Source organism: Ranitomeya variabilis, chromosome 5 (assembly GCF_051348905.1).
Source record: "Ranitomeya variabilis isolate aRanVar5 chromosome 5, aRanVar5.hap1, whole genome shotgun sequence".
Classification (NCBI taxonomy): domain Eukaryota; kingdom Metazoa; phylum Chordata; class Amphibia; order Anura; family Dendrobatidae; genus Ranitomeya; species Ranitomeya variabilis.
The window spans coordinates 648,594,521-648,738,699 of record NC_135236.1 but is presented as its reverse complement, the minus strand read 5'-3'; the positions used below and the strand labels follow the sequence as shown (position 1 = coordinate 648,738,699).

Sequence of the window (144,179 nt, the reverse complement as noted above, 5' to 3'; positions counted from 1 at the left end):
GCACTCCCGGTGCGGAGGTAATGAACCAAGCTTAGGTTCTTCAAAAACGTCACGATATTCAGTCAAGAATTCAGGAATCTCAGAGGGAATAGATGATGAAATGGAAACCACAGGTACGTCCCCATGCGTCCCCTTACATCCCCAGCTTAACACAGACATAGCTTTCCAGTCAAGGACTGGGTTATGAGATTGCAGCCATGGCAATCCAAGCACCAACACATCATGTAGGTTATACAGCACAAGAAAGCGAATAATCTCCTGGTGATCCGGATTAATCCGCATAGTTACTTGTGTCCAGTATTGTGGTTTATTGCTAGCCAATGGGGTGGAGTCAATCCCCTTCAGGGGTATAGGAGTTTCAAGAGGCTCCAAATCATACCCACAGCGTTTGGCAAAGGACCAATCCATAAGACTCAAAGCGGCGCCAGAGTCGACATAGGCATCCGCGGAAATAGATGATAAGGAACAAATCAGGGTCACAGATAGAATAAACTTAGACTGTAAAGTGCCAATTGAAACAGACTTATCAAGCTTCTTAGTACGCTTAGAGCATGCTGATATAACTTGAGTTGAATCACCGCAATAGAAGCACAACCCATTTTTTCGTCTAAAATTCTGCCGTTCACTTCTAGACAGAATTCTATCACATTGCATATTCTCTGGCGTCTTCTCAGTAGACACCGCCAAATGGTGCACAGGTTTGCGCTCCCGCAGACGCCTATCGATCTGGATAGCCATTGTCATGGACTCATTCAGACCCGCAGGCACAGGGAACCCCACCATAACATCCTTAATGGCATCAGAGAGACCCTCTCTGAAATTCGCCGCCAGGGCGCACTCATTCCACTGAGTAAGCACAGCCCATTTACGGAATTTCTGGCAGTATATTTCAGCTTCGTCTTGCCCCTGAGATAGGGACATCAAGGCCTTTTCCGCCTGAAGTTCTAACTGAGGTTCCTCATAAAGCAACCCCAAGGCCAGAAAAAACGCATCCACATTGAGCAACGCAGGATCCCCTGGAGCCAATGCAAAAGCCCAATCCTGAGGGTCGCCCCGGAGCAAGGAAATCACAATCCTGACCTGCTGAGCAGGATCTCCAGCAGAGCGAGATTTCAGGGACAAAAACAACTTGCAATTATTTTTGAAATTTTGAAAGCAAGATCTATTCCCCGAGAAAAATTCAGGCAAAGGAATTCTAGGTTCAGATATAGGAACATGAACAACAAAATCTTGTAAATTTTGAACTTTCGTGGTGAGATTATTCAAACCTGCAGCTAAACTCTGAATATCCATTTTAAACAGGTGAACACAGAGCCATTCCAGGATTAGAAGGAGAGAGAGAGAGAAAGGCTGCAATATAGGCAGACTTGCAAGAGATTCAATTACAAGCACACTCAGAACTGAAAAAAAAAAAAAATCTTCAGCAGACTTCTCTTTTCTCTCCTTTCTCTGTCAATTAATTTAACCCTTTTAGGCCGGTCAAACTGTTATGGTTCTCAATGGCAAGAGAACATAGCCCAGCAAACATAAGAACTAGCTCTTGGAAGGATGGAAACTAAACTGACCATGAACTAAACCTGCCGCACAACTAACAGTAGCCGGGTAGCGTAGCCTGCATTTTATCCCTAGACGCCCAGCGCCGGCCGGAGGACTAACTAATCCTGGCAGAGGAAAATATAGTCCTGGCTCACCTCTAGAGAAATTTCCCCGAAAGGCAGACAGAGGCCCCCACAAATATTGGCGGTGATTTTAGATGAAATGACAAACGTAGTATGAAAATAGGTTTAGCAAAATTGAGGTCCGCTTACTAGATAGCAGGAAGACAGAAAGGGCACTTTCATGGTCAGCTGAAAACCCTATCAAAACATCATCCTGAAATTACTTTAAGACTCTAGTATTAACTCATAACATCAGAGTGGCAATTTCAGATCACAAGAGCTTTCCAGACACAGAAACGAAACTACAGCTGTGAACTGGAACAAAATGCAAAAACAAACAAGGACTAAAGTCCAACTTAGCTGGGAGTTGTCTAGCAGCAGGAACATGCACAGAAAGGCTTCTGATTACAATGTTGACCGGCATGGAAGTGACAGAGGAGCAAGGCTAAATAGCGACTCCCACATCCTGATGGGAACAGGTGAACAGAGAGGATGATGCACACCAGTTCAATTCCACCAGTGGCCACCGGGGGAGCCCAAAATCCAATTTCACAACAGCGACCAATCACAAGCCGTGACGTCATCTAAGGTCTTTCAAGCGCTCATTCTTATGAACGGAGGCTGGCGGTTACAACCAGGGCGCGTCAGAGGGTGAGTATATCAATATTTTTTATTTTTATTCTTTATTTTACACATTAATATGGATCCCAGGGCCTGAAGGGGAGTTTCCTCTCCTTCAGACCCTGGGAACCATCAGGATACCTTCCGATACTTGGTGTCCCATTGACTTGTATTGGTATCGGGTATCGGTATCGGCGATATCCGATACTTTTCGGGTATCGGCCGATACTATCCGATACCGATACTTTCAAGTATCGGACGGTATCGCTCAACACTAGTTATTAGTGATGAGCGAGTGTACTCGTTGCTCGGGTTTTCCTGAGCACGCTCGGGTGATCTCCGAGTATTTGTTAGTGTTCGGAGATTAAGTTTTTATCGCCTCGGCTGAATGATTTACAGCTATTAGCCAGGCTGAGTACATGTGGGGGTTGCCTGGTTGCTAGGGAATCCTCACATGTAATCAAGCTGTCTAGTAGCTGTAAATCATTCAGCTGCTGGGATGAAAACTTAAAGAAGTTGTCCACTACAATAATTTTTTTTTTTCATAAATCTTGCTATTATGTGCCACTGAAAACATCCACTGTGTTTATTTTAGCAATATTACCTTTTATCATGCTGTAGCAGCACATCTTCAGTGCTGGATCCAGCTTTCATGGGGTTAATCGACAAGATCCTTTCTCCTGAGTTATTGTGCTCTAATACTACAAGTTCCATGATGCATTGCACTGGCCACTAAGCTCGAACCTACCACACCCACTCCAAAACACACCCCAACCCCTCCCTCCTCTCCCTCCTCTATCTTCAAAAAGATTTGTGATGTCATTTCTGTCCAACCTCCTCTTTTACATTTGTCCAACCCACACTCCATTACACACAGATAGATAGATAGATAGATAGATAGATAGATAGATAGATAGATAGATAGATAGATAATAGATATGTCCATAACCATGTTTCTAAACCCCTTCACCCCTGGAGCTTTTTTCGTTTATTGCTCCCCTTCTTTCCAGAGCCATAATTTTTCCATCTATATAGCCATGTGAGGGCTTGTCTTTTGCGGGACAAGTTCTACTTTTGAACGACACCATTGGTTTTACCATGTCGTGTAACAGAAAATGTGAAAAAATTCAAAGTGCGATGAAATTGCAAAAAAAGTGCAAATCCCACACTTGTTTTTTGCTTGTCTTTTTTGCTAGGTTCACTAAATGCTAAGGCTATGTGCACACCTTGCGGATTTGATTCCAGATCCGCAGGGTTTTTTGCTGCACAGAATTGCATCAAATCCGCAGTGTAGTGCACAACAACCAATGTAAGTCTATGGGAGCCGCAGACTTGTTGTGCACATGCTGCGGAAAAAGCCACACCGAAATGCAGTTTTTTTTTCTGCATCATGTCACTTCTTTTGTGCCGAACTGCAGCGTTTCTGCACCCTTAGACTTTCATTGAGTCGGGCACATCCGCAGCAAGACCGCAGATGTAAAAAAGATCTGCAGTTTTGCTGCGGATGTGGGTCCGAGAAACGCTGCAGAAAAACTGCACCAAAAACTGCATCAAAACCGCACCAAAAACTGCATCAAAACCGCACCAAAAACTGCATCAAAACCGCACCAAAAAATGCATAAAAACTGCATGAAAACTGCACCAAAAACAGCATCAAAACTGCACCAAAAAGGCATCAAAATGGCATAAAAAAACGCATCAAAACTGCACCAAAAACTGCATCAAAACCGCAGCAAAAACTGCATCAAAAACTGCATTAAAACTGCAACAAGAACTGCATCAAAAACGCATCAAAACCGCACCAAAAACTGCATCAAAACCGCACCAAAACTGCACCAAAAACTGCATCAAAACTGCACCAAGAACTGCATCATAACTGCATGAAAACCGCACCAAAAACTGCATCAAAACAGCATAAAAAACTGCACCAAAAACTGCATCAAAACCGCACCAAAAACTGCATCAAAAACGCATCAAAACCACACCAAGAACTGCATCAAAAACTGCATCAAAACAGCACCAAAAACTGCATCAAAACTGCATGAAAACCGCACCAAAAACGCATTAAAACTGCATCAAAAACGCATCAAAACTGCACCAAAAACTGCATCACAACTGCATGAAAACCGCACCAAAAACTGCATCAAAACTGCATCAAAACGCATCAAAACAGCATCAAAAACTGCACCAAAAACTGCATCAAAACCGCACCAAAAACTGCATCAAAAACGCATCAAAACCGCACCAAGAACTGCATCAAAAACTGCATCAAAACCGCACCAAAAACTGCACCAAAAACTGCATCAAAACTGCATGAAAACCGCACCAAAAATGCATTAAAACTGCACCAAAAACTGCATCAAAACTTCACCAAAAACTGCATAAAAAAGCTGAATCAAAACCATGCAAAAAAATGCACCAAATACTGCAGCAAAAACTGAATCAAAACCCGCGCAAAAAAAACACAACAAAAACCGCACCAAGAACTGCATCAAAACCAAGCAAAAAACTCGCATCAAAACCGCGCAAAAACCGTGAAAAAAATGCATCAAACGCAGCTGTGTTTTCTGCAAGGAGATGCAGATTTTCTGCAGAAAATTCTGCACCCAAATCTGCAACGTGTGCACACAACATAAAACTGACCTACCATTATTATTCTCCAGGTGATTACGAGTTCATAGACACCAAACATGTCTAGGTTATTATTTTATCTACGTGGTGAAAAAAAATTCCAAACTTTGCTAAAAAAAAAAAAAAAGTGCCATTTTCCAATACCCGTAGCGTCTCCATTTTTCGTGATCTGGGGTCAGGTGAGAGCTAATTTTTTGTGCGCCGAGCTGACGTTTTTAATGATACCACTTTTGTGCAGATACGTTCTTTTGATCGCCCATTATTGCATTTTAATGCAATGTTGCGGCGACCAAAAAAACATAATTTTGGCTTTTGATTTTTTTCTCTCGCTACGCCGTTTAGCGATCATGTAAATTTTTTTTGTTGTATTGAAAACAGCTGACATGTTGCGGCTTTGAAGTGGGCTCACCGCCAAAGCCCACCTCAAAGCGGGGGATACTGCCAGCTGACGTACTATTCTGTCAGCTGGTAGAAAGGGGTTAATGAACAATATGTTTCAGTGAAAAAAAAATGGCGTGGTTCCCGCGCAATTTTCTGTGCCAGAGGGGGAAAGCCGACAGCCGGGGGCCAATATTTGTAGCCTGGGAAGGGGGTAATACCCATGGCAGCTGTCTGCGTAGCCTTTACTAGCTATTAAAATAGGGGGACCCCCCCAAAAAATGACGTGGGGTCCCCCTATATTTTATAGCCAGAAAGGCTACCCAGACTGCAGGCTGATATTCATAGCCTAGAGAGGGGCCAAGGATATTGCCCCCCCGGCTACAAATAGCAGCCAGCAGCCGCCCCAGAAATGGCGCATCTGTGAGATGCGCCAATTCCGGCACTTAGCCCCTCTCTTCCCACTCCCGAGTAGCGGTGGGATATGGGGTAATAAGGGGTTAATGTCATCTTGCTATTGTAAGGTGACATTAAGCCGGGTTAATAATGGAGAGGCGTCAATATGACGCCTATCCATTATTAATCCTATAGTAGTGAAAGAGTTAAAAAAAATAAAAGACACATCCATAAAAAAGTATTTTAATATTCTTCATTTAAACATACTTACCATACTTCAGCGCCTGCAAAAAACGTAAAATAATAAACCGCATACTACCTGTCTGCCGTAGTCCAATTAATAACGAAGGTCCCACGACGATCTCCCCTATAGAACAGTGACATCGGGTGATGTCACTGCTCTATAGGACCTCCAGTGACACACTGACAGGAGATAATGTCTCCTGCAGTGTATCACTGTGAGGTTACTATAGTTCACTGGTCTCACTTTATGGCATTTGCTGCGTGGGAACTTTCTCACACAGCAATGCCAAAAGTGAGACTAGGGACTATTTTCTCACAGGGACATAGGAATACATTGTGGGGAGTATTCCTGGAGCCCCTGGAGAGCGGTCGCATCAGCTGATGCTGCTACTCTCCACGGGAGATCATCATGGGACACTCGTTTTAATTGGATTTCTGCGGATCAGGGAGTATAGTGTTTGTTTATTATTTTAATATTTTTTACAGATGACACTGGCTTCGGGGAACAAAGTGACAAGTGATGGTGAGTATGTACTCTGTTATATGTACTGTATGTCTATTTGTATGTTGTATGTATGTACTGTAGGTGGCATGTTGCATGTCGCATGCTGCAGGTCACATGTTTTCACAGGTCGCATGTTGTCACATGGCGCATGTTGCATGTTGCATGTCACATGCTGCATGTCACATGTCGTCGCATGTTGCATGCTGCATGGTGCATGTCGCATGTTGTCACATGTCACATGGTGCATGTCGTCACATGGTGCATGTTGTCGCATGTTGCATGCTGCATATCGCATGTCGCATGTTGTCACATGTCACATGCTGCATGTCGCATGCTGTCACATGTTGCATGCTGCATGTCATCGCATGGTGCATGTCGTCGCATGTCGCATGTTGTCACATGTTGCATGCTGCATGTTGTCACATGTTGTCACATGTCGCATGCTGCATGTCATCGCATGTCGTATGCTGCATGTCGCATGGTGCATGTCGTCGCATGTAGCATGCTGCATGTCACATGCTGCATGTCGTCGCATGTCGCATGCTGCATGTCATCGCATGTCGCATGGTGCATGTCGCATGTTGTCACATGTTGCATTGTGCATGTTGTCACATGTCGCATGTTGTCACATGTCACATGCTGCATGTCACATGTCGTCGCATGATGTCACATGTCACATGTCATCGCATGTCACATGTCGTCACATGCCGCATGATGTCACATGGTGTATGTTGTATGTACTGTATATGTGTGTATGTGTTTTTTTTTTACATTCAACACATTAGCCGGATGATGGGACTACTACTGGCCCATCATTGGCTAATGTGTCACTCACTGTCACTGTAGCAGGCATAGCCCGATGGGACTTGTAGTCCCATCGGACGATGCCTGCACACAGAGACACACACACACACCAATGACTACCCCCTCCACCGCAGCAGACCCCAGCACGGCCAGTAGACCCGCCGCACAAACCCGCAGACCCCAGCACCACCCGCACATCCAGGCGCCGGCACGCAGACCCCCGGCGCCGGCACGTAGAGCCCCGGCGCCCGCACATCTCTGCCTAGTCCCGCCCGCCCCCAGCACAGCCCTGCAGCCCACAGCGCTGCCCACAGCCCAGTCACTCTTGATGAGTGACCGCTGTCTGTGGAGGCTGGGTCACGCCTGCTGCTGACGTCACGTCAATTTCCAGAGTCTGGAAATTGACGTGACATCGGCAAAAATTAGCGGCGGCTGCAGCCTGGGGGTCACGTAACCCGGACTCACAGGATAGCGCTGCTCACAGGTGAAAACGGCAATGGAAGGTATTTACACAATTCATTAGGGGCCCCGGGGGGATACATTGGGGGGTTAACTGAAAGTAGTGGACAACCAAATACCTCCCAACTTTTGAAGATGGGAAAGAGGGACAAAGTTTGTGGCGCGCAATGCGCGCCGTGGCAAATTTTGGGCCACGCCTCTAACCACACCCATTCATAATTAGTCACACCCATATCCACGTCCCAACCACACTCATTTAGCACTGCTGATCACACTGTTTCATATACAAAAATTATAAACAAAAAAATATGGCCACACAGTGCTCCATACTGTATAATGGCCGCACATTATGCCCCATACTGTATAATGGCCACACATGATGCTCCATACTGTATGATGACCGCACATGATGCTCCATACTGTATAATGACCGCACATGATGCTCCATACTGTATAAGGACCCTACATGATGCCCCATACTGTATAATGGCCACACATGATGCTCCATACTGAATAATGACCGCACATGATACTCCATACTGTATAATGACCGCACATGATGCTCCATACTGTATAAGGACCCCACATGATGCTCAATACTGTATAATGACCACACATGATGCTCCATACTGTATAATGACTGCACATGATGCTCCATACTGTATAATGACCGCACATGATGCTCCATACTGTATAATGACCGCACATGATGCTCCATACTGTATAATGACTGCACATGATGCTCCATACTGTATATTGGCTGCACATGATGCTCCATATTGTATAATGGCCCCACATGATGCACCATACTGTATAATGACCCCACATGATGCTCCATACTGTAATGACCGCACATGATGCTCCATACTGTATAATGACCGCACATGATGCTCCATACTGTATAATGACCGCACATAATGCTCCATACTGTATAATGACCCCACATGATGCCCCATACTGTATAATTACCGCACATGATGCTCCATACTGTATAATGACCCCACATGATGCCCCATACTGTATAATGACCGCACATGATGCTCCATACTGTATAATAGCCACACATGATGCTCCATACTGTATAATGGCCCCACATGATGCCCCATACTGTATAATGACCGCACATGATGCTCCATACTGTATAATGACCGCACATGATGCTCCATACTGTATATTGGCCACACATGATACTTCGTACCATATAATGGCCACACATAGCTACTCCTACACACGCGGCTGCTCTCCGTACACTTTGCACACATGGCTCCGCTCCGTACACACGCGCTCCGCTCCATACACCTCATGCACACACGGCTCTGCTCCATACACCTCGCACACACGGCTCCGCTCCATACACCTCACACACACACGGCTCCGCTCCATACACCTCGCACACACACGGCTCCGCTCCATACACCTCGCACACACACGGCTCCGCTCCATACACCTCGCACACACACGTCTCCGCTCCATGCACCTCGCACACACACGGCTCCGCTCCATACACCTCGCACACACATAGCTCCTCTCCGTACACACGCACTCCGCTCCATACACCTCATACACACACGGCTCCGCTCCATACACCTCATACACACACGGCTCTGCTCCATACACCTCGCACACACACGGCTCCGCTCCATACACCTCGCGCACACACGGCTCCGCTCCATACACCTCGCGCACACACGGCTCCGCTCCATACACCCCGCGCACACACGGCTCTGCTCCATACACCCCGCGCACACACGGCTCCGCTCCATACACCCCGCGCACACACGGCTCCGCTCCATACACCCTGCGCACACACGGCTCCGCTCCATACACCTCGTGCACACATGGCTCCGCTCCATACACCTCGTGCACACAGGGCTCCGCTCCATACACCTCGCGCACACACGGCTCCGCTCCATACACCTCGCACACACGGCTCCGCTCCATACACCTCGCGCACACACGGCTCCGCTCCATACACCTCGCGCACACACGGCTCCGCTCCATACACCCCGCGCACACACGGCTCTGCTCCATACACCCCGCGCACACACGGCTCCGCTCCATACACCCCGCGCACACACGGCTCCGCTCCATACACCTCGTGCACACACGGCTCCGCTCCATACACCTCACGCACACACGGCTCCACTCCATACACCTCGCGCACACACGGCTCCGCTCCATAGACCTCGCGCACACATGGCTCCGCTCCATACACCTTGCGCACACACGGCTCCGCTCCATACACCTCGCGCACACACGGCTCCGCTCCATACACCTCGCGCACACATGGCTCCGCTCCATACACCTCGCAGACACACGGCTCCGCTCCATACACCTCGCACACACACGGCTCCGCTCTGTACACACGTGCTCTGCTCCATACACCTCATACACACACGGCTCCGCTCCATACACCTTGCACACACACGGCTCCGCTCCATACACCTCGCACACACACGGCTCCGCTCCATACACCTCGCAGACACACGGCTCCGCTCCATACACCTCACACACACGGCTCCGCTCCATACACCTCGCACACATGGCTCTGCTCCATACACCTCGCACACACACAGCTCCGCTCCATACACCTCGCACACACACGACTCCACTCCGTACGCACGCGCTCCGCTCCATACACCTCATACACACACGGCTCCACTCCATACACCTCATACACACATGGCTCCGCTCCGTACACATGCGCTCCGCTCCATACACCTCATACACACATAGCTCTGCTACATCCACACTGTACATACCTCCTGACGACCCCACACAAGGCAGCTTACTTACCTCATCCAGCAACCAGCACAGCCGAGTCCTGCAATCCACGGAGGTCCCGATCATGTGACCCCTGACTCCTCCCCTCCTGTGACCTCATCACAGGTCCTGTGTGCAGAAAGCAGGCAGCCATACGGAAGGGTAAGGGCCCGGGGCATGGCTTAACACAAGGGGGCGTGTCGGTCCTGCTGTCTGCGGGATCAGAGCGTCCTGTACTGGACAGCAGGGCAAAGGCTAAAAACCGGGACAGTCCCGCACAATGAGGGACGGTTGGGAGCTATCCAACCCCTTTAATCTCCGAACACTAACAGATACTCGGAGGTCACCCGAGCAACGAGTACCCTTGCGATTACAGCTGCAAGTCTCTTGGGGTATGTCTCTATCAGTTTTGTACATCGAGAGACTGAAATTCTTGCCCATTCTTCCTTGGCAAACAGCTCGAGCTCAGTGAGGTTTGATGGAGATCGTTTGTGAACAGCAGTTTTCAGCTCTTTCCACAGATTCTCGATTGGATTGAGGTCTGGACTCTGACTTGGCCATTCTAACACCCGGATACATTTATTTGTGAACCATTCCATTGTAGATTTTGCTTTATGTTTGGGATCATTGTCTTGTTGGCAGACAAATCTCCGTCCCAGTCTCAGGTCTTTTGCAGACTCCAACAGGTTTTCTTCAAGAATGGTCCTCCTGTATTTGGCTCCATCCATCTTCCCATCAATTTTAACCATCTTCCCTGTCCCTGCTAAAGAAAAGCAGGCCCAAACCATGATCCTACCACCACCATGTATCTGCTCAATGATAGATTGGGTGACACGCATGCCGCACGACATCATGTTCAGCAATAGATCTACATTATATTCATCTGTGCATGTGCGACTATGTAACTTCTGGTTGGCGGAATGCACAGTGACACGCACGCCGATCTACAGCGTTCGTTCCACATGCTCCTTCTGATTTTTTTTTTTCTTTGTTCCTTGATCGCCGACCACAGGTGTTGGCAATCCTGGTAACAACAGTGAGTGCACTCACCTATTTGATCTGTGGGTCATTTTAGCATTTTCCCCTGACGAAGCTACAGCTAGTAGCGATACGCATAGGGATGGTTCACATGGATTTACCCTGACCACAAGGCAACACATGGAGCTGCACGCTCCATTCCCAAGTGCCAGCGCCAGAGGAGGGATTTCACCTGCCAGACTCGGCCGTATCACGCGTATGTGTGATCCCGGCCTTAGATATATATATATGTGTGTATTTATATGCATGCTTGGTTCACCTTTGGGATCATTGAGGTGGTCATACTCCTATTAAGATCCAGTTTATAACCAGATAATAAGGTTTAATATATTATTTATGCTGACCTATAGGTATACAGGCTATTAGGTCTCATTGTAGCCCTTGCTTATATATTATGTATACATATTAGGCATTTTGCTCTATTCTATTTTCAATATTGGGAGTACTGTTTACATATATGCTTCATACAGGTGTCATTTAGGCACCTGGCCCAGTATTAATGCCAGTATTTTAGTACTGTATATATTCATGTCTCATTAAGTATGTGTCACCATGATTATTAGTAGCCATATTTGTACTTGTTTTTAATGTTTTTTTTATATGGTTGTGCACTCAGTGTTGTTCAAATAAAGCTATTTTCACAGTGAAAAACAGGTGTGTGCACCTTTTATATGTGCCTTCTTTTATTTGCTTCATAAACCCCCCCCAACTATCACCCCATTTGCCACCACTACAGGGCAAGTGGGAAGAGTGAGGTTAAGTGCCAGAATTGGCGCATCTTAGAGATGCGCCTTTTCTGGGGCAGCTGAATGCTGATGTTTTTTAGCCTGGGGGGCCAGTATCCATAGTCCCTTCCTGGGCTATTAATATCAGCTTGCAGCCGTCTGCATAGCCTTTGCTGGTTAGTAATTATAGGGGGACCCTACATTATATTTTTTTAGGTTCCCCCGTTTTAATAGCCAGTAAAGAATAATTATACAACTGTGAGCTGATAGTAATAGCCTGGGAAGCTCCATAGGTATAACCTCCTTCCCAGGCTATAAATATCTGCACCCATATGTTATTTCCCTCTGCTGGTTAAGAAAATTATGGGGGAGCCCATAGAATTTTTTACAGAAAAATAATAGCTGCACACACACTGTACTAATTGTATATTTCACTGACAACTATATATCTATCTATTCTATATGTATTTACTGTATGTAATCCATCTCTTCTATTCTGTCGGCTCCTGCAGTGATTTTACTGTACACAGCAGATGAATTGATGGCTTTTCTTCTATCTATGTAATATATATATATATATATATATATATATATGTGTGTGTGTGTCACCGATGTCACAACATAATATGCAACGTTCTGAGACGTTGTGCCTGTTCCAAAATAAATTGTAAGTGTCAAATATGTGCACGGAATAGCCACTCTAATACATTAAGAATCAAAGAAGATCTCTTTACTGTATTACCCCATAACATCATCTTATATAGGTTATTAGTATTCATGCATTGTAACAATATAATTGGCTTATCTTATCTCTAAATATGTGCTGGCATTAGCATACATACTTCTAATTGGCTATGTTAACGCTGTTAACACCCAGTTTGTGTTCTCGGGGTCGTACTAGACTTTAACTTTCTTTTCTCTCACTTTCCTATGTTTTTTATAAGTCCGTTACACAAAGATGTTTTCCAGAGACCCCTTATTTGATCATGGACTCCATCTTGGAAGGAAAGAAACACATGTAGAAAGAAACTATAATGAAGTCAGGATAGATAAATATACCTTAACTCCTGCTCTTACAATTCCCTTCTCTTGTGGCAGTGGGAGGCTGTTCCAGCCGAAGTGCCAGTCTACAGACTCCCCCAGATACATTCTCCTCCCCTAATAGAAGCCAGTTTTCCTACACCACTTTACCGGATTCTCCGGGTCGGTCTGCCTATCACACCACCGCATGGACACACACATACACACGCAAGCCACAACAAGCAAAGAAACTATACGGGTGCCACATTCATGTGCTGGTCAGAGTTGGCATCCAACAGTTGGTCATAGTACATATAATTTATCTAGTTCACATTTTTATTTGCCGCAATGTTGAGGAATAGCGATTGTAAACCCGCTGCTACTCGATCTCTGGCTTTGAACTCATCTGGTACTCCTCTTGGGACTCCAATAGCGTCAATGTACATATAAGGGCCGAAAAGGGTAGGAATACTAGTGTCTCTGTTTTTCTGTTGAATATTCATGGAGCTTGGCTGTATTTGGAGTCACAATCTGGAGTGCTATCAGGAATTTAACAATAACATATGTACCCTCTCATCCCACTGGCAGTCCTGGATAAGTCACCATTTTCACACATTCCCCACAACCACAGCTACTGTCTGATGTAGGATGGCATGGCCTCGTACCAAGTTAGTGGTGCTGGTAGGACTACAGTACGAGAAACCTACAGTAGATGCTTAAGGTTAATGGTACCTGTTAAACTCTGGAAACACGTGTCATTTTTGGGATGCGTGCTAACTCCATTGGCCTTTTCGGTTATAAAGGTTTATGAGGAAGGGTACCATAAACGAGTATTTGGAAGTAATAGGTTGTGAGGTCTCAGTCTCATTTAGTATAGGTCAGTCCCTGATATCTTTAAGATAAAAGTGTTCTTATTGGTCAGTGTCCTTCAGGATTTTTATGCCCTTCACATATAATCCTGCGTCCGTAACAGAGGGTTCTCTATTGTCAAGTTTCAGAGAAAACGGTTGTCAAGTACAAGTAAGACAGGACCACACTGTACAGTGTTTGATCACGTATTCTGGTTGTAACAGTCATTCTAGTAAGGAGGCTTCTACCCTTACTGTCTGTCTTTTCTCGGGTTTCAGGAGGGTTGTAAGCCCAGTCTTCCCCAGTTCTCCATCACACCACACTCCAGGACTCACAATCAGACCCATAATCCGTATTGGTGGTGGTGACTCATATATATCTTTGGGTGAGTCTTAAGGTGTCCTCACGCTACCACTCCACCATAGGGCAGGAGACCATATTACACAGGTCAAATTTATAACTGACTATGTGGCGCCCCAGGCTCCTGGTCATCACAGTAGCATTGCTTTCCTCCCGGGGAGAGTGATGTTACGCTTGAAGGCAAGAAGGGATAACTGTAACCAGGTACCACAAACATGCAACACATTCACACTCCAGGCCAGCAGGGGGAGCTTTTGATCCTATTTACTTGGTGACTCCCCATATATATATCTGGTAGTCTGTAGGGAAAGTCAGAACAGTTCTTGCCAGGAGACAGACTGGATCAGTCTGAGGCAGAAGAGCGTTTACGGAGCTGTGCAGCCGCAGTGCAGCAATTCCCGGAGACATTCAGAAAGCCGAATTGATTGCAGTGAACGTGCAGGAGAGCAAAGCACAGGAGGGGATATCAGGGGGAGACCAGCCCCGAGCAGGCTGCCTCCTTCTGAGGTGCAGAGACCGGTAGCCGGAACACTGAGGTTGTAAGGACCTTTATGACTTACATCAGAGACCGGCAGGACAGCTGAACTCCACGTTACCTGTCCGACCTAATACCCAGGAGGCACGGTGACACCCTTAGAGGCTGGGGCGTGCTAGAGTCCCTATAAACCGCCTCAAGCCACCAGTCATACGGGTTATGTCCTCTCTTAACCGGGGGACAGAGAGAGAGAGATAACATCTGTGAGGACCTTATGTGAAGCCATAGGCAGTAAGGGACTACACCACCACGGAGCTAGAGGAAGGCTTTGATTTCTGCCTAGATAAGGGGACTCTTAACTAGCCTCCAAGCCGGCTGGACCCTGCCTGCCCTGTGATCTGGTACCCTGGACTGTGGCTGCCAGAAGTCTTCAAGAAAACAAGGAAAAGAGACTGCAAACCTGTGTCCTCGTTCCTTACTGCGCCATTCACCATCTACCATCCACACACCGGGAGCCCTGGGGATATACTTCACCTGTAGGAAGGTATACCATCTAGCTGCCATAACATCACCCCAGAGGACCCCTTAAAGCAGCGTCGGTCCCACTGACCGAATACCTCAGGTGGCGTCACGAACATAAACTTTATTCCCTTTAATGACCTTTCCCTTTTACATGGGCGTCCAGGGCCACGGACCGGGTCGCCACCGTGACATCCCCCTGTGAACTGCAGGACCCGGTACTGAGTACCCCACAGCCCTGGCGAGGTGACTCAACTACAGTGTCTGAGGTATTAAACTAGAAAGTGGCAACTGTCTCCCCATTCATCAAAGCAAAAAGAATAAGGCACAGGGTGTGCGTCCACATCATTCGGTGGCTTTCTTGGGTGAGGTGTCTTTCTGTAGTGTAAAGGGGTGGATCCAGTTGGGCTTTCTCTCAAGCTTTACGGCTGTCTCAGTTGTCAGCTGAACTTTGAAGGGTCCATGAAATCGAGGCTCGAGAGCTCTCCTAATGTATCTTTTGATCACCATCCAGTCTCCGGGCTGCAGGGGGCTTCCTTCCATAGAATGTGGATCTGGAAGAAAATAGTAAACTCGAAAGCATATGTTAGACAAGCGTTTTGTAAGTGCAATAACATAAGAAGACAGCCTATCATGTTACATCTGGAGCTGTTGTGGCAAATACAACCTAGCCTAGGGGCTGACCCAAATAACACCTCATATGGGCTGAGACCTGTCTTTTTTTGTTGGGAGTATACCTTATTGAGAAGATTGCAAGTGGCAAGAATTCGGTCCATGGTCTGCCCGTTTCAGCCAAGGCTTTCTGCAATTTCAGTTTCAGGGTCCCATTCAATCTCTCTACTCTACCGCGACTTTGTGGATGCTACACAGCATGAAGGCTGCTCCACTCCCAGGGTGGACATTATTTCCTGCATCACTTCTCCGGTAAAGTGGGTGCCTCTGTTACTGTGTACGGTCTCGGGCACCTCGTATCTGCAAACGACTTCGGAGATCAGTCAATTCGCTGTAGCCTTGGTGGTGGCTTTACACACAGGGTACACTTCTGTCCATCCTGAGAAGAGGTCGACACACACAAGTACATCCTTAGGCACTTGAATGTAGTCTTCCTGAAGGAGCTGGAACAGGTACAGAGGCCTCGTTGTGTGTCTCATAGACGTCTTAGTGGTGCATCCCACGTTGTTGAGTGTGCAGGTCAGACAGGCTTTGATGTGTTTGGCTGGAGCGACACTGAACCCAGAAGCATACCAATGGCGGTGGGCGAGGTCTCGGGAAAGGCAAACTTTGTCCCCACTTGTCACAGTATTTCTGGTGACGGCACAATTTTAATAACCAAAAAAGGCTAAGTGTACAGCTGTGGGCTGATATTAATAGCCTGGAAAGCTTAATGGGTATTACCCCCTGTCCGGGCTATAACCATCAGCCCAGAGCTATCCGCTTTCCCTCTGTTGGTTGTGGAATTTTTTTTTTTTGCAGAAAAATAATCATTTATTAATTAAATACATGTACAGTAATCTGCACACACCGTATTAACTGTATATGTCACTGACATCTGTATATCTATCTACAGTATTTTTTGGACTATAAGACACAGTGGACCATAAGACGCACCCCATATTTTGGGTGGAGAATAGCAGAAAAAAGATTTTTATAAGATGTGGTCCGTCTTATTGTCTGAATTTAAGGTATGTTACCTGAGAGCTGGTGGTGGTACAGCGGGGTCACGGAAGGCAGGGTCCCTTTCTCAGGAAGCCGGCGGCGGCAGAAGTGGGGCATTGCTGCAGCCCCGGGGTGCGATGCTGCGGGTCTGGTGAGGCAAAGCTGGAGCAGGGTCCCATCATCAGGATTTCAATCTGCGCAAGCGTGGCCTCGGGCGGCCATTTTCCTGAAGCCTCCGGCGGCCCACGGCTTCAGGAAGATGGCCGCAGGGAAACCGGTGATGAACTCTGCTCACCGTGGACATCGGGCTGCGGCGATGCCCCATTTCTGCCGCCGGCATCCTGAAGAAGGGACCCTGATCAGGTGCACTCTGAGGACAATCGCGGCATGCTATGATTCTATGTGTGTGTTTATTTAACTCTTTACTTACAGGTTTAGTAATGAGGGTGTCTGGCTGACTCTTGGTGATTACTAAACCTAGGACTTCGTGTCAGCGACAGATGCCGACACCAAGCCCTAATCCCATTACCCCGATACGACTGCACCAGAGCATCGTGAAGAGCCTGGGCTAAGTGCTACAGATATGAAGTGCCATTTCTGGGGCAGCTGAGAGCTGGTATTTTAAGCTTGGTATGGGGCAAATAAGCATGAAAAAGAAGGGGCTCAACAAGGAAATTACTCCACAAAACTTTTTTCTCCCTTTTTTTTCAAATATCTTTGTTTAACTCCAATAAGTATTAATTGCTGTTCAAAAATGCATAAAAACCTCATCCAAAATGTGTGTTTTTGCTGCCAATAATTTCCTAGAGTTGCAGAAACGTTATGTAAATTTTTTAAGTGTTTTTATCGCGTTTTTGACCCTGCGTTTTTTTGTCTCTTCTTGGTATGTCATGTTTTAAAGAGAATTGCTTTGTTTTTGATACTTTCTGGTATTTGGCCTTGACAAAACTTCACTGATACAGTCGTGTGCAGATTGCATGGGTTTTTGATGAGATTCCGCTTTGGAAAAGCACTAAAAACGCATATAAAAATCACTTAAAGCTCATCATGGCGACATAGCCTTATAGATCGATAAAATAGATGTCATGAATAAAGAAATCAACTCTTTCCCAAGCCATGCGTTTTTTACTTGTGGATTTTCCACATCTAATGCACAGAAATCTCAGTGCCCACAGCCTTATAAAACCCCTATAAATGACAGTCATTGACGATGCTCCTCCAATATTGTCACTGAGATTTAAAGATGCCTTTCCACCACTAGCCAGCAGGGGGCAGTATTCCCATGATAATAATAACATTGTGTGTTCCCATACATTACAAACCTTTTCTCCCTAATTAACCAGCAAGATTCAGAATGGGTGAAATACACTGCAGAAAAACACTAAAAGAATAGTAAAGGCCGGAGCAAGCCGTACCCCCTCCCCCCACGGCGTAGGCGAAGGCCTGCATGACAATGGGGGGGAGTGGGGTAGGTAAGGGGTTAATGAAAGGGGAGGGAAGGTTTAGTGGCTGAGGATTTATGGGAGTTTGGGGGGTGGGTCCATTCACTTCCCGCACTTTTGAATCGAGAGCAGTGGAGAGCAGTCATACCTGCTATGTCTGGCGTGGATTCTATCCTTGAGTCCCTCAGGGCGGCTGCAGCGTCGCATCCCCCCGGGTGGTTGCAGGCGCAGGTGGCCCGGATCATGTCGGACGGTGCGGGGCCGTCCGGCGCTGCAGCGCCGCTGGAGCGGCGTTCTCGGAGGACGCGGCCCCCCGAGCGCCTTTCACCGGACTCCGGTCCCCGAGCCCCCAGAAGGCGCAGGAGCCCCTCGCGGGACCCTCCAGGCCGGGCACCGGTAAGTTCAGCGGCTCCCCGGTCCCGGCCTGGGAGGAATCCAACTGCCAGTCGGGGCTCAGCGGCGGCTGGCAGGCCTGCACCCCGCAGTGCAGCGGGGGCGGGGCTTCGGCGCGCCGGACAGCGTGCTGGGCCTGGTGGAGCGGGAGGCCGCAGCGGTGAGGCTCCAGCCGCGCGGCCTGCCTCGGCCTCATCTGGGAGCGTGGGGGCTTCTGGCGGCGACATCAGAGCGGGCGGCCCACGGCAGGACGGATTCGGGCCGGCTCCATCTTCAGCGGCGGGTACCTCTCCTGCGTCAGGTCGGCAGGACGGCGTACTGGCGGTGGCGGCTGGCGCTGGAGCAGATCTGAGCTGGTGTGCTGCCAGCTCATCCACGCAGGCACCAGTCTCCTCGGGCAGACAGAGTCTGGCACCTTTATCCGCGGTGCCTGTATCTGGACAGGGCACCTCTGAAGACCTCCTGGGATCTCATCAGCGGTCGGATTCGGGCGGATTGTTCATGGACGCGGTGAGCCGGGGACGCTTGGATGCCAGCACTTCGGCTGGGGGGCCTACAGATCCCTCGCAGCCCGGTGAGTATATGTCTGTGTCGGGTCTGTGTACTCCTACTTTGGCATCGCCAGCTTTTGCGGGTAGTCAGGGGCTTGGTAGTGTTGAGAGGGTGGCAGGCGATGCCGGTTCTGCGGGGGTTCGTGAGCTTTTGGGTAGCGTGCAGGGTTTGTTATCTAGACTAGAGCAGGGTATGTCCGCTCAGAGACATTTAGGGGCTTGGTCGAGCCCGCTGGTGGGGGCTTTTGGGGCAGTGGAGGCTCCAGTGGTGGTTCCTGGGCCGATATCGGTTTCAGTGCAGACGGAGAAGGAAAAAGAGTGTAGGGTGCATTTAGATGACAGGGCTCACGGCGAAGTTTACGTGTGTTTTGAGGGCCCCCTAGGGGCGCATCTTAAGAAGGAAGTTAAGGAAAAGATTGCGAAGGACGAATATGTCGAAATATTTTCCTTACTTCCGTTAGAGAAATTTAACTTAGATAAGAAAAAGAAGGATGAGGGTAAGAAGGAAGATGAGGAAAAGCGGCGGTGGCGCTTGATTCCTCAGACGTTTGCTAACTGGCTGCAGGCCTTCGCCATTTTGGCTAGTGTGATTGAAGAGAAGGCACCTGAGAATCGCTCAGGTCTGTTCTGTTACTTGGATTCTATCCATGAAGCTTATAGGGTGTATGGCGGTCAGGCGTGGCTCAGGTACGATGAGCAGTTCAGACAGAGGAAAGCGGTTCGGCCGGCAATTCGCTGGGATCAGAAAGATATCGGACTTTGGTTGCGGGTGATGGCGCAGTACAAGTTCGGTCATCCCTTTCAAGGAGGGGCCGGTGGGTCCGGCCAGGGTTTTCAGTCCGGGGCCTCAGGGTCCTCAGGTTCCTCTAGCCAGGCAGGGGGTCAAAAGTTGGGTGTTTGCTGGCAGTTTAACGAAGGCCAGTGTAGATTCGGGGTCAATTGTAAGTTTAAACACTTGTGTTCCCACTGTAGCGGCTCCTCACATGGGGCTGCGAAATGTTTCAAGAAGGGTAGAGGAAAGTCAGGAGCCGGTAATACCCATGGGGGTGACACCGGTGATGTGGGAAAAGATGGTCCCTTATCTAAATAGATATCCAGATAGGGAAAAAGCGGGGTTACTGTTATCAGGTTTTCAGGAAGGTTTTGTTATTCCGGCCCCTTCGTTTGAGGTCCCTTGTGTTAGGAAGAATTTGCGGTCGGCTTTGTTGCATGGTAATGTGGTTTCTGAAAAATTGCGCAAGGAGGTTGCTTTGGGGCGGATGGCGGGCCCGTTTGAGTTACCGCCTTTTGGGGATTTGGTGGTTTCCCCTTTAGGAGTTGTGCCCAAAAAGGAAGAAGGGAAATTTCGTTTGATTCAGCATCTGTCGTATCCTAGAGGTATGTCGGTTAATGACGGCATTGACCCCGGACTTTGCTCGGTGGTTTACGCGTCTTTTGATTTGGCGGTGGAATGGGTTCAGAAAGCCGGAAGAGGGGCTCTGCTAGCTAAGACAGATATTGAATCCGCCTTTCGTTTGTTGCCGGTTCATCCAGATAGCGTTCGGCTGCTTGGTTGTTTTTGGGAGGATCGCTTTTTTGTTGATAGGTGTTTACCCATGGGGTGTTCGCTTTCTTGTGCGTTGTTTGAGGCGTTTAGCTCCTTTTTGGAGTGGGTGGTTCGTGACGTTTCGGGTTGTGATTCTGTCATTCATTATTTGGATGATTTTTTGTGCGTCGGCCCGGCTGGGTCGGACTGTTGCAGGAAGATTTTGAGAGCAATAGAACTCGTGGCGCATCGTTTTGGAGTGCCGTTGGCTCCGGGTAAAACTGAGGGCCCGAGTACGTGCTTGTCTTTTCTTGGTATCGTAATTGATACCATTCAGTGGGAGTTCAGGTTGCCCATTGACAAAGTGGTGGCTTTGCGGGAGGAGGTGCTGCGGGCTCGTCGGTTGCGGAAGTTGTCATTGAGGGAGTTGCAGTCGCTCCTTGGTAAGCTGAATTTCGCCTGTCGAGTTATGCCTATGGGCAGAGTTTTTTCTAGGCGGTTGGCTATGGCTACGGCTGGAGTTCGTGCTCCTCATCATTTTGTGCGGTTGTCGGCTGACCATAAGGACGATCTGACTGTGTGGAGTTGTTTTTTGGAGAGCTACAATGGCCGGTCGTTGTTTCAGGAGGGGGTGGTTGACAATGAGTCGTTGGAATTGTTTACTGATGCGGCCGGGGGGTCAGGTTTCGGTGCGTATTTTCAGGGACAATGGTGCGCGGCACAGTGGCCGACTTCATGGATTTCTGCCGGTTTGGTTCGGAATATCGCACTTTTGGAAATTTTTCCTATTTTGGTGGCGGTGCATTTGTGGCAACAGGTTTTTCGAAACAGGCGTGTTCGTTTCTATTGTGACAACATGGGGGTGGTTTGTGCGATAAATAATTTGTCGGCTTCGTCGCCCCCCGTGGTGCGTGTGTTGAGACAGCTGGTTTTATCGTGTTTGAGGTTGAACGCGCATGTAACGGCGACACATGTTCCTGGGGCTAATAATTCCATTGCCGACTCTCTCTCTCGTTCACAGTTCGAACGTTTTCGGTCACTGGTTCCAGATGCGGAGGCCGCGGGGTTGGAATGCCCTGCAGAACTTTGGCTTGTGGTGTTCGAGACGCGGAGGCATTGATCAAGTCGTCGTTGGCTCCTAGAACATGGGAGGCTTACAAGGCTATTTGGCTGGAGTGGGTGGAGTTGTTGCGGGCTGTCGGTTGTGGGCCGAGCGAGCAGGAGCAGACTGGGGTGTTGTTGTCCTGGTTGAGTCGTGGAGCTGCAGAGGGCTGGTCTCCTGCTAAGGTGTCTCGTGTTATGTCGGGTTTGGCATTCGGTTTTAAATTATGTGGTCAATTGGATTTAACTAAGGTTTTTCTGGTGAAACAAGCGGTGAAGGGTTTTCGGCGGCGGCCGCGGCGCATTGATGCCAGACGTCCCGTGTCTTTCAGCTTGTTGGAAAGGTTGGGCGGGGTTTTGCCTTCGGTTTGTGTGTCGGGGTTTGAATTGCGTTTATTTCGGCTAGCTTTTTCTTTAGCCTTTTTTGGGGCTTTTCGAGTGGGTGAGTTGGTTTCACCTAGCAAGAATGTGATGGGAGGTTTGTTGGCTCGTGATGTGTTTTTATCGGCAGGGTCGGTCGAGTTGTGGTTGCGGCGGTCTAAGTCCGATCAGGAAGGGAGGGGTAGCAGGATTGTGTTAGGTGCTGTTCCAGGCTCGGTGATGTGCCCTGTCGCCTGTTTAGCGAATTTTTGGGAATTGCTGCCTAGTCGTGATCGGTCGTTGTTATGCCACAGGGACGGTTCCTCGTTGTCCCGGTATCAATTTACGGCGATTTTTAGAAAGACGATTGGGTTGCTGGGCCTGGAGGTAGGCGGGTTCGCTCCTCACTCTTTCAGGATTGGGGCGGCGACTGAAGCGGCGTTGGGGGGCCTTGGGGTTCCGGTAATTCAGCGCATTGGCAGGTGGCGCTCTGATAGATATCGGAGCTACGTGCGCCCGTAAACGGAGGTGTGTCTTTGGAAGGTGGGTGGCTTGATGTCTGTTGTTTTTGGTCGTGTTGCTTTGATTTTCGTGTTGTGTTTTTCAGGTTCCTCGCCGCTGTTGGTGTGGATTTTCGGCCATTCATACGTCCATTGGGGAGCGCAGCGGGCTGACTTGCGGAACGATGGGCGGCAACTGGGTTTCGGTCGCGAGGTGGCGGTAATACGTTGGTTGGGTTTTAGGGGATTGACTTGGCGTAGAGTTTTAAAAGAAATTACCGATAGTGTTCGCCTGGACAGGGCTCCGGATGTTTTAGTATTGCACGTCGGGGGTAATGACTTGGGTGCCCGACCTTTTCGGGACTTGATAAAGGATATCAAGCAGGATTGTCTGCGTTTGTGGGTATTGTACCCCGGGTTGACTGTTATTTGGTCAGATATCGTGCCGCGCAAGCGATGGAGGAATATGAGGTCCTTGGACAGGTTGAATAAAGCCCGGATAAAGGTCAATCGGGCGGTATCGGGTTTTGTGGTCAGGAATGGAGGCGTGGCGGTTCGGCATTTTGAACTGGAGAAAGGGGAAGGGGCCTTTTGGTTGGCTGATGGGGTCCATTTGAATGCGGTGGGTATGGATTTTTGGGCCCTCGCTATTCAGGAGGGCATTGAACGGGCTATATTTTTTCGGAGTGGTGGGGTCTCGGGCCTTTGAGGTGTTCAAAGGGCCTCTCGTTGTGGCGGCTGGGGGGAGTCCTGGGAGTTGGTAATAAATTGGTTTGGGGATCCATTTTGGCTTATGGCTCCTCTGTTTTGGTGTTGGTGTCTTTTGAATCTGGTGAATGGTGGTTGGGGAGTTCCGGCAGGGGTGGCCGGATCTCCTGGGATTTTTTACCGTGAACAGGGAACCCTTGGGTGGGTTTTTTGGTGCTCCCGAGCCAGGGTTTTGAACGGCTGGGAGTAAAGTTGGTGTTACGTACGTTCACGGTATGGGTTGTCAATCACCAGATTCTTGGGGCTCCGAGGACTCCTTCTAGTCTTTAAAAATGTTATGATTGCTTTGTATTTATGTATTTATTGTTAATGTTTAATAAATAAGGCTACTGTGGCCTATATCATTCCAAAGAATTAATGATGTTGTGTCTTTATTGTTATAGGAATGATAATTGGGGGCCACGGTGGGAGAAGAGGTGGGTGGGGGTGGGTCTTGTCCTATAAGACTACCCCGTCGACGATACCAGGGTCAAGTAAAGGCCGGAGCAAGCCGTACCCCCTCCCCCCACGGCGTAGGCGAAGGCCTGCATGACAATGGGGGGGAGTGGGGTAGGTAAGGGGTTAATGAAAGGGGAGGGAAGGTTTAGTGGCTGAGGATTTATGGGAGTTTGGGGGGTGGGTCCATTCACTTCCCGCACTTTTGAATCGAGAGCAGTCCCGCCCTCCCGCCCTATTGTTGTTTTTCTATTTTTTATAAAAAAAAAAAAAAAAAAAAAAAATAATAATAAAGAAGAGATGGTTGTGTTATGTTTCTGTCCATTTATTGCAAGGGTGTTTTACTTTGGGTCATTGTGGCCGTGGCGGCTGGGGGGAGTCCTGGGAGTTGGTAATAAATTGGTTTGGGGATCCATTTTGGCTTATGGCTCCTCTGTTTTGGTGTTGGTGTCTTTTGAATCTGGTGAATGGTGGTTGGGGAGTTCCGGCAGGGGTGGCCGGATCTCCTGGGATTTTTTACCGTGAACAGGGAACCCTTGGGTGGGTTTTTTGGTGCTCCCGAGCCAGGGTTTTGAACGGCTGGGAGTAAAGTTGGTGTTACGTACGTTCACGGTATGGGTTGTCAATCACCAGATTCTTGGGGCTCCGAGGACTCCTTCTAGTCTTTAAAAATGTTATGATTGCTTTGTATTTATGTATTTATTGTTAATGTTTAATAAATAAGGCTACTGTGGCCTATATCATTCCAAAGAATTAATGATGTTGTGTCTTTATTGTTATAGGAATGATAATTGGGGGCCACGGTGGGAGAAGAGGTGGGTGGGGGTGGGTCTTGTCCTATAAGACTACCCCGTCGACGATACCAGGGTCATGACATGTTGCAGATTTGATGGTTCAGATCTGCAATGAAAGAAACTGCAGGGTGAGATTTCAGAAATCTCGTTCACTTTACTTGTACTGCAAAATGCTGCATTTTTTTTCACAGCAAAAACAAATACACATAAAAAGAAAAAAGGTATAAATGCAGAATGTGAACAAACCATAAGGATCTGGTCTTAGATCTGTATTTTTGTATGGGTTTTGGGTCTGAATTATTTTGGGGATCTAAGATCTGAAATATTAAAGGGATTATCCGGGATTTTAACATTGATGGCTTATCCTTAGGTGGTGGATGTGCAGTACCCGGCTGCGACCACTATACAGTTGACGGATCTGTGCTGTACTGCTCCGTAACTGAGCAGTTCCGGCCACCAGCAACTGCTGATCGGCGGAGGTGCCGCGTTTCGCACACCCACCAATAAGACATTGATGACCTATCCTAAGATTACGCCATCAATGTTAAATTCCCCGATGACCCCTTTAAAATGTCTAATTTTATTTACATGTTTGGGGTCTGAATTGATTTATTTATTGCTAGCTTTGGCTGTAGAAGTGAGAGGCCAAAGGAGAAGACTTCATAGAGGTGTGGGCCAGTTGGTGAACACGTAACCTGGGCTTTTTCACAATTGGGTGTTACCACTGATAGTGTGAGCGATGACTGGACACTGACAGATTGCCTTGTCAAGATATAGTGTTGTCTATGTGCAACACCCCAGGTAACCGGTTGTTGTAGTGATGTTGCCTTCCTTTCGGGGAGGGTGATGTCACGCTTGGAGGCAAGGGAGATTCTATCAGGTAAGGCACTCACATTCATCACATCTGAATCTAGGCCAGGAGGGGGAGCTCAGGACCCGGATTCGGGGGAGCTTCCTTAGACTTTATGTATCCTGGTCTGGAGGAGGAGTCAGTCAGTCTGAGAGAGGAGAGGAGTAGGACGTCTGGAACAGACGTGGGGGCCGAGCCGCCACGAGGGAGCTGCAACCCCTGGAAAGAGTGATAACTTGAAGGAGTTGAATAGTGGAGGAGCATAGAGGGAAGAAGCACAGAGGAGGAAGGGGGTCAGGAGGGGAACAGCGGAAGGACACCCTAGGAGCCAGAGCGCAGAAATTGGGTACCGGGAGCCTGAGGTCATGTTGTTCTCAGAACTGGAGGGCATAGGACTGTATGTCAATTGCCCGCATCAAATCTGAGGTGAAGCAGTAACTTGAGAGCCCGGGTCATGATAGAGACCCTATAAACAGGCTCGCACTGCCTATCGTACCGACATCTGTCTTAGGACAGGAGAGAGGGGACTTTGCAACCAATCTTCAAGCAGCAGGGACCTCGCCAACTAAAGTAGCGCAAGTAGGAAAGGCTTACGGACCTCACCTGGGAGAGGGATCATCTATTGTCTCCAAGCTGGCTGGACCACAGCTACCCAGAACTTGGTACCCTGAACTGAGGACTGCTATCATCAGTAAACCAGGTAAAGACTGCAAACCTGTGTCCTCGTTCTTTGCCACCCCATCCACCACACTATCGGTGCCCTACACCTGGGAAGCCCTGGGGACCCCGCTTCACCTGTGGGAAGCGTCACCATCTTGCTGCATACCATCACCCCAGATGACCCCTTTAAGCAGCATCGGTCCTCACTGACCGAACACCACAGGTGGCATCACGAACAATAGACTTTATCCACAATACCCCTTAAAAGACCTTTCCCCTTTAATTGGGCGCCCAGGGCCACAGACCGGGTCACAGCCAATATGACATCCCCTTTAAGACCGGACCTGGTACCGAGTACCCCACGGCCTTGGCGGTCGTTCCATATGGACACAACATGGCAGGGCAAATGGTCTACCATATTAGCCATGTAATCTCTGCCACTGCTTGTGATAGGCACACAGGTGCATAGCTAGATAGCCCACAACTATTATGGGGGAATCTTTGTCAGTCACCTGTGTATCTGTCACATGACCAGACTCTAGGCAGGGACGTAACAATTACGGTTGCAGAGGTCGCAACCGGGCCTGCACGGGTGAGGGACCTGTCAGGGCAAACATAAATTGGATGTGCGTCCTCGGACGCAGATTCAGATGAAGTGTGTTGCAGCGTAGGTGTCCATGCACCGAAATACACGCTGCCAGCCAAGGGCCAGCAGCTGACGTTGGCGTGCACCTGACTGGGGGCACATGGCGGTCGATGTCATGCATTCCCGACGCTTGCACGCTGCAGTCAGCTGTCAGCTTCGTACAGCGGGGGAGCGGATGGAAGGAGAGTATAATTGTTTAATTTTTTATACAGTACAGACCAAAAGTTTGGACACACCTCATTTAAAGATTTTTCTGCATTTTCATGACTATGAAAATTGTACATTCTCACTGAAGGCATCAAAACTATGAATTAACACATGTAGAATTATATACTTAACAAAAAAGTGTGAAACAACTGGAATTATGTCTTATATTCTAGGTTCTTCAAAGTAGCCACTTTTAGCTTTGATGACTGCTTTGCACACTCTTGGCATTCTCTTGATGAGCTTCAAGAGGTAGTAACCGGGAATGGTCTTCCAACAATCTTGAAGGAGTTCCCAGAGATGCTTAGCCCTTGTTGGCCCTTTTGCCTTCACTCTGCGGTCCAGCTCACCCCAAACCATCTCGATTGGGTTCAGGTCTGGTGACTGTGGAGGCCAGGTCATCTGGTGTAGCACCCCATCACTCTCCTTCTTGGTCAAATAGCCCTTACACGGCCTGGAGGTGTGTTTGGGGTCATTGTCCTGTTGAAAAATAAATGATGGTCCAACTAAACGCAAACCGGATGGAATAGCATGCTGCTGCAAGATGCTGTGGTAGCCATGCTGGTTCAGTATGCCTTCAATTTTGAATAAATCCCCAACAGGGTTACCAGCAAAGCACCCCCACACCATCACACCTCCTCCTCCATGCTTCACGGTGGGAACCAGGCATGTAGAGTCCATTCGTTCCATTTTCTGCATCGCACAAAGACACGGTGGTTGGAACCAAAGATCTCAAATTTGGACTCATCAGACTAAAGTACAGATTTCCACTGGTCTAATGTCCATTCCTTGTGTTCTTTAGCCCAAACAAGTCTCTTCTGCTTGTTGCCTGTCCTTAGCAGTGGTTTCCTAGCAGCTATTTTACCATGATGGCCTGCTGCACAAAGTCTCCTCTTAACAGTTGTAGAGATGTGTCTGCTGCTAGAACTCTGTGTGGCATTGATCTGGTCTCTAATCTGAGCTGCTGTTAACCTGCGATTTCTGAGGCTGGTGACTCAGATAAACTTATCCTCAGAAGCAGAGATGACTCTTGGTCTTCCTTTCCTGGGGCGGTCCTCATGTGAGCCAGTTTCTTTGTAGCGCTTGATGGTTTTTGCCACTGCACTTGGGGACACTTTCCATGTTTTCCCAATTTTTTGGACTGATTGACCTTCATTTCTTAAAGTAATGATGGCCACTCGTTTTTCTTTACTTAGCTGCTTTTTTTCTTGCCATAATACAAATTCTAACAGTCTATACCAGGGCCGGACTGGCCATTTGCCAATTCTGGCAAATGCCAGAAGGGCCGGCCTGGTTGTAGGCTGCCTTGTGTGCTACGTTGTTAACAGAATCAATGTTCTCAAGGCACCCATACTGTTAAGAGTTGTAACGGAGTACAAAGCCGGTTAATCCGTCACTTACCTCAGCATGCCGTGGGTATAATTAGAAATATTGGTCTTGTAGTAAATCTTCCTTTCCTCCATCCAGGGTAATATTAGTAATATATCCCATCTGGTTCATGGGGACAGGGACACCATGGGCCTGTGTGATTTCAAATGCCAGGGCTGAATTTCAGCCCCAGTCCGTACCTGGTCTATGCAGTAGGACTATCAGCTGAGTATCCACCAGACTTCTGCACAACACAACTGATGGTCCCAACCCCATTTATAAGGCAAGAAATCCCACTTATTAAACCTGACAGGGCACACCTGTGAAGTGAAAACCATTCCCAGTGACTACCTCTTGAAGATCATCAAAAGAATGCCAAGAGTGTGCAAAGCAGTCATCAAAGCAAAAGGTGGCTACTTTGAAAAACCTAGAATATAAGACATAATTTCAGTTGTTTCACACTTTTTTGTTAAGTATATAATTCCACATGTGTTAATTCATAGTTTTGATGCCTTCAGTGTGAATGTACAATGTTGTGAATTGGACTTTTTGGCTCCCTCTTGTGGTCACTAGCGACATGACACTTTGAGTCTCTTTCTCCAGCCTGGTCTCCACCTGACTCGTTAGTCCAGGGGTGTTGCTATTTATGCTTCCTGGATTTTCAGTCTGGTGCCTGGCATCGTTGTAATCAGTTCCTTTCTGTTTGCTCCTGTCTGCTGGTCCTGGCTCTTGCAAAATAAGCTAAGTCCTGCTTCCTTATTTTTTGGTTATTTGCATTTGCTCTTATTTCTGTCCAGCTTGTACTAAATGTGATTCCTGATATAGCTGGAAGCTCTAGGGGGCTGATATTCTCCCCCCGTGCCGTTAGACGGTTCGGGGGTTCTTGAATATCCAGCGTGGAAATTTTGATAGGGTTTTTGCTGACCGTATAAGTCATCTTCCTATATTCTGCAATTAGTCAGTGGGCCTCTCTTTGCTAAAAACCTAGTTCATTCTTACGTTTGTCTTTTCTTCTTACCTCACCGTTATTATTTGTTGGGGGCTTGTATCCAACTTTTGGGGTCTTTTCTCTGGAGGCAAGAAAGGTCTATATTTTCCCTTTTAGGATTAGTTAGTTCTCCGGCTGGCGCGAGACGTCTAGAACCAACGTAGGTACGTTCCCCGGCTGCTGCTATTTGTGGTGCTAGGATCAGGTATACGGTCAGCCTAGTTACCACTGCCCTATGAGCTGGTTTTTTTGTGTTTGCAGACTTGGTAACAAATTCTGAGACCCTCTGCCATTGGGGTCATAACAGTATGCCAGGCCGAAGGTGAATGTTTAATGCATTGCAGAAGTGGGATAATAAGAAAGGAAATTCTGAGGTTTTTTTTGTTTTTTTTCTTTCTTCCTCCCCTTTACCTCAGAGTGGCTTGAGCTTGCTGCAGACATGAATGTCCAGACCTTGATTACTAGTGTGGATCAGCTTGCTGCTCGTGTGCAGGGCATTCAAGATTTTGTTACCAGTAGCCCTATGTCTGAACCTAAAATACCTATTCCTGAACTGTTCTCTGGAGACCGATTTAAGTTTAGGAATTTCAGGAATAATTGTAAATTGTTTCTATCTCTGAGACCCCGTTCGTCTGGAGATTCAGCTCAGCAAGTTAAAATTGTTATCTCTTTCTTGCGGGGCGACCCTCAGGATTGGGCTTTCTCGTTAGCGCCAGGAGATCCGGCATTGGCAAATATTGATGCGTTTTTTCTGGCGCTGGGGTTGCTTTACGAGGAACCCAATCTTGAAATTCAGGCAGAAAAAACCTTGCTGGCTATCTCTCAGGGCCAGGATGAAGCTGAAGTGTATTGCCAAAAATTTTGGAAATGGTCCGTGCTTACTCAGTGGAATGAGTGTGCTCTGGCTGCAAATTTCAGAAATGGCCTTTCTGAAGCCATTAAGAATGTGATGGTGGGTTTCTCCATTCCTACAAGTCTGAATGATTCCATGGCACTGGCTATTCAAATTGACCGGCGTTTGCGGGAGCGCAAAGCCGCTAGTCCTCTGGTGGTGTTGTCTGAACAAACACCTGATTTAATGCAATGTGGTAGAATTCAGACTAAAAATGAACGGAAAAATCATAGACGTCAGAATGGGTTGTGTTTTTACTGTGGTGATTCTACACATGTTATATCAGCATGCTCTAAACGCCTAACAAGGGTTGTTAGTCCTGTCGCCATTGGTAATTTACAACCTAAATTTATTTTGTCTGTGACTTTAATTTGCTCATTGTCTTCCTACCCTGTTATGGCGTTTGTGGATTCAGGTGCTGCCCTGAGTCTTATGGATCTGTCATTTGCCAAGCGCTGTGGTTTTGTTCTTGAGCCATTGGTAAATCCTATCCCTCTTAGAGGTATTGATGCTACGCCATTGGCGGAAAATAAGCCGCAGTTTTGGACACAGGTAACCATGTGCATGACTCCTGAACATCGGGAGGTGATTCGTTTTCTTGTTCTGCATAAAATGCATGATTTGGTCGTTTTGGGTCTGCCATGGTTACAGACCCATAATCCAGTTTTGGATTGGAAGGCAATGTCTGTGTCAAGTTGGGGCTGTCAGGGAATTCATGGTGATTCCCCGCCGGTGTCTATTGCTTCCTCTACTCCTTCGGAAGTTCCTGAGTATTTGTCTGATTATCAGGATGTATTCAGCGAGTCCAGGTCCAGTGCTCTTCCTCCTCATAGGGATTGTGACTGCGCTATAGATTTGATTCCAGGTAGTAAATTTCCTAAGGGAAGATTATTTAATCTGTCTGTACCTGAGCATACCGCAATGCGTTCGTATATCAAGGAGTCTCTGGAGAAGGGGCATATCCGTCCATCCTCTTCCCCTCTTGGTGTGGGATTCTTTTTTGTGGCCAAGAAGGAGGGATCTTTGAGACCTTGTATAGACTATCGGCTTCTGAATAAAATCACTGTTAAATTTCAGTATCCTTTGCCTCTGTTGTCAGACTTGTTTTCCCGGATTAAGGGTGCCAAGTGGTTCACCAAGATAGATCTTCGTGGTGCGTACAACCTTGTGCGCATTAAGCAAGGAGATGAATGGAAAACTGCATTTAATACGCCCGAAGGTCATTTTGAGTACTTGGTGATGCCTTTTGGGCTCTCGAATGCTCCTTCAGTTTTTCAGTCCTTTATGCATGATATCTTCCGGAAGTATCTGGATAAATTTATGATTGTTTATCTGGATGATATTCTGGTTTTTTCTGATGATTGGGACTCCCATGTTAAGCAGGTCAGGATGGTGTTTCAGGTTTTGCGTGAGAATGCTTTGTTTGTTAAGGGCTCAAAGTGTCTCTTTGGAGTACAGAAGGTTCCCTTTTTGGGTTTTATTTTCTCCCCTTCTGCGGTGGAGATGGACCCAGTCAAGGTCCGAGCTATTCATGATTGGTCTCAACCCACGTCAGTTAAGAGTCATTTCCGAGGTTCATTCCTCGGTGTTGGCAGGGCATCCGGGGATTTTTAGCACCAGAGATTTGGTGGCTAGGTCCTTTTGGTGGCCTTCCTTGTCACGGGATGTGCGGTCATTTGTGCAGTCCTGTGGGACTTGTGCTCGAGCTAAGCCTTGCTGTTCTCGTGCCAGCGGGTTGCTCTTGCCCTTGCCTGTCCCGAAGAGGCCTTGGACACACATTTCCATGGATTTCATTTCAGATTTTCCGGTGTCTCAGGGCATGTCTGTCATCTGGGTGGTATGTGATCGCTTTTCCAAGATGGTCCATTTGGTGCCTTTGCCTAAGCTGCCTTCCTCTTCCGATCTGGTTCCTTTATTCTTTCAGAATGTGGTTCGTTTGCACGGCATTCCTGAGAATATCGTGTCTGACAGAGGATCCCAGTTTGTTTCCAGGTTCTGGCGATCCTTTTGTGCTAAGATGGGCATTGATTTGTCGTTTTCGTCTGCCTTTCATCCTCAGACTAATGGCCAAACGGAGCGAACAAATCAGACTCTAGAGGCTTATTTAAGGTGTTTTGTTTCTGCAGATCAGGATGATTGGGTGACCTTCTTGCCATTGGCTGAGTTTGCCCTTAATAATCGGGCTAGTTCCGCTACTTTGGTTTCGCCATTCTTCTGCAACTCTGGTTTTCATCCTCGTTTTTCCTCGGGACATGTTGAGCCCTCTGACTGTCCTGGGGTAGATTCTGTGGTGGATAGGTTGCAGCGGATCTGGAATCATGTGGTGGACAACCTAAAGTTGTCACAGGAGAAGGCTCAGCGTTTTGCCAACCTCCGCCGCGGTGTGGGTCCCCGACTTCGTGTTGGGGATTTGGTGTGGCTGTCTTCTCGGTTTGTTCCTATGAAGGTCTCCTCTCCTAAATTTAAGCCTCGCTTCATCGGTCCTTATAAGATTTTGGAAATCCTTAATCCTGTGTCCTTTCGCTTGGCTCTTCCGGTGTCGTTTGCCATTCACAACGTGTTCCATAGGTCTTTGTTGCGGCGCTACGTTGTGCCTGTGGTTCCTTCTGTTGAGCCTCCTGCTCCGGTGTTGGTTGAGGGTGAGTTGGAGTACGTGGTGGAGAAGATCTTGGATTCTCGTCTCTCCAGACGGAGGCTTCAGTATCTGGTCAAGTGGAAGGGCTATGGTCAGGAGGATAATTCCTGGGTGGTCGCCTCTGATGTTCATGCGGCCGATTTGGTTCGTGCCTTTCACGCTGCTCATCCTGATCGTCCTGGTGGTCTTGGTGAGGGTTCGGTGACCCCTCCTTAAGGGGGGGGGTACTGTTGTGAATTGGACTTTTTGGCTCCCTCTTGTGGTCACTAGCGACATGACACTTTGAGTCTCTTTCTCCAGCCTGGTCTCCACCTGACTCGTTAGTCCAGGGGTGTTGCTATTTATGCTTTCTGGATTTTCAGTCTGGTGCCTGGCATCGTTGTAATCAGTTCCTTTCTGTTTGCTCCTGTCTGCTGGTCCTGGCTCTTGCAAAATAAGCTAAGTCCTGCTTCCTTATTTTTTGGTTATTTGAATTTGCTCTTATTTCTGTCCAGCTTGTACTAAATGTGATTCCTGATATAGCTGGAAGCTCTAGGGGGCTGATATTCTCCCCCCGTGCCGTTAGACGGTTCGGGGGTTCTTGAATATCCAGCGTGGAAATTTTGATAGGGTTTTTGCTGACCGTATAAGTCATCTTCCTATATTCTGCTATTAGTCAGTGGGCCTCTCTTTGCTAAAAACCTAGTTCATTCTTACGTTTGTCTTTTCTTCTTACCTCACCGTTATTATTTGTTGGGGGCTTGTATCCAACTTTTGGGGTCTTTTCTCTGGAGGCAAGAAAGGTCTATCTTTTCCCTTTTAGGGTTAGTTAGTTCTCCGGCTGGCGCGAGACGTCTAGAACCAACGTAGGTACGTTCCCCGGCTGCTGCTATTTGTGGTGCTAGGATCAGGTATACGGTCAGCCTAGTTACCACTGCCCTATGAGCTGGTTTTTTTGTGTTTGCAGACTTGGTAATAAATTCTGAGACCCTCTGCCATTGGGGTCATAACAGTACAATTTTCATAGTCATGAAAATACAGAAAAATCTTTAAATGAGAAGGTGTGTCCAAACTTTTGGTCTGTACTGAACTTCAGCATAGACCAGACTACCCAAGAAAGTTGAAGATGGAGGTAGCTGGTATTTTACTTCTATGGGTATGTTTCCACGTTCAGGAAACACTGCGTCCAGATGTTACAGCATAGTGGAGGGGATTTTATGAAATCCCGTCTCCACTATGCGTGGTAACACGCATCCGGCGGCCCTGCGGTTCCGGACATGCGGCGCGTTTTTTTAGATCGCAGCATGTCCGTTTACCTTGCGGCGATGCCACTCCGCCGCAAGGTAAAACACAGGGCCCTATGTGTGGGGTGCGATGATGCCGGATGTGTGCAATGAACACATTCGGCATCATCGCGTCTACAGAAGGGGGCGGAGCTGGTTTGCCACTCCGCCCAAACCACCGGCCATCCTGAACGTGGACACGTACCCTTAGTCTGCAGTATGGAGGCGCTCTACTGGCACTGTTCGTGAGAGAGATTTGTGTGGTTGCTGGTGCTTGTAGTGTTTTCTTTATTTGGGGATCTGTGCTGGCGTTTTGCATTGGGAGACATTCTACTGGCGCTGTTTTTGGTGGCTGCTCTGCTGTTTTTGCTTAGTTAATGGTTTCATTCTGACAGTGCTGACAATGGCAGCCCCTTTTCTGTTATGTAGGCCCAGCCTTATGGGAAGAATGTATTCCACAGTTGCCTGAAGTTTATTATTAACAAGTATGAGCTAAGGAAGAAACACGTATCACTAAGAAACTGCTACATAGGGGAAGAGAATTAGACTTTTGGACAGAGACCTTAAGGCTAAGTTCACACTGGGCATCGTTGCTGCTTTTTTTTAATGCATTTTTTATGCTAATTTTCAGCTGCGTTTTACAGTCCCAGCAAAGCCTCAGCGTTTTTCTCCCCTTTGGTGGTGAAAAAACGCACCAAAACTGCAGATATCATGTTTTGCACCTTTTTTGTGCCAAAACCTCATTCTTTGGAATAGAACTTTTTTTTCAATACTAAACTTTATCAATATGCACAAGAGGCAAATCTAGCATGCCCAGTGTGAACTTAGCTTAGATGCCTCTATCTTCTAATCATTTATTCTTGTCATTACTCATTATGTAGTGCTGAGGTAGGGGCGGTGGTTCCATGACAGATATTATATTCTATGTGTGTGAGTTCGTGCAGCTCGTCCTAAGATCAGTCATTTCCTGCTTTCTTCCTCTTTCACTCGTTAAGAGAAATGACAGAAACTTTTTCTTCTTTCAATAAGACTGAACTGTTTTCTCTAAACCCAATGGCGTCCTCTAAAGGGAGATGTCAAAGGACAAAGACGAAGCTGCTTGTATTACAGGCACCCTCACCCCCCTCGATGCTGCAGAAGACCCTCAGAAACTGAACTCGTTAGATACCAATTGACAGAACACAAAAAAGTAAAAATAATCCTGATGAAGGCCAAATCCCTAATTTCACGAGAAGAGGAGCATCCGGATTAGGCCTAAAGGCGTTATATTGCATTCCTTTTAGAGAATGGTCACAGAACATAATGATCAACAATAGTCTTGATAAAGAGGCATCCATACTTAATGGTTACAAGCACACAGTGGCACAGTAAGCTTGATGGTTGCAGTTAGTAGCACAGTCCATGAATGTTTCTAAGCATAAACCTGTTCTCCCTTCTTAGCAATTCTTCACTGGTCGAATGAGATGTGGGATGGAATCCGGAGTGGTTGGCAGCTTTTGCCAATCTTGCAGTACCACTGAGTTTTCAGGTTGGTTACCCTGATAATGGTTTATCGGCCTTAGGATACAAGTCTGCAGTCACGCTAAATGACTGTAGACTTGTGAATCCTCACAGTTTGTGCACAGATTCTCTGGGAGCAGGTGGTCATGTAACCGTAAGTATGTAATTTTCACATTTCCGGCAATATTCCGACTAGACATGTCCTGTCTCGTGAGGTCCTATTCGGCAAATGACTGTATGTATGCAAATCACTTACTTGTGGTCACTAGCTCCGGCATCGGAGAATTCTCACAGTATACAATTCTGTCGCATCATGCCACCGTTCAGGTTGTAAACCAGATATTGCAGAGATGGATTACGGTGTGGGACAGTATGGATTATCTTCACATCTCACATGTGATGGATATGGTTGTTTATTATTCTAGCTTTTTTTTTACAGGGAACAAGAGCTTCAATGGATTGGGCATGAAGGTGAGTATTAACTTTGTTTTTTTTAATTTTTAAATAAATGTGCAAAACATGGTGTTTTGTTTTATTTAAAATAAAAGACTTTATTCTTGCTGTGTGTTCATTTCTAAACATACTATAGGGTTAGTAATGGACACCTCTCCATTACTAACCCCTGGGCTTGATGTTAGCTGCCAATACAAAGCTGACATCAACCCCACAAATAACACCCCACTTGACACCACACTATGTCAAATGGGAAGAGAAAGGCTAAGAGACAGATTTGGAGCATCTTATGAATGCACCATTTCTGGGGCAGCTGTGGTCTGATGTTGGTAGCTGGGTGGGCACAATATGTCTGGCCCCTTCCCAGTCTATTGATATCAACCCACAGCTGTCTGTTTAGCCTTTGCTGGTTTTAATTTGCAGGGGGACCCTACGTCATTTTTTTCTGGGGTCCCCCGTATATTCACCAGGAAAGGCTAAGCAAACAGTTGTGATCTGTTATTAATAACCTGGGAACTTTATGGGGTATTGTATCTTTTCCCAGATTATTAAGATCAGCCCTCAGCTGTGGGTTTTCCCTCTGCTGGTTATGAAAATTGCAAGGGAGGATCCCACGCCGTTTTTTTTTTTTATTCTTTATTTTACACAAGAGGTACAAAGCTGCTGCTGAATACAACTCCCATTATTGTCTCCTGGTCAAGCTGCTCTCATTGCAACCAGGAAATAATGAAGACAGCTGCTTTCAGCAGCCAGCGCCTGGGAACAGCGGGAACTGTACCGCTTCGTCTCAGGCGCTGGTATGTGTCACGCTGATGACACATGGATGTAATCCGTGTGCAGCGTACTTTTTGTTTGTGTTTCTGATAAAAAAAAACTGACATGTCTGCACCACTATTTACTACAATGGGTGTGCGTGTGTCCGTATTTGGGGACACAAAAAAATGGACTTGTGAAGGGGGCCTAAAACTGCTTCTGGACCACAAATGACTGCTCAACAGGCCACTTTAACTACCCATTAGCTTTGTTTTACCAGCAATACTGTGCGGTGTTTCTGCACCCCAGCGCTCACGTCTTTATTAAGATCAGGCTCTTCTGTCTTCAAGTTGACAAAGAGGTAAACTTCTAAACTACAATCCCTGATGCCTAGCTGGTGCATCTATGCATCTAAGTGCAAAAATGTGCTGCGGGCAGTGCCAAAAAAGTGCACAAGGATGTGGTGTATCGCAAGCCCTCTTCTAGAGGAGAATGGCCCCCCAAAAAACCTTACTACATCCTTCAAGACCATAAGGCAAGGGTCAGAACTTGGCGCCACCAGTGCACGGATGTGACTACTACCTCCGCTCCCCTCCCCCCATAACTATTCCTCTAATTAAGTCCATATTGTGAACTGTCCCACCAAAAGAGCGACATTTGAGAAGCCTGTGCTTTTCGAAAACGACCTCCAGTGTCCCTTTTTATTGACAGAGTCCGAAACAATAGACAATGTGGATACATCAGGTCACTTTTCCCAGGAGCAGAGCTCATATAAAGGGGTAGGATCCGGCCCTCCCCCAGAAGTAGAGCCAGGGCTGCAGCCTGGTGCTGACATCACAGTGACGGCTGTGGCAGCAGCTGCTTCAGTGTAGGAGGACAGACTCTTCTCTTATCCTTCAGGGCTGCACAAGTCTCTGCCAGGATCTCTGCCACATCTCTTCCCCCCCCAGAGAAGCCCTGCAGCCCACCTCTCACAAGTAAGTCCTGATCTCATTCTTTCTTCTTGCATTTACCCAATGGACGCAGCAGTTGGCACACAGCCGGGGCTTTAGGGGCATTCATGCAACCTTTTCTATGCCCCCATGCGGTCGCTGCATACGTATTCTCCTTTCCTCTGTGGCTTTAAGAGAGGAAATGATTTTAGATTTTTTTTTTTTGTAGAGTTTCTGCACTGAATCCGCTGTATTATAGTATGGCGGGGCGCAGAAACTTTTAACACATGTTCTGCATTTATAAATATAGCAGAGCTAAAGAGCCAAGTTTGTGTTTCGGTGCAAGTCATCGTATGTAGGCGTTATATAGACCGTTCTTAAAATAAATGACAATCCCAGCTCTGCTACATCTGGTTAATTACAATTAAAGAATTCAATTTTTGGAAAATATTAGTTTGCTTAGTAGGGATGTGCGGAGCAATTGGCGGAGCTGTGCTGCAAGGTTAGGAACGGTTACACCTCATCCACCGTCTGGTCCCGTAGACTGGGTGTGTCCCCTGCTGCATACAATGACTGCACATGTGGGTGCCCAGGAGCACCGCTCTGCAGCATGCTATTGTCTGCTGTTATCCGCCAGAAGACAATAGAATATGACACCAAAGAGGATAATGGAAAATGTGACTTTACCTTTGACTACCCCTAGGCTTTGTTCACACTCAGCATTTGTGCAGTGTGTTTTTTTTTGCAACCTTTTTTTAGGCAAATAAGAAGCCGCTTTTTACAGTATCAGAGTTCCGAAATCTCATGCACACTTTTTTTTTTTTTTTCCCTGACCGAATTGGAAAACTGAAGTTTTGCCTTTTGTCTCTTTTTTTCAGCTTTTTTTTTCACCCAGAAAAGCTGTAAAAATGCAGCAAACTAGTTTAGCTGCATTTTTACAGTATTTATTTTATTTTCACTGCATTTTTGGTGAATAAAACAAACTTTGTTAAACGTGTACTTAGAAAAATCGCACATGTAATCTGCAAAAAAAACAAAAAAAAACCCCTGCATTTTAAACACAGCATTTTTATTGCCAAGAGAGCAGTTTTGGGCTACAGAAGAAAAAATAAAAAAAAAACACAAACCGCTGCGTGTGAACAAAGCCTTAAAGCACCACTCCAGCATTTTGTGTTTTTTTTTGCAGCGCTAGTAATCTAAATTCTCTGCCGTCTTCATCTATTCTCGGCCCCGCACCGCCATCTTGTGATCACAGCTCCTGACTGTCCAGAATTCAGAGAACGGTCACTATTAGTGATGAGCGAACGTGCTGGGATAAGGTGTTATCTGAGCATGCTCTAATACTATCCGATTATCTTGCTCGTGCTTGAATACTATGTTCGAGTCCCCGCTGCTGCATGTCTCCCAGCTGTTCGACAGGCACAAGACATTAAGGGGATCCCTGTTTGTTAGGCAATCCCTGCATGTGTTGCTGCTGTTGAACCGCCGCAAGATCAAAATCGAACATGCAAGATATATAATATATAGAACATATATATATATAAAAAAATTATATATATATATATATATATATATATATATATATATATATATATATATATATATATATATATATATATATATAAATATATATATATATATATATATAAATTTTTTTTTTTTTTCATTTCTCCACGTACGACAAAATCAGATGCCACACGTACCTCACTCTGATCAGAGTCTGATCAGCATCATCGGCCCGATTTTCTCATGTGCTAAAAACTCGGACGTCTGAATGAGCCCTAAAAATGTACGGATTATGCAGTCACAATAACACATTGGGCTCTGCTACATCTGGGAAAGACGTATAATTATTAATTGTCATTATTCTTCATCATGTGTGAAAAAATCTGAGATTCAATGAAATAATCATGTGATGTGATTACGATGAGAGATTTCTGCAGATCCGGGTCATGTGAAGCTTATCTGCAGCCAGTTTAGCATGCTGTGTGATGTGGGTACCCGGCAGGGTGTGGTGTACGATCGATGCTTTGCTATTACTCAAATTAGTCATACCGCCATCTACATCCAGTATTATAGGGGGTGATGCTCCATGCTTACTTATCACATTAGCTATATATATGTATATCTATGTATACTTGCATATATTGAGTCTTCTATTACTATAGGGTGGGTCCTGGTCATGCCTCACCCTATGCTAAAGGCTCCTGGACCCTGGTGCAGAACCTCAACCAAAACCCCCAAAAGAGAGTAAAAATCATGTTACATGACCCCCTCGGGCAATAGGACCCTTGTCATTGCTACCTTTGCACCCCTAATATCTTCACCCCTGATAACCCTTCTTCTAGTGAGATGAGGGAATCAATTTCTTTCTGAAGTTCCCTATAAAAAAAATTTGGGTTCAAATTTTTTGGGATGTGATTCGTACCAGTCCAGCTGATTGGCAGTCAGCCTCAGCTACCCACTTGTTCCTCTGCTAGCTTCGGATCTTTCTTCAGCCTTCGGTACTGATCTTCTCCCTCTGAATAGGCCTTAGGTGGTCATGTGGGGCTCCGTGCTGGTCCAAAAGGTCAGGACCAAAGACCGATCCCAAGCTAGCAGAGGACCAGGTGAATATCTTTCTTCAGTCTTCGGTACTGATCTGCTCCCACTGAGTAGGCCTCCGGTGGTCAGGTGGGGCACAATGCTGGTCCAAAAGATCAGGACCGAAGACTGATCCAAATCTAGAAGAGGACCGGGCAGATAGCTGCAGAGGGAGGACAGCTGAAGGGCAGGCCAAGGACAAGCGAATATGATATTTTAGTTTTTTGAAACCATTTTCCGTCCCTCTGTTTATTACACCTGGGATTCTGGAGAGAAGTCAGAACTTAAGAATAAATTTATTGTCGTGACAACATGAAGCAAATCTGCCCAAAAATTAATTTCGGGAGATTTGTTTTTTATAAAGGGCATATAAGATGCATCATAAAAACTGCCTCCTCCAATTGCCACTGCTCCAATGATTCTGGAACAGTTTTTAGTTTTTCTTCCGTGCCCCTCCATTCTGTAGTTATGTTCCCCTGAAATAAAGGTGCAAATTGTCCCTTCTACCAACTGGGCGTGTACCGTAGAGGTTCTCTGTGGGCATTTACGGTACTTTTTTTCCTCTTACACTGGCCAATCAAAACATTACTGCGCCCACAGAGAAGTTCTGTGGAATACGCCCAGTTGGTTGAAGGGAAAACTGATATCATGAGTGGTCAACAAATTAGTGATTCCATCTCATATAGGGTAAGATAGACGCTACTACGGGCAGGGTACTTCCGGACCTGGTACTCTTATTTCTCCCCTCGGTGCTTCCTGGAGGTCATCTCAACTCAGCTGAGCATTGGATAAAAAAGATCATCGATTTTAGTGATACCTTTTCTATCAGGTAGTGGTCATCCTATTAAATAGGTATTCCAGTTTATAGAAATATTCATAATAAGTGCAGCGCCCCAGAGTCCTGGTCGTTGCAGTATCATGGCTCAGCCACTAAGGGGGGCCATGGTGCGTTCGATGGCACTGAAGGAGTTCTCTGAGCAGGTATCACAGTCACCAATACATTTCACAGCTGGGCCTCCGGGGGGAGCTAAGGGTGCTATTCATTAGGCCACTCCCCACCATAGTGGGTAAACTGGGGGTCAGGCAGGAAGTTAGGAGAGAACGCTGACGGGATTGAACGGAGCAACACCCTGTGGCAGGGGGTGTTGTGAAGGGAGAGACTGTAGGGTCTCTGCCAGGGGTGGGATCCTGGCAGAGGCTTGGCATTGAAAGAACGTAACGGGTCCGCGCAGGCTCCTGGAAGCGGCGGGACTCAAGAAAGGACTAGAAGCGAGATAGATTGTGCTGAGTGAGAAACGAAATCAAGCGAAAGGAGATACCAGTGAGGGTTGTGCTGAAAGAGGCAGCACCTTACTGAGGCGCACTACCGGTGGCCGGAACGCCGAGGAGGTAAAGAGTTTCAAGCCATACCTCAGACCTACGGCAGGGCAGTTAGCTTTAGGCGGACTGTCTCACGCATCACCCAGGAAGGCAAAGGGGGGTACCAACAGGAGAGGGGCGCAGATAGAGTCCCGGAAGATCTCCGAGCCTCCCCGTCATACGGGTGCGTTCCTACCATAGTAGCTGGAGGGACGAGGAAGATCATTGCGAATTAAGTTGTTGTGAGGGAACACGAGAAACAGACACAACAGTTGTGGGGTACTTTCCGTAAGCACAGCAGGGAAGGACTGCAACACATAGCGCTAGAAGGAAGGCACCGATTTCCACCTGCAAGGAGAGCTCTGGAAGTGCCATTGGACCGGCCGGACTTGCGCAGCCTGGTGAGCCGTATTCCGGACTGAGGACCCAGAGAGCTTCAATAAAGAGGTAAAGAGACTGCAACCTGGTGTCCTCGTTATTTACCGCGACCTGCACCCCACAACTGCACCGCTACAACATCACTTATTGCACCGGACGTCCCCCACTGACAGACAGGGCCACGGACCGGGTCTAGCCACTGTGACAACCCCAGGACTGAGACCTAGAGGCCCGGCTCCGGGTACCCCTCGGCCCTGCGGCGGTGTGGGGGCGCTCCAACTTGGCGTCACGAACAGGATCTACTTAAGCCTGAAGAATCAGGTCATGTGTGCCTAGAGACTGTGATTTATTGTGCTTGGACTGTACTTTATTGCAAAGACTGTGCTGCGCCATTTACCGCCAAAAGTTCCCGCCAAAACCGCCGCCATTACAGCGCTGAGGAGAGCGCAGGAGAAGAAGAAGGGCGTGGAAGTGGGCGTGAACAAGCTGAAGAGCGCGAAAGACAATGGCCGCCCAGTCTAAATATCTCGGCCCCTTGAGGACGTGTCCGTCAGCAGCCGAGATCCGCCTCCTGATCCTTAATAGTGGGCAGAGACAACGAAAACGAAACCGCCCACGAAGAAGGGAGCGGGAAAAGGACCAGGAAGAAGGAGCGAGCGACATGGAGGACGCCATGGCGAGCCGCCCGGAGCCGGAGCGTGGGGTCGGAGCAGAGGACTCCCCCAGCCACCCGGAGGGGCACCGCAACCAGGCCTCCACCGCTGATGCTGAATTCCTGCAGGCCGGAGTGGACGAGCTCAACGACCGACCCCGGCGGACGCAGCTGAGCACCGAGGCCGGGTGGAAGAAGGCCATCATCAGGAGCCTCACCGGACATCTGTCAGCAGCCTCATCTGGTCCGGAGCAGGGAAGAAGTCCCAGCGCTCCGAAGCTGGAAAGCAAGGCCCTGCCGGAAAGCGAGGTGCTGCAAGCAGAGATGACAGCGGCGCAGAACAAGGCCCTGCAGCCAGCGTTCCAGACCCCAGCGGAGACGGAGCAGACCGGCACCGGAGGGACCGCATCTGAAGCAGGTAGGAAGAGCCACCCTGCCCTGACGACCGACACCACCCCAGCGACTGCTAGTGCCACAGCTGCTGACTCCGTTCCAGTGACTGATCTTGCAGCAGCCGCTACCTCTGCTGCAGCAGATGCCCATACTCAAGCTGCGCAGACCTCCATCGCTGCGCATGATTTAATCGTACATGAAAGACGGATTGACGGCGTTTGTCCAGCACTGGGTGTAACCCTGGACCTCACTTTGCCCAGGCCAAGAAGGGTTAAGTGCCAGGTGCAGCCCTGGAAGCCGTCCAACTAAACCTCGATACCATGGAAAATGTAAATAGTTAACTGTTCATTCCTTTAACTGTTCCTGTTGCTACTAAACCCGTCTAGGGTTAAAGGTGACCCCTTGTTGACCCGGGGCCACTATTGTTGTTCTCAAAGTTTTGCACAAGTTTAAAAGAACTGCAGAAATCATGGACTGTGCATGATTCGAACTTCCCTTGTAAATAGTTTGCACCTTCTTAAAGGTGCTCCCTATTGGTTTGAGCCAAAAGACACTTTGCGAAGATTCCTTCTCTACTGGTTTTAGTTAAAGACACTTTGCGAAGAAACCTTTCCTACTAGTCCTAGTTAAAGACACTTTGTGAAGATCCCGGGCTGGAACTTTGCATAAGACTGGTAGGCTGAGAAGACGAGCTATCTCAGACAGACTTGGTCCCCTCTTAAAGGGGATGTGACGAAGTAAATTTGAAAGAGATACTGTTACCGAACAGTAATGTGATAATGATGCCTTGAAAAAGAAAATGTAACTGTTTTACATGCCGAGTTATATGTGTTGAAGTTGTTGAAATGTGAAATCTGAATAATGTTTTGAAGAAAGGAAAGATGCAGAGAGCCCGTAGGGGTAGATGTAGAAGCCTGCATAGTTGAAAGTAAAAGAAGTAATAATGAAAGTGAGGATAGAAGGTAAACCCCGCGTCCCCATTGAAAAGTTACTTTGTTACTAAGGACAGAGAGTGAACCCGTAGGGGTTAGAGAGTGAGTCCTTAAAGGAGCCGAGTAGAGCTGGCTCAGAGTTCTTCAATCGAAAGGAATGTTATGTCTATACTGTGTATAGTAGCGAAAGGCAGTAGGCCCTGGCTGAACAGGGCGGTCCTGTAGAAGAAAGGAGAGGCAGTAGGCCTGGTGCCGTAGGGACAGGCGGTCCTGCAGGTTCGCAAGAAGGAGAATGTAAAGTTGAAATGCCTTATAATGTGATTATAGGAAGGCCTTTGATAGACTAAGAGTGTGAGTTTCTTAAAGGCAATGTTAAGTTATTGTTCCAAAAATTGCACTAAGTAGAATACCCGGTTGGGTAACAGAAGTTATTTATGCTCTGTAATTTATAATGTTGATTATGTTTGTAACGTTAAAAGTGTCCTCACCTCCCATAAAGGGAAGCCTACTTAAGTATACTTACTGTTATTTGCACTCAACAAAATTGTATGTCTTTTTGCTAACCTGTATTGTTGTTTTTCTTCCCAGTCCCGGAGTACTGTGTTTAACCAGGGGGGAGTGCAGCGCCCCAGAGTCCTGGTCGTTGCAGTATCATGGCTCAGCCACTAAGGGGGGCCATGGTGCGTTCGATGGCACTGAAGGAGTTCTCTGAGCAGGTATCACAGTCACCAATACATTTCACAGCTGGGCCTCCGGGGGGAGCTAAGGGTGCTATTCATTAGGCCACTCCCCACCATAGTGGGTAAACTGGGGGTCAGGCAGGAAGTTAGGAGAGAACGCTGACTGGATTGAACGGAGCAACACCCTGTGGCAGGGGGTGTTGTGAAGGGAGAGACTGTAGGGTCTCTGCCAGGGGTGGGATCCTGGCAGAGGCTTGGCATTGAAAGAACATAACGGGTCCGCGCAGGCTCCTGGAAGCGGCGGGACTCAAGAAAGGACTAGAAGCGAGATAGATTGTGCTGAGTGAGAAACGAAATCAAGCGAAAGGAGATACCAGTGAGGGTTGTGCTGAAAGAGGCAGCACCTTACTGAGGCGCACTACCGGTGGCCGGAACGCCGAGGAGGTAAAGAGTTTCAAGCCATACCTCAGACCTACGGCAGGGCAGTTAGCTTTAGGCGGACTGTCTCACGCATCACCCAGGAAGGCAAAGGGGGGTACCAACAGGAGAGGGGCGCAGATAGAGTCCCGGAAGATCTCCGAGCCTCCCCGTCATACGGGTGCGTTCCTACCATAGTAGCTGGAGGGACGAGGAAGATCATTGCGAATTAAGTTGTTGTGAGGGAACACGAGAAACAGACACAACAGTTGTGGGGTACTTTCCGTAAGCACAGCAGGGAAGGACTGCAACACATAGCGCTAGAAGGAAGGCACCGATTTCCACCTGCAAGGAGAGCTCTGGAAGTGCCATTGGACCGGCCGGACTTGCGCAGCCTGGTGAGCCGTATTCCGGACTGAGGACCCAGAGAGCTTCAGTAAAGAGGTAAAGAGACTGCAACCTGGTGTCCTCGTTATTTACCGCGACCTGCACCCCACAACTGCACCGCTACAACATCACTTATTGCACCGGACGTCCCCCACTGACAGACAGGGCCACGGACCGGGTCTAGCCACCGTGACAACCCCAGGACTGAGACCTAGAGGCCCGGCTCCGGGTACCCCTCGGCCCTGCGGCGGTGTGGGGGCGCTCCATATGCAAGGCCCTATGTAAGCAACATGGCCGTAAGTGCAGCTTGTCAATCTATCAATCACAGTTGAGCAATCTGTAGTGTTCGGCTTTGGGTCTACTAAGCCATTCTTGACCTCAGGCTCGTGTCGAGACTTCATGGTTGTAAAACGATGACATTACATCGATAATCCATATAGTCACGGATATTGGAAATATGAGGGAACCTGGGCTGTTGAAAGACAAAAATATATTAGTAAGTGGCAAGATAAATTAGATGGCCAAACGTGAACCTTGTAAAGACTGGACTTGGCAATTGACTTTCAACATGGTGCTGTCATAGTATGTCTGGAGACCGTCAGTAGGAGCTTCATGGTTTGGGTCCTCATGACAGAAACACGACACATAAGCCAGAGATCCCCATAAGAAATGTCAGGAAATGGTTAGCGATATACATGTGCATTGCTATCGGACCCTGGACATGGCCGTCTTTTGGCTTCATGGTGCGCTCCTTGGTGCCCCCAGCACATTGCTCTTTACTTAGTTTCCCCAGTCCACATGGGTGGGCAGTAGGCTACCCTTCATAATCTAGGAAAATTTAATTGGGTTTCCAGAAGTGATCCCACCCACGTCTTATATTGTAAACTAGTGCAAAGTTGAGGTGTCGAATCTGCACCTAAAATCCACCATACATTAATTTATTCTTAAAGGGGTATTCCCACCTCATACATTTATATAGATGTGGACCATGCATACATCTTAAGAAAAGGGGCCCTGTCAAGCGCTACTTTTCGTGGAGATAAGGTCAAAATTTCTAAACAAATGAATGGGAATTCTGTCCGTCTCTCAGCTGAGTTTCCTGTTTCAGGGCCTCTTTTTCGTGATACCGACTGGTCTCATTGAATGGATCCACAACTACTATACATTTATGGCATATCCTGTGGCTGTATCATAAATGTATGAGATTAAATAACCCTTTAAGCTGCATGATGTAGCCAGTGACCCCATGTCACTGCACAATCTCTTAATAAGCCCCTCAGCTGCTTCAGAACCTCATAATACACTATTGAACTATTGCAACCACTCCAATACACACATCAGCTGCTGCAGAACCTCAGAATAAACACCAGAGCTGCTGTACAACCTCTAAATAAACACCTCAGCTGCTGCAGAACCTCATAACACACCTCAGCTGCTGCAGAACCTCATAACACACCTCAGCTGCTGCAGAACCTCATAACACACCTCAGCAGCTGCAGAACCTCATAACACACCTCAGCAGCTGCAGAACCGCCTGATACACACTTCAGCTGCTGCAGAACCTCATAATACACCTCAGCTGCTGCAGAACATCAAGATTATCTGAAAAAGATTTAGTAGAACTTGACATTTTTTTCATAGCTATGTTTATTATGGGCTTAGGAGTCCAGTGGGCGGCCCAATTACTGATCGCCTGTTAACTCTGAAATGTCATACAGGGTAGTCTGTCAATAAATGATAGAACCGCCCACTGGACTCCTAATCCCGTTTAAATGAATAAATTAGTGTTCTACAGAATCGTTTCTCACATTACTGCTCACCTCGTCATCCTGCCCTATAACAAATCAGGCGGGCATATTCAATATGAAGGTTCCCTAAGAGAAGTTGGATCCAATCACACATTTATGGCTTATTCCGTATTTTGTTTTCACTTCTTAAGAAGTTTTTTTACATTATATACTTGAGATTGTTTCCCATTTCCTACATACAGCTCCGTTGCGGACCATTACAGCTAAGCTCAACCAATGGTCCTTCATCCTCAATACTCAGTAAATGTCAGCTGTGTGTGACATATCTCATGTTCTGTCTAATTAGTTGATGGGAGATGCTAAAATGGATGAGAAAGGAGATGTCGGAGTTGTAGATATCAGGTACCCACACCACTAATAAATGAGCATATATAGTGATTTACTAATCTACCAAATTTGGTGATTCCCTATGAGCGAACATGCTCAGAGAGATGGCGCCATTCCTGAGATATGGCCTTCTCTATCCTTGTGTATAAATCTAGTCTGGTTGGCCAACGGGGTGTTGTTCTCAAGTAGACACCAACAGGAAAGAGCTGATTATCACTCCCTCTCGGCTAGGAAGTCTAAATATTTATACAGGGAAGAGAGGACCATATCTCAGGAACAGAGAGGAGCAGGAACAAGAAGGTTCCGTCGTCTTCAATATTTATACAGGGAAGAGAGGACCATATCTCAGGAATGGAGAGGAGCAGGAACAAGAAGGTTCCGTCTTCAATATTTATACAGGGAAGAGAGGACCATATCTCAGGAATGGAGAGGAGCAGGAACAAGAAGGTTCCGTCTTCAATATTTATACAGGGAAGAGAGGACCATATCTCAGGAATGGAGAGGAGCAGGGACAAGAAGGTTCCATCTTCTATATTTACACAGGGAAGAGAGGACCATATTTCAGGAACGGAGAGGAGCAGGGACAAGAAGGTTCCATCTTCTATATTTACACAGGGAAGAGAGGACCATATCTCAGGAATGGAGAGGAGCAGGAACAAGAAGGTTCAGTCTTCAATATTTATACAGGGAAGAGAGGACCATATCTCAGGAACAGAGAGGAGCAGGAACAAGAAGGTTCCGTCTTCTATATTTACACAGGGAAGAGAGGACCATATTTCAGGAATGGAGAGGAGCAGGAACAAGAAGGTTCCGTCTTCTATATTTACACAGGGAAGAGAGGACCATATTTCAGGAACGGAGAGGAGCAGGGACAAGAAGGTTCCATCTTCAATATTTATACAGGGAAGAGAGGAGCAGGAACAAGAAGGTTCCATCTTCAATATTTACAAAGGGAAGAGCGGACCATATTTCAGGAATGGAGAGGAGCAGGAACAAGAAGGTTCCGTCTTCTATATTTACACAGGGAAGAGAGGACCATATTTCAGGAACGGAGAGGAGCAGGGACAAGAAGGTTCCGTCTTCAATATTTACACAGGGAAGAGAGGACCATATCTCAGGAATGGAGAGGAGCAGGGACAAGAAGGTTCCGTCTTCTATATTTACACAGGGAAGAGAGGACCATATTTCAGGAACGGAGAGGAGCAGGGACAAGAAGGTTCCGTCTTCTATATTTACACAGGGAAGAGAGGACCATATCTCAGGAATGGAGAGAAGCAGGAACAAGAAGGTTCCGTCTTCAATATTTATACAGGGAAGAGAGGACCATATCTCAGGAACAGAGAGGAGCAGGAACAAGAAGGTTCCGTCTTCAATATTTATACAGGGAAGAGAGGAGCAGGAACAAGAAGGTTCCATCTTCAATATTTACAAAGGGAAGAGAGGACCATATTTCAGGAATGGAGAGGAGCAGGAACAAGAAGGTTCCGTCTTCTATATTTACACAGGGAAGAGAGGACCATATTTCAGGAATGGAGAGGAGCAGGAACAAGAAGGTTCCATCTTCAATATTTACACAGGGAAGAGAGGACCATATCTCAGGAATGGAGAGGAGCAGGGACAAGAAGGTTCCGTCTTCTATATTTACACAGGGTAGAGAGGACCATATCTCAGGAACAGAGAGGAGCAGGAACAAGAAGGTTCCGTCTTCAATATTTATACAGGGAAGAGAGGAGCAGGAACAAGAAGGTTCCGTCTTCAATATTTATACAGGGAAGAGAGGAGCAGGAACAAGAAGGTGTTCCGTCTTCAATATTTACACAGAGAAGAGAGGACCATATCTCAGGAAAGGAGAGGAGCAGGAACAAGAAGGTTCCGTCTTCAATATTTACACAGGGAAGAGAGGACCATATTTCAGGAACGGAGAGAAGCAGGAACAAGAAGGTTCCGTCTTGTTGCCCATAAAACCTGTCCAGTGTCCATCTTACATTTTTGGTGCAGCTAATATAAAATCGAAACTGAGCCATAATTGGTGTGAGCTACAAGAATACATAAGGCTCTATGTTTAGAAAAAAATGTGGCAAACCTTCTACCCTTCAAATCACAAGGGTCTCTGGCCATCACTCAGGTCATTGGGAGTGAAACACGTGTGTCCAACTCAAGTGGCTTTCATGACTGGGACTATTCACTATTTAGAGTGTAAGAACATGGCTTACTTTCTTACATCTTGACTTTTGGCAAGCAATATACAAGTTTCCATGTGTCCTCAAGTATATTCTACCCATATTTTCATTTCACACTCAAGAATTCCTGAAGATGCCAACTTTATGCTGTTTAACCCATTAACAATGTACCAATTTAATGAGATTTATTCTAAGGCGTCGCCTTCGTATGTTTTCTTTTTTCGTGTTTTGGTTTTACTCTAAATTTGAAAAAAAAAAATCATAAAAAAATAGCAGCCTTACTTACCAACACCAGGTCACAATACCAATGGTCTACAGTATGCAGCAGACCTCCCAGGTCCTGTAGTGCATTGGTATTGTGACCTGGTGTTGGTAAATCTGCCTTTTTTACTGTGACCTTTTTTGAATCTTTTGTCCTTTTTGGTGATGTGTTTTTACTATAAAAAAAATAATAATCTGAAATAAATTGTATCCCTTAAAGATGACCAGACACCATGTCAAGTGGTCAGCCTATGCTCTTATTTTATTTCCCCTTCTCCTTTGCGTATTCCTTTTGTTATATCAGTCATACTGTTCTAGAGATATGGGCTTTATTTAGTGCTAATTTGTATGATATTTACAAAAGGGGTGGTGTTCACAGGATCCTCAGGGGCGTGTCTTGAGGTTTCTCCGCAGTGTCATCTGTGAGCCACGCCCCCTTAGTAAAAACCATAAAAATTAGCGCTAAATAAAAAGGTCCCATATCTTTGGAACTATGTGGCAGTTTAAGAAAAAAAAAACAAAACAACAAAAAACTGGAAAACTCAGGAGCTGTGGGAATAAAATAAATAAACGGAAAACTTTTTACTTGGTGACAGGTCCTCTCTAAATACATAATATTATATTGCCCAGAATCACATAGTCTTAAAGGCATACACACTTTGTTTCAAGTTATAAAACATGAACATTATAAATCGCTGATATTTATTTTCAAAGTAAAAAAGGGAACGTAAAACCAATAAAACAACCAAATCATACAAAAGAAACAAATAGATATATGCTGCATGGCTGCAGCACCTGGCATTAATCAGCTGCATGTTATATAAACCCATCACACCCTGCACTCAGGTTTAGTCATATGCAGGTAAGATGGTAATGCCGGTGTCACTGGGGGCTGCTGGGTCACTTTGTAGAAGTGTTTGGTTTTTTTTGGACAATGGAGCATGTCACTACTTTCAGCGTTTTTTCAGCGTTCTTTACTCATTTAAATTAATGCATGGTGAAAAAGCACTGGAAAAAAACACCAAAAATGCAGGTATTCATTTTTGCTTTTTTTTTCTGCCAAAACCTGATTCTATAGATAGGACTTTTTTTCAGCACTAAACTTTTATCAGGATGCACAAGAGACAAATTTGGCATGCCAAAACTGCCGTAAAACTGCAGCAAGGAGAACAAGTTTTTTTTTTTCTGCATCTTCCTTCCTGCTAAGAGATCAGGTTTTGCTGCAGAAAAAAAAAACTTATTGTGAACTTACCCCAAGGTTGTGTTATAAATGTTTTTATTACATAAGCACTGGGATTTTGCAGTAAAAAATGCAATAGGCTCCCAACAAGAGCTAATGGGGGGGGGGGGGAGGCACAAAAAAACGCAGTTCATCAGCGTGTTTAAATAACACAGGAGCTCTCATGAAATCACATCCTCTTTGCTTGAACTGTTAAAAGATGCAGATTTTCTACATAAAAAAACAGGATTTGCGTTGCGTGGGAACATGGCCTAACCCATTAACAACCAAGTTTGACAATATTCCTTTATAATCTAAGGTGCTGATTTTTTTTTTTATACCTTTTTAGTACTGCAGATTTCCTATGAACAAGCCAATTGACATAAACTGCACCCCTTAAAGGGCTGATCCCTGTACTGGGGGATACACCAGTGTTTTTTTGATTTCTCCCCCGAACCCCCCCCCCCTTCCTCCCAGAGCCATATCATTTTTTTTAATTTTTTTTTTAATGTCAATATGTCCGTGTCAGGGCTTGTTTCTTTTGTTGGGACATATTGTACTTTTGAATGACACCACTGATTTTACCATATAGTGCACTTGAAAACTTGAAAACCATTCCAAGTGTGGTGAAACTACAAAATAAGTGCAATTCTTGTCTGTTTTCATTAGGCTACTTTCACACTAGCGTTAACTGCAATACGTCGCAAATGCGTTGTTTTGCCGAAAATACGCATCCAGCAAAAGTTCTTGCTGGATACGTTTTTTCGTCATAGGCTAACATTAGCGACGCATTTGCGACGCATTGCCAAACGTCGCGTCCGTTTTGCGACGCTTGGGCGTGTGGTAGCGGACCGTCGGGAGAAAAAAACGTTACATGTAACGTTTTTTGCTCCCGACGGTCCGCTTTTTCCGACCGCGCATGCGCGGCCGGAACTCCGCCCCCACCTCCCCGCACTTCCCCGCACCTCACAATGGGGCAGCGGATGCGTTGGAAAAATACATCCGCTGCCCCCGTTGTGCGGCGGAGACCACGCTAGCGTCGGGAACGTCGGCCCGAAAGTAGCCTAACACTGACCCGCCATTCTGATTCTCCAGGTCTTTACGAGTTCATAGACACCAAACATGTCGTCTAGGTTCTTTTTTGTTTAAATAGTGAAAAAAAAAAATTCCAAAGTCTCTAAGGAAATATGTCGCCATTTTCTGAGACCTGTACTGTCTCCATTTTTCAGGATCTGGGGTGGGATGAAGTATTATATATATAAAATATATATATATATATATATATATATATATATATATATATATATATATATATATATATATATATATATATATATATATATATATATATATATTATATATATATTATATATATTTATTTTTTTTGTGAATCGAGAAAAAGGGGGGTGATTTTAACTTTTTACTTCACCTGATTGCTTGTGCTACACATAGCCCTGCTATATGTAGCAGAAATAATAATAATTTCTTATGAACACCGGCGATCTGCAATTCCATCCCATTAGCACCCTGTGATCATGTGACAGGTGCTCCGATAGGCGGGGTGTCTGAAGCACTTCCGGTGCGCTCGTGTTAAGTGCTGCTGTCAGTGATTGACAGCGGCATTTAACAAATTAACAGCCATGGATGTATCACAATTCCACCCACGGCTGTTAGAGACACATGACAGCTGATGAAGTCGGGAAAGATGCGGGCTCAGTGCCGGAGTCCGGATCAAAGGGGACGACCTTGGATGTTCCTATACGTCAAAGGTCATAAAGGGGTTAAGACGCAGATCTGATACCATACTGCCTCAGTTTGTGTAGATGTGCCTATATACCCACATTTGTCTCCCACCATCATACCTTGAAAAACCAGCTCATTATTTCTGTTCTGTTAAAGCGGTTGTCCGGGACTTTCATTGATGGCCCATCCTTAGGATAAGTCACGGTCGGGGTGGAGTAACTTTGGGTGTGCTGGGCTATTGCTACATTAAATATCTATGGTAGTGCCGGAGGAGCAGAAGACCCCCAGTCCTGCCCTGATGCACAGATATCATTAGTAGCACACTTTAAGGGCTGATTAAACAAGAACCAGAGATCTGATTCCTTCACCAAAGGTATCAGTTTAGTCAGTATAACAGCGCCATTATGGCCGTGACTTTACTTTATAGTGCTAAATCCTGCTGACAGCTTCCCTTTAAGCCATGTGAAACGTGGGAAAGTAATGCAAAAATTATTTGAATATTCGATTAAAAAATATTTTTACAGCTCCTTAAACCACATGTATGACAAATAATAATGTCCTGGTCAGGAACGGGGGTAAATGGCCTGATCTTGAACCGGTTAATAAAGGCCGGTTACATGGAGTCAGCTGCCTAAAAATAGAGATCTGCGTGCTCCTTCCATGACTAATCCCCAGGGTCGCACTGCGTGAGTCTGCAGATCCGGACACTGCGGCATGTAATGTCCTAGATGGGATCATGCTGGCTGCGGACAGTAAAACATGGCTCCTGATTGTCTCTGTCCAGGAAAGAGTAATTGTGGAAAAAAGACTGCAAGGATGTCTGACTGAAGCATTATCCTCCATGTGTGTATCCACCAGCTGTCGTCCGGGCTGATTTCCTGCATACTTGTGACTACACAGGTGGAGGCGGCCATTTTGTGGCACTAATCTCTTAGGCCAAGTTCACACGTTGAGTTTTTACCTCAGAATTTGTAAGCTAAAATCAGGAGTGGAACAATCAGAGGAAAAGTATAATAGAAAAACGTCACCACTTCTGTATTTATCACCCACTCCTGGTTTCAGCTTACATGCACTGAGGTAAAATACTGACCAAATACTGAAGGTGTGAACATAGCTAGACTCTTTAGATACAGAGCAGTGAACTCAATGGCGGCTTCATCCCGCGCCCACAGATATCCATTCTATACCTACATATGTCTGCTATTTTATATGGATTCTGACAGGAAAAAATCTGACCTGCTCCACCAGATGCCATATAAAAGACATGTTCTCTACTGTAAAGTTATTATACATTTTTTCTTCCTTTAGAAAATGAATTTATTTTAACCTCTTTGCGACCAGAGGTATTTTTTTTTTTTCATTTTTTACTCCCCTTCTTCCCAAAGCCATAACTTTTTTATTTTTTGGTCAATGTGGCCATGTGAGGGCTTGTTTTTTGAGTTGTACTTTTGAATGACACCATTGGTTTTAACATATCATGTACTGGAAAACGGAAAAATAATTCTAAGTGCTGTGAAATTGCAATAAAAAGTGCAATCCCACAGTTGTTTTTTGGGATTATTTTTACCATGTTCACTAAATGCAAAAATTGACCTACCATTATGATTCTCCAGGTCATTACAAGTTCATAGACACCAAACATGTCCAGGTTCTTTTCAAACTAAGTGGTGAAGAAAAATTACAAACTTTGTTACAAAAATAAGCGCCATTTTCCAATACCCATAGCGTCTCCATTTTTCATGATCTCGGGTTGGGTCTTGTTAAACCGTTTAGCGATCTGGTTATTTTTCTATATTGATCAGGCGATTCTGAGTGAGTCGATACCAAATATATGTACAGTATGTTTGATTTTTTTTTAATTTTTTTATTTTGAATGCTCACTTGCTACAAGCGCAGACCACCGGGCGGCGCTCATAGCAATCTGGCTGTGACAACCATAGAGGTCTGATGGAGACCTCTGATTTCATGCCAACCCATCGGCGACCTGTGATCATGTGACATGGGCGCCGATGGGCAGGATTTCCGTCGCGTTTGCCGGAAGCATGCGTTAAATGCCACAGTCAGAGATTAACAGCGGCATTTAACAGGTTAACAGCCGCAGGTGGATCGCGATTCCACCAGCGGCTGTTAGAGGCACATGTCAGCTGTTCAAAACAGATGTGGGCTCAGCATAAATTACACCCGATGTCGGAAAGGGGTTAAAGAGGTTGTCACACAAACAAAAGTTAATTTCAATTAATAGATCTTGGAATAATAATAATTTCCAAAATTGAATGTAATTAAATAAAATGTTCCTGTGCTGAGATAATCTCATAAATGTTCCCCTGCTGTGTACTGTGTAATGGCTGTGTCTGACCGTGCAGGGACATGGTCTGATCGTACCACAGCTCCTGGGCAGGGGAGGAAGCAAAAGAGCAAACAGACATTACAGGAGGGGATCGTGAATAATTCTTTAAGGTAATACATTGTTTAAAAACAAGCAGGGAAATGCTTTACATCACAAAAAGAATCAGCTGTGATCCCGTGCAGTCCTGTCTGTATACTTTTTTTATTTTGTTTCCTCCCCTGCCCAGGAGCTGTGGTATGATCAGACCATGTTCCTGCACGGTCAGACACAGCCATTACACAGTAATGTACACAGCATGGGCACATTTATAAGATTATCTCAGCACAGGAGCATTTTTTTTAAAACACAACCAATTGTGGAACTTATTATTATTCCAATATGTATTGATTAAAATCCAGTCTAACATTAACTTTGTTTAGTGGAAAATCCCTTTAAGACTATATTCGCACCACATTTCTTGAGGGTTTCTCATGCAGAAACACCACTATCTTTGGGCAGTTTTTGGTGGAATTTTTCATTTTCCTGAAGTGTTTTTTTTTGCAGCTTTTTAATTGGACAGTGCTTAATTTGGAGCAGATTCCAACAGGATCTGCATAAAAGTGGATTTCCCATAGACATGATTGGGAAGAGGGTTTTTAAAAGGTTTTTTTTTTTTTTGAGAATTTTGGAGTGAATCTGCTGCTCAAATCTTAGAAAAAATAAATCAATGTGATTATAGCTTTGTGTACGTTCACACGAGTTGGATATGTAACAGATTCCTCTACCAGGATATTCCAGATGGATAATCCGCTGTCTATTACAGTATAACCATTGTGGATACAAATTGACAAAAGTCTCAAGCAGGAGCTGCAGAAAAAGTCCGCAGTAGAACTAGACCAATGCTGCAGATTTGAAATTTGTGATAAATATTCAGTATTTTGGCTTAAAAAAAAAAAATAAATAAATAAATTCCAGGACAGATTCTGCATGATTGCAGCTGTGGAATTTCATCTGTGTAATGTTCAGTGGATTAATCACATGTGGAGGAGCCAGAATATGGTGAAAGTGCCCCTAGTTGCGTCCCTAGTTGCGTCCCTAGTTGCGTCTCTGCCCTTCTTTGACCAAAATGATGAAAAATCATCTTTTTTGTAGCACAATTTTGGGAGTTTTTTTTTTTTTTTTTAATACGGATTAACATTTTGTAGTAGGGTGGTGATTACTTTTATACATTTTGCAAAATTTGAAAATATAAAATTTACTTTAAAAAAAAAAAATAAAATAACATTTTATTGTCCTATTAAGACAGACCAATAATCTTGTTTTCTCTGTCGCCCATGACGGCACCATGGAGAGAGGGGATCCGCCCACCAAGGACAGGAAACCTACAGATAAAAAGACCACTCTCCCGCATCAGTTGGTTTCCTGTCCTTGATGGGAGACCTACAGACTTACCAGAAGGAAGATCGTCGTGGGGGGCTTAGCTGAGCTTTGCTTGAATTGGCTGAGTAAATTAGCAGTTCTTCCGTATGGAACAGTTTTTCTCAACCTATAAAGGGACATACTACTGTCCTGGGAGCAGAGAATACCAAGAGGTGGAAGGAAAAAATCCTTAACAATTCCACATGTGACAATCAGGCTGGTTTCCTTGATTAACATCCAGTAGACAGATTCCCGTCCCATAAGTCTATTGTACTATGGTTACCAGGGATGGCATGTCTGCCTTTGGCACCTTGTGGCGAATCAGCACCTCTCTGGTGGGAAGAATCCTGTTTTTCTCTAGCCATGGAGTATGGTTACTCCCTCCATGGCTGATAACACTGACAAGCTTGCCTTTTAGGATATGTATATGTGTGTAATGTCAGTAAAATAGGAGCGATGATCCACGTTTCCCTTTCAGCGTTTCTAATGAGAGGCCAACTCTGGTAATGTTGGGAAATATTACCTGCCGGATTGTGTATTCCTTAGTTGCAATAATATCCAACCCTTGTTTGGGGTTTAGACACCTAAGGATTCGGAATAGACGTGATCTCCTGGATGAGTAATGTGTGTACATCCTAATGCTCTGCCATTATCCATGTACTAACTGTCATTGGTTTGATCTTCCCACAGTCCAGGACCGGAGGCTAGTGGCACGCGCGGGGTGAGAGCGCGCCCTTATGACGCAAGCAGACGCCGCGGTGCATGACTGGGTAATCCAGTCTGAACAGGCACATGTTGCTTCTCCAAGTCCCCTCCTCGTGGAAATATAGAGCAGGTGGTCGGGGGCCGGTACTCTGAGGCCTAATATGTGGAAATGGTCAAAAGGCTGGTCACCCAGACTTCTCTGGTGCATCTCCTCAGAATATTAGCCATAATATTCATTGTGAATGTTTCCAGGAGTGGAGTAGACCATATAGGAACCACCTTTCAGGTTCCAAGTTAGAAGAGGGAGTTTCCAATAACAGCTGTCTAAGAGTTTCTGCAAGGAATTGGAATAGGGGCTAGCCACAAATACTTTAAAAGTTCAAGTCTTGGCTTTAAGGGCCCTGTACAATTCCGACCCGGCTGGGTATCGGGGATATCCAGGTTCATCAAAGCGTTGGCCAGGTCTAGACCCATGCCCTCTCGGTTTACTCCTCCTTGGAATTTAAACTTGGATCTTATATCCCTATCCAAACCTCCTTTTGAACCCCGGTCAGAGGTTTCTCTGGGAATCTGTCCCTTAAAACATCACTTTATGAATCGGTGGGTTCCCAGGTTTATCAGGGCAGCAGGTAGTTCGAGGCCACTTCCAGTAAAAGTTCCCTTCAATGAGATTTATTTTTGGTCCTTAAAACCCTGTCTAAACCGCCCTTCAAACCCTTAGAGGATATCCCATTAAAACTCCTATCCCTCAAAACATCCCTGCTCGTCGCCCTTTCATCTGCTCGTAGAATAAGCGACATACAGGCACTACCTTCTAACCCTCCTCATACACTGTTTTTAGAGAATAGGGTTACTCTCAAAATAGATCCTGCATACCTCCCGAAGGTGGCATCCCGGTTCCACAGAACTCAAGAGATATCTCTTCCCTCCTTTTGTCTTAACCCTAAAAATAGGGAGGAGGAATCATTGCATACACTAGATGTCAGGAGATGCTTCACGTAGTACTTAGAAGCCACCAGAGAGAATAGGGAGGATGCCTCTCTTTTTGTGTGCTTTCAGGATCCCTGGAAGGGGAAAAAAAGCCTCCAAAGCTACTCTGGCGAGATGGATCACAGATGCTATCAGCCTATCATACTCATCAAGTGGAATGTCTATTTCCGGGGAGGTCAAGGCTCACTCAACGAGAGCAGTGGCAGCTTCTTGGGCGAGAAGGCCGGAGCTTCGATTGACCAGATATGTAGAGCTGCTACTTGGTCATCACCTTCCACATTCTATAGGCACTATAGATTGGACCTTATCTCCTCTTCGGACCTTACTTTCGGTAAAGGGTTCTGGAAGCGGTGGTCCCTCCCTGAATGTACAAATCTATGAAATCTCTCCGTGGTGCCGTCATGGGCGACAGAGAAAAATATAGTTCTTACCGATAACGGTATTTCTCTGAGCCCATGACGGCACCTGTACATTCCCTCCCTTCACTCATGGGTGTGCACATTAATATAGTGCCATAGTTTATTTTATGATAGGTCACGCGGTATCTCAATTAAGTTAAGTAATATTGAAACTAATAAGCTGTTCCATAGTCTCCCATTGTTCTCTAGTAAACAACTGATGCGGGAGAGTGGTACCGCCCTTTTTATCTGTAGGTTTCCTGTCCTTGGTGGGCGGATCCCCTCTCTCCGTGGTGCCGTCATGGGCTCAGAGAAATACCGTTATCGGTAAGAACTATATTTTTTCTTCATCTAATTTTTCACTTTTTTTTGTCTTTGACACTTTTGAACCGTGATCACCTTGTCCCATCTGGCCATTAGGCTACCTGTATATTTATGACGGGACTCATTTTAGTTTTTCTGCAATAGAGATCCTAAATATTTTATGTGCTTTCGGCCATTAGCTTTGTGCGCTTGTCTTTCACACCCAGCTGTCTGCAGATATCAGGGACTGTCCCACAGAACATCTGCTTCATTCCTGGGAGGTGAGGAGTGAGGGGCTGTCGGGGTGGCCGGGGTGAGCGAAACAAAGAATTTAGTGTTAATTCTTCCGATTAGTACAGTGGACACAAGGACTACAAATGTGTTGGACCGTTATCTGCTGTTTTGGCTATGCAATATTTATTGACTGTCTAGTCTGCTTTGTTCTGGTGTTTAGATGATTATGTGTTGCTATATGCGGCACAGAAGTTCTAGGGTTGTGTTCCGTTTCAGCTGTTTGGCAGGACAAACCATGGGGGCAACATTGGTTGTAGTGTAACGTGGCGGGGGCAGTAGCTGTGGTCAAGGCATTAGTCTTCCAACACCCGGCGCATTACATGAAAGTATGGGTCTTGGCTGGGTGTGTGGACTTGTGCTGTGAAGGCCTTACTCCTGTGCAGGCTGCATGTGGCCGGTGTTGTGGGCTTGTTTGGACAGGATGTTCCACTACAGGCACCCTGGAACCCTCGCACTCCGGATCCCCACTAGTCCCATGTACAAAGTCACGTTTAGGCCCATTACTTTCTGCGTTACAAGCTCTGTGTCTGTGTCCTTTCCAAGGACCCTTCTCTGGTAGGCCACTCTGTTTTGGTCACTTTTACTTTTGGATCTCACTATCCTTTGCCTTTAGTCTCCTCTCACTCAGGGTCATTCTTTCACACATTTCTGCTCACTTCACACTCCAGACATGGAGTACTTAACAGGCAGCAGTCGCTCTCCCTAACACTAACCCCAGCCCTGTGGGCTAGTCCCGAACATTAACTTTATCTTACCCTATTGTCACTAAGCTAAGGAGTCGCCCGCCAGGGCCGTGGGGTACTCTGTACCGGATCCGGTCTCACTTAAAGGGGATGTCACGGTGGCCGTGACCTGGTCTGTGGCCCTGGGCACCCAAATAAAGGGGAAAGGTCTTTAAGGGGATTTGTAAAGTCTATGTTCGTGACGCCACCTGTGGTTTTCGGTCAGTAGGGACTCACACTGCTTAAAGGGGTCCTCTGGGGCGATGTTATGCAGCAAGATGCTGAAGCTTCCCACAGGTGAAGCTGGACCCCCAGGGCTCCCAAGGTATATGGCATAGATGATGTGGTGGACGGTATAGTAAAGAACCAAGACACGTTTGTAGTCTTTTCGAGGTTTACTGATGGTAGCAGTCAGCCTCAGTCCAGGGTACCAAGTGCAGGGATAGCTGTGGTCTGGCCGGCTTGGTGGCAATAGAGGGTCCTTCTCCCAGGTGAGGTCCGTAAGCCTTTCCTACTTGTGCTAGATGGCAAGGTACCTGCTGCTTGTAGCTTGCTGGCAGAGTCCCCTCTCTCCTGTCCTGAGACAGATGTCTGCACTGCGGGCAGTGTGAGCCATTTTATAGTGTCTCTATTACTACCCGGGCTCTTCAGGTTACTGCTTCACCTCAGACTTGGTGTGGGCAATTAACATATAGTCCTATACCCTCCAATTCTGCCATGAGTCCTGGAGAACAACACGACCTCGGGCTCCCGGTGCCCGGATTCTGCGCTCTGGCGCTGAGGGTGTCCGGTCGCCGTTCCCCTCTGAGCCCTTTTCTCTTCCACTGTGCTTCTTTCCTCTTAAGCTCCACTACAATCCAACCCTTCAGGTTATCTCTTCCTTTTCCAGGGGCTGCAGCTCCCACGTGGCTGCTCGGCCCCACTCTGTTCCAGACGTCCTTCTCCTAGCTCTCCTTCCAACAGACTCCCTAGCTCCTCCTCCAGATGTGAATACATAAAGTTGGGGAAGCTCCCCTGAATCTGGGTTCAAAGCTCCCCCTTCTTGCCTGGATTCAGAATGTTACCTGGGGTGTTACACTACAGTTGACTATCTACATCCCTATACCACCTGTCCTATTACACAATATATACAAAACATGCAAGACCTTATTCACACCACAATACAACACGTAACGTGACTGGTGTCTTTAGGGGTAGGAATGCAATAGCACAGTTCATCACCTTACAGTAGGGAGGTTGAAAATGGACTAATGCTGTCCACCCTTCCCCCTTGCATATATTTGAATAGTGGCACAATTTGGTTTCAATGTTACATCCAATGGGCATAGTTTGGGACACATGCAGAGAAATATCGAAATGGTGCCCGAAAATGATGCGCTACAGAGACATTGACTGTCAGCACGATTATAATCAACTAGCTATTGAACCTGTTCTACGCCTGGGTGGAGAGCATTTTTTTTGGTACATTTATATAGTGTCTTCAATAAAAAGGCGCCAGAGTTTGCGGTATGCGTGCATGGACTCCAGCGCCATTTTATTGAATTAATGTACAACATCAACATAACAGTGCGCACTTGCCGGCCATAGGCATAATGGTGATGGCCGGCGTGTGCGCACTGCTACATTGACGTTGTAGTAGAATTCTTCAATAAAATGGCTCTGGAGTCGGCGCATGCACGAACCATGTTATCGGTGCCATTTTTGTGAAGACACACTCTGCGAATTTGTATATATAGTGTCTTCAATAAAATGGTGCCGGAGATCAGAGTATATGCACGTACTGACTCCAGCACCATTTTATTAAAGTAATGTACTATAACGTCAACGTAGCAGCGCGTACACGCCTGCCATAGGGTTAACGGTGACGGCCGGCGCGTGCGCACCATTCAAAATTATGCACAATTTGCCTTCCATTGCAACATCTATTCCTGGCTACATAATGAGCTGAGTGAGAATCCATTAGCGAAATTGATCTGACGGGGAGTTTTCCATTAATTTTCTGAGCACTGCTGATTTATGACTATAGGCCACATCAAAGTTGACTGTGCTCGGAAGCTGAGAGTCTGTAAAAGCCAAACAATGCAAAAACTTATCAGAAGAGGCATCAGGGATGCCGCCAGGACGAGGTTTGAAGGACTCTGGTTCTGCAGCCACTGACCCACCTTCATATGTATGGTGCTTCTGTAACATGGCGTGGAGCAGTAGCCATGGGTGAGTACTCATGTTTCACGCCCTTGCACGTCACATGAAATTGGAGGTCCTGGCTGGGTGTGGGTGTCATCCATTGGGGTGCCTCGCCCTTGCAGGCCGCATGATACCTGTGATTTCAGTTGGCCAGGACCAGATGTTGAAAGGCTCAATGAGGGAGACCACCAATCGAACGCAAACAGTCTTTTACTAAACAACGACGTGGTGTGGATTATGTACAAGAAACAGCGGGTGTAGAACTCCCTTTAGAACATGGAACATGTTCAGTCTGTTTCCTTCTCTAGGCTCGCTGGTTTCTGCCGCAGCTAGTTCCTCTGCCTTCTGCACAACCCAGCTGAGCACTTCTGAAGCTTCCCTAGTCCCCAATAACGGCACTATAGTCCAGTAAGTGGTAAGTCCTGTACTTCAACCCGCGGTTGCATATCCTTTCTCCCCTTAGGGGAGTTACTTTTGCCAACTATGGCCGTTACTTAGCTTCTCGGCTTGCAGATGCCTTGGTACTACTGCCCGGGCCACTCTCCATCTCACGTTCCCTGTTTCATCCTGGCCTGTTACCGCTCTATCTTGCGACTCGGGGCCATACTGCTAGGCATTGTAGTGTCTGCCAGCGCCTCTATATGGCCCCCTGTTGTGAATTTGCTTTTTGCTCCCTCTAGTGGTTACTAGTTTTTTGACTCTGGTTTTTCTGTCATTCCTTTTATCCGCACCTGGGTCGTTAGTTAGGGGTGTTGCTATATAAGCTCCCTAGACCTTCAGTTCAATGCCTGGCAACGTAGTTATCAGAGCTAGTCTGCTGTGCTCTTGTCTACTGTTCCTGGTTCCAGTTATATCAGCTAAGTCTGCCTTTTGCTTTTTGCTATTTGTTTTGGTTTTGTATTTTTGTCCAGCTTGTTCCAAATCTATATCCTGACCTTTGCTGGAAGCTCTAGGGGGCTGGTGTTCTCCCCCCGGACCGTTAGACGGTTCGGGGGTTCTTGAATTTCCAGTGTGGATTTTGATAGGGTTTTTGTTGACCATATAAGTTACCTTTCTTTATTCTGCTATCAGTAAGCGGGCCTCTCTGTGCTAAACCTGGTTCATTTCTGTGTTTGTCATTTCCTCTTACCTCACCGTTATTATTTGTGGGGGGCTTCTATCCAGCTTTGGGGTCCCCTTCTCTGGAGGCAAGAAAGGTCTTTTGTTTTCCTCTACTAGGGGTAGCTAGATTCTCCGGCTGGAGCGTGTCATCTAGAATCAACGTAGGAATGATCCCCGGCTACTTCTAGTGTTGGCGTTAGGAGTAGATATATGGTCAACCCAGTTACCACTGCCCTATGAGCTGGATTTTTGTATTCTGCAGACTTCCACGTACCTCTGAGACCCTCGCCATTGGGGTCATAACAGCCCCCCTCCTCTCACCGAGGATGCAGGCTTACAACCCCAGCAGCAGCATCTTTCCCAGAAGCCATCTCCTTCTCAGTGTGAGCCATACTGTGGTCCAGCAGCACACGTAATATGTGCGTGCATCCCTGATTTTAATGGGGCAGCGTGCGCACATGATAAAATGCCAGAGCTAACAGCTGCGAGGCATTTAGTTAATGTGATCACCTGCAAGGTGTGTCCCAGCCAATAACTGGGAGGCATCTTGTATAAAAGGCACCCTCCCCAATAGGGAGGTGCCTTAGCAACCCCTCCCTTATAGTTTAATGTTGAGTGTGTAGCTGTATCTTGCCAGGTCCCTGTCCCTAGTCTGTTAGAACCATTCTCGTAGCCTGTGTTCCATTATCTATTAGGGATTTCACATCCTGTATTGTCCCTGTAGTTGTGTCTAGGTTACATGTTAACCTATTTCAGTGCTCACTCTGCCCTGTCGCTTTTTCCCTTCTCTGCTCAAGATCTGTTATGACCCCAATGGCGAGGGTCTCAGAGGAACGTGGAAGTCTGCAGAATACAAAAATCCAGCTCATAGGGCAGTGGTAACTGGGTTGACCATATATCTACTCCTAACGCCAACACTAGAAGTAGCCGGGGATCATTCCTACGTTGATTCTAGATGACACGCGCCAGCCGGAGAATCTAGCTACCCCTAGTAGAGGAAAACAAAGACCTTTCTTGCCTCCAGAGAAGGGGACCCCAAAGCTGGATAGAAGCCCCCCACAAATAATGACGGTGAGGTAAGAGGAAATGACAAACACAGAAATGAACCAGGTTTAGCACAGAGAGGCCCGCTTACTGATAGCAGAATAAAGAAAGGTAACTTATATGGTCAACAAAAACCCTATCAAAATCCACACTGGAAATTCAAGAACCCCCGAACCGTCTAACGGTCCGGGGGGAGAACACCAGCCCCCCTAGAGCTTCCAGCAAAGGTCAGGATATAGATTTGGAACAAGCTGGACAAAAATACAAAACCAAAACAAATAGCAAAAAGCAAAAGGCAGACTTAGCTGATATAACTGGAACCAGGATCAGTAGACAAGAGCACAGCAGACTAGCTCTGATAACTACGTTGCCAGGCATAGAACTGAAGGTCCAGGGAGCTTATATAGCAACACCCCTAACTAATGACCCAGGTGCGGATAAAAGGAATGACAGAAAAACCAGAGTCAAAAAACTAGTAACCACTAGAGGGAGCAAAAAGCAAATTCACAACAAAGATCACGCTATCCACTGCCTCGGTCTCCTCTCACATCAGGGACACCAATGTTACACGACTCTGTTCGCTGATCAGACTGTAAGTATGCTTCTACTACAGGCTGAGCCCTATCTATCTTTGTGACCTGAAACTGTTTGTCCCTTCACTTTAACCCCTTCCACTCTTGGCTAGTCCCAATCTTTTAACCCTAACGCTCCCTACTGTCAGTCAAACTACAACGTAGTCACTAATAACGCATGTCACAATACACATTACAACAATACTTGTGTCTTCAAGGGGGAACATAGGCAGTATGTCCATCTCCTTACATTTCCCCCTTCTTTAACGATGGCAGCCCTCTGCCATCCGGAACCAGAAGTAGACCAAGCATCACACCACACAACGGGTATTAAGCAATGTGGGCTCTCTTCTACTTGTAGACCAACATGGACCCAGTCCTTCTTGGCAAAGACCCTGGAACTGCAACTGTCCATTCAATCCGGGACCAGTCGATTGGGTTGGTCTGGCCCTTCTTGGCAAGGACCCTGGAAGAACGGCAAAGTCTGTCTTTTTGCAAGTAGCCCATAGTGCCGTCATCAGTCCTTGGGACAGGGACACAGTCCATCAGGGACAACATTCGTTATCAACCTTCCTAATCATTAACCCTAACTCTACCTATTGCCAGTTAAACTACTATCGAAGAGCCACGATACACTAGTAGATGCTGTAAATATGGAAAGCAAAATCTGTATGCCTCTCAGTGGGATTGCAATGACTGCTGGAGCCTGTACAGGAGAATGAATGGTTGTAGGGGAGGGGTGACACTGAAGTTACAAGTCTTCTCTGTGCAGCCTAAAATGCAGGCTCTGTTCCAAGACCCTTGAGTCATGCAGAAAACTCCTGAATGTGATTTGCACCAGGGTCTCCAGGAAGACGTCTGAGGCCGAGCCAAGATTTCTGCACTGGGAATAATATTCCATAAAAGGGATCACAGGAGTATAAAAGAGCATGGAGGAAAGACGGCGGACCATTACATATAAACATTATGTGATTTACAAAGAAGGGAATAAAGCATTAGGCTGGAGTAAAAGGGGTCTCGTTTTGTAAATTCAAGTCCAATTCATTATTGCATTTGTACCAGATTTTTCATAAGGTTTTTGATGTTTTGCACCTTTTTTTGCAGCAATTTCATCTTTTCATTTGTCCATTTTTTTTAAAGTCGATTTTATATGTTCGCCATTGTTTTTTTTGTTTTTTTTTCCCCAAGTGGTTTAGAGTTTCTAGATGTTTTTTCCCCAATTCATCATGTGGAACCTTTTAAAAAAAAGTCACAATTTGTCACAAATTTAGTCGAGCTCCACTTTTAGTGATTTTATTTACGGCAGAAATTTTTGAGCAATTTTTGCGAATTGTCTGACATTTTGCACCAAGAAGTTTAAAAAATGGTAAGTCTTTTGGGGAGGTTCATGTATCAAAGCTTTTGCTCCAGGGAACTGGTATAAAAGTTTGTGCTTTTAAAGTCGTAACATTTTTTGCTCACTGGAGAGTTCTGAAAACTTTTGCAGCTTTTGAAGTTTTCACAGCAGTTTCAATCAGCTCCTCTGGGAAGGAGCAAATTCATCAAATTTCTCAAATGTGCCAGTGTTTTATTTGCCAGAAATGCTACTCCAGTCTTCTATGGGACTCCAGCATTTCTGGTGCGTCGCATGGAGGCGTCAAATTCATTAAACCTCTTAATGGATTTGGCACCTTCTACTCCAGCAAGTGTTCACTACACCAGTCTTGATGAATCGGCCTCTTTGCACATAATGCACTGTGTGTGTCATTTTGATGAATTTGGTGCAAAAACAGTTGGCAAATAACAAAAAAAAAAGAAAAACTCTAATCACTAAAGTCCTATATTTTTGCTTTACATTGATAACTTGTCAAGAAAATAGTATTTGTGGATACCACTCTTGTTTATAGACAGTGCCTGGAACTGCAGTCCATCGCTATTCACGTAAGCTGCAATGCCCGACACAACCTGAGGACAAGAGTGGTGCTGTTTCTAGGAATATAGTATAGCAGACCTTATTTTCTGATGGTCTGACTTTGTCCTTCTGTCTACCGTGGTTTTGCTGATGCCCTAATTACAGTATCTTCCCCTGGTTATTTACCGCCAGAAAGCACTAGAACAATTAGACAGAAAAAAACGTAACGACTTCCATTCTTTTTGGTTAATATTTACATTTATTTTTTATCATTGTCTTTATATTCTTTAATAATTCTCTTGTCTTTTGACAGCTCCTTGTTTTCTTCTGAAGATTTGCTCGGGATCATCATGGCATCAAAGGTAATATCTCTACACGGGAAACTCGACGCAGGAAGGATGTCCACCGTGAGATGGTTCACAGCCTGTTATATTATATGTCCCAGTGATTGAAGATCTTTTACAGACGCCGCTTCCATTATAAACTGTATATATTAGTCAGGTCCTGCAATTCTTTTTAATTTTTTCTGTAGGTTTTTTTTGCTATATAACTCACCATGTTGGATTTTCTTTTGCATATATCAATACTGAGAAGATTGGCGAAGCTATGTCCTCATAGTAAATCCTCTTTAAAGGGAATCTGTCAGCAGGTTTTTGCAATGTAATCTGAGAGCAGCATGAGTTAAGGATTGAGAACCTGATTAGTGATGTATCACTTACTAGGTTGTGTTGCTCCTCCTTGAATAAAATTAGTGTTTTATAAGCAGGAGATTATCACTACAGGACTAAGTGGCTCGTGTATTGTAGTCAACTGCTCTTTAACCATGCCTCCACCACTGATTGGCAGCTTCCTGTCAATGTATACAGAAAGCTGCCAATCGGTGGTGTGGGCGGGGTTATACGCAGCTCAGCATTTAGAGCTCTGCTAGATGTGCAGCATATAAAACAGTGATTGTATCAAAATGACAGCATGCCAACCAGTAAGTGACACATCGTTGGAATCAGGGTCTCTGCCTCTACATCATGCTCCTTTGATTATATAGGAAAAACCTGGTGACAGTCCCTTTTAAGGGGGTGGTCGCAAGATATTTCTTCCAGAGCGCACCTCCCCTCTGCCTCTCGTTTCCTGCTTGCCGGAGGGCAGTGTGCTTCTCAAGATTGACTGTTCGGGATGGCAGCATGGTTGACACATTGTTTTTACAATCTCTTAAAATGGTTATTCCCAAAAAGACAGGACATCGCCATATCCGTTCAATGGGGATGACTTATTGATCACTGGTGGTCTGACTGCTGGGAGGGACCCCCAGCGATTCTGAGACTGGGGCTGTGCAACACCAAAAGCAGGTGTCCATCTCAGCCTTCCCACCATTCATTGTCTAGGGAACTGCCGGAAACAGTTGAGCTCTGTACTCTGCATCCCATAGACAAAATTGTGCACCTCCGCTCCCATCAGAAAAGGGTAGCACTTGTTTAACAAATATTGGACTATCAAGTTTTCAGACCCCCCCCAAAGTTCCTTATCTTAGCACCATAAATGTCAACACATTTCTCATGTATTTGGAGCAATGGTTGTCGGGGAAGGAGACGCTGGTGATTTCCCAGCACTAAATATATTTAAGTGTACACGCCAAGATATGTCAAGAATGTGACGTCTCCCTAGATCGGGATATTAATAGTGACCGTGCGGCTCTGGAGGACTCAGATGTGAAACCTACTCTCCTGGGGGAAAAAAGGAAATATTATATTGGTTGTATACCACAGTTATACATTAAATGGTATTATAAAGTAGTAAATGAATCTAAATTGTGCTACAACAATCTGTTTTTTAGAAGCAGCGCCACTTTTACATGTGGTTGAGTCTGGTATTGCACCTTCCACATAACCTGGTGTATAATATTGACTGTTACAGGCCATAACGCCTATAACATATTCATCTGAGGATTCAATTCTGCATTAAGAAATTCATATTTGATAGAAGGTTATATTGGCAGGGTTATTGGTTATGATGAGGCCAACACAGATTCAAAGTGGTCCACAGAAGGTTGGAAAGACTTACACCAAAAATTAGTTGCTAGATAATGCAAGGGGCTTGTCTAAGGAGAGGCTATCCATGTTGAATCAGTGGGGTTCCACCTTAAGGGGCTGTCCAGGACTTTTTTTTTTTTTTTACTATGAGCCAAAAAACTCACAGGTTGTTGCTAACCGCCTACCTGCTACCTGTTCTATCCAGCATTTGTCTCAAAGCGGTCACTGACCGTTCCAGCCAACAATTCAGCTGCTCCATGTCAATATAGCAGCTCTCCTTCTCTCGGCCTGCTCTGTCCATGAGCTTTGACTGCTGACGTCATGCTGATTGACAACTGGCTCCCCGCAGTAAGGCAGCAGGGAGCCGGTTGTCAATCAGCATGACATAGGCAGTCATGCTCCGACAAGAGCACAGTGGAAGTGAAAACTCTGCTCTATTGACATGACATCTATGGAAGCCGCAGGGCCTGTCTGTGATGAGAGATCTGGGCTGGGGAAAACTTCAGAATTCTAAGCCTGTGTGCCCACAATGAGTTTTTGGTGTGTTTTTGACGCTGCACATTTTTGCTGCTTCAGTTCCAGCAAAGTGGATGGATTCATAGCAATCTCCTGCCCAATGTGCTTCTTTTTTATGCAGCGTAAAATTAAATTAATTACGCAACATATTTATTTAACCCCTTCACACATGGCCTTTTTCCCATGTTTTTTTTTTTTTTTTTTCCCTCCCATCTAAGGGTATAGCTCCACGTTCAGGATTGCATCAGGATTTGGTCAGGATTTTCCATCAGTATTTGTAAGCCAAAACCAGGAGTGGAACAATCAGAGGAAAAGTAGAATAGAAACACGTCACCACTTCTGTATTTATCACCCACTCCTGGTTTTGGCTTACAAATACTGAGGTAAAATACTGACCAAATCCTGATGCAATCCTGAACGTGGACACATACCCTAAGAGGCAACATTTCATTTTTTTTCCATCCGTATAGCAGTGTGAGGGTTAGTTTTTGCAGGACGAGTTGTACTTTTGAGTGACACCATTCATTTTACCATATTATATACTGGAAAGCGGGAGAAAAATTAAAGTGCGAAGAACTTGCAAAAAAAGTGCATTTTCACAGCAGGTTTTTTTTTTTTTCTTTTCCATGTTCACTATATGGTAAAACTAAAAATGTTTTAATCGCCTTAGTGCATTTTATTATGTTGCTGCGGCCAAAAAAGTCATTCTGGAATTTTTTTTTTTTTTTTATGCCGTTAACCAAAAAATTTTATATCTTGATTGGACTTTTACAAACACAGCAATGCCAAATGTGTATTTTTTTTTTTATTATTATTTTTTTTTTAATGGGGCATATTCTGTCCCCAGGGCCAGTGTCTGCAAATATGGCTCTGTGAGAGATGCTGGATCTCTTCACCTTACTTTACAATTGGCGATGGTCGCAGATAGCTTAACTCAGCTGCAGGCACACATGTTATGAAGAATCCAGAAGAGACTTTGATTTCTTTAAGAATTCTTTTTGAATGCATACAAACCGCAGCAGGTAAAAAAGACTTTCTTCAGACAAGCTGAAAGCACATGTGCTTCTAATGAAGCCAAGATGGAGACTGAGACACAGGGAGAAGAAGGAAGTGACATGACACCCACCAGAGGGAGACAGAAGGGACAAACTTCATGGAAAGGGAGGATTTCAGTTGTGCAAAACACAGGAACACATAGCCACAATAACAATATGAGACTGCAATGCAGCATGTAAAATGTACAGGACAGTCTGTAAAATGGGACATAACAGGGCAAATGAGGAATGATTTGAGCTTGAAGGTTTTATTTTTTTCATGATTTTTAAAATCTTTTTTTTTTTTTACACTTTTTATTGGATTTGATAGTTCCCTTAGGGGACTTGAAGCTGCGATCATCTGATCACTTGTACTATGCATAGCACTTCATCACCCTTGGTATGTATAGCAGAAATCACAATCGCCTATGAATGGCGGTCTTGAACCGGCGTTCACAAGAGGATCATAATGACAGGGGTCTTCAGCAGACCCCCGGCTATCATGGCAACACATTGGCACCCCGCGATCACATTACAGGTGTGCCCCTGCCGGACATGTGTTAAATGCCGCTGTTAGAGGTTGACAATGGGATTTAGCAGGTTAAGGGCTTGTTCACACGATCCTTTTTTTGCTGCGGATCCGCAGCGGATTTGCAGCTGCGGATCCGCAGACGTTTTCCATGCAGGGTACAGTACAATGTAACCCTATGGAAAACAAAATCCGCTGTTCCCACGTTCCTTTTTTCCGCTGGAAAATCCGCGCTGATTTTCTGCGGAAAAAAAGAAGTACCATGTCAATTCTTGCTGCGGATTCCGCTGCGGGTTTCCACCTGCCCCAATAGGAAACTGCAGTTGGAAACCCGCAGTGGAATCCGCAGTAGAAACAGGACAAAAAACCGCAGTGGAAAGCCACCGCAGATTTGCACTGCAGGTTCTCAAAATCAGGACCTGAAAAATCCGCAGGAAAAAAAGGATCGTGTGAACATAGCCTAACAGCTGCGGGCGGAGCCGGTCTTTTTTTAAACACTTATGACATTTGTCAGCACTGACACTTCTACAGAAGTCATTATTGTCTCTTGTGCAAGAAAGAACAGATGGAAACTAATAGGAACTTTCCCAACATGAGTGGCCTTAAAAAAGAAGTTTGTTCTGCTGCTCACACCACAAGTGATCAGCTTTAATCATGGGAGCAAGAGATCAGCTATTCAACAGCGCCACCTGAGGAGAAATTGGGCATTACTTCTCTCCATGTAGTGTAGGTTGGTTCTCCCACATACTCTACGGGCTTTCTGTTCTGATAACTAAAATTTCTGCTCATGCTCTCTTGCTGTCGCTGGTTCGCTCTCTTGCTGTCGCTGGTTCGCTCTCTTGCTGTCGCTGGTTCGCTCTCTTGCTGTCGCTGGTTCGCTCTCTTGCTGTCGCTGGTTCGCTCTCTTGCTGTCGCTGGTTCGCTCTCTTGCTGTCGCTGGTTCGCTCTCTTGCTGTCGCTGGTTCGCTCTCTTGCTGTCGCTGGTTCGCTCTCTTGCTGTCGCTGGTTCGCTCTCTTGCTGTCGCTGGTTCGCTCTCTTGCTGTCGCTGGTTCGCTCTCTTGCTGTCGCTGGTTCGCTCTCTTGCTGTCGCTGGTTCGCTCTCTTGCTGTCGCTGGTTCGCTCTCTTGCTGTCGCTGGTTCGCTCTCTTGCTGTCGCTGGTTCGCTCTCTTGCTGTCGCTGGTTCGCTCTCTTGCTGTCGCTGGTTCGCTCTCTTGCTGTCGCTGGTTCGCTCTCTTGCTGTCGCTGGTTCGCTCTCTTGCTGTCGCTGGTTCGCTCTCTTGCTGTCGCTGGTTCGCTCTCTTGCTGTCGCTGGTTCGCTCTCTTGCTGTCGCTGGTTCGCTCTCTTGCTGTCGCTGGTTCGCTCTCTTGCTGTCGCTGGTTCGCTCTCTTGCTGTCGCTGGTTCGCTCTCTTGCTGTCGCTGGTTCGCTCTCTTGCTGTCGCTGGTTCGCTCTCTTGCTGTCGCTGGTTCGCTCTCTTGCTGTCGCTGGTTCGCTCTCTTGCTGTCGCTGGTTCGCTCTCTTGCTGTCGCTGGTTCGCTCTCTTGCTGTCGCTGGTTCGCTCTCTTGCTGTCGCTGGTTCGCTCTCTTGCTGTCGCTGGTTCGCTCTCTTGCTGTCGCTGGTTCGCTCTCTTGCTGTCGCTGGTTCGCTCTCTTGCTGTCGCTCGTTCGCTCTCTTGCTGTCGCTCGTTCGCTCTCTTGCTGTCGCTCGTTCGCTCTCTTGCACTTTCTCCCAAAATGGGGCAGCCCTGTTCTAGCTGAGAATCTATCACTTACTACGAGGGAAAACTCTTAAGGCAGCCCCATCCAATAGGCAAAAAGTGGAAGCTGAAAACTACTATAAAACCTATTGGAGTATTTGCATAGACAAATCCAGTGTGGTCACATATGAGACTCAGGTTGTGTATCTATAGAGATGTGCCATTTGCAAACTAGTCACTTCATAAAGGGTTATTCTCCTCTTATTTAGATATGCTATTACTTTTAGGGTGACAGTTACTTTTCACCAGAATTCTACCAGCACTATAGGTGCCGTAGATTACTTTCTGCCACATCCCGACATTCAGGGTTCCTGTAATTATCCAGTGGCCTGTTTGTCCCGAACCGGAAGCCCACCTCTCTATTATGCCTGTACACAGTTTCAGCAAAACAAGAATAGGAAGACAAAGTAAAAAAAATATATAATTTTTTTGTCATACAAGCCATTTATTTGCTCTTTGGTACTATTCTTTTGTTCTGTCTCCCCCAATACTCTGTACAATGAGCTGACCTTACTCACCTCTGGTTAATCTTTCTAGCTTCGGTAGTGTAACCAGACCCTCATTGTTACCTCTGTGAATTGCTCAGACCCAGAAAATAATAAATTATTAATAATTCTACAGCGAGTAACAAAGGGGAATGACATCCAACTAATGAGAGTTCTCTATTATAGTGCAGTAGGAAACGGCTCATTCATCTAGAAAGTTATTAAACAGGTTATTGTCGGAACCTTACATGGAAGCTCTGACTTTTAAACACCGGATCATATTTGGGGACTGTTCGGAATCATTTCTTAAAGGGAATCTGTCGCACCAAACTGACAGCATTACTAAGCCCATATCCTTGTTGGCGGTACTGTCCCTATAAAATCCGCACTTTTATTGATCTAATTGAGGCCTCGGATCTGCAGAAACTGAAGATTAATCCTTCTTCTCCACTAGATTTCTGAAACTTAACATTGACAAAACAGAATTCATTGTCTTTCCCCCATCTCACGTGACCCCCCCCCCCCTCCCAACAGACCTATCCATTACAGTAAATGGCTGCCCACTCTCCCCAGTCCCACAAGCTCGCTGTCTCGGGGTAATCCTTGACACTGATCTCTCCTTCAAACCACATATCCAAGCCCTTTCCACTTCCTGCCGACTTCAACTCAAAAATATTTCACGGATCCGTACATTCCTCAACAAAGAATCTGCAAAAACCCTAGTCCATGCCCTCAACATCTCTCACCTTGACTACTGCAACCTCCTGCTCTGTGGCCTCCCCTCGAACACTCTCGCACCCCTCCAATCTACTCTAAACTGGGATGCCTGACTAATCCACCTGTCCCCCCGCTATTCCCCGGCCTCTCCCCTCTGTCAATCCCTTCACTGGCTCCCCATTACCCAGAGACTCCAGTACAAAACCCTAACCATGACATACAAAGCCATCCACAACCTGTCTCCTCCATACATCTGTGACCTCGTCTCCCGGTACTTTCCTGCACGCAACCTCCGATCCTCACAAGATCTCCTTCTCTACTCCCCTCTTATCTCCTCTTTCCTCAATCGTATCCAAGATTTCTCTTGCGTATCACCCCTACTCTGGAACCCTCTACCACAACATATCAGACTCTCGCCTACCATCGAAACCTTCAAAAAGAGCCTGAAGACCCACCTCTTCCGACAAGCCTACAGCCTGCAGTAACCACCGATCGACCAAACCGTTGCACGACCAGCTCTACCCTCGCCTACTGTATTCTCACCCATCCCTTGTAGATTGTGAGCCCTCGCGGGCAGGGTCCTCTCTCCTCCTGTACCAGTTATGACTTGTATTGTTTAAGATTATTGTACTTGTTTTTATTATGTACACCCCTCCTCACATGTAAAGCGCCATGGAATAAATAGCTCTATAATAAATAATAATAATCAAACATGCTAATTAGGGAGCTCGGTGCAACTTGGGTGTGGCCAAGAAGCTCAGCGCATCGTTCCGCCCACTGGTTTTGCATTGTCCCATCTCCCTCTCTGGTGATCGACAGTACTGTCTGCAAAAAAGAGTGGCTCAGACCAGCCATTGCTGTCAATCATCAAGGAATAAGGAAGGGCATGTAAAAAAGTATACTGAGCTTCTTGGCCATACCGGGCGATACTGTATAATGGGCACAGTGTGAACATGCTCCTACACGTTATACCAACTTATGCTCCGGCTCATTTATTTGGTTTTCCTGTAGTTTTTGTACTTTGTACAAACAGGGGCTCCGGTTTGTTTTTATTAGCTAGGCGTTTCTTCTACATAGCTTTCAACAGGCAGAGGTCTGAGCAGGTGTCTGTGCTGCCTTTACTTTTGGGTCAGCTGACACAAGGTGAGGTTTTAATACTAAACACAGGATAGGACCGTCCGTCGCAATTGGGTACACCTTTGCTTATTACAGGGCATATGCGCAATTTTTTTTTTCTTTTCCTGTTTGTTGGGTTTTGACTTTATAATATACCATAAGTCAATGGGAAGGCTCAGAAGTTTTCGAGACGTCTTTGTGCGTTTTGCCAGTCTCCGCTGAAAAATTGGCTGTAAAAAAAAAAAAAAAAAAAAAAGCAAAGCAAAACAACCTTATAAAAGCTCAAAAAACACTCATAAAACATAAAAAGTGTTTTGGAAACTACCCAAAAAATCCTAAACTTTTTTTCATTAAAAATTAAATCTCCTGAAGCCATTTCCGCTTAAATTTGACGAGTTCACCCACCTGAAAAAAGGTTTGCACATACCCTTGGGTTCTCCTCAAATGTTTTTGCACTTTTTTTTGTTTGTTTTTTTGCGGCTTATTTTTACAGTGCCAGCAAATGGCTTTTTTAAAAAAAAAATTTTTTATTCCTGAATGAGAGATTAAGAAACGCAGAGGAGTTTTTGGTGGATAAAACTAACTTTATTAAAACATATACTGTAGAAAAAAGTACACATGTAATTCGCACTCGAAAAAGTAAAAAATGCTGCAAAAAACACCACGAAAATCCTTAAAAACGGCGTTTTTAAAAGCAACGATTTTATTGCCCACAGATCAGGTTTGGATTGCAGAAAAAAAACGCAACATAAACTATGCTTGTGAACATAGCCTTATAGTGAAAATCTGCATTTACAATTCTGCAGCCTTCAGAGCTGAAATCTCCTCGCCCGGTGTCTGTAGAGAGCTGGGGTTATATAATGAACAGTGTGTAATAGAGCTCCCTCTAGTGGTAGGTGTAGGTAGACAACATGTTATATTTTAAAGCACCAGTCCTGTCTTTTTTTTTTTTTTTTTTACCCCCGGAGTGGTATTACTAATGTCTGTTCCCTGCCCAAAGTAAAATACTTCCTAGCCGCCGTATTGGGCTCTTCTTGGTGCCTCTCCGGTCCCGTTCCGCCTCTCATAGACTTACATTGAGAAGTGACCACCGGCTCGCCCAGCAGAAGACGACCGGAGTGGCGCTAAGAGCAGAAGAAGACTTCGGCTGGGAAGCATTTACTACATTAGTGATACCACTCTGGGCATGAAATAAAAAAAAAAATCGCCAGAGTGGTCCTTTAAGTGTCTTGGCTATGGATTTGGAGGAGAAGAAAATTTAAGAAATATATTGTGAAAAAATAAATCCAGTTCTAGTAGGTATATAAGACATTTACTGCTATATCCTGCTGTGTCTATATATCCAGGAGACCAGATTATCTATATGGAAACTTTCACTTCTGTAAAGTTGTGCAGGAAATGACGGAAAAATTCCTACTATTCCCTGCTCAGAAATTACTAATCCGAGGCAATTCAGTCACCCGGAGAAGTTTTTTTTTTTGTTTTTTTTTTACCAGTTTTTAAAGTAAATCCATGAGCGGCAGAGATGTATAACACGGTCTGTTTGCTTATTTTACAGGAAGGGCTTTTTGGCCAACTAACGTGGGTTTTCATGTTCCATTTCTGGGCAGTATGTGGCAGTTCTTCAGGAAATCCATAGTGAGAACAGATTTTATACAGCTTGTATGTCATTGTGTTCTCAGCTGTACAGCACATTACTGCCCTACAGACGCCGTGTGTGATTGTGCAGTGTAGTATATCGGTAACTGAGAGCAGGTGCAGGGTCAGGCACAAAGGATGTCGACTGTCAGTTACTTAAAGTATCTGACTCCGTCTTTCAGGCATAAGAGTCTTGATTCCATAAAAATACCAGTGATTGCGAAAATGATTACCAATATTTTATACCTTTATGATGAAACCTTTTTAGCCTCACATTTTTGGCAAATTTCCGCATGTTACTAGCGTTTCCTAGGAGTCAGGAACAGACCGACTAGGGAGATAATGGGTTAATCGCCTGGAATAGGATTGTAATACTAATACCAGGTTCATCAGAGGGAGATTTACTGGAAAAGGTAATCGGATCCTGCAGTCACAGCGAAAAGCTGAAGCGCCTTGCAAATTCTTACCTCTAATTGTTATATTTCCTTACATTTTTTTACTTGTAAGTTTTGACGTTCCCTTTAACCTTTGATTTTGATGCCTAGTGTAAGGTAAGCGAATGCAGCGTCGCCTCCACGTGGCACACTGTAATTTCACGCTCTCTTTATTTCGCAGTCACGAGATTTTAGAAATCATGACTTGAATCCCGAGGTGCCCCCTAGTGGATGGCTTCTGTATGCTCTGATGGATTTTATACGTTTGGATTTGATTTCTTACAAAGCGCCAACCCATAAATGATAGACAGTGATTGTATAAGAAATTAACCCCTGTCCCCAGCAGCCTACAATTAGTTTTAGGACACCCGCTTGGATTGTTATTGTGGCATAAAAAAAAGTGAAAAACTAAATGACATATTTGCTATATATGTAACCTGCCCCAAATGTGGTCATTTTTTAAAGGGGACCTCTTGCTTGCCATAAATATGTAATATTACCTGATGTAATGCCGCTGTTCTCCTGAATCCAGCATTGTTTTTCTTTTGTTCCTGCTCCTCTCCGTTCTTGATATGACCCCATCTTCCCTGTATATAAATCTAGTCTTATTAGACAAGTGGGCGTAATTAACTATTCTCTGTGGCCATCGACTTGATGACCACACCCAGCTGGATAATAACAATATTTATAAATAGGAAAGCATGGAGGACTATATGGGGCTCATTGTACTGTATGGAGGACTATATGGGGCTCATTGTACTGTATGGAGGACTATGTGGGGCCCATTATACTGTATGGAGGACTATGTGGGGCCCATTATACTGTATAGAGCACTGTGTGGCCCATTATACTGTATAGAGCACTGTGTGGCCCATTATAGTGTATGGAGCAGTGTGTGACCCATTATACTGTATAGAGGACTTTGTGTGGTCCATTATACTGTATGGAGCACTATGTGGGCCCATTATACTGTATGGAGGGCTGTGTGGGGATTACAGTTGGAGAATTATACTGTGATGGAGACACCATTCTTTGTCAGGAGTTATTGAGGGGGTCATTATACCATACGTGGGGATGGTACTGTGGAAGAATTCACTGTGGGGGTATCATACCGTGTTTGGGGGCACTTTTGTTTGCATCATACTTTATCTGTATTATTCATGTGTTTTTATCCTGTGATGTCACATATTTACATTAGACCTTTGGGCCATGTTTTTTACATCTTACATAACACATTATATTAAGCCAATATTTTATTCGAAGATGTATTAATTAAAACACACTTCACACTTCATGGGACAACACTTTTCAGTTTGTTTCCATATGAAAAAGTTAATTGTTATATTTGATAAGGAAATACTTCCTCAATTGTAGACATTTTTTTTATAAATATATAGGTTGTTCCCCAATTTTGTCCAGTCTTTTCATGTTGACCTTCTTTGTGTTTCCCTGCCATAAAGAGAGAGAGCCCACAACTTTCCCAGTTAGCTTTAACCATAGGGTCACCCAAAATTTTATTTTCAATATCAGTGAGTTGAACAATAAAGAAATAATGCCTTTAGTCTAGTAATCCATCGGATGAGGTCAGAGATGGCCTCCTGGGATCTTATTGGGTTCTTAGTTTTAGGTATTTGAAGAAATCAGAATTAAGCAAACTGAAGACCTGTTTCAGATATTCAAGAGAGCAAAAGTGATGACTGGTACAGATATTTCCAACCCTGCCTTTTCCATTCCCCGAACCCCTCCAAATGCCAGGGTTATTCCACATAGCAGTATTTTTGGGGCAATCTCTAACTCACCACCACTTTTTACAGGTCCACCAGTTTTAGGTATCAGGAGTAGACCGGGGTCGCTTCTTAAGTTGGCTTTAAGTTTACGGAATTCTAAGAGTTCCAACAAGTTGTCAACAAATGTCTACACTAGCGCCCCCGCCTCCTTTGTTCCCTCCAGAACCCATCCTCTAAAATTCTAAAATTGGGAGGCATCGATCGCGGCCGTGCTAATCCCTCCTGATCTTTGGGTAGCTATAGCTTTTCATGCCTAATTCTAGGGATTCCTCTATTCCATACCAGATCTCAGAAGATGTTATGCGTTTACCTGAACCACAATTTTGGATTCCAAATGGTAGAGTTGTGCCGTGTATGAAGGATACAGGCTATAGGGCACATTTTAATGATATTTGTTCTACCCAGAACAAAAGTAATTTTTCCCAAAAACGTTTTTTGCTACAAAGGATGCTGTATTAGGGAAATCTAATCCTGCGTCTTCCTAATAATGTGGATACCAAGATATTACAATTTCTGACCCACTGTGATATTTGCTATATAGTCGAAAACCAACCCCATGCCTATCCTCCAGAGGAAGTAGAGCAGATTCTGACCAGTTTATACTTAGGCCAGAAAAGGACCAAATCTCTATTGTTTCCATTCCGATTGGAAGGGAAATAATAAAATTAACAAATAACAGGCTGTCGGTGTATAAATCAATTCTTTCCTCATTTGTGCCATATTTAAAACCCTCTATTCCTTATTTTAGCAAATTTTAATATGAATTATGTATACATTGTATAACATTATTGTACTTTATATAATACTTAATTTTTTTCTGTTTTCTTTCGCTCGCTATTGCAGGGAGGCCATTACAGAGGATCGGTGAAGGATTATCCTGACTTTGATGCAAGTCAAGATGCAGAAACCCTTTATAAGGCTATGAAGGGATTTGGTATGTGGAATTAATATTTAGGCCATTCAGTATTTGGGGAACAGAGCCTCTCACCTAGCCAAATCAGATCTCATACTTTGCACTGATGAGGGGGCAACACCCCGAAACACTGTCTGCAAATTGAGATTCTAGTTAGGATAAAAGCCAAAGTCATATTGCAAGGCTCGTTAAGGGGTCGATATTGACTTTTAGGATTGCTGCTTCCAATTGGTAGCGCTAGAGTTCTAGTCCTCTTCCTCTCTGAATTGACAATTTGCATATTTAATTTCCCAGAGGAGCATTGCTTGGCTTATAAGTCTTCTCACACTGACATGTCACCCTGCACAAGGAGAAACGTTACCCCTAAGAGCCAAGTCCAGAAGCTCTCGCCTAGCCAAATCAGATGTCATATTTTACACTGATGAGGGGCAATACCACAAAACACGAGTCTGCAAATTGAGATTTTGATTTGGCTTTTATCCTAAGCCACATTGCAAGGCTTGTTAAAGGGTCGATATTGACATTTAGTATCACTGCTTCCAACAGGTGGCACTAGAGTTCTAGTCCTCTTCCCCTCTGAAGACACAATTTGCATATTGAATACTGACCCAAATACTGAACGTGGCCTTAAAGAGAATCTGATGTTTCAGAGAAAATCTCATTGGAAGGTCGCAGTGCCAGTGACCGGTCAATCAGCTACAGCAGCACGGTCAAATGCTCCGACGGTTCAGAGAAAAACATACCTGACTGCATTTGTGCCGCCAGACTGTGACTCATGCTCTGTACTTTACAATGAAAGTCATTAGGGATAAAAATGGCACCCAGGAGACGGAGGATTTTCTACTTTAAAAAACCCACTAGCGATGGTTAATTCATTATTCAACGGAGTGAAAAAAACATTAAAAAGTCATAAAAATCATGGATTTTGTCCGCGTGTTTTTTTGGAAAGTTTTCCCATGGTTTTTGTGACTTTTTGTTTTCCAGTCGTTTTTTAACTCCATTGAATGGGTAGTGTTTTGTTTTTTGAAGCAAAAACAATGGCAAAATGCTCCCAAAAACATCCGGGCGTCTCTTGACTTTTCCCATTGGCTTGTATTGTAAAGTACAGAGCGGCTTCCAAGCAGAAAATGCCTGAAGACTGAACACATCGTTTTTTAACCACTTGGTGTTTTTTAGAAATATGAAGTAATTAAAAGACGCTGAAAAGACTGAACATGTGCACAGCAAGTCGCTTTTACACAAGTGTATGTTTCTATTGTTTTGCTTGTTTCCTGATAGGTTTTTTTTTAGGCGGTCTGAGCAGCAAAATTTGCCTGAAAGACCTTGTGTGAATATAATCCAAAGCTGGTCGTATAGGACTGTGGTAGATCTTACATTGATAAAAATGTTTTTTAAAAGATTTCTAATGTTTTTCATTTCTTAGAATGTCTTTCTTTCTTTAGACATGTTAACTTTCAAATCTACCATCACAAGTCCACGTAGGAGCTTATAAAATGTCTGAGGTTTTTTTTAGATCACATATGAACCTACCTTGGCTCCAAATCTAGTTGCCTTCTGCTGGACATTTGGGACTCCTAATTATTACTAGTGGCTCAATTTAATTTCTTGTAGGCAGCGATAAACCAGCCATCCTGGATCTTATCACGTCTCGGAGCAACCAGCAACGTATTCAGATTATCCAGGCCTACAAGTCCCTCTACGGCAAGGTAACAGAGGGTCAACTTATTGTTCATCGGGTCACTGGTCCACATTTTGCTTATCGTCTGTCACACATAGACACGGTTGTTATAATAGTCCTTGTTCCTAAATATAGTTTATTTTTAACGTTCTTCCTTAGGATCTTATTGATGACTTGAAATATGAACTGACTGGTAAATTCGAGAGACTTATCGTAGGCCTCATGAGACCCCCGGCATATTTTGATGCTAAGGAAATAAAAGATGCCCTGGATGTGAGTATAATACAATACTGGATAATCAGTATTACATGTTCATTTTATAATTTACATACTTTGGGCTAAAAGATCCAGGACGGTGGAGTCCATCAAATTTCTGGGTCTCCTTATCTATCATGACTATAGGAATGCGTTTTGAGACTCAATGGCCAACAATGGCACTTAATTATAGGATTCTACTGTCCTCAAAAAAGGACACGAAGGAAGGATTAGAGGGAGTCAAGAGGGAAGGGATGATGTAAGGATAAAAAAGGTATGGAAGGGGGAACAAAAAGATGAAAAAAGGACAGAACTTGGGAAGGTCAGAAAAGTAGGAAGGAAAGGGTGAAGAAAGAAGAAAATGAATGAAGAGAGAGTGGGAGGATTAAAGGAAGGAAAGCTGTGGGGAGGAAATAATCACAAAAGAAGTTGGTGATAAAAAAAAAACGTAAAGGAGAAATATTAAGTTGAGAAGGAAAAGGGGGAGAGGTGGAAGCATTGGATGGATGAAAGATGGGGCTGATAGGCAGGGATAAAAAAGGATAAACTTAGGAAAGGATGAAGGAAGTAAGCAAGAAGAAAATGAATGAAGAAAGATGGTGGGAGGAAATAAAAAAAAAAAAAAAAAGTGGTGGTGGAAAGTAGAAAAGAAACATAAACTTGAGAATTAAGAGGGAGAGAGAAGTAGAAGACAATGGCTGCGAGAGGAAAGGGAATCGGCTAGGAGGAAAGGATAAAAAATAGAATTTAGGAAGGAAAGAAAGAAGCAAGAAGAAAATAAAGGAAGGAAGAGATTGGAGGGAAAAACAAAGGATATGTGCAAGGAGAAAATAATGAAAAAAGGAATGAAGAAACATGAAGTTGAGAAAGCGGGAGAAAGAAAGGCAATGTCTAGAGGAGGGAAGAAATGGATGAAGAAAGGATGGAGGAGCTGGAAGCAAAGAGTAGGAAGATGGAAGAGTAATGATGAAAGGAAAGGCGTGAGGCACGGAACGAGGTAGGAAGAAATGCAGTATTTGAAGGAAAGTTTTTTGTGAGAAAAGATGAGAGGAAATGATGGAAGAAGTAAGGAATGAATGTACCGTATATTTCAGGAAGGAGAGAGGGAGGAAGGACAGAAGAGTCAGATGATTGGAGACAGGAATAAAATATGGCTGATAGATATGAGAGTGATTCTCTGTTTTCTAATGTTGGGGAAGTCTCCCTTCTGGCCTTCGGTGTGATACATTTCCTCCCATTTCAGGGTGCTGGTACGGATGAGAAGTGTCTGGTAGAGATCTTGGCCTCTCGGGACAATCAGCAGATCCACGCACTAGTGGAGGCTTATAAGGACGGTGAGCTGGGAGCCGATCCTGTGATATACGATCACTAGTTATTATATGTATATTTTCTCATCTCTGCTCCCTGGTTTATTACAGCTTATGAACGAGATCTGGAGTCGGATGTGGTTGCCGATACCAGCGGACATTTTAAAAAAATGTTGATTGTTTTGTTGCAGGTAATATACTCAGTAAAGACATAAAATACACATTGTATATAGAACATACATAAAAACATTACCAAAGCTTAAAGGGATTGTCCCTTAGTAGACATTGTTGATGTCTCACTAGGATATGCCATAAAACTCCCAAGGTTGTGTATCTGACCACCGTGACCTCATCCTACCACGGTTTGCTTTGACATATTAGCAGAGCCAATTCATCAAATTCTTCTAAGTACACTTGTATGTAGCTTTATAAGGAACCTTGCGGGGAAGTTGTTCCAAACATCCTAAAGAACTAACCTCAAATCTTCTGTGGATGTCGCTTGTGCAAATCCTTCCGTCTCTCCATGTAATCTCAGGACAGACTTGATGCTGAAATCTGGGCTCTGTGGAGGCCACATCCCCTGCCTATATTTCTCAGCATTGACGACATATTTAATCCTGACCAAATCCCCAACTCCTTTTGGTAAATTGCAGCCTCAAACATGCAGGGAGCCTCCTCCATGCTTCACTGTTCCTACAGACACTCATTGTACCACTCTCCTTCACTTTTGGGAACAAACTGCCTTTTTGTTGCAGCCAAATATTTCAGATTTTGACTTCAGTCCACAACGTCGACTGCCATTATTCTGTACACCAGTTCCCGTTTTTTGGGAGGCGTAATTAAATAATTTTTTTCCATGTGGAGATTTGGTTCTTCCATGAAGAACATTTTTCACAATTTGACTCCTCAGTCCAGAGCACCTGCTGCAATTTTTCATCCATGAGGACCACTTTTGGCCAAGCTTCTCCAAACAGTACATTGGCTGTGTCCAGTTCTGAGTTGATGGCACTGCTGGACACCTTCCGATTTCGAATGGAAGTACGATGTGTCTTTCATCTGCTGCACTAAGTTGACTTGGCCGACCACTGCATCTACAAGCCTCAACGTTGCCCATTTCTTGCTGAAAAATACAAGTATATATACTTATCCATCATGAAATACCATTAAGAAGTCATCTTTATTGGCTCTAAATTTATTCGGTAGCTGGACAATATCCCCAAACATTCAGCCAATGCCATTAAGAACTATCTTCAGTGTAAAGGAGTTCTGGAAGTGATGATATGGCTCCACAGTGCCCTGATCTCATAATCGAGTCTGTCTGGGATTACAATGAAGAGACCGAAGGATTTACACAAGCGACATCCACAGAAGATCTGTGGTTAGTTCTGTAAGATATTTGGAACAACCTCCGTGCCAAGTTCCTTCAAAAACTGCATACAAGCGTACCTAGAACCTAGCAGTCAGACATCCACAGAACAAACCTTTATAACCTATAGGGTGAATAGATGATGAATGCTATGATCTGGAATAAACCTTGGAAATAATCAATCGGCAACAACACAGTACTTGTTGACTTAGAATTATGATTCTCCCCTCCCCCTCAAACTTATCAAGTCTCATGAGTAAAATGGTATCATAAATTATGCAGCAATGTTTTTCTTTGTGGTTTCTTTGCCTAATGTTTGCTATTGTCTGATCTCGGTCTTGTTTTGTAGGGCACAAGGGAAGAAGATGACATTGTGAGTGACGAGCTTGTGGCACAAGATGCCAAGGTAATTTGCCAATCGCTGCAATTTCGTATCAACATTTTAAAGAAAAAAGCTAAAGACAATTTATAGTTATCTTTTATACAATAATTAAATCTGAGCTCTTTCCGCAATGTTAACTATTACACTTTTTTTTTTTTTGCTTTGGAAGGCTTTTTTTTCTTAAAGCTCCCTTGATGATCTGTCGATAGGTACTCACATGCAGGGACAATCTTCATCAGCTATAATCTGCAAGAAAATCCATCAGTAAGGTGTTCAGTTAACCTGCAGCGCCCCCACAGGGGACATGCAGCATTGCACAGTTCCTGTGGAAATAAATTGGGTGTCTGTAATGCATGGACATGTGGAGTCCTCCAGAGCTAAAGACGCACAACCTATATTCTGGCTAGCAAACATAAAGGGGAAACCCCCTTAAACAATTTTTAATAGGATATTTGAAACTTAAAAGGGTATTACCATCTCCAAGACCCTATCCCAATATGTAGTAGGTGTCATAATATTAGCAACTATCTCCAATTGCAAATGTAGTATAGTTCTCTTGGTTCGCTATGTCACTTACCCCATGTGCAGGGCATTGCAGCAGCTAAGGTATCCATGGTTGCGACCACTAACAACTATCACTGAGTGGTTGTAACCATGGATACCTAAGCTATTGCAATGCCCTGCACATGGGGTAAGTGACACAGCAAATCAAAAGAACTGTACTACATTTCTAATTGGAGGTATTTGCTAATATTACACCTACTACATATTGGGATAGGATGTTGGAGATGGGAATACTCTAAGTTTCTAAATTTGACATCTCCTTTAACAATATTTAGCACCAGTTTTCTTTTAATCAGTGTCGTTATAGTCACTTTCAAGTTGTCATGACCGATAAGTCAGAAAAAGCTGAGTACAAAGGTTGGTTATTAGCGGCAGACGCAGTCCCATACTCACTGAATAGAGCTGAGGCCGAACATTTGCATCTCTACCTCCATTCAAGACCCGGCTCTCTAGATGGTGGATAATGATATAATAACGACCCGCTTCCACTGTGCTGCCCTGTGCTAAAGAATCTGCAATGAAGACCCATTGAGAAATATCAATAAGCGTGGAGAATACACAAACTTTGCTACACATTTGAGACTTGGGGCCCTTAGTATTCCATTGTCTTTTGCTATATTTCAAACCAGGACTTTCAGCAAACAAATGGTTAATTGCAGAGTTGTAAGCCATTAGGGGACAAATGGTAATAGCAGAGATGTAGGCAGGTAGCAAAAAAATGGATAACCGCAGGCAGTAGTGATGAATAGCCAAACTGGATTCTTGCTTGATGAAAAGATTACATACTGCTGTAGTGTGAACTGCACCTGTATGGGGAAAGAAGAGTTTATGCTTACAGCAGATGAATAGTTAACTGCAGATCTCTGCTAGGAAGTAAATGATATAAACAAGGAGGAGTTCACTGAAGAGCTGAGAGAATTGGATGGTGAAGCAAACTCCACATATGGATGTGGTAATATACTCAGACACAACACGGTATCTGAGTCAGGCTTAAAAGGCTTTGCGTGATTGTCAAAGTAGTTTGCTGGGTTACTTGGAAAATCCAATATGGACTACAGCAAAGAGAGGTGGCCATAGGAAAAGAAAGTGGGGTCTAGTGCTGGAACAGATGCGTAATAATGGAGTGGACTCTCCGAATTATCTCCTCTGGAGGGCCCAAAGGATTTAATTTAGACATTGGTTTGGCCTTCTGACTGAAAACTGAGAACACATCCAGAAGATCAATACTATGAATATTATTTAGATGCCTATACCTTTTCTATATGGGTAATATAGATGAATAATTTGTGTGTTCAGGACCTATTTGAAGCTGGAGAAGCAAAATGGGGCACAGATGAGGCCGAGTTCATCTATATTTTGGGAAGCCGAAGCAGGACACATCTGCAACTTGGTGAGTGAACACTTTTTCCATATCGACTTCACATTAATTTGGTATTCCATTCTCAAGCATTTATGCCATAAATATGTAGTAGATGCATATCCGGTCAACGGGCCCTGCATTTATCTCAGGAATGGGGCACCATTGTGCGCTGCTGTACGTGTACAAGTCCTGTATATACATCAGTGTTCTGCCCTCTTCAGTCCCTCGATTGTCGGTGTATGCAGTACATCGAGATACATGGCTGGCTGTTAATCACTGGGTGGAGAAAATCGGGAAGAGGAGGCGGAAACATTCATATTGGTTTTATTTGGATTTTCACACATATGTTCTTCCCTATATTTTGACAGTGTGTGCCCTGATTGGCCACCTCTGACCTCATGTCCAGCCTTAACCAATCGTTGCTTCAGGAGCAGCTCAGTTGTTTTACTGTTTGTGGGTGGAGCTGTCGAATATTGTTTCCGCTACTGCTGACGCTAATTGGATTCTAAAGGTTTTATGCTGTAAATCCGCTTGTCATTTAGTTAATGTAGGTATCTATTAACAAGTATAAAATTAATATTTTCTTTGTGATTGCAGTTTTTGATGAATATGAGAAAATTGCTGGGAAGAGAATTGAGGAGAGCATAAAGGGAGAACTTTCTGGAGATTTTGAGAAGTTGATGCTGGCCATAGGTAAAAAAAAAATCTTTTTTGGGGGGAATTAAATCTGCGACTTTTGGGTCTAAGCTGATAGAAGTCTTACAGGTAGTGATTTGCCCATCTCTGCTTTTAACCCCTTCGCGCCATCCGCCGTACTAGTACGGCGCTGCCGGCACTGCATTTGTGCCAGCCGCTGTACTAGTACGGCAGACCGATCACCGCGGTCTCGCGCTGAGCACCGCGGTGATCGGGTGCGGGTGTCAGCTGTATATGACAGCTGACACCCCGCAGCAATGCCCACGATCGGCGCTATCGCCGATCGCGGGCATTTAACCCCTCTGATGCCGCTGTCAATAGTGACAGCGGCATAGAGGTGGATCGCGCAGGGATGGGGGCTCCCTGCGCTCTCCCACCAGAGCAACGCGATGAGATCGTGCTGCTCCGGTGACCTGGAAGGAGTCCCCGGATCCAAGATGGCCGCGGGACTCCTTCCGGGTCATTTACTGACCTGGCTTGCCAGCGCCTGCTGAGAGTTCCTAATAGCAGGCGCCGGCAAGCCTCTGGAACGTGCCTGTCACATCGTTGATCTGACAGAGTGCTATGCACACTGTCAGATAAACGATCTGATCTAAAACACTGATGTCCCACCCTGGGACAATGGTAAAAAGTAAAAAAAAAAAAAAATACAATGTATAAAAAATAAAATAAAAAAATCCCCAAATAAAGAAAACAAAAACATTTCCCAGTAATTCCATTTATTTTTGTAAATAAAAAAAACAAAACAATAAAAGTACACATTTGGTATCGCCGCGTCCGTAACGACCCGCTCTATAAAACTATCCCACTAGTTAACCCCTTCAGTGAACACCGCAAAAAAATAAAATAAAAAACAAGGCAAAAAACAACGCTTTATTATCATACAGGCGAACAAAAAGTGGAATAACACGCGATCAAAAAGACGGATATAAATAACCATGGTACCGCTGAAAACGTCATCTTGTCCCGCAAAAAAAAAGCCGCCATACAGCATCATCAACAGAAAAATAAAAAAGTTATAGCTCTCAGAATAAAGCGATGCAAAAACAATTATTTTTTTATATAAAATAGTTTTTATTGTGTAAAAGCGCCAAAACATAAAAAAATTACATAAATGAGGTATCGCTGTAATCGTACTGACCTGAAGAATAAAGCTGCTTTATCAATTTTACCACACGTGGAACGGTATAAACGCCCCCCTAAAAGAATTTCAGGAATTGCTGGTTTTTGTTCATTCCGCCTCCCAAAAATCGGAATAAAAAGCGATCAAAAAATGTCATGTGCCCGAAAATGGTACCAATAAAAACGTCAACTCGTCCCGCAAAAAACAAGATTTCACATGACTCTGTGGGCCAAAATATGGGTAAATTATAGCTCTCAAAATGTGGTGATGCAAAAACTATTTTTTGTAATAAAAAGCGTCTTTTAGTGTGTGATGGCTGCCAACCATAAAAATCCGCCAAAAAAACGCTATAAAAGTAAATCAAACCCCCCTTCATCACCCCCTTAGTTAGGGAAAAATAATAAAATTTTAAAAAATGTATGTATTTCCATTTTCCCATTAGGGTTAGGGCTAGAGTTAGGGGTTGGGGTTAGGGGTTGGGGTTAGGGCTGGGGTTAGGGCTGGGGTTAGGGCTGGGGTTAGGGCTAGGGTTAGGGTTGGGGTTAGGATTTCAGTTAGAATTGGGGGTTTCCACTGTTTAGGCACATCAAGGGCTCTCCAAACGCGCCATGGCGTCCGATCTCAATTCCAGCCAATTCTGCTTTGAAAAACTAAAACCGTGCTCCTTCCCTTTCCGAGTTCTCCTGTGCGCCCAAACAGTGGTCCCCCCCAACATATGGGGTATCGGCGTTCTCAGGACAAGTTGGACAACAACTTTTGGGGTCCAATTTGTCCTGTTACCCTTAGGAAAATAAAAACATGGGGGCTAAAATATCATTTTCGTGGAAAAAAAAATATTTTTTATTTTCACGGCTCTGCGTTATAAACTGTAGTGAAACACTTGTTGGTTCAAAGTTCTCACCACATATCTAGATAAGTTCCTTGGGGGTCTAGTTTCCAATATGGGTTCACTTGTGGGGGGTTTCTACTGTTTAGGTACATCAGGGGCTCTGCAAATGCAACATGACACCTGCAGACCAATCCATCTAAGTCTGCATTTCAAACGGCGCTCCTTCCCTTCCGAGCTCTGCCGTGCGCCCAAACAGTGGTTCCCCCCCATGTATGGGATATCAGCATACTCAGGACAAATTGGACAATAACTTTTGTGGTCCAATTTCTCCTGTTACCCTTGGGGAAAAAAAAAATTGCGGGCTGAAACATCATTTTGTGGAAAGAAAAAATGATTTTTTTAATTTTCACAGCGCTACATTCTAAGCTTTAGTGAAACAATTGGGGGTTAAAAGTGCTCACCACACATCTAGATAAGTTCCTTAGGGGGTCTTCTTTCCAAAATGGGGTCCATTGTGGGGGGTTTCCACTGTTTAGGCATGTCAGGGGCTCTCCAAAGGCGACATGGGTTCCGATCTCAATTCCAGCCAATTTTGCATTGAAAAGTCAAACGGCGCTCCTTCCCTTCCAAGCTCTGCCATGCGCTCAAACAGTGGTTTATCCCCATATATGAAGTATCAGCGTACTCAGGACAAATTGCACAACAACTTTTGAGGTCCAATTTATCCTGTTACCCTTGGGAAAATAAAAAATTTGGGGCAAAAAGATCATTTTTTTTGTGAAAATTAATATGAATTTTTTTTTACGGCTCTACATTATAAACTTCTGTGAAGCACTTGGAGGTTCAAAGTGCTCAACACACATCTAGATTAGTTCCTTAGAGGGTCTACTTTCCAAAATGGTGTCACTTGTGGGGGTTTCCACTGTTTAGGCACGTCAGGGGCTCTCCAATCGAGCCATGGGTTCCGATCTCAATTCCAGCAAATCTTGCATTGAAAAGTCAAATGGCGCTCCTTCCCTTCCGAGCTCTGCCATGTGCCCAATCAATGGTTTACCCCAACATGTGGGGTATCAGCGTACTCAGGACAAATTGTACAACAACTTTTGTGGTCCAATTTCTCCTGTTACCCTTGGTAAAATAAAACATTGGATCTGAAGTAAAAATTTTGTGAAAAAAAAGTTAAATGTTCAATTTTTTTTAAACATTCCAAAAATTCCTGTGAAGCACCTGAGGGGTTAATAAACTTTTTGAATGTGGTTTTGAGTACCTTGAGGGGTGCAGTTTTTAGAATGGTGTCACTTTTGGGCATTTTCTGTCATATAGACCCCTCAAAGTCACTGCAAGTGTGAGGTGGTCCGTAAAAAAAAATGGTTTTGCAAATTTTGTTGCAAAAATGAGAAATCGCTGGTCAACTTTTAACCCTTAACTCCCTAACAAAAAAAAAAATATGTTTCCAAAATTGTGCTGATGTAAAGCAGACATGTGGGAAATGTTGTTTATTAACTATATTATGTGATATAACTCTCTAATTTAAGGGCATAAAAACTAAAAGTTTGAAAATTGCTAAATTTTCATAATTTTCGACAAATTTTTGTTTTTTTCACAAATAAATGCAAGTCATATCGAAGAAGTTTTACCACTATCATGAAGTACAATATGTCACGAGAAAACAATGTCAGAATCACCAGGATCCGTTGAAGCGTTTCAGAGTTATAACCTCATAAAGTGACAGTGGTCAGAATTGTAAAAATTGGCCCGGTCACTTAGGTGAAAACAGGCTTCGGGGTGAAGGGGTTAAGGAATCATGTTGAAATTTTAAAGAATGAAAACAGTGGTGTGATATCATCCATGGATGTCTCCTGTGTAGCTGATTTATAAATAAAGGGATGACTTAAAAATCCTTGGTCCTAACAGTGCCCTCCCCTACAGTACCTTGTGCCAATTTTAAAACTGGACCTTCTTGTGGAAGAGGAACCTTTATGTCCATTCAGGCACCATGGCCCTATGTGACTGTGACCCTACACCCCTTATAGCCAATGACTATAACTATATGGATAAATTAAATGTGGGGTCCAGTTCTTGACTTTCTTTTTAAGTATCAAATGCTCTTAAAAAGTATGCAAATTAGCTGTTCTCCAAAAAAAAGACTCGTTAGTGCCACCTATAGTTAGTTGGGCAAACTTTACTCTGCCGCTCTCCGGTGTCTCGTCTTGTACCAGAGTATCTGGACCAGGGCAGTCCTCACTTTGGGCTCACAAGATCTCACAAAGTTTTAATATCGCATGAGTCCTTGTCACTAGGCGTCGTGACAACGTCATGACATGTCACGTCATGACGTTGTGGGGCCTAGGAGAGAATGAAGTGGTTAGTGTCGGGCTCTGCATGCCAGGTGCATAAGTGACGACCGCCCTGGTTTAGCTGCCCACGAGAACCAAATTGTCGGAAAAGGGCAGCACAAATGTTTGTTCTCTCTAAATAAGTCAATATTTGGGTCAGGCATGTTAGCTACTTATAGGGGGCACTAGGGACAGTTTTATTCCTTCTGGACATGGAGCTATTTTGCTTACTTCTATGATCGATATCACTTTCAATAAATGTATTCTTTTTTCTTCAGTAAAATGCATTCGGAGTATTAAAGATTACTTTGCTACAAGGCTGTACAAATCAATGAAGGTAAGGTGCAATAATTATCTGTGTGTGTGTGTGTGTATATATATATATATATTAATATATATATATATATATATATATATATATATATATATATATATATATATATATTAAAAAAATTGAATATATATATTTAGTACACGCACAAAAAAGTGTGTGTATATAATTATATAATATATACACTTAATGAGCGCCTTCATTATTTTCTATTTAGTGTACTGCAATATTACCAGTATATAATATATAAAAAAATAGACACATACACACTCTTTTGTGTGTGTGTGTGTGTGTGTATGTGTGTGTATATATAATATTTTGCAGTACACTAAGTAAATAGTAAATGAAGGCTCTCATTAAGTATTAAGTGATAACAAGCAAAGATGATGATAAACAAAACCAGATGATGCACAAGTATATGAGAAAATTGATTGGCTTTGCTACCTTTAGACGGATTTATCACGTGTGTAAAGTTTTTTTTTACCTGGTGTAAATGCCGCTGATCTCCTGAATCCAGCAATGTTTTTCTTCTGTTCCTGAGATAAAGCCTCCTCTTCCCTGTATATAAAGTCTTTTTATCCAAGTGGGTGTGGTTCTCACATCTTCTGTGGGTGTGTTCTTGAGGACTACACCCTTCTGGCTAGCAAGACTAGATTTATATATAGAGAAAAATGGCTGTATCTCCAGAATGTATAGGAGGAGGAACAAAAGAAAATGAATACTGGATCCAGACCAATTAGGAAATTACATATTTATGGCAAGTGACCAGATCTTGTTCAACTTGGACACATCTCGTAAATGCAGCCCTATCTGCCATAGCGGTAGCCGCAGGTCATGTTTCAGATAACTTAATATTTCATGTTGTACTCTATAGTATATAAGAATTATTTTAGAACCTTAATTTTTTGTGCTTCATAGTATTTTTTTTGTTCCTTCAGGGCTTGGGTACAGCTGACAACACCCTGATTCGGATAATGGTCTCCCGCAGTGAGATCGATATGATGGACATTCGGGAATCATTTAGGACCCAGTATGAGAAGTCTCTGTACTCCATGATTAAGGTAAGTGACCCCCTACAGTACATTACTAGCGACAATATAAAATCATGGGAAAAGATTTAAGATGAAATTGGCTAACAGACATAATGTATTAGTTGAAAGAGGGGCTGTGGTCAGGTTGGGAGACCGCAGACTCTGTTGACCGCAGACTCTGTTGACCGCAGACTCTGTTGACCGCAGACTCTGTTGACCGCAGACTCTGTTGACCGCAGACTCTGTTGACCGCAGACTCTGTTGACCGCAGACTCTGTTGACCGCAGACTCTGTTGACCGCAGACTCTGTTGACCGCAGACTCTGTTGACCTGAGCTAACTGCTTTGGGCCAAACGGACCACTTATGATCCCAAAAGCCCCAGGGCCCACATGTTTGCTGCCCCTGCTGTATTGAATCTGGTTTTAAGTTGCTTATAACATTTCTTTCATAAAAAGTGTTGGTTTTTTCCTTATATAGTAATTCATCGGTAATATTTTTTTCTAGAATGACACATCTGGAGAATATAAGAAGGCGCTGCTGAACCTCTGTGGAGGAGATGATGAGTACGTATGCTTGTCTTATGGCTAATTATGGTCAGATTCTTACCTTTTAGTCATATTATTTATTTTTTTCTTCATGATTATGTAATTGGTATAAATGGTAGAGAAGCAGCGATAAAGCTAGATATGAGATGGATATGTAAAGCAGTGAAGGCTCATCAGGAGATTTTCTGAGATTTCTCGTGAATTGTACTTCATGAGATGTACGCTGACGTCCCGATTCATCATTTAGAATTTATTGTACTTAATTTTAGTTTTATTTTTTTGTCCTTTTCTATTTGCTGTTTTTCAAAATGGTACACATGCACGGTTTATGTATTTGACACAAAATTTTAAAAAATGCTTTATTTTGGTCTTTGAACAGTTTCTGTGCCTTTTGAGCTCCAAAAGTTGCAAATATTTTAAAAAGTCGCAAATATGCATCAAATTAAAAACTTCTCAAAAACCTCAGTCCAGGCAGGGACTTGGGATCGAGGTTTAAGTGTGACATTTGGTAAGTCACATTCCATGAAAAAAAATTTAAAAAAGAAAGTCTTAAAGTGAGTCAAAATGTACAGAAAATAAGATGCAAATACTAAAGTCGCCAAAAAGGAGGAAACTGGAGAGATGACGATGATGAATCAGGGCCTGAGTTTTATGAAGTTGCTTCAATTTTACTGTGATTGTTATAAACTGAGGGGCTTAAAAAAGATCAACCACTAGGACCCCAACAATCCCGAGATCTAGGCTTTAAAAACCTGAGAAAGGAGCTGAGCAGCCCCATCCAAAATAGAGCGGAGATGATAAAGTGCAGCTTCTCCTCTGTTCATTATCTATGGGTCTAGTCGAGCACTGTACTGGGCAGTCCAATGGACAATAAATAGAGGTCGGGTCAGACCGCCGGCAATCTACAAGATATCCCTTATCCGATGGATTTGTTAGGAATAACCATTGTCAGGGCGCAGCATTTTTCCAGAGGACGGAAAAAATATGTGCTTGCTTTATCGGTCTCGCTTTACTGCTCTCTCTCGCTTTGTCTGTCGCTCTCTCGCTTTTTGTCTGTCGCGCCCTCGCTCTGTCTGTCGCGCCCTCGCTCTGTCTGTCGCGCCCTCGCGCTCTGTCTGTCGCGCCCTCGCGCTCTGTCTGTCGCGCCCTCGCGCTCTGTCTGTCGCGCCCTCGCGCTCTGTCTGTCGCGCCCTCGCGCTCTGTCTGTCGCGCCCTCGCGCTCTGTCTGTCGCGCCCTCGCGCTCTGTCTGTCGCGCCCTCGCGCTCTGTCTGTCGCGCCCTCGCGCTCTGTCTGTCGCGCCCTCGCGCTCTGTCTGTCGCGCCCTCGCGCTCTGTCTGTCGCGCCCTCGCGCTCTGTCTGTTGCGCCCTCGCGCTCTGTCTGTCGCGCCCTCGCGCTCTGTCTGTCGCGCCCTCGCGCTCTGTCTGTCGCGCCCTCGCGCTGTCTGTCGCGCCCTCGCGCTCTGTCTGTCGCGCCCTCGCGCTCTGTCTGTCGCGCCCTCGCGCTCTGTCTGTCGCGCCCTCGCGCTCTGTCTGTCGCGCCCTCGCGCTCTGTCTCTCGCGCCCTCGCGCTCTGTCTGTCGCGCCCTCGCGCTCTGTCTGTCGCGCCCTCGCGCTGACACCGGGCGCAGGGAGAGAGCACACTCGCCCATTACTACTCATTAATATGCTGTGAGCAGACAGCCCCTTTAAGTAACAGAAGAACTGATGCTCTGCAGGTAGTGGAAGTGTAAGGTTGGCATCAGGCCATAGTGTATATGAAGGAGAGCAGTGACCTGGCTATACAAGGGGCAGACTGGATAAGATGCAGACATCTCAGGTGGTCCGGGATCGAGGGAGTGAATAGCGGGGACTCCAGCTATAGCCAGGGCCAACAGTCCGGACGGCTACTGCTGTGGTCAGCCTGGGACTGGGGTGAGTGTAGAGTCGCTCTGGAAGTTTTGGTGAACTTGCCAGGCAAAGACCACCATGTAATTGTGCTGAAGCCGGGACATAGACCGCAAGACGGTTATAGGAAGGATGAAGGGACCAAGTTTGTTGTCAACTGATCAAGTGTTTCCTAGTTCTGTGATGGTGAGAAGTGTGCGGCCGTCTGAGAAAGTGTCTGAAAGACGAGTACTGTGGACGGGAAACCTCTTCCCGGGTGTTTGGGGTCACAGTTGTGATCTATGGCCCTTGCGCCTCTTGCACGTGTGAAATGATACCTAGAAGTGATCCTACAATATGCTATGAATTGTAATCCACCATATAAGCTGTTACTTTCCTTTTTAGCGCCGCTGGGGATTATTTCCCAGAAGCTGCTCAGGTGGCGTTCCAGAAATGGGAACTTAGCGCGACCACTGCTGCACGCATGGAGGTTCGAAGAGAATAAGATGCCCCATCCCCCGCTCCTCTCTCTTGCCGCACTTGCTAACCAAGCTAGCAGGCATCACATTCGGCTTCTTGCTTGCCTCTCCTTACCTAAAGCCTAACCAGGATCTGTCAGAGACAAGTCTGCCATCTGGAATCTACAAAATGCTTCTACTTAGTGATGGCAAATACATGGCCCACGTAGCAGAGAAGTGACCGCTACAAAATGCACATATATGCGCTCATGGAGCCAATATATGTCGTCCTGTATTTAAAGAAATTGAACTTTTTTTTTAAGCAAAGTGCTAAATTTCTAGGAATTATAAAATTCTAGTTACCCACAGTCACCACTAGGAGGAGCTAGCGTGCTAACCGTGGAAAAAAACAGTATGCAAGAGGCTTCTGTGCTCCATCTAGTGGTGACTGCTGGGAGCAAGATTTCCAGTTTTGAACTTTTATAAAGATATATTAAGAAATTAATCAACTTGGAATTATGGACCCATTTAGATTTGTGGGAAGAAACCTATAAGCTGCTGACAACCCCATACGTAGGGCTTTGTCTTCTATGGCAATAAGATTGGGAATGTCAAAATGTAATACTTCCTTCTTACAGCAGCCAAACCCCTATGTGGAGGGACGCTGCTCAGTAATGGGACACTGTAGATTCCCATTGTATAAGGTGGACCTGTCTGTGACAAATCTGATTAATAGAACTAATTGGCTAATTCCTAATACCCTGCTCCTCTTGGTTTTCCTCCTGCCTAACACTTTCTTTTCAAGCTAATAACGTTATAATATTTGCAAATTAATTTAATTTTTCTTGATTTTATCATTGATGGATTTTGTCACTGATGGATTTTGTCACTGATGGATTTTGTCACTGATGGATTTTGTCACTGATGGATTTTATCATTCACGTTATTCCAGTTGAAAGGAACTATTCATCCGGCAGCTGACTTCAATGCTGACAATGACGGGAAGGCACTGAGAAAAGCAATGAAAGGATTCGGTAAGGCCATACGTCAGTGACATATTGTGTTTTGGGTTTATTGCTTTATATGTGCTTATATCTTGCATCCTGTCTATTCCTGTAATATATGGGATTTTACTTTCTCTCAAGCACTTTGCATCGGTTGCACAAATGTGCTAAAACTGACCGAACCCTATTTTATACATATATGTATATTCTGCAGGTACTGATGAGGGCGCCATCATTGACATACTCGCCAAACGCAGCAACAGCCAGAGGCAAGAAATAAAACAAGCTTTCAAGTCTCACTTTGGAAGAGTAAGTCTCATTTTGCATGAAAGGGAAAGGAGCATGATGTAGGGCCAGAGACCTTGATTCCTGGGATGTGACACTTGCTTTACTTTCAATACAATCAGTGTTTTATCAGCAGGAGATTATCACTGTAGGACTAGGTTTCAAGTACAGAACAGTCAGAGTAATCTGTGTAACCCTGCCCCCACCACTTATTGGCTGTTTTCTGACAGTGTACACAGGAAGCTACCAATCAGAGGTGTGGGCGGGGTTATACAGACCTCAGCATTCTGAGCACTGCTACATTTATAGCAGAAAAAAACCAGGGATTCTGTCAAAACTGCAGCAAGCAGCCCAGTAAGCGATACATCACTGGAATCAGGATCTCTGCCCCTACACCAACCAAAAACCTACTGATTTTAATAAGGCATAAATCAGATTAACCTGAAAATTTAGATGTCTACCCCTTGGGGAAAAAGTAGTCAATGGATAAAGCAGGTCATCAAGTTCCTGCCTATCTGGGGCTTTTTGCAATGTCTCATGCAGATGGGCCCCAGTTAGGGCAATACCCATATTTAATAGGACTGGGGTTGTCTATGTTATATCGCTTTTTCTTCACAATTCCCACCTCTAGGGTCCAGGGAAGCTGAGATATAGGGAGCTGTTTGATGGGGTCCTCATGTTGTAGGGTCACTGGTGTGTTTAATTTTTTGGTGAATAAAATAGTGGCAAACCCATGCTGAGCCAATTTTCTTTTAGTTGGAAAATTACTTGGGACCACAATTTTCTGGACATGTAAAAGTCTAACGGAGCCATAAACTCAGAACCAAACAGCTCCCCCCGTACCTAATGTCCCTGTACCCATAGGAGGCGGTGTCTGATATTAAGGTGCTCACTTTAAATGAACATTGTAACAGCTAGGTTTTAGAGCAGACCTGGGCAAGATGCGGCCCGCCTGATGATTTTTAATGGCCCGCCAGCTAGCTGTCACTTCTGACAGCCGCCGCCGGCACCGCTCGGCCAGCCGCCAGACGCTTATGAGGGCTGGCGGCTGGAGTGAAGGCCCCGAGGTCATCCACACGCTGCGCATTGCAGCGCATACAGTTCCTCCAGACTGGAGTCCTCCAGGGTCAGGATGTGATTGACACAGCATCAGGAGCCATTGGCTCCCGGCTGTGTCAATCATTCTTGTGACCGGAGGCAGCATTATGCCACCGGTCACAAGAGGCTGCGCTCCGCATCGGCCTTGTTCGTCACGTGCGTACGTCACTCCAGCGCCACGCGGGATGTGCTGCGGTGAAGAAAGTTGCTGGCTGATGGTCTCCGTCCTTCGGGTGAGTATCAGTGGTGGTCTCAGCAGTGGCGTATCCAGGGGGCCCCGGGCGCAGCCGACAGTGCAGCACTATATGGGGGCCATAACATTTGTGCAGCACTATATGGGGGCCATACTGTTTGTGCTGCAGTGTATGGGGCCATACTGTTTGTGCTGCAGTATATGGGGCCATACTGTTTGTGCTGCAGTATATGGGACCATACTGTTTGTGCTGCAGTGTATGGGGCCATACTGTTTGTGCTGCAGTATATGGGACCATACTGTTTGTGCTGCAGTGTATGGGACCATACTGTTTGTGCTGCAGTATATGGGGCCATACTGTTTGTGCTGCAGTATATGGGACCATACTGTTTGTGCTGCAGTGTATGGGGCCATACTGTTTGTGCTGCAGTATATGGGGCCATACTGTTTGTGCTGCAGTATATGGGGCCATACTGTTTGTGCAGCACTATATGGGGCCATACTGTTTGTGCTGCAGTATATGGGGCCATACTGTTTGTGCTGCAGTATATGGGGCCATACTGTTTATGCTGCAGTATATGGGACCATACTGTTTGTGCTGCACTATATGGGGCCATACTGTTTGTGCAGCACTATATGGGGCCATACTGTTTGTGCTGCAGTATATGGGGCCATACTGTTTGTGCTGCAGTATATGGGGCCATACTGTTTATGCTGCAGTATATGGGACCATACTGTTTGTGCTGCAGTATATGGGACCATACTGTTTGTGCTGCAGTGTATGGGGCCATACTGTTTGTGCTGCAGTATATGGGGCCATACTGTTTGTGCTGCAGTATATGGGGCCATACTGTTTGTGCAGCAGTATATGGGGCCATACTGTTTGTGCTGCAGTATATGGGGCCATACTGTTTATGCTGCAGTATATGGGGCCATACTGTTTATGCTGCAGTATATGGGACCATACTGTTTGTGCTGCAGTGTATGGGGCCATACTGTTTGTGCTGCAGTATATGGGGCCATACTGTTTGTGCTGCAGTATATGGGGCCATAACGTTTGTGCAGCACTATATGGGGCCATAACGTTTGTGCAGCACTATATGGCGCAAGTGTCTGTATGGGGCATTGCCCATCATATGTATCATGGAACCCGCCAGCTGTAATGCCCCATGCGGATGGCCTTATTATATATAGGGGTACAGCGCAGTCTATTATTAGTATATTAGTCCGGCCCTCTAAAACCATCCAAATTTCTCATGCGGCCCCATGGCAAAATTAATTGCCCACCCCTGTTTTAGAGGATCTATGGGAAGTACCAAACTTTCCATGACAGCAGGTGCTGGGGAAAAAAAATGACTGGGCATGTTGGATTTTAACATGCCCTATCCTTTATTTTGCGAATACGCTGCTTATATCAAGATCTGTTGTTTAATAGACGTTCACACCAGGCAGTCTTTATCTTTGTGCTGTTAGGATCCTGTATTGGGGATTTCTTGGGGTCTAAGGATACTTTTATCTTGTTTTTAGGACCTTATGGCAGATCTGAAGTCTGAGCTCTCAGGAACATTGTCCAAACTGATTCTAGGACTCATGATGACACCTGCTCAGTTCGATGCCAAGCAGATTAATAAGGCCATTGCGGTATGTAGACTTTATTCTCACTTTTGATCCCCATCGATCACTTGGCAAAGAAGTGAGTGTTCAGCCGAGCGTGATATTAACAAATGGGCCCTGAAAACCCAAAATAAACAGAACTCTCATAATGAAGAACCAGCGCTGCCTCCCAAATATTCCTTGCCTGCTTTTTTTTTTTTTTAAATAAGGATGACCTCCTGTCTGCTGCCACCAATCACTGGATGCAGCGGTGATGCCAAAGTAGACCACCGAGTCGGCGATCTTGTGTTGGTTGTGGACAGGATGTGACTGCTACAGACCGGTGGTGCTGGATCGGCAGGGGTTTATTATATTATTTTATATCTTTTATTTTTTTTTTAAGACCGCTCACCTCAATTTACTGATTCCTATTGGTCTCCTCACCCGGACCGCTGCCGATTAAAACTTCTGACATAATTTTATTGATTTGGCAGCTACTCCTTTAAAATTTAAAGGGATTGTCTCCGAATCATTTATTTAATTGAAACCGGATGGGCAATTATCTGGTCTGCATTGAGAACACTTCCATGCTGCCAGCGGCGTGTAGTAGTAAATTATTGATGTGGACCACAAACAAACACTGCGATATAAGTAAAATGTAAGGCCAGGAGGGATACAAGGGCTGACCGGAGTTCGAGACTGGATACAAGGGAAGCAAAGAGAAGTATCAGGGCTCTATAGGATTTTAGCCTTTGCAATAAGTAGAAATGGAATAAAAGACCAAGTCGATTAGAATGTTACATTTACTTTTTATTATATATATTTTAAACAGATGTTAAAATATTTTAAACAGATATATATATATATATATATATATATATATATATATATATATATATATATATATATATATATATATATATATATATATATATATATATATAATATATAGATTTAGGTGTTATAAAAGAAAATAGAAAATCCTCAAACTTGATTCCCATAAATCATGCCTTTATGGATTTGCAGGGCGCGGGTACAGATGAAAAAGTCCTGATTGAAATTTTGGCTACAAGAAATAACCAGGAGATCAGAGCTATTAATGAAGCGTATCAAGAAGGTGAGCTGAGCATAGACGGTGCATGTCCACCTAATGTCATTAATTATTTTATAACTTAATATTGGGCAGAATGAAGTATGCCGACGCCCCCCTATACATTGTATGAGCCCCCCTATACACAGTATTAGCATCCTATATAAAGTCTCTCCTCCGGGCTTTGCTGTGAGCACCGACGCTCCGCACAGCAGGCGCGATGTAGTGACGCGCCGGATGGTGGCTGCTCCTTTCTCCACCATTATATTCACCGCTATTTCCATCCTGTATTACACGGATGTTGGTAATCCTGCCTGTATATCCTATGAATGTGAATTCTAGGCAGTAGACCGTGTGACAGTCGTGCGTTAATGCTGCTATCCTGCCTGGTACTTCTCCAGTTTCTAAGTGTGTCCCCCTTCTTCACATTAGCTTTCCACAAGTCACTGGAAGATGCCATAAGCTCAGACACATCCGGACATTTCAAGAGGATCCTTATCTCACTGGCATCGGTGAGTTAATATTCAAATCAATCAAAAATCTGATAACGAGTGTGTATATACAGTAATGATGTAACCGTTACCACAAATTAATTTCATATAATACAAATCAGCAGAATAATATCTGCATATCCATCCCCATCCGTTAGTGCTCAGTCTGTTTTTTTGGAGGTTCTTCAGCAGCTGGAGTGCATATTACACAATACTGTAGAATCTTATTGAGACGAATAAGTACACTACATGGGGTTCTTCCAAATTGTAACAAAATTACCCCCGTCACTTAATTCGAACACCACCCCATCCTGGTCACGTGTCTTGTCGGGCTGCAGTCTGAAAAAACACATCTCAAAAGACCTGTGTCTCAACTAACAGAGGAGATGTATCATAAATGCATGTACTTCTGAGTCGAGGAGAAGGGCTGTGACTGGAGAAGAAATAAATCCTCTCCTCGGCTGAGTGTGCATGGGGTACTGAGGCTGGAGAAAAACTATTGTGCTCATTCAGCTGATGAGAAGATTTATTTCTCCTCCTGTCAAAGTCCCTCTCCTCAGCTCATGGAGGTATGTGTGCTTATACAACTGCTCCTCTGTCAGTTGAGAAACAGGTTGCAAGCTATTTCTTCAGACTGCAGCACATCCTGACACGTGACTAGGATGGGCTGCCGTTTGAGTAATGTGACGGGGGCAATTTTATTACCACCTTGGAGAATCCTTTTAATCATGTAAATAGCCTCTTCAGAGAGAAAGAGAACAGGAACTCTAGGGCCACCTATTAGAGGTTCAATAGCAATAATAAAAGTTAATATCAATCTTTTAAGGAGCCTTGCCACATGACTTGGGGTAAGAGGCCAAAGCAGACACTCAATTTGCAGACACGTGTTTCGGTGGTGGGGAGTTCACCTCTCATCAGGGCAAACCAGTGGACATATAGATACTATTACTCTTCTAAAGAGATTCTTCAGCATTTGAGGCTATATCTACCCATAGGACCTGCCCCTGGTCAGCGGTAAATCATGGATGGCTATACAATGACCTGTGCAGCAACAGTAATATTTTATATAGTGTCGGTCAGCCTATAATAAACCTATTACACTACCCAACATTAAGTCATGATGAACCGCATCAACCCCTGCTTACAATTGTCTCTAGGCTAACCGTGATGAGAGCGGTGAAGATTTTGAGAAAGCCGTTGAAGATGCCAAGGTAAGAAAAGGAGTATTTTCCCTTTTATGCTCCCTTTATGTTCACTTTATGTTCCCTTTACGTATGTTCCCTTTATGTTCCCTTACTCACCTGGACAGAACAATAGTATAAGCTATGTATCTACTTTTAGACTCATTTAACAAGGAAAAACTTTCCAACTTTTGTAAAGTAAAATTTACGTGGTTACAGTTCATATTCTGTACACTACGTGGTGATCCAATTCCTCAGGATTCCCTCATTAAAAATGTGGAGCGTACTTCCTGCCAGTATAAAGGCACAAGAGTGGGCTGACAACCAATGTCCAACTGTTCTGGCATTTAAAGGGTTATTTCCATCTTCATAAATGAGTATTGTGGGATAGTGCTTGTAAATACAAGCAATTTTGCAATTTATTGCCTTTTAAAATTTTCATCCGTTTTTCAGATAAACACTTATTTTGTTTACGGCATGTTGCCTTGGAGACCGACCACCACTGCTAGAAAGCAGAACATGCAAAGCTCTTTTCTATTGGGATTGTAAGCACAAGCTCTTTTCAATTGAGCTTGTAATCTCAGTTTTGAAGCTGGCCAGGATCGCTGGAGCACGCTGTTATCTCCTAACAAGCCTTAAAGCTAGATAGCAGCGGTGGTCGGTCTCCAAGGCAACGAACAGAAACCCTCGTAAGAATTGCTGTAAATTTAAATAAACCGTAAATTGTAAAAGTGCTTGTTTTTACATGCAGTATTGGACAATATTCATCTATGGAGCTGGGGAAACCCCCTTAAGTAGTATAGAAAGTGATCCTCCACTTGAGACCCTCCTTTTAGGAATTGGTGTAAAGAATCATTAATAAGCAGCAACTCCTCATATCCACATGTAATGAGATATTTACTTCTACCTGAATCCCCAGCGATCAAAAGAAAACCTGCCAGTAAGTGTTCAGATTCCCTGCAGTGCCTCCACAGGAAAAATTAAGTATTACAAGAACTAATTGAAAACAGCTCTATAATACAGGAGAACACTATTTGTTACTGCTCTCCATTCTGCTCCATATATGAAGATCCTGAACAGAGGTTCTCCCATATTAATTCAGAATTCCCAAACTGGGTATATGTAGATTAATTTTCTAAATTAAACCGCCCCTTTTAAACCTGATGAAACTTGAAACCTGTTAAAGGGCTTGTCCACTATTTTGATACTGATGACCTATCCTTAGGATAGCTCATTAATATTTGACCGGTACCCCTGCTGATCTGTTAGAAGCTAGAACCCCTGGCTCATGAATGTAAGCAGTGAACCAAGCCTAAAAACTACAGCCCCATACCCAGTCCTAGAGGAGAAGTGTAGACTCAACGCCATGGTGCCGCTCTCCTCCCGAGGCAGAAGTGAGTAGTGGTGGACAACCCCTGTAGGATCTTTAAACATAACTGTTACATGGTCCTCGGTATAATTCTTACATGTTATAGGGCAGTAGGGACATCAATATCATGGTGGTCAATCACCTCTACAGAACCCAAGGGCCAATGAAATGCAACCTTTGTTAAAAAGTCCAATTTAAACAGATGTCTCAGTCAGTTCTGGAAGGGGTTGTCTAAGCTGATACTTCTGATCAGACTTCTCCAAACAGTAGATAGGGCCAACTAGTTGCTGTCCGTTCTGAATTGATGGCACTGCTGGACATCTTCTAATTGTGAAGGGAAGTTAGCATGTGTCTTTCATCTGCAGCACTAAGTTTCCTTAGTCACCACGGTGTCTACAGTCCTCAATGTTGCCCATTTATTGGTTATTCTTACTTAGAAGAATTGATGTTGTTTGAAGGCAAGGGGTTATCACCACAAATATTGATTTATTTTTAGATTTCTCTTTTGTGCCTTCACTTTGTATTTTTGAAAGCTTTTTTACTTCACAGCATTTTTTTAACACATGCCTAAAATTGTTTCACAATAGTGGAATTGCTCTGCTGGCCAAAATTGTGAGCTCCTGGATTCGGTTATGAGGCCACTTTGCCTCTGCAGCATGGAAGGAGCTCAGTGGTGCTGAAGGTGCCAGAATCTGGAGTGAACATCTTGCTCCAGCAATTCCGACCTGCTTTAGAGCAGCGCTTGCAATCTGTAATCAAGAGCTTGTAAGCACTGTGCATTTTAAGACAGTTGCACTGACTGCAGCATTACTTTATACAATGAACCACAAACCAAAAAGTTGCAGATCCCTCCATCCTTGACCTTGGAGAATACTTTTTAATAAGTAGATTGCAAAGGTGCTTATTTTTACAATAAATATTTTCTGATGTAGGAACATGGGAACTACCCCTTACGAAGGTGTGTGGACATTCTGTTCTCACTGAGAATCCCCAGGTTGCTACCAGCAGAATAGTTTAATTTAGCAATGGCTGAAGCATGGCGGGAATGGCCTTCACAAGTTTAGGAACCAAAGCAACAGTCAGTCAGATCGTTCAACAGTCATTACTATAGAAATGTTATCTTATAGATCAGGGCTGGCAGCAGATAAAATACCTAGTGAGAAGATCAAGCCAAATCGTAACCATAATCGTAAATCGTAACCATAATCGTAAATCGTAACCATAATCGTATAGATCAGTGCTGGCAGCAGACAAAAGAACTAGTGAGGAGTTCAAGCCAAGTCGTAACCATAATCGTTTAGATCAGGACTGGCAGCAGACAAAAGACTTATTGAGGAGATCAAGCCAAGTTGTAACCATAATCGTAGAGATCAGGGCTGGCAACGGCCAAAAGAACTAGTGAGGTGATCAAGTCAAGTTGTAACCATAATCGTAGAGATCAGGGCTGGCAACGGCCAAAAGAACTAGTGAGGTGATCAAGCCAAGTCGTAACCATAATCGTAGAGATCAGGGCTGACAACGGACAAAAGACCTAGTGAGGTGATCAAGCCAAGTCGTAACCATAATCGTAGAGATCAGGGCTGGCAACGGACAAAAGACCTAGTGATGAGGAGCTCAAGCCAAGTGGTAACCATAATCGTAACGATCAGGGCTGGCAACGGACAAAAGGCCTAGTGAGGAGATCAAGCCAAGTTGTAACCATAGATGGCAGGAACCAGCAGTAACCAAAAGGACCTCATTGTCCAGGTGTAGAGCGGTCACCTGCACCTGGGGACTTTAGAGCTAATTGGACCATCAGGAAGCCAGAAACCAATGCATGTAACCAGCAGGCAAAGTGGCAGGATTTAGGACATTAATGGTATCAGGCAAAAGTACGCTGGACACCTACAAATTTGGCTGGTGGATCAGCCTGTAGACTGGAGTCCCAAGCTGGGGGGTCTTTGTATCTTCTGTTCTCGGGCCTAAGTCTTATGCACAATGGTGGTCTGTGAGAATAATTCTTTAACCCAATTGTACAGAAGTTTTCTGCTTCTTTCAAAACTTTCCAAATTACAAGGGGAAGTCCAATGTAACTTTTTTTTTTTTTTTTTTTGCCACAAGTCTGTTCTCAAAAATAAACTAGCGGTTTCCTTCTAGCTAAATATTTGGTAACCATAGTTCGGAAGCCGACTGCGATTTGCTTATTTTATCTTTAACCTTTGAGATTTCCTTAGATATCTGTACTTGGTCATTAAATGCGTGTCCTCGACATCAGAAGAATGGCACTTTCACTTTTACAAGTTGAAGCTCATTAGATAAGGAGCAAAGCTGCAGAAATCTCGGGGCGACCACAAACCCCTCCGCTCCCTGCTGCACTAGTACACAACGCAAAAACTGATTTTCACTGAGAATTCGTAATACAATTCTGATAATTTTATAATTAAAATTTTTCATTTTTCTTATATCTAGGAGCTTTCCCAATATCATAGTTGTCTACTTTCCCAGTGAAATGGTTTTATTTTGTCTGCCCTCAGTCACCACTAGGGGGAGCTGATGTATATAGATTTTTACAGCCTCTATTGAACTCAGTAATAACTCTGTCTGCAGTGAGCTCTTGAGCTCCCCCTAGTGGTCAATCAAATAGATAATTTATAGACATTTATCAGGACAGGAGCAATGTGAGGATTATTCCTTCTCGGTGTTGGAGCCTTTCCGGACTCTGACATCTCTTAATTATTCCTTGTTTCTCTTTTTCTTGTCTTAGGTTATTGCTTCAGTCCTGGTGAGTGATTTATAGATGTCCGTTAAGTGTTGTCATGGTCCCGATAAACACGTCACTCACAATCCACAGAAGGTTGGGGGGTGCATGTTCTAACGGTCTTGAATAGATGACACTTGTTAATTCACATTTGTAAATGTCGCGTATTGGTCTCGTCTTTCAGGAAGTCTCAGACTCTGGATCCGATGACTCTACTTCGTTAGAGACCCGTTTTATGACCATCTTGTGCACGCGAAGCTACCCGCATCTCAGGAGAGGTGAGCGCTGGACCATTGGTTTACATGTGAATGCTATGTAATGGCTGAGTCATTGGTTCTCCAGAATACATCACTAGAAGATGGGACCAGTGACCAAAAGTTACTTGGGCCAACTCTCCATCTATGTAGAACATGTACACATTCAATAAAGGGGTCTTTGGAAAATGACATTTTTCAGAGAGCGGTTAAAAGAAGTCTGAACATGTGCACAGCAATTCCATTTTTCCATCACTGTGCAGTATATTCACTTTTTGCAGCTGTTTCGCTGCACTTTTTCAGGCGGAATCCACCTGAAAAAGACGTGGTGTGCACATAGCCTAAAATGGAGTTTCTGCAATTTATTAAAAAAACAAACTCTGCTTTACTCGCACTCCTCGGATCTAGCGCTGACTCTCTCTTGCTTTTAATGTCTATTATTGTCTGCAGTGCTGATGTCATGTTGACAACACTGCAGACAATCTGTGAGCTCAGCAACTCTTCCAGAGAGAACAGCATGAGAGAGTAAGTAGTTGATGTCCATCATTACTTGCAGACAATAACACACAGAAAGCAGTGGTGAAGACTCAGCACTGGACCTGAGGAAGGTGAGTAAAGAATTTTTTATTTTTTTTCTTTAAAGAACAAACTGCAGCCAGAGGACAGATGCCCCCTTTTAGGGTATGTGCACACCACTTCTTTTTCACATTGATACCGCCTGAAAAAGCGCTGTGAAACCACCGTAAAGAGTGAACACAGTGCGCAGTAATGTAAAAATGGCATGTAAAGTCTTTTGCTACTTCTTTTAACCGTTTCATGGCTTAGAAACTGTGAAGAGGTTAAAAGTAGCTCGTTCACTTGGCACTATAATGAAAAGTATAGAGAAGTCGTCTGCAGCAGAGCCGCCGCCGCAAAAAAAAAATTACAAAAATGGCAAAGCTGCTTCACTTTTTTGGAGTGCAGCTTCACCTAAAAAAAACTCGACAAAGAGCGTCATGCACAATCCCCTAATAAGACATTGACTTCAGTGGGGAAGTGGCCACAAAGTCCCCTCCAGTGTCTTCTGCTGGACCTTGACGGCTCATGGTGATACAGGTTATGCCGTACTCTGGTTCTCCAATCATTGATAGCGGAGGCCATTTTTGTTTCTATTTTTCAAATGCCGTACTAATGACTCCTGACGCCGCGCTGACTCTCGGGTTTCTGCTTTCCAGTATTCCAGGAGTTTATTAAGCAGACGAACCACGATGTAGAACATACAATTAAAAAGGAAATGAAAGGCGATGTGAAGGACGCTTTCGTGGCCATCGGTGAGTTCATCCTCTGACCTTATGACATAACAGGACATTATCTTCTGATCATTATTTAAAGTCGTAAGGCGTAAGTCCCATTATTGTATGGAGAAAAAAAAAAAAAAAAAAGTGAATTTTAAGAAGTTAAAACCCATCGTGTATACAAATATTTTTCATAACTTTGTTTAATTAAAAATCTTGCACTTTTTTTTTTTTATATATCCTGTGTCGCATTAAATATTGCAGAATGAGTTAACGGAGAATCAGTCAGTGAGCTCTTTACAATCGCAAGGAAAAAAGGATTTAATTCCAGAGATAGAATCAGGATAAAGGAATGTAGTATTGGCGACACGTTTCACAGTTTAATAAACCTCTTCCTCAGGACAAACCACCACGTTCTGGTGGTGCAATAGGAGAATTTGAGACGTCCTTAGTTTTTGGGTCTTTTTTAGCTGCTTTCAGCAAATTTGTTGATGCTTTCTGTGGTCAAAGTCTGTAAATAATGCAATGGTGGTCTCCAATCTTTTTTTTTTAATATTTGCCCCTCTGCTCCCCTTGATATTAACTGACTCCCTCCCCCCCCACACAACAACTAGGAGGAGCCACTGTGTCGGAAATAAGGCACATTTGAGAAGGTTTGTTTCGCCCTTAATAATTTTTTTTATTATTTTTTATTTTTCCCTTTAGTTCGTAGTGTGAAGAATAAATCGTCCTTCTTCGCAGAACGTCTCTACAAAGCAATGAAGGTACGAAACTCGTCTACCGGTCCTTGTCGCAGCGCGGTGCTGCCAAAGTGGAACATGGCTCAATACATAGGCTGATTGTCTCCGTCCTGCGGATTTCTAGAAGGACAACTTTCATCATGGTCAGATTGGGAGTCTAAGTTATAAATGACCTGGAACGCCGCAGGTCTGACACCACTTCCATAATCTCCTTCAGACGTCCGATTTTCTCATACGAGGGCGATCCATGATTTTCAGTCTATGGAGCTGTTCACATGTCTCAGTTTGTTAAATGGACCGATCGGCCCAGACATGTCTGATTTTTGATCCATCGGACCAAGATCAGCAATGAAAATCTAGGGGTCCGTGATAAAAAATCAGGTCACAATTGAATGACATCTGAGTGTGGTCCAATTTTCACGTAGAAATTGGACACATCTTTTAAAAATATTAATCACACTCTGATCAAACTAAAAAAAAAAGTCTCGTACGTGGAAAAAACTGACATGTGAATGAGGCCTTACATGGAATTTCTCCGCTTTGGGTTATTGGAGTAATGGAAACTTTATTTCTCCAGGGAGCTGGGACGGATGAACGGACCCTGACCCGGATCCTGATATCCAGGAGTGAAATCGACTTGTTCAACATTCGCCAAGAGTTCAAGGAGGAGTATGAGAAGTCTCTGCACCACTGCCTGGAGGTAACGAAGCAGATACATGGCGACCAGATAAAAGGGCGGCGGTTCAGACCCCTCTTATAAGGTGTGACGATGGGGGAACTTTGCATTTTATATCCCACTAGATGGTGGCCCGATTCTAACGCATCAGGTATTCTAGAATATGTATGTATGTATGTATGTATATAGCAGCCACATAGTATATAGCACAGGCCACGTAGTATATAGGAGCCATATAGTATATAGCAGACAAATACTATGTGGCCTGTGCTATATACTATGTGGCTGCTATATACATACATACATACATACATATTGTAGAATACCCAATGCGTTAATACAGGCCACGCAATATATAACAGTGGCCACGCAGTATATAACACAGCCCAAATAGTATATAACACAGCCCAACGCAGTATATAGCAGCCACGCAGTATATAACACAGGTGACGTAGTAAATAACCCAGGCGACGTAGTTTATAACACAGGCCATGCAGTATATAACAGTGGCCACATAATATATAGCACAGGTCACGCAGTACATAACACTGGCCACGTAGTATATTGCAGCCCATGCGGTATAGAACGCAGCCCACGCGGTATAGAACGCAGCCCACGCGGTATAGAACGCAGCCCACGCGGTATAGAACGCAGCCCACGCGGTATAGAACGCAGCCCACGCGGTATAGAACGCAGCCCACGCGGTATAGAACGCAGCCCACGCGGTATAGAACGCAGCCCACGCGGTATAGAACCCAGCCCACGCGGTATAGAACGCAGCCCACGCGGTATAGAATGCAGCCCACATAGTATATAGCAGTGTGGGCACATATCAGTGTTAAAAAAAGATAATTAAACCAAAAAATAGTTCTATACTCACCCACTGGGATCCAGTGAAGCTGTCCCTATGCGCGTGGCTGCCGCCATCTTCCGTTCCCAGGATGCATTGCGAAATTACCCAGATGGCGAGACCGCTAAGTCTTCTGGGTAATTTCGCAAAGCATCTCTGGTAACAGAAGATGGCGGCAGCCGTGAGCGCATCGTCGGACTACGGAGGGTGAGAATAGCAGGTTTTTTGTTTTTTTATTATTTTTAACATTGATGTTTTTACTATTGACGCTGCATAGGCGGCATCAATAGTAAAATGTTGGGGACACACAGGGTTAATAGCAGCGGTAACGTTACCCACGGCATAGTGCGGTACGTTACCGCTGGCATTAACCCTGTGTGAGCGGTGAGGGGAGTATGGAGCGGGCGCCGGGCACTGACTGCGGGGAGTATGGAGGGACTAATCGGACTGTGCCCATCGCTGATTGGTCGCGGCAGCCATGACAGGCAGCTGGCGAGACCAATCAGTGACGCGGGATTTCCGTTACGGAAGTTGCAGACAGAAAGACGGAAGTACCCCTTAGACCCAAGAATCTCTCTCTCTATAATTGTCTAAGGGTAACATTTCTCCTTGTGGAGAGTGACTTGTCAAGCCTAGCATGCCAGTATGAGACTTATAGGCCATGCAAGCTCCTCTGGGAAATTAAATATGCAAATTGTATCTTCAGGGAGGAGAAGAGGATTAGAACTCTAGCTCCACCTACTGGAAGTTTTCAAAAACCATGACCATGGTTTATATATTTTTTTCCATTATTGCATTCATACAGCCATCACTTGTTTCCAAGAGGGAAGGAAAATGAAAAACAAAAATAAAAGTTATTTCCCTAAATTTTTTTTTCCTTTATACAGTTTACCGTTCAGTAAAAATATTAAAATAAAATCTTTTTTTCTAGGGGTCGGTTTTCTTCCAACATAGTTATTTTTATGGTAGGACTTGTTGTCAAATGGTATTGGAAAGAACGCTTACTCATGACTGATATATCAGATCTGGGTCATAAAGGGGTTAATGAAATTTAAACTGAATTTATGCCCCTAAATGCTATTTACCTGAAGACATAGGGTTAATCTGCAGGTTAATAGCATTACAATGGAGTCTCACTGCAGTACTGAAAGTCGGCTTAAGGGAGAAAAGGAGCTCATTACCTCCCAGAAGCCACCGGCTATCAGTCAGGCGTGCCAAAAGCGCCTACAGTCACCGCTCACTATACTGTAACAAAGCCCTGGTGCTTTGATATTTTGCTCTGCAGATCTGGAAATCAATCATTTTTTCTTATTTTACTAAAAAAATTTTTTTTATTTTTTAAAGAAAACAAAAACTGTTCATGTTTGATACCTCTGTAATCATAATGCCCTAGAAAATCATATTTCCAAGTCCTTTTTACAGTAAAATTAACACTGTAAATAAAAAATACTTAAAAAAAAATGCATAATTCCACTTTTTTTTTGCCATTTCTCTACACCTGGAATTTTTTTTCCACTTCCCAGTACATCACATGATAAAATAGATGGTTAAAGTTATGGCTTTTGGACTAAGGGGAGGAAAAAACTAAAGGGTTGAATTCTTTAGACCTACGGTCACCACTAGGGGGAGCTAAGCAGCTGGCTGCCAGTCATGAAACAGTATGCTGTGAGCTCCCCCCAGTGGTGGCCACAAGCAGGTACAATTGTATGTTTATGCAGGGGATAGATACAGTAAACCTAAAAATGTTATTATAGAAGGTGGACTTTCTTTATTAAAATTTTTTGAAAAATGCAATACAAGAAATCTTATGTTTTTAGATATTGAATTTATATTTTATTTATAAATGTGCATTATTTTGTAGAGTGAAACATCCGGAGACTATCGTAAAGCCCTGCTGGACATCTGTGCAGGAGACGACTAGACCAGGAGCCCAGACCTTTTCTACATCCATCTGTGAGCTCACGTTCTAGGTGTCCTTGTAGGTAGATGTCATCAAGGACCTGGAGAACGACTGTGAATGGACGACTTCACCAAGCAACAGAAAAAATGCACCAAAGAAAAACAATGCCTGGGATATGGGAGGGCGATTTAGGTCGGGGAGATAGGTATGGGGTCCCTAAACTGTAATAGAAAGGCCTTCTGTGCCAGATACTGATGTGTATGACACTTGGAAATGATTTCTTACAAAACCAAAGCCAATTCCAGGTCCCTCGTTATATAGGAGGATCCAGCCAAGTGGAAATAATAAAGTGTTTTAATACACAAGTGCCTTTCACTGTCTCTTACTTGTGCTGCTAAGACGAAAAAACAAGTATGATGTGACCTAATTCTCACCATCGGTGATCACCTGATCCTCAGCAATCAGTTGTAATCTGTAGGGAAATCCGGTTTCAAGTGTTTATTTCCCTGCAGCGCCACCACAGGAGAAATAAAGCATTACACAATCCCCCCCACCAAAGAAAAAAAAATCTGTTGCCTGTGAAATGCAAGGATATGTGGGGACATAGAAACACTCTTGGTATCAGCTGACAAACCCTGATCCACACCTGCCATGGGCTGTGAATAAGTTTCTAGGATGAGTCATTTCTTCTCATAATATCAATGACTATGGTCGAAAGGGTTGTCTGAAATCCATTTTAAAATACAGGTAGAGCTGAGCAAAAAAAAAAGGGTTTGCAGGACCTTAGTCCAGTGTCCATGTTGGAACTCCATGGCCACCAGACCAGGTCGGTGCGAACGTCTTCCGACACCGGTCATATAAGGCGTAGAAACATCATGACCTTGATGGAGGCTACTAATGAAGAGGCGCACAGGATGCCCGCTTTCGAGTAACAGAGAAATTTTTCTACTGTCCTGGTCCGGATGTCATGGGAGTTAATGACGATGATGCCCAAAAAGAGTTCTGCAAATGTTTTTGCTCAACTTGGGAGTTAAAAAATAAAAAAGGGGCTCCTGGTAACCATTTTCTCTTCTTCATTTTTAGCAAGAGGAGAAAGCGTCAACAAGGAACATCTCTGTGCAATCCATAAATGTTGCAGGTCCTCCAAACAACTCATTGTTTTAAATTAGATAATATGTAATGCTTCATATTTCCTGCGGGGGTGCTGTAGGGACACTGAACACTTACTGCCAGGTCCCTACTCTGATTTTAGCTGATTACTATGGTTTACAGCGAGGTGACACCACGATTAGCCTATTCTCAGGGGGACACTTTACGATCTGCAAACTTTGAAGAAGATTTAGCCCAGGATTAGAGCTCTTTAAAAGGGTTCACATGAAACATTTACTCTAGGGAAAAGTGGTAGCTGCTGAAGGGAGACTGTAGTTTAATATCACGCCCACAGAAAACATATAATGGTTGAAGTCCTGCTACGAACCACCACCTACATGATGTCCATATGCTTCATGATGAGCCCTTTATATTTCAAAAGTGAAAGTTTTACCAATTCTAATGTTTTTAAAGGGGTTATACAAGATTAGAAACCAGGGTCTACTTCCCCTCCCCAGTAACAGTGCAACTTTTGTCTATAATCGGTTGTTCCCCAAGGCTGAACTGCAGTACCAAACGCAGCCACAAGGATGAGTGGCGCTATTCAGAAAAAAAATCCAACTTGTTTTTTTATCCTTTGATGGTATTTGATTACAGAAAAGAAACATTGGACTTACTGTATTTTGTTTAACAAAAATGTATATAGTTAGGTAAAATGTAAACATATTGGTGTGCGTTACCTAAATTCTCACGCATTCTTCAAGTTACTGAAAAGGGAAGACAGGTATTTTTCTTTAATTGTTTAGAAATTTTTAATACTATTTTTGCCTCCAAAGTCATTACTTGGCAATGTTGATAACTTCCTGCTTCACTAACGTTTTTCCACACTAAGGCAACTCAGGTCATGGGAGTGTCACATGAAATACTATTTCTGGGCACAGGGACATCACATGTCCCAGCTCTTGCCACAGGGCAGTCCACCCATGGGCAAACCTCCAAAAACTACAATGAGATATGGAAATATTGAGCCGAGAACATGATCAAATCCTACAAAAATGCAAAATATAAGGTCATATGTGTGCAAAACCTGGATGATAAAGAAATAAGACAGAAGAAGGGTCAACACCTTCGAAATATGCTGGAGAAGGATGTTATAGATGGCAAGAAGAAGAAACAAATCATTTTTGGAACAAATCGAGCCAGACCTGTCACTTGAAGCAAGGATCACCAATCTACGACTTGCCTACTTTGGACACTTCATATGAAGAGAACAATCACTGGAGAAGGACACCATGGTTGTAAGAATGGAAGGAACAAGGCGAAGAGGAAGACTGGCAACCTGATGGCAAAGAGGAAGACCAGCAACCCAATGGTTTGATACAATCAGGATAACAGCGGAGAAGACCCTGGAGGACCTATCTAGGTTTACACAAGATCGATCTTCCTACAGATCATTCATCCATCAGGTCGCCATGGCTCGAGATCGTGCTGAAGGATGTTAACCCCTTAATCCCATATGACGTACTATCCCGTCAAGGTGACCTGGGACTTAACTCCCAGTGACGGGATAGTACGTCATATGTGATCAGCCGCGCTCACGGGGGGAGCGCGGCCGATCGCTGCCGGGTGTCAGCTGACTATCGCAGCTGACATCTGGCACTATGTGCCAGGAGCGATCACGGACCGCCCCGGCACATTAACCCCCGGCACACTGCGATCAAACATGATCGCAGTGTTCCGGCAGTACAGGGAAGCATCGCGCAAGGGAGGGGGCTCCCTGCGGGCTTCCCTGAGACGATCGGTACAAGGCGATGTGCTCACCTTGTACCGAGCGTCTCCTCCCTGCAGGCCCCGGATCCAAAATGGCCGCGGGGCTACTTCCGGGTCCTGCAGGGAGGTGGCTTACCAAGTGCCTGCTCAGAGCAGGCGCTGGTAAGCAAGGAGCAGGGCACGTCAGATTGCTGATCTGACACAGTGCACAGCAGTGTGTCAGATCAGCGATCTGTCACTTATAAAGTGATGTCTTCCCTGGGACCAAGGTAAAAAAAAAAAAATAATTTAAATGTGTAAAAAATAAATAAATAAAAATTAAAAAAATCATAAATAAAGGAAAAAAAATATTGTTCCCATAAATACATTTCTTTATCTAAATAAAAAAACAAAACAATAAAAGTACACATATTTAGTATCACCGCGTCCGTAACGACCCGACCTATAAAACTGTCCCACTAGTTAACCCCTTCAGTGAACACCATAAAAAAAAAAAACGCTTTATCATACCGCCGAACAAAAAGTGGAATAACATGCAATGAAAAAGACAGATATAAATAACCATGGTACCGATGAAAACATCATCTTGTCCCGCAAAAAATGAGCCGCCATACAGCATCATCAGCAAAAAAATAAAAGTTATAGTCCTCAGAATAAAGCGATGCAAAAATAATTATTTTTTCTATAAAATAGTTTTTATCGTATAAAAGCGCCAAAACATAAAAAAATTATATAAATGAGGTATCGCTGTAATCTTACTGACCCGAAGAATAAAACTGCTTTATCCATTTTACCAAACGTGGAACGGTATAAACGACCCCCAAAAAGAAATTCATGAATAGCTGGTTTTTGGTCATTCTGTCTCACAAAAATCGGAATAAAAAGCGATCAAAAAAATCTCACATTCCCAAAAATGGTACCAATAAAAACGTCAACTCGTTCCACAAAAAACAAGACCTCACATGACTCTGTGGACCAAAATATGGAAAAATTATAGGTCTCAAAATGTGGTAACACAAAAAATATTTTTTGCAATAAAAAGCATCTTTTAGTGTGTGACGGCTGCCAATCATAAAAATCCGCTAAAAAACCCGCTATAAAAGTAAATCAAACCCCCCTTCATCACCCCCTTAGTTAGGGAAACATAAAAATTTTTTAAAAAATGTATTTATTTCCATTTTCCCGTTAGGGTTAGGGCTAGGGTTGGGTTTGGGGTTGGGGCTACAGTTAGGGTTAGGGTTGGGACTGAAGTTAGGGTTACAGCTGGGGCTAAAGTTAGGGTTGGGGCTAAAGTTACGGTTGGGGCTAAAGTTAGGGTTTGGATTACATTTATGGTTGGGATTAGGGTTAGAGGTGTATTTGGGATAGAGTTTCAGTTAGAATTGGGGAGTTTCCACTGTTCAGGCACATCAGGGCTCTTGAAACGCGACATGGCATCCGATCTCAATTCCAGCCAATTCTGCGTTGAAAAAGTAAAACAGTGCTCCTTCCCTTCCGAGCTCTCCCGTGCGCCAAAACAGGGTTTTACCCCAACATATGGGGTGTCAGCATACTCAGGACAAATTGGACAACAACGTTTGGGGTCCAATTTCTCTTGTTACCCTTGGGGAAAGTAAAAATACATTTTTGTGGGAAAATTTTTTTATTTTTATTTTCATGTCTCTGCGTTATAAACTGTAGTGAAACACTTGGGGGTTCAAAGTTCTCACAACACATCTAGATAAGTTCCTTGGGGGGTCTAGCTTCCAAAATGGTGTCACTTGGGGGTTTCTACTGTTTAGGTGCATCAGGGGCTCTGCAAATGCAACGTGACGCCTGCAGACCAATCCATCTAAGTCTGCATTTCAAATGGCGCTCCTTCCCTTCCGAGCTCTACCATGCGCCCAAACGGTGGTTTCCCCCCACATATGGGGTATCGGCGTACTCAGGACAAATTGGATAACAACTTTTGGGGTTGAATTTCTCCTTTTACCCTTGGGAAAATACAAAACTGGGGGCTAAAAAATAATTTTTGTGAGAAAAAAAAATATATATATTTTCACGGCTCTGCGTTATAAACTGTAGTGAAACATTTGGGGGTTCAAAGCTGTCAAAACACATCTAGATAAGTTCCTTAGGGAGTCTACTTTCCAAAATGGTGTCACTTGTCGGGGGTTTCTATGTTTAGGCACATCAGGGGCTCTCCAAACGCAACATGGCGTCCCATCTCAATTCCAGTCAATTTTGCATTGAAAAGTCAAATGGCGCTCCTTCCCTTCCGAGCTCTGCCATGCGCCCAAACAGTGGTTTACCCCCACATATGGGGTATCAGCGTACTCAGAACAAATTGTACAACAACTTTTGGGGTCCATTTTCTCCTGTTACCCTTGGTAAAATAAAACAAATTGGAGCTGAAGTAAATTTTTTGTGAAAAAAAGTTAAATGCTAACCCTGAAGGGTTAATAAACTTCTTGAATGTGGTTTTGAGCACCTTGAGGGGTGCAGTTTTTAGAATGGTGTCACACTTGGTTATTTTCTATCATAAAGACCCCTCAAAATGACTTCAAATGTGTTGTGGTCCCTAAAAAATTGCTGGTCAACTTTTAACCCTTAACTCCCTAACAAAAAAAAATTTTGATTCCAAAATTGTGCTGATGTAAAGTAGACATCTGGGAAATGTTACTTATTAATTATTTTGTGTGACATATCTCTGTGATTTAAGGGCATAAAAATTCAATGTTGGAAAATTGCAACATTTTAAAAATTTTCGCCAAATTTCCGTTTTTTTCACATATAAACGCAAGTTATACCGAAGACATTTTACCACTATCATGAAGTACAGTATGTCACGAGAAAACAATGTCAGAATCGCCAAGATCCGTTGAAGCGTTCCAGAGTTATAACCTCATAAAGGGACAGTGGTCAGAATTGTAAAAATTGGCCCGGTCATTAACGTGCAAACCACCCTTGGGGCTTAAGGGGTTAAAGAAATAAAAATTTCGATTTTTCAGTTTGCAAAGAAAGGCGCAAATCAAGAATGAGCATGCCACTTTTTCATCTGTGCCCATTTTGATTTTTTGGCAGCACTTTTTCGGGTGTTACACACCAGAAAAAGACATTGGGTCTGATTCATCAACGCGTTCACACCAGAATTTTAGCATAAAAAAAATCTTTAAATAGTCTGAATTTCAGAAAAAACTCGAAGCTGCCCTAAAATGTTGTGACTTTTGGCATTCTCATTCTCGCCCAGGTCAAAGTGGGCACGACAGAAGACACTCGTCAAATTCATGACTAGCGGAGGTGTTCACTCCGCCACAAACCTTACTCTAGTAGGAACTGGTGTAAGATTTGTGGCGAGATGCAAACCACTTTACCGGCAATCGGCACCATTGTATGGACATACCCTTCCACAGGCTTTCAGGGTAAGGTTTTTCCCAGCGATATACTGCTGATACTTTACACTTCTGTTTTAATTCATGCATTGACCTTTATAATACGTTCTATACATATCTGATATTTATAGAGAATGAATGATTCATGGAAAAAATGAACGCTCTATTATGTCCGCAAGTCAGATGTCAGCGAATTTATAAAGAAAAATCAGAGACCTCTTCCGATATATTATCTTCCTATGAGCAATACACCATATGTGATGGCACTGATCTAATACCGGGGGCGGACATTTAACCTTACCACAAGAAAAACTGGGATTGTTATGGCATGCCGAACCAATCGGCAGTACAGTAATTCTGTACAATATTATTTTTAGAACTTTCTAAAAAGCAGTAAATCCTATAATTAAAGACCAGAACAGCGGTGAAGGGATCCGAGATCAGGGGCAGGCGAGTAACTGCTCATTTTATTTTCATGTAGAAAAACTCTAAGAACTCATGTAGATGTCTGTGCAAATGGGTCCAATCTCGAGCCCCAATGCACGGACTGACCGCGGCTCTCCCGACCTGAGCGTCGCAGCCTCGTAGAGATTTGTGAAGCCGTCATGCTACACAGCCAGTCTGCTCATTGTGGTTCATGATCGGACATATTTCCACAAACGTCTCCATGAGTCCTAAGGGTGAGTTTACACGTTTTAATTGTGATTGCCTAATTTTTATTAATTGCATACATCCATAATAGCGTCATGGCACGTGTACGAGGACCAAATATAATTTTACGTGATGCTTTTAGATATGGATAAGCTTCAAAGATATTTGGGTCATTCAATGAGGCATCAACATGTTCACATTCTTGCCTACCATGGACTTGCTACCAGGTCATTTTTAGATCTCCATCACAGGCAGCACAATGTGGAGCGAACACACCGTACTTCTTTTTTTTCACTGAGGTGGTTTAGCAGGGTAACAGGGTAAGAGGTGAGCACTTTGCGGTGAGCATTCAGAAAAGTGACCACACTGGGGACCTTTCAGGCAGGTAAGCGCATGGTGAGGAGCAGATAGGTGCACGGTAGGGAGCATGCATGCAGGCAGGCGAACGCCTGGTGGGGAGCTCATTCAGACCTCAGTGTTTGTCTTACGAGTTTTTGTGTTTTTCACGAATAGAACTTGTAATTATTATAGTCTATGGGGATGATCATGTGTCTGTGTATTTGCAGGCTGAGTGGAACACACAAAATCATGGAGGCATGACCTCGCACATACAAGACTACAGGGCTGTGAAAAAAAAGGACTGAAACTGAGCAAACTCTGAAGGTAACAACACTCTGACCAAACTCTACTCATACACTGATCAAACTCAGAACATTTTTGTGTAGGAGAAAAGTTACTGATGTCTAACTGAGGCCTTAAACGCAGGCAAAATGGACAATTGTAAAGATCTGAACTACTTTGCCAAATGGCAAACTGTGATGGCTAGATGAACGGTTCAGTGCACTTCCAAAAAGGAAGACCTTGTAAGGCGTTTCGGCTATGCCATAGTCAGCAAGCACTTACCAAAAGAGGGTCAAGGAAGGACAACCATTAAACTGAAAACTGTCATGTATGTGTAGGAAGATGGATCAGAATAGTGGTCTCCCTTGCATGTCCGGGACGGAACTGTTGGGGCTGTCACCATTGTTGTCGGGGGAAACACTTTCTGACCGGAGCAGACCTTTGCACCTGACTGTTGGGGGCAGGGGTGTTAATAAAAGAGACTGAGCGTGCAGAAACGGGACTTTTGGTGGGTACCCAGCGTGTGACAAGAGAAGGTTGACTCCCTCTCCGCTGATCGATGCCAACTGACAGGCCCATGTTGCATCCTTCCATCCCCTGCGCATACAGACTGTGCATCTTCGGAGACCTTCTCTCCGTTTTCTGACCTCCCCAGTACTAACCGGTCGGTGCTACGGACACCTGCCGACACTCATTGCTGAGCTGACCCTGCATTGCACGCAGTTTGTAGTAGTGAGACCACGGCCTCCACTCCGAGACCTTGTATACCATTGTCGGTGCATCAGACCTTCCCCCGATCAGCATCTCATTCCAGGACCACATGTAGGAAGACTAGGAAACTTTGTTGCCGTTCAGAGACAGTGCTTCACTTTCCTCCAGGACCGGCTCAGAGACTTCTCGCGTCAGCTACGGCGTCATCATGGGATTTTCCAGCCTCCATCGTCCAGGAAGCATAGACTGATAATTTAACTTGTTATTTGACCTTTAGTTATTACTATAATACCATTTACATGTTGTGTGCCTCTCTACCTTCACCCTCTTACTTCCTGCGTGGGGTATCTACTGCTGTGTTAATTATATATAAAAGACCAGTTAACTCTTGCTCTGCCTCCTGCTCGTCACTGCATCCCGCGTTTCTGCTAGTACCTTGCATATGTCCAAGGCTTATTGATGCGTGTGCAAATTAAGGGCATCAGAGTGCCCATGCTGACCTCCATTTACCACCAAAATCAACTACATGAGGATCAGAAGTAAAAGAAGCTTGGTATGATGAATCAGATTGTGTATTTTACAACATATGGGTAACCGGGTGCATGTGTGTCCCTTATCTAGGATAGATATTGAACCAGGCTGCAATACGGTAAGAAGGCATGTGGGCAAAGGCAATGTGGTGGGACAATGTTCTACTAGGAAACCCAAGGCTCTGCCATTCATGTGGATGTGATCAGCACCACACACCTAAACATTCCTTCATTGCAGTGGTATTTCCTAAGGGCAATGGCCTCTTCTAGCAGGTTAATGCCCCTGCGATAGTGTAATAATGTTCAGAAATGGCAAGAAATATGAGCGATACATGACAAAGATACAAAGGGCATTGTAAGGAAAAACTTTATTGACACATAGTTGCAAAATTTAAAACATAAGTAAAACCTGTGGGTATACCCATGTAAGGAGGTGGCAGAGGACCTCAAGTGCTCCCTCTCTCCTTCCTTTGTGGCCCCGAGCACTCGATATAAGCATATTCTTAATATATTGTGTTAACGTTGTTCTTACATGTCTTGTAATTCCAGTGAACTGCCCAGGTATGGACTGGGGATGAAATTCAGTCCTGGCATTTGAAATCACACAGGCCCATGTTGTCCCGTCCCCATGAACCAGATGGAATATATGACTAACTAGATGGCAGCCCGATTCTAAAGAATCGGGAGTCCAGAATCCATATATACTTTATTTATTCAAATGTAAGAATAATACAATTAATAAATAATAGTAAGAAAAAACAAAAAATGGCTGCACTCACCAGCTCTTGACAATTCTTGTTATTTAAGGTACAGTTACACAGGATCCATGAACATGCTTATGAGGGGAGTGATGAAAGACATCAGACAACAACTTTGCGTGTTGTGGCAAATGCCACAACAACGGTTCTTTGCTTAAGAACAATAATGTAAATAATAAATAATATGTATCAATAACTATGTATATTGGTATGTTCTATGACATTTTAAAATATTTCATTATTATGTGGAAAAGCTCTTAGTACCCATACTGGCGCATACTTGTGTGCCCATCAGGTATTTTCACAGTAAAATTTTCACAGGTGGGGCCCCTCGTCCTCCGATTTGGTGGGCGAAGACCCTCGGCCTCCGATTTGGTGGGCGGGGACCCTCGGCCTCCGATTTGGTGGGCGGGGACCCTCGGCCTCCAATTTGGTGGGCGGGGACCCTCGGCCTCCGATTTGGTGGGCGGGGACCCTCGGCCTCCAATTTGGTGGGCGGGGACCCTCGGCCTCCAATTTGGTGGGCGGGGACCCTCGGCCTCCGATTTGGTGGGCGGGGACCCTCGGCCTCCGATTTGGTGGGCGGGGCCCCTCGGCCTCCGATTTGGTGGGCGGGGCCCCTCGGCCTCCGATGTGGTGGGCGGGGACCCTCTGCCTCCGATTTGGTGGTCGGGGACCCTCGGCCTCCGATTTGGTGGGCGGGGTCCCTCTGCCTCCGATTTGGTGTGCGGGGACCCTCGGCCTCCGCTTTGGTGGGCGGGGCCCCTCGGCCTTCGATTTGGTGGGCGGGGCCCCTCGGCCTCCGATTTGGTTGGTGTGGACCCTCGGCCTCCGATTTGGTGGGCGGGGACCCTCGGCCTCCGATTTGGTGGGCGGGGACCCTCGGCCTCCGATTTGGTGGGCGGGGCCCCTCGGCCTCCGATTTGGTGGGCGGGGCCCATCGGCCTCCGATGTGGTGGGCGGGGCCCCTCGGCCTCCGATTTGGTGGGCGGGGACCCTCGGCCTCCGATTTGGTGGGCGGGGCCCCTCGGCCTCCGATTTGGTGGGCGGGGACCCTCGGCCTCCGATTTGGTGGGCGGGGACCCTCGGCCTCCGATTTGGTGGGCGGGGACCCTCGGCCTCCGATTTGGTGGGCGGGGACCCTCGGCCTCCGATTTGGTGGGCGGGGACCCTCGGCCTCCGATTTGGTGGGCGGGGTCCCTCGGCCTCCGATTTGGTGGGCGGGGTCCCTCTGCCTCCGATTTGGTGGGCGGGGACCCTCGGCCTCCGATTTGGTGGGCGGGGACCCTCGGCCTCCGATTTGGTGGGCGGGGACCCTCGGCCTCCGATTTGGTGGGCGGGGACCCTCGGCCTCCGATTTGGTGGGCGGGGACCCTCGGCCTCCGATTTGGTGGGCGGGGACCCTCGGCCTCCGATTTGGTGGGCGGGGTCCCTCGGCCTCCGATTTGGTGGGCGGGGTCCCTCGGCCTCCGATTTGGTGGGCGGGGACCCTCGGCCTCCGATTTGGTGGGCGGGGACCCTCGGCCTCCGATTTGGTGGGCGGGGACCCTCGGCCTCCGATTTGGTGGGCGGGGACCCTCGGCCTCCGATTTGGTGGGCGGGGACCCTCGGCCTCCGATTTGGTGGGCGGGGACCCTCGGCCTCCGATTTGGTGGGCGGGGTCCCTCTGCCTCCGATTTGGTGGGCGGGGACCCTCGGCCTCCGATTTGGTGGGCGGGGACCCTCGGCCTCCGATTTGGTGGGCGGGGACCCTCGGCCTCCGATTTGGTGGGCGGGGACCCTCGGCCTCCGATTTGGTGGGCGGGGACCCTCGGCCTCCGATTTGGTGGGCGGGGACCCTCGGCCTCCGATTTGGTGGGCGGGGACCCTCGGCCTCCGATTTGGTGGGCGGGGACCCTCGGCCTCCGATTTGGTGGGCGGGGTCCCTCTGCCTCCGATTTGGTGGGCGGGGACCCTCGGCCTCCGATTTGGTGGGCGGGGACCCTCGGCCTCCGATTTGGTGGGCGGGGTCCCTCTGCCTCCGATTTGGTGTGCGGGGACCCTCGGCCTCCACTTTGGTGGGCGGGGCCCCTCGGCCTCCGATTTGGTGGGCGGGGACCCTCGGCCTCCGATTTGGTGGGCGGGGACCCTCGGCCTCCGATTTGGTGGGCGGGGACCCTCGGCCTCCGATTTGGTGGGCGGGGACCCTCGGCCTCCGATTTGGTTGGCGGGGCCCCTCGGCCTCCGATTTGGTGTGTGCTCTGCCTGAGGCCACTGTGCTCTGCCTGGGGCCCCATATGCTGCCTGGGGCCCCTGTGCTCTGCCTGGGGCCCCATATGCTGCCTGGGGCCCCTGTGCTCTGCCTGGGGCCCAATGTTCTGCCTGGGGCCCCTGTGCTCTGCCTGGGGCCACTGTGCTCTGCCTGGGGCCCCATGTTCTGCCTGGGGCCACTGTGCTCTGCCTGGGGCCCCTGTGCTCTGCCTGGGACCACTGTGCTCTGCCTGGGGCCCCATATGCTGCCTGGGGCCCCTGTGCTCTGCCTGGGGCCACTGTGCTCTGCCTGGGGCCCCATATGCTGCCTGGGGCCACTGTGCTCTGCCTGGGGCCCCATATGCTGCCTGGGGCCCCTGTGCTCTGCCTGGGGCCCCATATGCTGCCTGGGGCCCCTGTGCTCTGCCTGGGGCCCCATGTTCTGCCTGGGGCCCCTGTGCTCTGCCTGGGGCCACTGTGCTCTGCCTGGGGCCCCATATGCTGCCTGGGGCCCCTGTGCTCTGCCTGGGGCCCCATATGCTGCCTGGGGCCCCTGTGCTCTGCCTGGGGCCCCATATGCTGCCTGGGGCCCCTGTGCTCTGCCTGGGGCCCCTGTGCTCTGCCTGGGGCCCCATGTTCTGCCTGGGGCCCCTGTGCTCTGCCTGGGGCCACTGTGCTCTGCCTGGGGCCCCTGTGCTCTGCCTGGGGCCCCATATGCTGCCTGGGGCCCCTGTGCTCTGCCTGGGGCCACTGTGCTCTGCCTGGGGCCCCATAGGCTGCCTGGGGCCCCTGTGCTCTGCCTGGGACCACTGTGCTCTGCCTGGGGCCCCATATGCTGCCTGGGGCCACTGTGCTCTGCCTGGGGCCCCATATGCTGCCTGGGGCCCCTGTGCTCTGCCTGGGTGTAGGACACTGGTGACGTCACTTATCTCCGGACATTAGCTCCGGACATTAGCTCCGGACATTATCTCCAGACATTAGCTCCGGACAAAGCCACGGAAGTTGGCACAAATTGCAGGAAGTAGTATTCTAGGCAATTATATATTAGATATTACCCTGGATGGAAGAAAGGAAGATTTACTACAAGACCAATATTTCTAATGATACCGGTGGCCTGCTGGAGTAAGTGATGGAGTCAGCAACTTTGTGCTCCATCACAACTCTCAACAGTATGGGTGTCTTGAGAAAAAACGGATTCTGTTAACAACATAGCAGATAAGGCGGCCCATGACCAGACAGGCCCTTCTGGAATTTGCCAGAATTGCCAGATGGCCAGTCCGGCCCTGGAACTGCCTCATATTGATGTGTTGTATTTACTATGTGCGCTTCTATGTAAATATATTATCTCCTTATGTATTACTGTGTATTGCCCTATGCAAATTGCCTCTTCAGACAAAAAGAAGACTTGAAATCTATAGCGCCACCTATTGGAAGTAGCGATCCTACAAGTCACAATCAACCCTTTAACGAGTCTTGCCCATATGACTTAGGATAAAAGCCAAATCTGACTTATAGGATCGCTACTTCCAACAGGTGGCGCTATAAGGTTCAAGTCCTCTTTTTCTGAGAAGAGGCAATTTGCATATTAAATTTCCCAGAGGAGCATTGCACGGCGAATAAGCCTCCTTACCTTGACAAGCCAGGGCTGGTATGTCACTCTCCACAAGGAGAAACCACGTTGGCCTGGACAGGAGTGTGGTGTCAGCCGGGGCATTGCCAGACTCCCAGGAGGGAGAGGATCTACTGCCCCGGACCAAGGACTAAGGATAAAGGACTGCAACATGGGCCCCAGGACTTTGGAAGGGCCCCTCGCTGAAGGGACTTTAAGTGTCCAGATTCCAGCGTGACGGACTATTTGCTAAATCTTGGCTACCGTGGCTGTCATGGGTACGGCTGTGGACAGTGTCAGGGAAAGAGCAGGAAGCTTGTGTTGTACTCTTCTTTATTGTTTTCTATTATTAAAAAGTTTGTTCCCTGTTGGACTATAGACCGTGCCTGTGGATTGTGTTCATCGGATCCATCTCTGTACAAGGTACCTGGGGTTCTCACTGACTGTTTCCTAACTTGACTTGGCTGGCTGGGACCACCACCCCAGGTCGCCTTGTTACACCCACTCAAGCCCTGTACTTAGTGTATACAAAGGATATCGGCATATGAGCGTATATCTAGCTAAATACCTTGCAATAATTAATACAAACAACTAAACAGTTGACAAACACCTGACCCTCTCAAGGGTCTATAAGGGTAATGGCACAAAGCAAAAGATGGACTGGTTCCCTTCTGAGACCCCTGTAACCAAAACAGGGGTCTTGGTTCACATCAACCTCTTAGGCTACAATGACAGTGTAGTGGTGTCCTGCCCAGACAGTAGCATAGGCAACACTGAAAGAACCCCCAAAAAAGTGCTGTAGGTGGCCCAATGAAGAAATAGTTTGAAATGCAATTGCTTACATGAAAGAGAACCGGCCAACAGGACCGCCGTAAGGGCCTAGTCACAATCGGCAAGGACGTGAGTGGAGGACCCCAATGTGGCCTCACGCGTATCGCCGTAACCCATACGGCTTCGTCAGGGGAAGTGCCACAGTTATGGCCAAGTGGGTATAAATATCTGGAAAGCCCATGCTTAGTGGCACGCTGGTGATCAGCCGGCGGAAGTAGGATTGCAGCAATCAGATAGTCACAAAAGGACAGACATCTCTGCCCGTATGAGATAAGAGCGCATGCACAAAGTGGAATGCAAGAGAATGCTGGGTGCCAGGGTCGAACTGGGATGTCTGGGGCCCACCAGGGGAATGGATTCTAGGGGCCCACCCTACAGCTATATGCAAATATCTGTAAGTCATGTTATCCCCTGTTATGATCCCAATGGCAAGGATCTCAGAGATTACAGCAAAAGTCTGCAAACATAAATACCAGCTCATAGGGATGTGGTAACTAGGCTGACCATATACCTGATCCTAGCACAAACACTAACAGTAGCCGGGGAACGTGCCTACGTAGATCCTAGACGTCTCGCGCCAGCCGGAGAACTAACTAACCCTATCAGGGAAAATAAGACCTCTCTTGCCTCCAGAGAAAAGACCCCAAAGTAATACAAGCCCCCAACAGATAATAACGGTGAGGTAAGAAGAAAAGACAAACGTAAGAATGAACTAGATTTTAGCAAAGAGAGGCCCACTGACTAATAGCAGAAAATAGTAAGATGACTTATATGGTCAGCAAAAAACCCTGCAAAATATCCACGCTGAATATCCAAGAACCCCCAAACCGACTAACGGTGAGGGGGGAGAATATCAGCCCCAGGGCCGGCTCCAGGTTTTTGAGGGCCCCGGGCGAAAGAGTCTCAGTGGGCCCCCCCCCCTTTAAAATATATCACGATTCATGATGCCCAGATACAGCAGAGAAATATAGGTATAGTACAATGCCAGATTTCACTTCTTACATGAGTGATAGCTATTGTAAATTCTGCAGTGTATATATACAGGGGAGAGGTACTGTGCAGTGTATATATACAGGAGGAGTGGTACTGTGTAGTGTATATATACAGGAGGAGAGGTACTGTGCAGTGTATATATACAGGAGGAGCGGTACTGTGCAGTGTATATATACAGGGGAGAGGTACTGTGCAGTGTATATATACAGGGGAGAGGTACTGTGCAGTGTATATATACAGGGGAGAGGTACTGTACAGTGTATATATACAGGAGGAGAGGTACTGTGCAGTGTATATATACAGGGGAGAGGTACTGTGCAGTGTATATATACAGGGGAGAGGTACTGTGCAGTGTATATATACAGGAGGAGCGGTACTGTGCAGTGTATATATACAGGAGGAGTGGTACTGTGCGGTGTATATATACAGGAGGAGTGGTACTGTGCAGTGTATATATACAGGAGGAGTGGTACTGTGCGGTGTATATATACAGGAGGAGTGGTACTGTGCGGTGTATATATACAGGAGGAGTGGTACTGTGCAGTGTATATATACAGGGGAGTGGTACTGTGCAGTGTATATATACAGGAGGAGTGGTGCTATGCAGTGTATATATACAGGAGGAGAGGTACTGTGCGGTGTATATATAGAGGGGAGTGGTACTGTGCAGTGTATATATACAGGAGGAGAGGTACTGTGCGGTGTATATATAGAGGGGAGTGGTACTGTGCAGTGTATATATACAGGAGGAGTGGTACTGTGCAGTGTATATATACAGGAGGAGTGGTACTGTGCGGTGTATATATACAGGAGGAGTGGTACTGTGCAGTGTATATATACAGGAGGAGTGGTACTGTGCAGTGTATATATACAGGAGGAGTGGTACTGTGCAGTGTCTATATACAGGACAGGAGGAGTGGTACTGTGCGGTGTATATATACAGGAGGAGTGGTACTGTGCAGTGTATATATACAGGGGAGTGGTACTGTGCAGTGTATATATACAGGAGGAGTGGTGCTATGCAGTGTATATATACAGGAGGAGTGGTACTGTGCAGTGTATATATACAGGACAGGAGTGGTACTGTACAGTGTATATATACAGGACAGGAGGAGTGGTACTGTGCAGTGTATATATACAGGACAGGAGGAGTGGTACTGTGCAGTGTATATATACAGGAGGAGTGGTGCTATGCAGTGTACATATACAGGACAGGAGTGGTACTGTACAGTGTATATATACAGGAGGAGTGGTGCTATGCAGTGTATATATACAGGACAGGAGATATGGTAATGTACAGTGTATATATACAGGACAGGAGGAGTGGTACTGTGCAGTGTATATATACAGGAGGAGTGGTACTGTGCAGTGTATATATACAGGAGGAGTGGTGCTATGCAGTGTATATATACAGGACAGGAGTGGTACTGTGCAGTGTATATATACAGGGGAGTGGTACTGTGCAGTGTATATACTTCAACAGCCGCCCAGCCCAGGCCCCCAGCACCTGTCCTGTATATATATTATATACACTGTATCTATACAGGCTGTGCTGGGGGCCTGGGCTGGGAGGCTGCTGTAGTATATATATATCAGCTGCAGCCGCCCAGCCCATGGCCGCCCCAGGTCACCCAGTCCCAGACTGTCAGAACATACAGCGATATAGCATTGCACTCACTCAGGTGCTGGTAGGAGCTCGGTCTCCTTGATAAGTTCAGCAGTGCACACAGTCAGGAGATTCAGAGCAGGAGAACTCTCCGCCCACAATGTCACGCTGGCTGTGTCCTTAATTAACCCCTATGTGTGCCTGGCCCTGCACTGACAGTGAGAAGATGCTTGTGCCAGCGCAAATTGAAAGGGTAGAAAGGGTTAAAGCAGCCAGATGGCTCTATGACTGTGTGAGTGGGCCCCCCTGTCTCGTCAGGGCCCCGGCAATTGCCCGGCTAGGCCGGGTGTTGACGCCGGCCCTGATCAGCCCCCTAGAGCTTCCAGCAATATCAGGAATCACATATTGTACAAGCTGGACAAAAATATGAACAAAGCAAAATAACAAAAAATAAGAAAGCAGGACTTAGCTTATCTTGCAAAGAACCAGGACCTGAAGACAGGAGCAAACAGAAATGAACTGATTACAACGATGCCAGGCACTGGACTGAGAATCCAGGAAGTTTAAATAGCAACACCCCAGGCCTAACGAAGCAGGTGAGTACCAACCTGGTAAAAGACAATCCAAGTGCCAAATCACTAGTGACCACAAGAGGGAGCCAAGAAGTATAGTTCACAACAATCCCCATTATAGTGGAGCATCGGCTGTAAAATACAGGGGTCTCCTGCACATCTACTTTGAGCCCCCATAACCGGGATGTATAATTGCGGTAGTTTACATTAAAGGTTCTTTGGTTAAAACAAGTTATCACCGATCCATGGGCTCCACAGGATAGGTGATCGCTTAGGTTCGACCATTAGAAACTGCACCGATCGGAAGAATGAGGAAGTTTTATCCCTGACAGGACACTGATCCCCATTTTAAAATGCAGCAGCAGCAGTTCAGATGTCTGACAGCAGCTCCATTCATTCTCTTTTGGGGCTTCCAGAAAAAAAACAAGGGTAGCCACTGAGGGAATGAATAGATCAGTGGTTAAGTCAGATATACCGCTCCAGTCTTATGGGGATAAAAGTTCCACATTCTGCAGACTGGGTCCAAGCAGTTAGACCCCCACCACCATAACTAGACTACATATTCCACCACATAGTGACCAAATAGTACCACATATAGGGGATAAATACCGCCATACCGTGACCAGATCACAAATTACCACCACATAGTGACCAAATGATACCACACATAGGGAATAAATACCACCACACCGTGACCAGATCACATATTACCATCACATAGTGACTGAATACTACAATACTGACCATGAATACAAACGACAATACTAACAACACTGTTATTACCACCAGTGACATTATACACAAGAGCACTGTGTTATGACCTGGTGGTTAAGAGGCCACACTGATATGACCTGGTGGCTAAAACGCAACATGGGACGAGCTCTGAGAAGGTGGTATCTCTACTGACCGCAGTCCCTAATCCTAACAACAACACTAGTAATAGCCGTGGGATGTTCCTGACTCTCCCTAGACACCTCTTCACAGCCTAAGAACTAACTACCCCTAAAGAAGGAAATAGAAAGCTATCTTGCCTCAGAGAAAACCCCAAAAGGAAAGACAGCCCCCCACAAATATTGGCTGTGAGTGAAGAGGGAAATGACGTACACAGAAAGGAAATCAGATTTCAGCAAAGGAGGCCAATACTAAACTTGATAGACAGAGAGAAAAGGATACTGTGCGGTCAGTATTAAAAACTACAAAATCCACGCAGAGTTTACAAAAATGAACTCCACACCGACTCATGGTGTGGAGGGGCAAATCTGCTTTCCCAGAGCTTCCAGCTAGCCTGAATATGACATATGTTATGGTTCTCAATGGCAAGAGAACATAGCCCAGCAAACATACGAACTAGCTCTTGGAAGGATGGAAACTAAACTGACCATGAACTAAACCTGCCGCACAACTAACAGTAGCCGGGTAGCGTAGCCTGCGTTTTATCCCTAGACGCCCAGCGCCGGCCGGAGGACTAACTAATCCTGGCAGAGGAAAATATAGTCCTGGCTCACCTCTAGAGAAATTTCCCCGAAAGGCAGACAGAGGCCCCCACAAATATTGGCGGTGATTTTAGATGAAATGACAAACGTAGTATGAAAATAGGTTTAGCAAAATTGAGGTCCGCTTACTAGATAGCAGGAAGACAGAAAGGGCACTTTCATGGTCAGCTGAAAACCCTATCAAAATACCATCCTGAAATTACTTTAAGACTCTAGTATTAACTCATAACATCAGAGTGGCAATTTCAGATCACAAGAGCTTTCCAGACACAGAAACGAAACTACAGCTGTGAACTGGAACAAAATGCAAAAACAAACAAGGACTAAGTCCAACTTAGCTGGGAGTTGTCTAGCAGCAGGAACATGCACAGAAAGGCTTCTGATTACAATGATGACCGGCATGGAAGTGACAGAGGAGCAAGGCTAAATAGCGACTCCCACATCCTGATGGAAACAGGTGAACAGAGAGGATGATGCACACCAGTTCAATTCCACCAGTGGCCACCGGGGGAGCCCAAAATCCAATTTCACAACAGTACCCCCCCCTCAAGGAGGGGGCACCGAACCCTCACCAGAACCACCAGGGCGATCAGGATGAGCCCTATGAAAGGCACGGACCAAATCGGAGGCATGAACATCAGAGGCAGTCACCCAAGAATTATCCTCCTGACCGTATCCCTTCCATTTGACCAGATACTGGAGTTTCCGTCTGGAAACACGGGAGTCCAAGATTTTTTCCACAACGTACTCCAACTCGCCCTCAACCAACACCGGAGCAGGAGGCTCAACGGAAGGCACAACCGGTACCTCATACCTGCGCAATAATGACCGATGAAAAACATTATGAATAGAAAAAGATGCAGGGAGGTCCAAACGGAAGGACACAGGGTTAAGAATCTCCAATATCTTGTACGGGCCGATGAACCGAGGCTTAAACTTGGGAGAAGAAACCCTCATAGGGACAAAACGAGAAGACAACCACACCAAGTCCCCAACACAAAGCCGAGGACCAACCCGACGCCGGCGGTTGGCAAAAAGCTGAGTCTTCTCCTGGGACAACTTCAAATTGTCCACTACCTGCCCCCAAATCTGATGCAACCTCTCCACCACAGCATCCACTCCAGGACAATCCGAAGATTCCACCTGACCAGAAGAAAATCGAGGATGAAACCCCGAATTACAGAAAAAGGGAGACACCAAGGTGGCAGAACTGGCCCGATTATTGAGGGCAAACTCCGCTAAAGGCAAAAAAGCAACCCAATCATCCTGATCTGCAGACACAAAACACCTCAAATATGTCTCCAAGGTCTGATTCGTCCGCTCGGTCTGGCCATTAGTCTGAGGATGGAAAGCAGACGAAAAAGACAAATCTATGCCCATCCTAGCACAGAATGCTCGCCAAAATCTAGACACGAATTGGGTACCTCTGTCAGAAACGATATTCTCCGGAATACCATGCAAACGGACCACATTTTGAATAAACAGAGGAACCAACTCGGAAGAGGAAGGCAACTTAGGCAGGGGAACCAAATGGACCATCTTAGAGAAACGATCACACACCACCCAAATCACAGACATCTTCTGAGAAACAGGAAGATCCGAAATAAAATCCATCGAGATGTGCGTCCAGGACCTCTTCGGGATAGGCAAGGGCAACAACAATCCACTAGCCCGAGAACAACAAGGCTTGGCCCGAGCACAAACGTCACAAGACTGCACGAAGCCTCGCACATCTCGAGACAGGGAAGGCCACCAGAAGGACCTTGCCACCAAATCCCTGGTACCAAAGATTCCAGGATGACCTGCCAACGCAGAAGAATGAACCTCAGAAATGACTTTACTGGTCCAATCATCAGGAACAAACAGTCTACCAGGTGGGCAACGATCAGGTCTATCCGCCTGAAACTCCTGCAAGGCCCGCCGCAGGTCTGGAGAAACGGCAGACAATATCACTCCATCCTTAAGGATACCTGTAGGTTCAGAATTACCAGGGGAGTCAGGCTCAAAACTCCTAGAAAGGGCATCCGCCTTAACATTCTTAGAACCCGGCAGGTAGGACACCACAAAATTAAACCGAGAGAAAAACAACGACCAGCGCGCCTGTCTAGGATTCAGGCGTCTGGCGGACTCAAGATAAATTAGATTTTTGTGGTCAGTCAATACCACCACCTGATGTCTAGCCCCCTCAAGCCAATGACGCCACTCCTCAAAAGCCCACTTCATGGCCAAAAGCTCCCGATTCCCAACATCATAATTCCGCTCGGCGGGCGAAAATTTACGCGAGAAAAAAGCACAAGGTCTCATCACGGAGCAATCGGAACTTCTCTGCGACAAAACCGCCCCAGCTCCGATTTCAGAAGCGTCGACCTCAACCTGAAAAGGAAGAGCAACATCAGGCTGACGCAACACAGGGGCGGAAGAAAAGCGGCGCTTAAGCTCCCGAAAGGCCTCCACAGCAGCAGGGGACCAATCAGCAACATCAGCACCCTTCTTAGTCAAATCAGTCAATGGTTTAACAACATCAGAAAAACCAGCAATAAATCGACAATAAAAGTTAGCAAAGCCCAAAAATTTCTGAAGACTCTTAAGAGAAGAGGGTTGCATCCAATCACAAATAGCCTGAACCTTGACAGGATCCATCTCGATGGAAGAGGGGGAAAAAATATATCCCAAAAAGGAAATCTTTTGAACCCCAAAAACGCACTTAGAACCCTTCACACACAAGGAATTAGACCGCAAAACCTGAAAAACCCTCCTGACCTGCTGGACATGAGAGTCCCAGTCATCCGAAAAAATCAAAATATCATCCAGATACACAATCATAAATTTATCCAAATAATCACGGAAAATGTCATGCATAAAGGACTGAAAGACTGAAGGGGCATTTGAAAGACCAAAAGGCATCACCAAATACTCAAAGTGGCCCTCGGGCGTATTAAATGCGGTTTTCCACTCATCCCCCTGCTTAATTCGCACCAAATTATACGCCCCACGAAGATCTATCTTAGAGAACCACTTGGCCCCCTTTATGCGAGCAAACAAATCAGTCAGCAGTGGCAACGGATATTGATATTTAACCGTGATTTTATTCAAAAGCCGATAATCAATGCACGGCCTCAAAGAGCCATCTTTCTTAGCCACAAAGAAAAAACCGGCTCCTAAGGGAGATGACGAAGGACGAATATGTCCCTTTTCCAAGGACTCCTTTATATATTCTCGCATAGCAGCATGTTCAGGCACAGACAGATTAAATAAACGACCCTTAGGGTATTTACTACCCGGAATCAAATCTATGGCACAATCGCACTCCCGGTGCGGAGGTAATGAACCAAGCTTAGGTTCTTCAAAAACGTCACGATATTCAGTCAAGAATTCAGGAATCTCAGAGGGAATAGATGATAAAATGGAAACCACAGGTACGTCCCCATGCGTCCCCTTACATCCCCAGCTTAACACAGACATAGCTTTCCAGTCAAGGACTGGGTTATGAGATTGCAGCCATGGCAATCCAAGCACCAACACATCATGTAGGTTATACAGCACAAGAAAGCGAATAATCTCCTGGTGATCCGGATTAATCCGCATAGTTACTTGTGTCCAGTATTGTGGTTTATTGCTAGCCAATGGGGTGGAGTCAATCCCCTTCAGGGGTATAGGAGTTTCAAGAGGCTCCAAATCATACCCACAGCGTTTGGCAAAGGACCAATCCATAAGACTCAAAGCGGCACCAGAGTCGACATAGGCATCCGCGGTAATAGATGATAAAGAACAAATCAGGGTCACAGATAGAATAAACTTAGACTGTAAAGTGCCAATTGAAACAGACTTATCAAGCTTCTTAGTACGCTTAGAGCATGCTGATATAACATGAGTTGAATCACCGCAATAGAAGCACAACCCATTTTTTCGTCTAAAATTCTGCCGTTCACTTCTGGACAGAACTCTATCACATTGCATATTCTCTGGCGTCTTCTCAGTAGACACCGCCAAATGGTGCACAGGTTTGCGCTCCCGCAGACGCCTATCGATCTGGATAGCCATTGTCATGGACTCATTCAGACCCGCAGGCACAGGGAACCCCACCATAACATCCTTAATGGCATCAGAGAGACCCTCTCTGAAATTCGCCGCCAGGGCGCACTCATTCCACTGAGTAAGCACAGCCCATTTACGGAATTTCTGGCAGTATATTTCAGCTTCGTCTTGCCCCTGAGATAGGGACATCAAGGCCTTTTCCGCCTGAAGTTCTAACTGAGGTTCCTCATAAAGCAACCCCAAGGCCAGAAAAAACGCATCCACATTGAGCAACGCAGGATCCCCTGGAGCCAACGCAAAAGCCCAATCCTGAGGGTCGCCCCGGAGCAAAGAAATCACAATCCTGACCTGCTGAGCAGGATCTCCAGCAGAGCGAGATTTCAGGGACAAAAACAACTTGCAATTATTTTTGAAATTTTGAAAGCAAGATCTATTCCCCGAGAAAAATTCAGGCAAAGGAATTCTAGGTTCAGATATAGGAACATGAACAACAAAATCTTGTAAGTTTTGAACTTTCGTGGTGAGATTATTCAAACCTGCAGCTAAACTCTGAATATCCATTTTAAACAGGTGAACACAGAGCCATTCCAGGATTAGAAGGAGAGAGAGAGAGAAAGGCTGCAATATAGGCAGACTTGCAAGAGATTCAATTACAAGCACACTCAGAACTGAGAAAAAAAAAAAAAAAAAAAAAAAATCTTCAGCAGACCTCTCTTTTCTCTCCTTTCTCTGTCAATTAATTTAACCCTTTCTGGCCGGTCAAACTGTTATGGTTCTCAATGGCAAGAGAACATAGCCCAGCAAACATACGAACTAGCTCTTGGAAGGATGGAAACTAAACTGACCATGAACTAAACCTGCCGCACAACTAACAGTAGCCGGGTAGCGTAGCCTGCGTTTTATCCCTAGACGCCCAGCGCCGGCCGGAGGACTAACTAATCCTGGCAGAGGAAAATATAGTCCTGGCTCACCTCTAGAGAAATTTCCCCGAAAGGCAGACAGAGGCCCCCACAAATATTGGCGGTGATTTTAGATGAAATAACAAACGTAGTATGAAAATAGGTTTAGCAAAATTGAGGTCCGCTTACTAGATAGCAGGAAGACAGAAAGGGCACTTTCATGGTCAGCTGAAAACCCTATCAAAATACCATCCTGAAATTACTTTAAGACTCTAGTATTAACTCATAACATCAGAGTGGCAATTTCAGATCACAAGAGCTTTCCAGACACAGAAACGAAACTACAGCTGTGAACTGGAACAAAATGCAAAAACAAACAAGGACTAAGTCCAACTTAGCTGGGAGTTGTCTAGCAGCAGGAACATGCACAGAAAGGCTTCTGATTACAATGATGACCGGCATGGAAGTGACAGAGGAGCAAGGCTAAATAGCGACTCCCACATCCTGATGGAAACAGGTGAACAGAGAGGATGATGCACACCAGTTCAATTCCACCAGTGGCCACCGGGGGAGCCCAAAATCCAATTTCACAACAGACATAGTGACAAGCTGGACAAAAAGAGACATATTTGCAGAGCAATAGAGTCCAAGCAAATGGACAAACAAGAACTAGCAAAAACTTATCTTTTGCTGACAAGGACAGGCCATATGAGAAATCCAAGGAGAGAACCAAATCCAACCAAGAACATTGACAGCTGGCATGAACTAAAGCCCAGAGCAGGTTTAAATAACAAACCCAGGCAAGGCGATTAGTGAAGGCAGCTGCATCAGCTACCCAAAGGAGCAGCAGTTCCACTCGAAACCACCAGAGGGAGCCCAAGGGCAGAACTCACAAAAATACCATTAGCAACCACAGGAGGGAGCTCCAGAATGGAATTCACAACAGCGCTGTATATACTGTCAATGTACAGGTAATACTGGGATCACCAGTGACATTATACACAGGAGCTCTGTATATAGTGTCGGTGTATAGGTAACAGTGACCACCAGAGACATTAAACACAAAAGCTCTGTGTATAGTGTCAGTGTACAGGTAATACAGTGACCACCAGTGACATTATCCACAGAAGCTCTGTATATAGTGTCAGTGTACAGGTAATACAGTGACCACCAGTGACATTATACACAGAAGCTCAGTATATAGTGTCAGTGTACAGGTAATACAGTGATCACCAGTGACATTATACACTGGAGCTTTGTATATAGTGTATAGTGTACAGGTAATACAGTGACCACCAGTGACATTATACACAGGAGCTCTGTATATAGTGTCAGTGTACAGGTAATACAGTGACCACAAGTGACATTATACACAGGAGCTCTGTATATAGTGTCAGTGTACAGGTAATACAGTGATCACCACTGACATTATACACAGGAGTTTTGCATATAGTGTATAGTGTACAGGTAATACAGTGATCACCAGTGACATTATACACAGTAGCTTTGTATATAGTGTACAAGTAATACAGTAATCACCAGTGACATTATTCACAGGAGCTTTATATATATAGTGTACAGTGTACAGGTAATACAGTGATCACCAGTGACATTATACACAGGAGCTTTATATATATAGTGTACAGTGTACAGGTAATACAGTGATCACCAGTGACATTATACACAGGAGCTTTGTATATAGTGTACAGGTAATACAGTGATCACCAGTGATATTATACACAGGAGATCTGTACACAGTATATAGCGTATAGTGTGCGTGTACATGTAATACACTGACTCCCCAGTGGCGTCTCTAGTTGAAGTCCTTCTTCTTCACCATCACTTCTTCCAGCCAGGACTCATCTCTGCAAAAATTAACACACAGTCATCAATAGCTGATCACTTCCAGAGCACTTTCCCCACTTTTTGCCCGACTTCTACACTACGTCAGGTGAAGAAAAAAAGTGACGTAGTGCCGCCCTGCACAGTAACAGGACCCCCCTTTTGTTCCCTCCATGGAAAACAGTTTCCTAAAAAGTAAATTATATTACTGTAGTAATAATGTCCCTAATTGGACTCTAAATAAATTATGCTCCCCACTTGCCACCATAAACTAATATAGCATGTTCCTCATTCTGGCCCCCAAACAGTAATTAAGTCCCTCATCCTGGCCCCCTTTATTTAATAATCCCACCCAGCCTGGCCCCCTTTACTTTATAATATGCCTCAGCCTGCCCCCCTGTGTCCCTTGTGCAGCCTGGCCCTCAGATATCCATCCTGCCCCCCAGCTATCCATACTGGTCCCCATATGTCCATTTTCCTGCCCACCCCCACCCCATATATCTCTCCTGGACCCCCATATATCCATCCTTGTCCATTGTCCGGGCCCCCCCAAAAAAAATCCATCCTGGCTCCCATCATATATCCATCCTGATCCCACTTATATATGCATCCTGGCTCCCCCATATATAACTATCCTGGTTCCCCCATATATAATCATCCTAGCTCCCCCATATATATGCATCCTGGTCCCTTGTCCTGCCCCCCATAAATCCATCCTCCCCCCCAATATATATATGCATCTTGGCTCTACCATATATCCATCCTGGACCCCCATATATATGCATCCTGGCTCCACCATATATATCCATCCTGGCTCCCCCATATATATCCATCCTTGTCTTGCCCCCCATAAATCCTCCTGGTCACCCACATATATCCATTCTGGCCCCCATATTTATGCATCCTGTTCTCTTGTCCTGCCCCCCCCCCATAAATCCACCCTGGCCCTCATATATCGATCCTGGCCCCCCATATATATGCATCCTGGCTCCCCCATATATATGCATACTGGTTCCTTGTCCTGCCCCCCATAAATCCATCCTGCTCCCCCATATATATATATGCATCTTAGCTTATCGATCCTAGTGCCCCCATATATAAGAATCCTGGCTCTACCATATATCCATCTTGGTCGCCCATATATCTGTATCCTGGACCCCCAAATATATGCATCGATCCTGGCTCCCCGTGCCCAATATGTATCCATCCTGGCCCCTCATATGTATCCATCCTCGTCCTTTGTCCTGCCCCTCATATATCCATCCTGCCGTCCCCCTTATATCCATCCTTGTCCTTTGTCCTGCCCCCCATATATCCATCCTGCCGTCCCCATTATATCCATCCTTGTCCTTTGTCCTGCCCCCCATATATCCATCCTGCCGTCCCCGTTAAATCCATCCTGGCCCTTTAATCCTGCCCCTCATATATCCATCCTGCTGCCCCTCATATGTATCCATCCTAGTCCTTTGTCCTGCACCCATATATCCATCCTGCCGCCCCTCATATGTATCCATCCTGGTCCTTTGTCCTGCCCCTCATATATCCATCCTGCTGCCCCCCTTATATCCATCCTAGTCCTTTGTCCTGCACCCATATATCCATCCTGCCGCCCCTCATATGTATCCATCCTGGTCCTTTGTTCTGCCCCTCATATATCCATCCTGCTGCCCCCTTATATACATCCTAGTCCTTTGTCCTGCACCCATATATCCATCCTGCCGCCCCCCTTATATCCATCCTTGTCCTTTGTCCTGCACCCATATATCCATCCTGCCGCCCCCTTATATCCATCCTTGTCCTTTGTCCTGCCCCTCATATATCCATCCTGCTGCCCCCTTATATACATCCTAGTCCTTTGTCCTGCACCCATATATCCATCCTGCCGCCCCCCTTATATCCATCCTTGTCCTTTGTCCTGCACCCATATATCCATCCTGTCGCTCCCCTTATATCCATCCTTGTCCTTTGTCCTGCCCCTCATATATCCATCCTGCCGCCCCCTTATATCCATCCTAGTCCTTTGTCCTGCACCCATATATCCATCCTGCCGCCCCCCTTATATCCATCCTTGTCCTTTGTCCTGCACCCATATATCCATCCTGCCGCCCCCTTATATCCATCCTTGTCCTTTGTCCTGCCCCTCATATATCCATCCTGCCGCCCCCTTATATCCATCCTTGTCCTTTGTCCTGCCCCTCATATATCCATCCTGCCGCCCCCCCCTTATATCCATCCTTGTCCTTTTTCCTGCCCCCCCATATATCCATCCTGGCCCCTTATCCTGGCCCCGAGGAGGCAGAGAGAGAGAGAGAGAGAGAGAGACAGCAAGACAAACAGAGAGACAGACAGTCACAGAGACAGACAGACAGGAAGACAGACAGAGAGACAGACAGAGATAGACAGAGAGACAGACCAGACAGAGATATAGAGACAGCCAGAGAGACAGCCAGCGATAGAGATACAGAGAGACATCCAGCGATAGAGGCAGAGAGTCAGCCAGAGATAGAGACAGCCAGACAGAAAGACAGCAAGAAAGAGAGATAGCCAGAGAGACAGCAAGACAGAGAGACAGCCAGAGACAGCCAGCCAGAGAGAGATACAGCTAGAGAGACAGACAGCGAGAGAGAGACAACCAGAGACAGACAGAGAGACAGCCAGAGAGACAGCCAGCCAGAGACAGCCAGCCAGACAAACAGCCAGAGAGACAGTCAGGCAGAGAAACAGTCAGGCAGAGAGATACAGACAGCCAGAGACACAGTCAGGCAGAGAGAGACAGAGATAGACAGACAGCCAGAGAGATAGACTGCCAGAGAGACAGACAAAAAAGCTTCCTCCTACCTTCCTGCGCTCCCGGCGGCTTTCTCCTCCTCCTCTCTGCAGGTCGGCGCGCACATACTGTAGTAAAATGGCCGCCGACCTAGCAGAGGCCGGCGGCTGATGTGTGCCCGCCAAATGGGCGCATGACACTGACGTCATACGCCGGTGACGACGGGCGCACACCTGACAGATAGGATCCGGACGCGTGCCGCAGCGGTTCAGGTAAAGACCGCTGCCTGCGCCCCTGCACTTTATCTGCGCTTTTAAAGGGCCCGCGCCCCTAAAAACCGCAGACTTTTTTTTCTTTCTTCTTTTCCTCTTCTCCTGCCCCCAGAGACAAGAGCCCACCCAGGATTTCCCCGATACCCCGCCAGGCCAGTCCAACCCTGCTGGGAGCATGTGCGGGGAAGCATTCAGAACGTGTGAGGGAAGCAAAGCGCAAGTTTTTTCTTACAGTACTCTCCCTATGTTTAAGTGTGCATACTTTACAGTAGTGCTTTTTCTCTTTTGTTTCTGGCCTTTATTTTTACTACTGGTTATTGCACCTTACAAGATTACACCACGCTATAGTAGTGCGCCCGTGTTTTATTACTAAAGATACAAAGGGCCTGATGTACAGTGGCGGAAATAAGTATTTGATCCCTTGCTGATTTTGTAAGTTTGCCCACTGACAAAGACATGAACAGTCTATAATTTTAAGAGTAGGTTAATTTTAACATTGAGAGATGGAATATCAAAAATAAAATCCAGAAAATCACATTGTATAAAGTATATAAATTTATTTACATTTTGCAGTGAGAAATAAGTATTTGATCCCTCTGGCAAACAAGACTTAATACTTGGTGGCAAAACCCTTGTTGGCAAGCACAGTCAGACGTCTTTTGTAGTTGATGAGGTTTGCGCACATGTCAGGAGTAATTTTGGTCCACTCCTCTTTGCAGATCATCTCTAAATCATTAAGATTTTGAGGTTGTCGCTTGGCAACTCGGAGCTTCAACTCCTTCCATAAGTTTTCTATGGGACTAAGGTCTGGAGACTGGCTAGGCCACTCCATGACCTTAATGTGCTTCTTTTTGAGCCACTCCTTTGTTGCCTTGGCTGTTTGTTTTGGGTCATTGTCTTGCTGGAAGACCCAGCCATGACCCATTTTCAATGTCCTGGTGGAGGGAAGGAGGTTGTCACTCAGGATTTTCCGGTACATGGCTCCATCCATTCTCCCACTGATGCAGTGAAGTAGTCCTGTGCCCTTAGCAGAGAAACACCTCCATGCTTGACAGTGGAGACGGTGTTTTTTTGGTCATAGGCAACATTTCTCTTCCTCCAAACACAGCGAGTTGAGTTAATGCCAAATACCTCAGTTTTTGTCATCTGACCACAGCACCTTCTCCCAATCACTCACAGAATCATCCAGGTGTTCATTGGCAAACTTCAGACGAGACTACACATGTGCCTTCTTGAGCAGGGGGACCTTGTGGCACTGCAGGATTTAAACCTTCACGGCGTAATGTGTTACCAATGGTTTTCTTGGTGACTGTGGTCCCAGCTGCCTTGAGATCATTAACAAGTTTTCACGTGTAGTTTTAGGCTGATCTCTCACCTTCCTCAAGATCAAGGATACCCCACGAGGTGAGATTTTGCATGGTGCCCCAGAGCGATGTCGATTGACAGTAATTTTGTATTTCTTCCATTTTTTTACGATTGCACCAACAGTTGTCTCCTTCTCACCCAGCATCTTACTTATGGTTGTGTAGCCCATTCCAGCTTTGTGCAGGTCTATGATCTTGTCCCTGACATCCCTAGAAAGCTTTTTGGTCTTGCCCATGTTGTAGAGGTTAGAGTCTGACTGATTAATTGAGTCTATGGACAGGAGTCTTTTAAAAAGGTGACTATGAAAACTGTTGAAGGAAATAGCGTAAAAAATAGGGTCTTATCTGAGAGATAAATGGTTAATACAAAGGATTGCACTCACCAAACGTAGCTGAGATCAAGCATTGACAAGATTCCCTGCAGCAGATCCACGGGTCCAAAAAGGACCGGCCGTTAGGTATAAATTTAGGGAAAAAAACGTGGTCCTGTTCTGCGCTGCTGAATCACTGAAGTCCAGACATATTAATAATTGTGGTTTTTATTCAACGCATTTCAGAGTTTCACAGAGATCCTTCATCAGGATATACCAGGAAACCATCAGGAAAAATCAGGTGGTGTTCCTGATGAAGGAGTTCTGTGAAACTCTGAAACGCGTTGAATAAAAACCACAATTATTAATACGTCTGGACTTCAGTGATTCAGCAGCGCAGAACAGGACCACGTTTTTTCCCCTAAATTTATACATAAAGGTGACTATGTAAGACAGCTGTCTTTAATGCAGGTAACGAGTTGATTAGGAGCATCTAACTGGTCTGTAGGAGGCAGAACTCTTAACCCCTTCCCGACCTTTGACGCATACGCTGCGTCATGAAAGTCTGTGCCAATCCGACCTATGACGCAGCGTATGCGTCATGGAATGATCGCGTCCCTGCAGATCGGGTGAAAGGGTTAACTCCGATTTTACCCGATCTG

General features: G+C 45.3%; 1 protein-coding gene across 2 annotated transcripts; it reads left to right on the top strand.

The window, feature by feature from the left end:
- Positions 1-37,980: 37,980 nt before the first annotated feature.
- Positions 37,981-113,558, top strand: ANXA6 (annexin A6). Of its 2 annotated transcripts, XM_077266353.1 has the most exons (26): positions 37,981-38,157; positions 67,694-67,742; positions 80,263-80,353; positions 81,944-82,038; positions 82,170-82,283; positions 83,509-83,599; positions 83,684-83,763; positions 85,288-85,344; positions 87,181-87,274; positions 87,842-87,937; positions 92,507-92,565; positions 93,498-93,620; positions 94,096-94,154; positions 96,406-96,490; positions 97,411-97,492; positions 97,677-97,771; positions 100,566-100,679; positions 101,658-101,748; positions 102,154-102,233; positions 103,370-103,423; positions 107,506-107,523; positions 107,684-107,777; positions 108,968-109,063; positions 109,733-109,791; positions 110,345-110,467; positions 113,155-113,558. In XM_077266353.1, exons 2-26 carry the CDS (start codon positions 67,731-67,733, stop codon positions 113,212-113,214), a joined length of 2,022 nt encoding a protein of 673 aa, XP_077122468.1. In that variant the 5' UTR covers positions 37,981-38,157; positions 67,694-67,730; the 3' UTR covers positions 113,215-113,558. The 2 variants fall into 2 exon arrangements, with proteins under 2 accessions (XP_077122468.1, XP_077122469.1); XM_077266354.1 differs by lacking the exon at positions 107,506-107,523.
- Positions 113,559-144,179: the final 30,621 nt, after the last annotated feature.

Coding starts and splice junctions, on each gene's coding strand:
- ANXA6 (XM_077266353.1), top strand. Junction 82,284..83,508: donor AAATAAAAGATGCCCTGGAT/GTGAGTATAATA, acceptor CTCCCATTTCAG/GGTGCTGGTACGGATGAGAA. Junction 110,468..113,154: donor CTCTGCACCACTGCCTGGAG/GTAACGAAGCAG, acceptor ATTATTTTGTAG/AGTGAAACATCCGGAGACTA.